This window comes from Schistocerca cancellata, chromosome 5, assembly GCF_023864275.1.
Source record: "Schistocerca cancellata isolate TAMUIC-IGC-003103 chromosome 5, iqSchCanc2.1, whole genome shotgun sequence".
Taxonomy (NCBI): domain Eukaryota; kingdom Metazoa; phylum Arthropoda; class Insecta; order Orthoptera; family Acrididae; genus Schistocerca; species Schistocerca cancellata.
Window position 1 is genome coordinate 677,329,268 of NC_064630.1, and position 144,179 is coordinate 677,473,446.

Here is a 144,179-nt window from a genome sequence, read left to right on the forward strand (position 1 = left end):
CCCGTCTCAAATGCTCCGATTCTCTTCTGTTTTGCTTTTCCCTCATTCCATGTTTCACCACCATTCAAAGCTGTGCTCGAAAAGTACATTCTCAGAAATTTATTCCTCAAAGTAAAGTCTGTGTTTGATGCTAGCAGAATTCCCTTGGCCAGGAATACCCTTTTTGCCAGTGCTAATATGCTTTTGATTCTCCATTTAACCGTCCGTCATAGGTTACTTTGCTGCCTAGGTAGTAAAATTCTTCAACTTCATCCACTTCATGGTCATGAGTCCTGATGTTAAGTTTCTCGCTGTTCTCATTTCCGATTGATCGTTACTTTCTTCTTTCTTCGATTTATTCTCAATCCATATTTTGTACTCATTATAGTATTCTTCACATTCATCAGGTCATGTAATTCTTCTTCAATTTCACTGACCATAGCAATGTCATCAGTGAATCTTATCATTCATATCCTTTCACATTCAACTTTAATTTCACTCCCGAACCTTTCTTTTACTTCCACAATTGCTTCTTCGATGTACAGATTTAACAGAAGGGGTGAAAGACAACATCGCTGTCTTACAAACTTTTTAATCTGAGCACTTCGTTCTTAGTCCTCTACTTTTATTATTCCCTCTTGGCTCTTGTATTTATTCTATATTACCCGTCTCTCCCTATATCTTACCGCTATTTTTCTCACAATTTGGAACGTCTGGCAGCATTTTACATTGTCGGACGCTTTTTTCAGGTCAACAAATCCTATGAAAGTGCTATGATTTTTTCTTTAGTCTTGCTTCTTTTATCAACCGCAACGTCAGAATTGCTTCTCTCGTGCCTTTACCTTTCCTAAAGCCAAACTGATCATCATCTAACACATCTTCCATTTTCTTTTCCATTCTTCTGTATATTATTCTTGTAAGTAAGTTTCATACATCAGCAGTTAAGCTAATTGCGCGACAATTTTCGCACTAGTCAGCTCTTGCAGTCTTCGGAACTGTGTGGACGAAAGTCAGATGGTACGTCGCCAGACATACATTCCACAAACCAACGTGAATAGTCGTTTTGTCGCCGTTTCCTGCAATCATTTTAGAAAATCTGGTGGAATGTTATCTATCCCTGCTACATATTTGATATTAAGTCCTCCAAAGCTCTCTTAAATTCCATTACTGAATCCCTTATCTCTTCTAAATCCGTTCCTGTTTCTTTTTCTATCACGTCAGACAAATCCTCCCCCTCATAGAGGCCTTCAATGTACTCTTTCCACCTATCCGCTCTCTCTTATGGATTTATCAATGGAATTCCCGCTGCACTCTTAATGTTACCGCCCTTACTTTTAATTTCACCTAAGGTTGTTTTGACTTTCCGATATGCTGAGTCAGTCCTTCCAACAGTCATTTCTTTTTCGATTTCGTCACATTTTTCTGTGCTCCTGAATCTTTCTTTTATTTCCGTCGTTACTTGTTCGATGTCTAGACTGAATAGTAGGGCGAAAGACTACGTCCCTGCCTTACACCCTTTCTAATACGAGAATTCCCCCTCTTGCACGCCTATTATTCTCTCTTGGCTCTCGGACATGTTGTATATTATCCGTCTCTCCCTACAGCTTATCCCTACTGCCATCAGAACTTCGAACGTCTTAAACAACTTGACATCGTCGAACGCTTTTTCCAGGTCGACAAATCCTATGTACGTTTCTTGTTTCTTTTTTCCATTATCAACAACAACAGCAGAGTTGCCTCTCTGGTGCCTTTACCTTTCCTATAGCCAAACTGATCGTAATCTAACGTATCTTCGAATTCCTTTTCTAGTCTTCTGTATATTATTCTTGTAAGCAACTTGGTTGTGTGAGCTGTTAAGCTGATTGTGCGATAATTCTCGCACGTGTCAGCTCTTGCAGTCTTTGGAAATGTGTGGATGATATTTTTCCGAAAGTAAGACGGTGTATCGCCACACCCTTACGTTCCGCACTCAACAACGTGAGTAATGGTTTTGTAGCCACTTCCTTTGCTAATTTCCCCGATGATTTTAGAAGTTCTGATAGAATGTTATCCTTCAGCCTTATATGACTATAAGTCCTCCATACGTCTTTTAAATTCTAATTCTAATACTTGATCTCCTACCTCTTCTAAATCTATTCCTGTTTCTTCTTTTTCCAGTCTCTCCCCTGCGTTTAACAGTGGAATTACCGTTGCACTTTTAGTGTGGCTGCCCTTACTTTACTGTCTCCGAAGTTTGGATTAACTTTTCTATATGCTGTGTCAGTCCACCCGATCGTCATTTCTTTTTCAATTTCTTCACATTTTTCGTACTGCCATTTCGCCTTAGCTTCACGGCAATTCCTATTTATTTCATTCCTTAGCGACTTATATTTCTGTTCTCCTGAATTTCCCTAGATATTTTTGTACTTCCTTCTTTCATTGGTCAACTGAAGTATTTTGGTGGTTAGTTCCTATAGGACCAAACTGCTGAGGTCATCGGTCCCTAGGCTTACACACTACTTAATATAAGTTAAACTAGCTTACGCCAAGGACAAAACACACACCCATGCCCGAGGTAGGACTCTAACTTCCGACTGGGGGAGCCGCGCGAACCGTGGCAAGGCGCCTGAGACCACGTGGCTACTCAGCGCGGCCCAACTCAAATATTTCTTCCGTTATCCACGGTATCTTCGCACTTACCCTCTCTGTGCCCACGGTTTTCTCTCCAACATTTGTGACTGTCCTTTTCAGAAATGTCCATTCCTCTTCTACTGTACTGCGTAATAAGCTATTTCTTACTGTCGTATCCACAACCTTAGAGAACTGCAAGCGAATCTCTTAATTCCTCAGAAGATCCGTATCACATTTCTTTGCGTATTGAGTCATCATGACTGAATTCTTAAACGTCAGTCTACGCTTCATCACTACAAAACTGTGATTTGTTTCTATATCTGCTCTTGGGTACATCTTATACTCCAGTATCTGATTTCGGAATCTCTGTCTCAAATGGTTCAAATGGCTCTGAGCACTATGCGACTTAACTTCTGAGGTCATCAGTCGCCTAGAACTTAGAACTAATTAAACCTAACTAACGTAAGGACGTCACACACATCCATGCCCGAGGCAGGATTCGAACCTGCGACCGTAGCGGTCACGCGGTTACAGACTGAAGCGCCTTTAACCGCAATCTCTGTCTCGCCATGATGTAATCTAACTGAAATCTTCCCGTACATTTTGGTCTTTTCCAAGTATACCTCCTCCTCTTGTGATTCTTGAACTGATTCAAGGGGTTCAAATAGCTCTAAGCACTATTGGACTTAACATCTGAGGTCAACAGTCCCCCAGACTTAGAACTACTTGAACCTATCCAACCTCTGGATATCACACGCATCCATGCCCGAGGCAGGATTCGAACCTGCGACCACAGCAGCAGCGCGGTTCCGGACTGAAGCGCCTAGAACCGTTCGGCCACAGCGGCCGGCTCTTCAACAGAGTATCAGTTGTTAACAGCTGGAATTTATTACAGAACTGAATTAATCTTTCTCCTTTCTCATTCTTTGTCTGAAGCTCGTTTTCTCCTGTAAGCGTTTCTTCTACTCCGTCCACTATAGCGGCGTTCTAGTCCCCCATGGCTTAGATTTTCATCTTGCTTTACATAATATATTACACTTTCAATATCCTCACGTAATTTCTCTGTTCCTTCATCTTCTGCACTTGTCGTCGGCATGTATACCAGAACTGCCGTTGTTCGGGTTAGTTTGCTGTCGTTTCTGCTAAAGACAACCCTACCACTGAACCGTTCACAGTAAGACAGTCTCTGTCCTACCTTGCTGTTCATAAACAATCTTACTCCTGTTATACCTTTTTCTACCGCTGTTGATGGTACCCTATACTCATCTGACTAGAAATCCTTGTCTTCTTTCCATTTCTCTTCAATGACCATCACTGTATCTAGAGTGATCGTTTGTATTTATCTTTTCAGATTTTCTAGATTCCCTACCAAATTCAAACAGGGATCATAATGTATTCAGTAAATTCGGTCGAGACATTGCAGGTGGGCATCGATAGTTCTTTATACATTTGGAACCATGTTTCACCCATACGACCGGAGAAGGAACGCTAAAACTCAGTAGGGAAACCATGAGACCCAGGCCATAGCCAGTTCATCCACGTCGCATCTTGGGCCCAAGCAATGGAAGATGCGACAGTACTGGGTGAACTCTCGGGAAATACCTGTTTGTGCCACAGATTGCCTTCTCTCCACCGTTTCGACTGCCTTAATGAGCGTGCGTTTTGCACTGACGTCTTTCTCGTGCTATGTGATACAGCGATGCTCGTTCACCTTCCACCCCATTGAGGTGGAGCAGACGGGTTTTGATGCGTTGACAGTCTGGTGACGGCGGTTGCCAGCCGGACTCATCTCTGCCATAGTCGATAAATGGCAGGTTTGACACAATAATCCATCTCAGCAACATGGAACCGTTGGCGCCGTTGGTATCGGCGCCAAGTATCCTCATTCTCATGAGAACAGACTTCATCGCGGAGGTGGGAAATGTCAGGTTTCCATGTTCCCCTTCTACGTCTTGTCTGTTGACGAGGTGAGGCAACGGCATAGACTTAAGCTTGGTGATCAGTAAAAACCGTTACCCATTTCACAACGACAACTGTCGACGCGCGGCGCCCTCGTGGTAGGTACATCCCGTGTAAGGGGCTAGCCGAGAGGCTGGTAAGGTATGTAAACCTGGGCTTGTCGCCATCTTGTAGGATCCAACTGCCTTGCAAGTCGAGGTCTCGTCCAGAGCGTACACGCTTGGCGGGGGCGAAGTGCGGTTATTGGTCCTCGGGCAGCTGTACACAACTGAAATAGCCGCCCACTACATAATGCTCCACATTTCCTTCAAACAATGAGGTCGCCACCTCGTAGTAGATGATGGTCCTTTCTCGGCGCTTCGACGAACCGGATGGCGCATAAGCGTTCACCAAACGGTCGGCATCGACCATCAGCTCGACACTGCGCCCCGACGGAAGGCGAGCCACGTGCAACTCATCAGTCTCTTCCCATAACAGTACGGCTGAACCACCACTACCTTCGCCAGCTGGTAAACTATAAGCGTCATAACCATAAAAGTCTAATTTTACACGCGACTGCTACGGTCGCAGGTTCGAATCCTGCCTCGGGCATGGATGTGTGTGATGTCCTTAGGTTAGTTAGGTTTAAGTAGTTCTAAGTCTAGGGGACTGATGACCTCAGATGTTACGTCCCATAGTGCTCAGAGCCATTTGAACCATTTTGAACCCGATCTAAAGTGCCTCTTATACTCAGTGATCCTGATCAAATTTTGGTTGATTGTCCAGTTAAATCTACGTAGACTTTTCCTTATGTACATGGTACACAGTATATTCCCGACATTACAAATGGGTCCCTTTTTTTCCTTTGCCAATCTGAGACATTCTTTGATCCTATTTGTAGGTTTATAAATAGTTCTTACACTGTGTTGCAAGGCACTCCATAGCTACAGACAAAGAAGGTATTGCTGTCATATTTGCCCCATACCTTAGATTTACTAGATGACGGGCTCAGGACTTGGAACTTGTAAACCTTAGGTGCGGTACAGATATGCCGATGACACCTTCGTTTTGTGGAGCCATAGTAGGAAACAGCTCGATATCTTCCTAAGCCATGTTGAAACACGTATGTGTTCAGTGTATTCAGTACAGCGATGTCGAGGCATGAGAGAATATCTTTCCAGAGAGTTATTAATCGTTGCTAGTCTGCGCTTGACCGCGCGAGAGTTCAGTTCAGTTGCGTGTAGCGAGCCGGCAGGAACAATTGTGGTACGTAGCGAGTCGCGAGAGCATGTAATTTAGTTGCAAGTGGGACTCTGTCTGCAGTAGTCAGTCAGTACAGTAGTGTGTGAGGAGTCGGCGGGGGTCGACATGGGTCTCTGGTCACGATTCAGGACGAGGTATATTGTTAAATAAGGTAATGAAGCAGCATTGCGCTCAGCTAATAATGTATTGTAATTGTAATTAATTCGTTCATGAAACGCCCCAATAATAATTCTGTTTTCAAAGCAATCGTTATTAAAAAGAAGAAAATCATTACAATTGAATGTTCATTTCTCAATTTTTGTGTTGGGTTTACATTGGGCCATTATTTTTCAATATTTTTGTAGCGAAGGTACAGTCGCTTTTATTGCAATTTAACGATGTATTGTGGGAGCTCAACAACATTTGGGTAATTATTATTCAGTAATCTTGTGGGGAAATAACTTTTGGCACGTTTTGATTATCATAGACTTTTCTTTTATTTCTTGCTGGGAAATTACACTTTGGCTTTATTCTCATTAACATTGAAAAATTTAACATTAATTATGTGGGGAGGTTACACTTGGCGACATCCGGTCCAGGATCGTATTTCTTTGAGAATCTTCTGAAAAGTAGTCAGATATCTGCTCTCATTTACGTAATATAATTAACATTTGGCGCAACGTTTTTACTAATTTTGTGATTTTCTTCCACGGATCATCGGCCATTCGTTGCTCTCTGTTGTATTTTTGTTTGTTGCTTTTTGCATTGTGCTTATTTCATTTGTGAATAAGTGTGACTATTGTAAAAATGCCGCGAAAAACTGTGAATAGTGCATCGCGAAGTATAATGAATGAAATAACCGACTTAAACAACTTCACCGATAGTACTTGTGACACGCAGAGTAATGATGACAATCCTGCGTTCACTGACAATCAGCACGTACCGACCACTAATAATGATTATTATCTTAATGATGAACAAGCGAACTCATTTGTCTCCTCTGTTAATTTGACGACAATTGATGACGCGGGGCGTTCTGTTGCAATGAGCGCTGCCCAGCTTAACACACCCGGTTTGGAAAATTCAAGTAACGTACAGACATATTTGTCTAATGAAAATGAACAGTGTAATCAGAGTGCGTCGGATTTATTTAATTCCGAGGTAGGGACTAACAGTGCACATCCGATTAGTAAACCTTTTCAATTGTCACAAAATATCCAGATGGATACACAAAACGTGACAATTTTAGATAGACCATCACACAGCACAGAGAAAAGAAATTTAATTTTGGCTCGGATCAAATTATGGAAGTGTTGTTACAATTTAGGGAAGAATTCAAACAACAGAATGATAGGCAAGACAATAATCACAGACAACTTAGTGAACAGAACAAACAGTCAAATGAAAAATTAGACAACAATTCCAGACAGTTAAATGAAAAATTAGATAACAAATTCAGACAGCTTAGTGAACAAATTAGAGACGTTGCCGCGCAGTGTCATGATAGTAAGGAATGATACTAAGGAACAATTACGCGAGGAAATTGAGGCTTGTGCTAGGAAAAGTAGCGAAGAAATTAGATCTGTTGCTCAAGAATTAAGAGATATGCAAACAACTCCATAGAATCACTTAGAGAAGAAATTAATGCAGTCGGTAAACAATGCTCTGAAAAAGCAACACAATTACGCGACGAGTTTAAAGTAATGACAGCAGAACTTTCGCACACAATGGATGCAAAGATAGACGCGAAATTCGACCAACAGAACAGTCAAATTGACGAGCGTTTTAATCACCACCTAGAAAACAGTAATACGCGTTTCCGTAAATTTATACAGGATCAGAATAAAGTAAAACGACAAGTAATGGAAACAATCACGGCACAGAGACAAGAATACAAACGTAAATTGTTCGCGAAAGCAAAAACATACGTAGACATCAATATTACTACAGTGTCCGACAAAATTAATACCATCGAACAGTTGAACACCGAATTACGTGATGAAATTTCTGATCTTAAATCAAAAACAGATACGCACACAGTAGATATTCAAACAGTGACCGACAGACTCGAACAATTAGAACTAACACAGGATTCAGATGACATCAAAGCTGACGATAAAAACCTGAACGAAACCACACGTGAAATGCAAAAACAGATTAATGCCTCTGACAGTAAGAACGATGATCAGGTAAAAATACTGACTGAAAAATGTGATGAATTGGCCAGTCGTATTGATGTTATTGAAAGTAATAATGACAGAAAATCAGACGATACCTCACCGGTTTCATTTAACCAAACACCTGAATTCCAAAATTTAAAGCAGACAATTAATGAGATCGATTCGTCTAACAATACATTGCGTAGAAAATTGTCAAGTTTACAGCAAGAGGTAACAGAGATAAAAAATATTTCAGTTAATAACACATCACAGCAGACGCCACTTTACGAACATTTTTCAGACTCACGCAGCACGTATAATTTGGGTAATCTACAGAGAGTACGGGACTTAGATTCCGAACAGACACAGACAAATAGATTCTCTTACAATCATGAACCTGTTCCATCATACAGAAACGATAATTTTGATTACAAACATTTTCTATCAGTGAGAAAATTTAAAGAGTTTAGAAATGACAGAACACAGATTCACCCACTAGATTGGATACAGCAATTTAGCTTTGCTTTTCCACCGACTTGGCCCGTAACGCATAAACTTGAATTTATTTGCAGTTTTTTGGAAGGCGAACCGGCAACTCTTATGAGACCGATCGCGAGGCAATGCTATTCGGTAGAAGAGTTTCAGAATGCTTTTCTGTCAGCGTATTGGTCGAAGACGACACAGCGTGGAATTAAAGACCAACTAATTAGTTTACCAAATTATGAGAACACAAATTTTCCCAGTGTCACGCAATTTTTTGAGCACATGGTCCAACAAAACCAGTACTTAAGTGAACCTTACAGTGAATCTGCACTTATTCAATTATGTATCTCTAAATTGCCACGATCATTAAGAGTGTCACTTTTAACGGGTCAGCAAAAAGAAAATATTCAGGGATCTGCTGCAGCTTTTAGAAGTGCAGCAATCAGATTATTCCTTCGTGAACAAAAATTTTTCATATAATAACCAAGGTCAACAAACTTACAGTAATTACGATCAGTCACGTAATTTTAATAGTAAAGGTAATAGACGCTATAGGAATGACAACCAGCAGAACGTTAATAACAGACAAAATTCTAATTATCAATATCGTCAAAATTTTCAGCAGCAGGAACCACATTTTAGTAATAATAGTCGTTTTCCACCACAACAACATGAAAGTCAGCCGGTTAGCATACCTAACCCACAATGGAATGCACAAGGTCAACCAGGCTTTAATGTTTCGCCGCGTGCACGTATAATCCCAGGTACAACAAATAGTAACGCACGCCAGCAAGGAAATAACTACATGCAGAAAACACAGTACTTCAATTCCTATCGCAATGCACCGTATGGGAATGATTATTACGACAGACGTAAAAATAATGAGGACAATTTTCAGCGTACATCTAACAACAGTCGGTCTTACCAACAGCAAAATTATCCACAAGAACATATTCTCATGAATGAACCCGACAGTAGGTATCATCCAGAGCGTAATACGTCTGGAAGAGATAATAGAACAGTTCAAATAGTGGAAATGCCACAGAATCATTCTGACAATAATGATACGTCAGATAGAATTTGACTAGATACTGTACAGGTCGCTTCTTCCAGTAACACAAATACTATTTTAGACACGCAGAATGTTGTTCACGAAAATGTTATTACTTTTGACGACATCAGAGACACTCTTTTACAGGAAAGACCAGTTGTTCAAAAAACTATTTCACACCCTGTCATCGAAATTAAAATTGGTTCATCGAAATTTTCAGCAGTAATCGATTCCGGATCACCTATGTCAGTAATAAATGTAGAAACTTTTAACGAGTGTAACAAGGAGAATAAGTATCCTACATTACCATTAGGCAAAATGAAAGTGAAAGGAGCAGTATCGAGTAAAAGAGTAGACGTTAAATTACAGACGCATTTATCATTTTGTATTGGAGGTCACACTTTTCACTCAAATTTTTGGATTGTTCCTTTACTGACAACAGACGTTATTTTAGGCACGAACTTTCTGGTACAACACGACGCAGTTATAGATTTTCAAAATTCCTATTTAATGTTGAAGGATGATAATGTACAATTGGCTTTGGAATTTCAGCACTCTTTATCTGCGGAAGAACAGACAATTAATCGCACAGAGGTCATTTCCGTATCACGTAACATAGACTGTAATTCCACATTGTTCACGGACACAACTATAATAGTCCAGACGAAGCTGACTACGACGTAATACAGACGATTTCAGATAAAGTTAAACAAAGCAGTGCAAGTACAGACAACGAACGCACGCAACTACACAAAATTCTTTTACAGCAAGCTCCAGTTTTCGACAACATTCCTGGTACTATGTCCGGTTTTATGTATGAATTTCAGGTGAAACAGCACGATACATTTAAAGCTAAGCTTTGTCCCATTCCATATATTCATAGAGAACAAGTTAAGAAAGAATTGCAGGATATGCTCGATCAAGGAATTATTGAACCGGCAGTTAGTCCGTACATAAACCCACTCCATATTGTTAAGAAAAAGGATGGCTCACTTCGCCTTGTACTTGATTCGCGTCACATTAATGACATTATTATTAATGAAACAGATCGACCACAAACATTAGAGGAACTGCTACAGAAATTTCACGGTACTGCCATTTATTCTACATTAGATCTGAAATCGGGTTTTTGGCAAATTCAGCTCCATCCGAATTGCAGAAAATATACAGCTTTTCTCTGTTTTGGCGACTGTTATCAATTTTGCAAATTACCATTCGGTTTAACTATTTCTTCTGCAGCTTTTATTCGCGGTTTGAACACAATACTTCCGACAGAACTTAAAGACAGAATCACGACGTACGTAGACGACATTCTTATGGCAGAAGCTAACTGGTCTGAACACAATGTGATTTTAGGACGACTGTTGCAAACTTTTCATGCGCAAGGACTCACAGTTAATCTCAGTAAATCGCACTTTGGTAAAACTTCTATAAAATTTCTTGGACATTTAATTTCAGCAGAAGGCATTGCGCCTGACCCGGAAAAACTACAAGCTTTACGTGACATTACTGTTCCTACGACGAAGAAACAACTACGCAGTTTTTTGGGCTTAATTAACTTTTTTCGTAAATTTATTCATTACTCTGCTTTAGATACCCCCAGAGTATGACAGTTGACAGGTAAAAACAGTATTTGGTCCTGGGATAAGCAAGCACATTCTGAATTTGTTAACCTGAAAGAAGCCTTGTTGAATGCTCCACTTTTATCGCACCGAGATCTTACCAGAAATTTTTCCATTGCCACCGACAGTTCTAACACCGCTTTAGTCGTACACATTTTTCAGGAAATTGAAGAAGATGGCTCTACAGTAATTAAAAACATCGCATTTGCAAGTCGCATTCTATCACTTGCTGAACGTAATGATTCTGTCACAGAACTGGAAACATTATGTGTTGTTTGGGCTTTTACGAGATTTCGGCACTTTCTTTATGGAAGACATACCACCGTCTACACAGACCATAGAGCGATACAATTTTTACTTTCAGCTAAATTCACACACGACAGACTAAGTTGATGGAAGCTTTATTTACAGGAAATTAATTTTACAATTGTTCACATTCCCGGCACACAAAATATTGTAGCGAACGCACTATCTCATTCTCTCAGCAACAATCAGCAAGAAATCGCAACCAACTTCTGCAAAGCAAATTTCAGCGTCATGTACATTCAGCAAGTTGCATTTAAAAATTTTATTTCGTCGTCATTACAGGACGTAGCAAAGGAGCAAAATAAAGACAACGTGTGGAAAGAAATTAAACACCTTTGGCAAGATAAGAATAATGTTACGATTAGAAACCACTACACTGTACGCAATGACATTCTGTTTCGCCGCTCTCATCCAGACAGCAACAATTGGTTATTATGCATTCCTGACGAACTGGTTAACAAATTAATCTGGTATACTCATTTAAGTTACGCACATTACGGAGCAAGAAAATGTTTTCTTATATTGAGACAGAACTGTTATTTTGCCAACATGGAGAAACGTATACGACGAGTTTTAGCGTCATGTAAAATTTGCCAGAAAGCTAAGTCAGACACCACTTCACATGTTCCTCCATTATATCCCATTGTACCTGTTAAATTAAGACATATGGCCGCTGTAGACATTTTTGGTCCGATTCCCAGAACTAATAGAGGTTTTTGCTACATCTTTGTCGCTGTTTAACTCAATTCAAAATTTGTTACCTTCACTCCGTTACGCAATGATACTGCTAAAACTGTTTCGAAAGCATTTGTAAAACATTTTCTATTTCATGTAGGGCATGTGTTGAGAGTAATTTCCGACAATGGACCACAATTTCGATCTGCTATATGGACACGTATATTACGAGCTAGAAACATTTCTCCGATCTATATATCCAGGTACCACGCTTCTTCGAACCCTTGTGAACGACTAATGAAAGAGATTGGTAAACTGTGTAGAATATACTGCCATAAAAGACATATCGATTGGGACACACACATACACTCATTCCAGGATGTAATTAATTCCATACCAAACGAATCCACTATGCTATCTCCGTCTGTTATACTGAAAAATGTTGAACCATGTAACAAAATTAAAGAATTAGTAAACTTTCCTACATCTCGTCGACTACGACACCATGAAATAATTGACATTGCGTTGAACAACATCAAACGTGCCGCAGAGCGCCGGAGAAGACAGCAAAAACAGGTTTGTATGCGCCGTGACTTTCACGTTGGACAGAAGATATTAGTACGTACACACTATTTATCCAACAAAATTAAAGGTAGGTGCAGTAAATTTGAACTTTTATGCGTAGGTCCATATCGGATTCGCAGCATTCCTCACCCCAATGTTGTACACGTCGAAACTTTGAGAACCAGAAAATCCAAAGGAAACCACCACGTCTCCAACATCAAACCCTTTATTGAATGAAGATACTTTATGATTTAACATGCTATGATGCCATTTACTAATTTTTTATGATCACTTATGCAATTATATTCACATGACTAATTAATGATGATTATGGCATTTTTTCTTGGCAAGTGCCCGGCGAGGGAAGGTTAGCAGGTCGCTCTTCTTGTCGTTACACATCAGACCGTGCATATTTTTCCAGATGAATTTACACATTTTATGACCATTTATGAAATTATATTTATGTGATTACCTACTGATGACTGTTGTATTTTTTCTTGGCAAGTGCTCGGCAAGGTAAGGTTAGCAGGTCGCTTTACTTGTCGTTACACAGCGCACCGTGCATATTTTTTCAGATGAACTTACACATTTTTATGACCACTTATGTAATTATATTTATGTCAATACTTACTGATGATTGTCGTATTTTTTCTTGGCAAGTGCCCGGCAAGGTAAGGTTAGCAGGTCGCTTTACTTGTCGTTACACATCAGACCGTGCACATTTTCATTTTTTTGTATGTATGATTGTTTTCCTGTTTTGTTTGTATGCATTATGAAATAGCTAAGACATAGCAAACACCAGTTGACTTTGAAATTTTTGCTTTAAGATATCTCAACATCGTGACTATTTTTACATTTTTTTGTTGCTGCATTATGATATTCTGTATACATTTTGCTTTTGAACACTGTGTATGTTTCTGACATATTATGTTTTCTGTCATGTTATGCTGTATGCTCAGTTATGTTACTATAAACCAGTTTTTATCTAACGGGTTTATTTATGATTTAAATGCAAGACATTAATATTTGTTCATCAAATTCAGAATGAAACAGAAATGGGAATTTCACCTACGGAATAGACGAAAGAAGATGCAAAAACCTTATGAGGAAGAGTAAATGGATCAGGATTAACAAGCATTAACAAGTATATACTATACACATCGCAGAATAGCAGTCTTAACTAATTTTTTCTTTCAGAATACGAGGCGATTGATGCAGGCTGTCTGACAGAACTACACATCTTAGTTTTAGTGATGAAATATGATAGAAATAAGGAATAATTGTATAATGACTAATGAGGTGATTTTCTGCAGATGATAATGAGTGGTGATGAATAATGATGAAGAATATGCTACTATGAATAATGAAGTTTTTTTCTTTGCAGGTGATGATAATAATGGAGTTATGATAATATAGATAATGAAGTGATGGATAATGAAGTTTTTTCTTTACAGATGAGGATGATGTTGAAGAGTATGTATTTATGCTATGTAGTTATTTAAGTATTTGTTGCAGTTTGCTTTGGCAGCAGGTGTTATATTGCATAGTAGATTGACTGAAGGTTTTGGAAGGGACAGCTATGGAACACATTTTTATACACATTTCACTACCTGTTAATTCGAAGTTCACTACTCTTCAGCATAGTTTGCGTTTCTTCTTTCAGGTCAATAATCCATTTTGTATTTTCTCCAGGAGAAGTTTTTCATGATACTTACTAAACCTGTTACTTATTAAACCTGTATTAGTACTTGCATTTTTTTTTTACCCAGATGTGTCTATCATTTATAAATGTGATCACATATACTGCCTTGTTTCATAACCTTGCTACAGCTGACTCATGACGAATGACGTTACACATTTTCATTTGCAGCAATAACTCAAAAGCAAACAAAGTAATTACCAGTCCTAAATAATGCTACTAGATTAAGAGAATTCTGAATAATACTGATCAGCTCTGAATAGTATGTCACTTCAGTAATGACTTCTTAATGATACAAAAAAAATAATGCTTTCTAACTGGCCAATAAATGCCACTGTTTATTGTAATAAGATTACCTATGATGCCCATGATTATTAATTATGTACAAATGCTATGACAGTAATTAACTGATTTTCAATAATGACTTCTTAATGATACAAAATAATAATAATAATAATGCTTTGTAACTGGCCAATAAATGCCACTGTTTATTGTAATAAGACTACTTATAATGCCCATGATTATTAATGCTATGACAGTAATTAACTGATTTTCAATAATGACTTCTTAATAATACAAAAAAAATGATGCTTTGTAACTGGCCAACGAATACCACTGTTTCTTATATTTTAAATTTGTATTATGCCACTTTTATGCTATATATATGAATACTATTAGCTTGATGCTACACTCATTAGCTCTTGTTTTGAATGATGGCTTCTGTTGGTTTATAACTGGCCATTGATTGCCACTGTTCACTGTAATCAGATGATTTATGAACATTATTCTGTAATACTTCATACATGGTACAGAAATGTTCAGTAACTGGGCGATGAGTGCCACTAATTACTTAAATCAGTTGTTAGACTAGTGTAATTCTCATTGAATACTAATATGTGACTTAATGTCCTTCACCTTCTCACCTGACTACCCTGAATTACTGCAATATCCATTTGTCCTGTATAGCCTCTTGATCATGGAGCACTATATTTGGTTTTGCACTAATTCTACGTTGGTGTGCCTTGTAAAAGCGTGGTGTTGACACTACATGCTGCCACCACCGTGAGCGATGGAGACGTTATTATGGTCCCACTGTTTGGTGTACCTGATGTACTGCCAAAATGATAACATGGAATATTACTACGACATTTCAGTGTCTTGGGTACACTGATTAATGCTTGAAGGAAAAGAACTGCAAATTGTTTCACTTGGTGTTGTACTTCTGTGGAAAGATATGGACTTTCAGTGCAGCTGCGTGCAACCTAAAGTGCTACATCCATGATGCAATCCTTCCCTTTCCTCTCCTAATTCTTGTAACATAGTGAAAATCATTTTTGCTAACATGATTTATATTCATGATCTATACATTTTTTGTTAATTTGATGATATGTTCTGCACTTCAGTGCGTGTGCACTTTTATCATTTTTCAAACATGATTTCTACTTATTGTACATACAATTGTGATTTGCTGATTTTTCTAACATGATTTCTACTCATTGAATGTGCATTTTGATTTACTGATATGTTCTGAACTACAGTACATGTGCACTTATGTCATTTGTCAATGAGATTTGTACTCATTATGTCTATTTGTTGCGAAAACTTTGAAGAATTTTTCAGTGCATGTGCACTTATGCCATGTGTTAATATGTTTTCTACTGAACTTCAGTGCCTGTGCACTTTTCTCATTTTTCAGTATGATTTGTACTCGTTGCCTATACATTTGAGATTTCCTGATATGTTCAATACTTCAGTGCGTATGCACTTATGTCATTTGTTACTCATTCTATATACATTTCGTCATTTGCTGATATATTCTGTACTACTGTGCATGTGCACCTTTGCCATTTGTAAATATGTTTTGTACTCATTGTGTATACATTTGACTTTGTCTGATATATTTTGTACTTGGTGCATATGCACCATATTTACTTCATGTTCCACATCTGTATATTCTCTGTAATTGTAAAGTTAATTAGTTAAGAAAAAAATTTGTTGCTCATGGCAAGTCCAAATCACCATCGCTGCCAAATTTTTGCCCCCCCCCCCCCCCCCAGTGGAGGGTTATGAAACACGAATGTGTTCAGTGTATTCAGTACAGCGATGGCGAGGCATGAGAGAATCTCTGACCAGAGAGTTAGTTATCATTGCTAGTCTGCGCTTGACCGCGCGAGAGTTCAGTTCAGTTGCGTGTAGTGAGCCGGCAGGACCAGTTGTGGTACGTAGCGAGTCGCGAGAGCATGTAATTTAGTTGCAAGTGGGACTCTGTCTGCAGTAGTCAGTCAGTACCGTAGTGTGTGAGGAGTCAGCAGGGGTCGACATGGGTCTCTGGTCACGATTCAGGACGAGGTATATTGTTAAATAATGTAATGAAGCAGCATTGCACTCAGCTAATAATATATTGTAATTGTAATTACTTTGTTCATGAAATGCCCCAATAATAATTCTGTTTTCAAAGCAATCGTTATTAAAAAGAAGAAAATCATTACAATTGAATGTTCATTTCTCAATTTTTGTGTTGGGTTTACATTGGGCCATTATTTTTCAATATTTTTGTAGCGAAGGTACAGTCGCTTTTATTGCAATTTAACGATGTATTGTGGGAGCTCAATAACATTTGGGTAATTATTATTCAGTAATCTTGTGGGGAAATAACTTTTGGCACGTTTTGATTATCATAGACTTTTCTTTTATTTCTTGATGGGAAATTACACTTTGGCTTTATTCTCATTAACATTAAAAAATTTAACATTAATTATGTGGGGATGTTACAATGTGAACAGCCTCCATACCAACAATACATTTACCAGTAGGTAGAAAACGACCAACAGCTACTATTCCTAGATGGGCTCATAACGAGGGACGCTGAAACCCTGGGACACGTCATGTATCGAGAACCGTCATGCATGGACCGGTACCTACACAAACTTTGGAGTCACCACTCTATTTAACTTGTAAGCCTTCGAGTTGTCTACCTGCCCATGCATCTGCTTAATTAAATCTAAACTCTGACAGTGGTCGCTATTGTTAGCCCATACTGGAGGTTATCACTTTTATCAGAATCTTAAAGAAAAATTGAATGCTAATAAGAATTTATAAAAAGGTGCCTCTGTGGTTATTGTACTCAATTAGTGATGGGTGATTTATATGAACCACTGTGGGCTTAATCTTTCATAAAAATGGCAAGAGTTTATTAATCATAAAATATAACAAACAACACAAGTGAAGCGAGATGTAAGTAGGCTGTTTATGTTTTCTTATTGGCAACGTTACGTAGCGCTCGGTATGAAAATCACTGGCTGTGCTGTATGCAGTCTGTGGCTAGTTTGCATTGTTGTCTGCAATTGTAGTGTTGGGCAGCGGAAGCTGGATGTGAACAGCGCGTAGCGTTGCGCAGTTGGAGGTGAGCCGCCGGCAGTGGTGGATGTGGGGAGAGAAATGGCGGAGTTTTGAAATTTGTAAAAATGGATGTCACGAACTGCTGTATATATTATGACTTTTGGTGACTATTAAGGTAAATACATTGCTTGTTCTCTATCAAAATCTTTCATTTGCTAACTATGCCTACTAGTAGTTAGTGCCTTCCGTAGTTTGAATCTGTTATTTAGCTGGCAGTAGTGGCGCTCGCTGTATTGCAGTAGTTCGAGTAACGAAGATTTTTGTGAGGTAAGTGATTTGTGAAAGGTATAGGTTAATGTTAGTCAGGGCCATTGTTTTGTAGGGATTATTGAAAGTCAGATTGCGTTGCGCTAAAAATATTGTGTGTCAGTTTAAGCACAGTCATGTATAATTGTTCTAAGGGGACGTTTCATATGTCGACCCATAGTCTAGGATACCTCACTGGAATCTTCTGATTTTTTTCTTGTAGTTCGTGTAATTAGTGTAGCTATTGTTTATTGCTAGCGCGTAATTGTGGAGAGAATCTCCTTTGTAGTTGCAGTCTTTCATTGTTGTACAGTAAAACAGTTGTGGCATGCATGTAGATTTGCACCAAGTATTTCGCAGCTGCGCTTGCAATTAACTAGATATTATTTTCAGTGCTATGTTAATGTGTTGTCTTATTTTTGCTCTTCGAATTGTGCTTTTTTCGTGTGAAATATTGTGACAATAATGGCGTGTGAAAAACGTAACACTAGGCTCCAAAGGAAACCGAGAAATAATAGTGACGACGAGCGTAGCTTATCAGCACCACTGTGTAGTGAATTAACAGACATTCGAAGTAGTAATTTGGTAATTGTGCATAGGGAAATTGAGCGGGCGGCAAATAATGGTATAGACAGTGAAACAGGTAGTGAACAGGGAAGCATTATCGATCGATCGGTCGGCAACAGCTCGCCTCAGGAATCCGAAATGACAGAACACAATACTGCAAATACTGTAGACTTAGGTTTTGGGTCCTCACCGTTTTCTCAAACAAGTCAAGACACATTTTCTGCTTGTCAAAATGTGAATGTTGCCGGTGCAAATTCACTGTCGAAAAGCATAGAGAAACAGATTCCAGACACTAATACATTATTATTGCAGTTAATGCAACAAATGGAACAAAATCAGAGACAAATGGGACAAAATCTTCAAAAGTTAGGCACAATGGAACAACACCAGAGACAAACACAGCAAAAGTTAGACACAGTGGAACAAAATCTTAAAGAGTTAGACACAGTGGAACAAAATCTTAAAAAGTTAGACACAATGGAACAAAATCTTCAAAAGTTAGACACCACACTTGAACAAGCACGTGAAGATTTAACTACTGAGTTACATAACATTGAATCAAAATATCAAAAAGTCTGTAATGAAGTAAAAACACAAATTTGTGAGCATTTCCAACCTATTTTTTCGCGTCATGAAAATGCTTTACAGAATCACGAAGCAGCCATAAAAGAACTGCAAACTATTGTTCATGAAAATCATGAAACCTTGCAAGCTAAAATGGACTCAGTTGCATCTACCGATTCGGTTACGCAACTTGCAAAAACTCAGGAAAACTTAAAGGACATAGTAGAAAGACACATTGAGGAAATTAGTTCATTATCAGAGAAAGTAGTTGAACTTTCGGATCAGCTAAATAATTTATCTACGAAGGTAGATGATAGCCTGAATGACAGAAAACCAGTAGTCTTTAATGACACCAAAGAGTGCGAACAAATTAGGAAATTCAAACAAAATCAGAATTAAATTTAATACGCAATACAAAAGAGAAATCCGGGAAGTACAAGATCAGTTGGCACAAGTAATACAAAAATTTCATATTTCAGAGGACACTTGCGCTCCAACACGGGAAGAGGAACTTAGAAATACGGAAAAGCTACAAAATAAAAACACAGGACTCTTCGGAAATTATGAAAGAAATTGGCAAGGCGCGCCGAATTTTGAGATGGAACCGCCGAAAAGACGTAACAATGACCAACATGCGACTCGCCGACATGATGATTTTGACTATAAGCTGTTCATTACTACACGTAAATTCAAAACATTTAAGAATTCTGGCAACGACATTCATCCACAAGCATGGCTCCATCAATTCTCTCATTATTTTCTTCCCAACTGGTCATTAGAGCACAGATTAGAATTTATGTGTGGCTACTTAGAGAATGATCCAGCTGTAAGAATGTGATCGGTCATTCACGATTGTCACAGTGAAGGAGAATTTTATCATCCCTTACTCTCAGCATATTGGTCTCAATCTACACAAGACCGAATAAAACATAGCATCAAAATGATGAAACATTTCGAACAAGCTGAATTTTCAAGTCTTGTGAAACATTTTGAAGACATGTTGCACAAGAATCAGTACCTGTCAAACCCATACAGCCCCTCAGAACTCATCCGCATTTGCTTAATCAAACTGCCTGAACATTTACGACATATTATTTTAGCAGGACGTTGCAAAGACAACATTGAAGCTTTTCAGGGACTGTTACAAGAACTGGAAATTGACACTGACAATCGCGGAACGCGAAAACAGGAGTACAACAATTACAGGTCACATCTGTCACAATTCCACGATGACAGAAATAATAACTGGACACGACACGGCTATTCTTACAACGTAAATCGTGACCAAAACAGACACCACCCATATGACAACCGTTGGCAGAGTAGTAATAATTACAGGGAAAGATCACCTCTCCGCGGTAATGACTATCACAGAGACAATCAGAGAAACAGACAATATGGGAACCAAAATAATTATTATCAAGGGAGACAGAATAACTTTAGACGCAATGGTCCAGTGTGCAGTTACGACTCAGGGAGAAATTCTCCACCACGTGACCGACAAGAAAGAAACTATGAAATCTACCGACATGACGACAGACGATATGATCGTAACGACAGACCTGAACTGCATCAGAACTGGCGGGATTTAAACAGGGTAGGGCCCTCTCGTCACGGTGAATTTGTAGAAGTTAGGTCTCCAAATCCCAATAACGACGCGCGCCAACAAAGAGACAATAGGCAATGACACACCGCTGGCAGCCACAAAACGTACTTATGAAACTGACGACGCAGCTGCCATAGCTAGTAATTACGTAAAAATGGAAGACATTAGGAAGATCTTACTCCAGGAACACGACGTAAAACTTAACAACATTGCATATCCTGTGATTCACATTACTGTAAATGACGTAAAATTTACGGCAGTACTTGACTCTGGCAGTCCCATTTCAGTAATTAGTGAAACAGCTTTTAGCAAGTGCAACAAATCGAACGATTGCCCCACACTACCGTTACGTAAGATTAAATTTGAAGGTGCAATCTTTGGAAAAAGTGTAGATGTACGCCAACAAACCAACTTAGAATTCTTTTGTCAAAGCCACAGCTTCTCTATGAACTTTCTTATTGTTCCATTATTGTCGACGGAAATTATACTGGGAGTAGACTTTCTGAATGAATACAAAGCAATCTTAAGCTTTCACGATGCTGAAATAAGTTTAGAGAAAGAAGGTAAGTCAATAGCTTTGAAATTTGAAGACTGGCTCTCAAACCATGACGAGGAAATTAATCGGCTTTACCTTCTGTTAGACAACAGTTCGGAATTTTCTACGGAACTAGACACTAACAATCACTCTGCAAGTACTGACAGGGATGATATCGACGGCATATTTGAAACTAATGAGTTAATTCAGAATAAAATTCAAACAATTGAGAATTGTAATGCCACTGATAGGCAGAACCTTTTTGAGATTTTACAAGCACATTCCACAGTTTTTACTCACAAAACAGGAACAATCAAGGGATTTAAATACCAATTTCGTGTTCGTGAGCATACTAAATTTTGTGTTAGACCATATGTAATTCCAGCACATTATAGGGACCGTGTTAGAACAGAAATACAATCTATGCTTGACGAGGGCATTATTGAGCCTGCAGTAAGCTCATACAACAATCCGTTACATGTTATTGAGAAGAAAAATGGATCGATCAGGCTTGTCTTATATTCGAGACAAATCAATACTATCATTATTGCTGAAACAGACAGGCCGCAAACGTTGGAAAAACTTCTTCAAAATTTTAATGGTATAAAAGTGTTGTCTTCCATTGATCTCAGATCCAGCTTTTATCAGATCGAACTTTATCCAGAATGTAGAAAATGCACAGCTTTCCTTTGTTTCGGCGTTTGTTATCAGTTTCGGAAACTTCCTTTTGGTTTGAACATTTCTTCGGCAGCATTCATTCGCGGGCTAAATTCCGTATTACCTGAGTTCTTAAAACGTCACATCACCTTATATGTGGACGATATTCTGATAGCAGAAGCCACATGGGAACAACACAATCGCATCCTCAACAGTTTGCTACGTATTTTTGCCGAATCTGGAATTACAGTTAACTTGGAAAAGTCTGAATTCGGTAGGTCAAAGGTGAGGTTTTTGGGACATATTATTTCTTCTGAAGGCATTCAGCCGGATCCTGAAAAGTTAGAAGCAATCAGAGCCATTCCAGTTCCATCCACAAAAAAACAAGTCCGCAGTTTTCTAGGTCTCGTAAATTTTTACAGTCGTTTTCTGAATATGCAAATTCTAGTTACACCAAAACTTTGTTCTCTCACTGGAAAAAATACTATTTGTCAAAAGGCGAAACCATCTACTATCTCACATCGTGCTCCGTTTTTTCCTATTATTCCATCAAAATTAAAAGAATTTGCTGCTGTTGATCTCTTGGGACCCCTTGTCAGAACATCGAATGGATTTTCCTACGTTCTAGTCGCTGTTGAACTTACTTCAAAATTTGTTTCTTTCACTCCGTTACGTAAAGCCACTGGACGGTCTGTATCCAACGCCTTTGTTAAAAATTTCTTACGTGAAGTTGGCCACGTTGCTAAAGTCATTTCAGATAACAGACCGCAATTCAGATCTGCTGTTTGGTCACGCATGCTTCGGAATCATAAAATCAAACCTGTTTTTATTTCATTGTATTCACCACATTGTAACCCCTCCGAACGGATTATGAAAAAATCAATAAGCTTTGCAGACTTTATTGTCACAGAAAGCATCAGCATTGGGACAGATATTTACACTTATTTCAAAATGTGCTGAATGAAATGCCTCATGATTCCACTGCTTTACCACCTACTCTTGTACTAAAGAATGAAGAACCACCGAACAGAATCAGAGAGCTTGTACCTTTCCCGAATACACGTAAACTTCGACACAAAGACATAATTGATTTCGCTCTTAAAAATATAAAATCTGCAGCAGACCAAAGGAGAAAACTACACGGTAAAGCAAATGCAGAAATTGTATATTGGTCAGAAAGTTCTCATTAAAGCTCATTCATTGTCACATAAGAAGAAACACTTGAGTCACAAATTCTTTCTAGTTTACAATGGACCTTACAGAATCCGACGTATACCACATGATAATTGCGTTGAAGTTGAAACTCTGCGTACTAGGAAGAGTAAAGGTTTACACCACATTTCACATGTAAAAACGTATATTGATAGATAATCTGCCTTTTAACTTTGTATTTGCCATATAACTTTTCCCTTTACATTGCTAGTATGCTATGTCAGACTTAGAATCTGTTTGCGGTGTTTCTGTTTCATATCTGCACAGGTTTTCTGTATTATTCTGGAAAGTAAAACGTATTTTAGTAGTAACTTTTGTGGTATAGCTACAATGAGACAGCCTTTTCCGTAGCACAATAATACGTTAGAGCACAGTAATTTCTTCATCACAACAATAAGCGTAATAACTAAGATATCTACACGCAAAGCATTTCACTTTTGTTTATCATGAGGTAAGTACACTGACTTCCGCAGAACTTAGCTTTCGGAGGACGATGACTACGACACTTCCACAGAGATTATTTTACAACAAGACGCACAGTTTAGCGCTACAGTACACGTATTTGAGTGATTAATTTTATACTTAAAACATTTATTTTTAAAGATATTTGAAGTACAATGATACAAAGGTTTTCCGTTATACATTTCATTCCATTCTTGAAATCTGTAACACCTGAGGGTATAATTACATTAATCCTCAGGGGGGTACACGCCTACTTTGTGTACCATGTGTTTGGCAAGCACAAGGAGCCACAGCTAATGTGGTATTTGCGTATACAACTTTACACATATACATTTACCATATTTCTCTAACACATAATTACACAGCTATCTGATCATTTAACTGAGAGAGACAAACATTTATTTTACTACATCAGTGCCAGATGTTTATGTAATTACACCATTGGATAACTTCACACTTACGAAATTGTATTTTGTCTGTACTTTGTGAACTGTTCATATTTTTTCGGACCGATTGTGATATTATGAGAGCTTTGAATGATATATTTGGTATGGGATCACGATTTTTAAAGTACGTTTGAGGCAGATGACACTTCTGACATGAGCAGAGAATTTTTTTAGGTTTTGAAATTATTGGAGGAAGCTACGACGAATTTGAGAGTTGACTGAGGTGTTATGATGTTATTATTATGACGACGATGTGTATTATGCTGTTGAGGTATATTTATGATCAATAAGCTGATGCTATATAAGGAATCTGATTATGCTATGTATTTATTATGATGAAATATTGAAGTGTCGTCGCAAGATTGACGTGTCGACGAATATATATATGTGTAATAAGGTAAGGAGTAATGAATGCTGGTTAGGGACTCTGACTTGTGAAAAAGGATGTTGGAAACCAAGAATCGTACTTTAAGAGTTATGAAATGTGTGTAAATGCGTGAATGTATCACAGTGCCGGCGAAAATTTTTTGGACACTGTTATATCAATAGGATTTGGTTTCTACAGATTTTTAACGCAAACTCTTGACCTGTGAAATATTTTTATATGAGACTGTCACTGTAGCGGAAACTGCTGTCGTAAATATTTCCGTAAGAAAGTTAAGTGACCACCTGCATGTAATGCGTCGTGGGCACCCAGCTGTGTCAGACGCCTGGAGAAAAAGCCATTAGTGGGCCTTTTCAGCAGCAGTGGCAGAAATAAAAGGGTAGGCCATTATCCTCGCTATTGACATTCCTTTGTAGAAAGCATCGCAAATACGACACGCTCAAACTTGAAAACATATGATTATACTGTGGAGCTCTTAATTTATGATATTTACTAAAATGGCTAATGAAACGATGAGAAACATTTCACAGCTATTGTCTTGCCAGTTGAGAAAAATGCCATATGGCTTGCTTTATGTATTTATTTACTCGTTTTGTTTAATATCAAGTTTCTAGCTGCAGCAGCATTGGTTAAAATAAAATTTAATAGATGTACTAATATAAATAATTTATGCCTACAGATCCAGTAAATAATTTTATGATTTATTCAAAAAAACGAAGGAGCATAAAAAGACGTTTCCCTTCACAGGAATTGCATACAGAATTTTCTTTTCAACTACTTGGTAATTTTTTTGGTAGAATAACTTCTTGTGGTGCACCACTTTAATTAAATAGACATTAAGATGTGATTATACATTTCCTTTATCTGCATTGTTGTCTTTAGTGTACTATTTTTTCTGCTTGAGCTTTGTCATGCTTAGGTATAAGTTATAGCATTTACTGCTGCTGTTTACCAGGCATAGTGCTACTAAATTTCACTTTGTATTACTCTGTTCAGCTAGTTTTACTACTTATTTATTTTTCTTGTTGCTGCACATTGGCTCATATTAGTTGTAACGTTGCATTGCTTGGTAATTTAGATTTACTGTAGCTTGCTTTGAAATTTGCATTTTTTTTCATTGCTGTTTGCATTAATTGAGTTGTTCTGCTGCATTGCCTCGTCCCTTAGTTTAACATCTGAGCTCAGTAGATTTAAGTTAGCTTAAGAGGGGGTAGACTATATAAGAGAATGAGTTGTGACGAATTTGAAGAAATGCACTGGAGGTTATACGAGAACAATACAGAAAGCATGTTTGGATAGGATTTTTTTGGTGGAAGCAAAGGTTGAAATAAGACGAAAGATCTATGGAATGTAGTTTTGGGTTGGACTGCAGTACCAAATGTTACACTGAAAACTAACCCTGTCCATTCCTTTTGTGTTATCCCACTATGTGTTTGTGTGCCCTTGTGTATTTGTTTTCTTCCTGTCTCTGTGTACTGTTTCATAGAATTTTTTTCTCTTCTAATACTAAGCTACATTCACTATGATGAGGAATACTGTTATCCACAAATATAATTTGCATTAATAATATATTATTTACTTTGTAAAGATGTTTAGACATTATTTATTCTGTTTTGTTTTAATGCTCATGTGTGAAGTTGATGTTTCGAAAGTTATTCTGATCTTTTATGTATTTACTTATGTCATAATTCCTGTAACACTGATGTATATCTCTATTTCTATTCTTTTGTAAAGCCTGTATCACTACAAATGTTATCTGTATTGTTATGTTTTTAATGATGTATTTTGTACCTTTGTAATTGTATTCTTATGTTATAAAATTGTAATTGACACCAGTTCATCACATTATTAACTTGTAAGTTCCATTTCACTGCACACGTTTCTGTTGGTCCTAGTATATGGACAATATGTGAGAAGTAGGGATTACTAGTGTTTGCACGTGTGTTAATAATTCAGCAAGGGACTGGATAACAGCATTGCTGGTTCTAAGGACAATTCCACCAACTTTGTGAGTGCACAAGTGGTGGTTTATGGACTTGTTATCTTCTCTGCAAGACTCTTCGATGGTGATTGTGCACCTGCACAGTCGCAGCAGATAGCTGCTGGCCATCTCTACAAGGACTACAGTGGGTCTACACCTTTATTGACCCACCAATACCATTATTTCTACAAGGACTACAGAGGGTATACACCTTTGCTGAATCACCAGTACCACTATTTCTACAAGGACTGCAGTGGGTCTGCACCTCTGGTGGCCCACCAATACCGTAATCTCTACCAGGACTACAGTAGGTCTACTCTGTGATGACGTACCTACCAATATTCTTCAAAATTTCGACTGGCTCTGCTGTGGGTTTGCTCTGTTCTGGCCCATTACCTGTCTGCATGTCAAGAGTCAGCACTGTCTTTCCGTTGGAAGGACAACACTACTTCTTCAAGACTGCATGGAAATCCACTACTTCTGTGTGCAATTTCTTTTACTAATGAGACTTTGTGAAAAAACTGTAATTACTATTATGATGAATGATCAGGACTATCTTTATGGACTGTGAGAAAATTTTAGCTTTAGACCAGCATTGTATCAATAATTGTGTGCATTTGATTTCTTTGTTATCGTAATTACGATTATGAAAAATTTTAACAAATATGTATTGGCCAGTGCCCAAAACAATTAGTAAAATTTTTTGTGGGGAGCATGGGGGCTATGTAAGTAGGCTGTTTATGTTTTCTTATTGGCAACGTTACGTAGTGCTCTGTATGAAAATCACTGGCTGTGCTGTGTGCAGTCTGTGGCTAGTTTGCATTGTTGTCTGCCATTGTAGTGTTGGGCAGCGGAAGCTGGATGTGAACAGCGCATTGCATTCCGCAGTTGGAGGTGAGCCGCCAGCAGTGGTGGATGTGGGGAGAGAAATGGCGGAGTTTTGAAATTTGTAAAAATGGATGTCATGAACTGCTGTATATATTATGACTTGATGACTATTAAGGTAAATACATTGTTTGTTCTCTATCAAAATCTTTCATTTGCTAACTATGCCTACTAGTAGTTAGTGCCTTCCGTAGTTTGAATCTGTTATTTAGCTGGCAGTAGTGGCGCTCGCTGTATTGCAGTAGTTCGAGTAACGAAGATTTTTGTGAGGTAAGTGATTTGTGAAAGGTATAGGTTAATGTTAGTCAGGGCCATTGTTTTGTAGGGATTATTGAAAGTCAGATTGCGTTGCGCTAAAAATATTGTGTGTCAGTTTAAGCACAGTCATGTATAATTGTTCTAAGGGGACGTTTCAAGATGACAAGTAAATCACGAACTGTTACCAACAGAAACAGACGTAACAGATAATTAGCACTTCAGTGGGTGGCGTTTCGTTGGCAAAGCTTAAGGTTCATCTGTGTAATCTATTTACCGTGACTCAAAACATGGATAATGTTGTCTGAAATTATCTAACCTTGAATAATCTCAGGTGAGTTTATTCTACACAGAAATTACACTGTGTCAGTGCAGATGAGAACAAGTGGTGAGACTGATACTGTTTACCCTAACAGGCTGGAGCACAACTGCTGTAGCCCTTTCTCAGTGCCCAGCGCATTCTCAGGTGACGTTCCTGGTGTGTCTGCAGAGTAGCGGTGTTCGACGCCTGTATTTCTTTACTGCAGGCACGAAAAATGCAAAGTCCCAGGCAGGCAAACTGTTACACAGGTCGCAATTACTCTCTAAGGGAGCCCTAAAATCTCGGCAGATTCCAGTGTTGGACACTCCCATTCACTGGTCATACCATCGAAAATTTGACTCACTTATACAGTGGTGGCTCAATGAGATCAAACGTCAAGGTGGCAGGCCTGATATGAGTAAGATTGTCCTCAGCACGACGAGTTGTCCGAGATGACTGGGGTCAAAATTGCCGGTACAGCTAAGACATCACTCCAAGCTCTCCGGTCAAAACGAGTACCAGTACAAAGTCACACTCAGGACGAGTGTCCCAAGTACAGCCAACTCATAACGAGAGTCAAGACCGGAATTTCCTCTCGAGGCAAGTCTGAATCAAAAGTTTTTTCCTCCACTCATCACCTCTCCATCAAAACTTGGTAAACTCTAAAAGTGCACCAACGCCATACCCCCCCCCCCTCCCCAAACAACAGTTTAGTGCCAGTCACAAGACTCCATGAGAGCCACACCTCACCTCTACCTCATGTGTTCAACTTCTGCACCAGTCGTAACCAAAGTTAATAATACTCTTTTCCCTGACCAAGAAGCATCCAATCCCTGACTCAAATTTCCGATCAGGGAGGGAAAGATGTCACGCTCCTGAATTGTGTTTCCTTTGGCCACTTTAGGCAGCATGTTTTGAGAGTTTTCGTTTGGATCTAAAGTTAACAATATGTTTATCACAGAGATCATTATCTTGACAACAGTACATTACACCAAGTCTGACCAGGGGCCTCGCCTAAACCCAGACAAGTGCTTTTGTGTCCCAACATAGATTATTTCAGAGCCACCATAAATGTTGCGTTCCGTCCTATATTTCTCCTGAAAATCTAAGGCTGCCTAAAAAAGTTGGCATACAGAGGTATGACACCATCTGATGCCTCTGTCTGTATTGTCCAGTCCAACGCAAACATGGAAATTTATGGATTTTTATGGACGTCATTCTATATACAACGTGCGTTTACGACGGCCGGGCAACCTATTTTCTCTGCTACGCCTCTGTCGCCAGAAAGGCCTAACAGGTACATCCAGGAAGGCTGTTTTTTGTCTCTTTGGCCGAAAGCGATGTCCGCACATTAGTGAGATAAATTCTTGGGACCAGGATTCTTTTCCCAGTAAGTAAGTGCTTTGTGATGTTCCCCTCCTTTTCTGTTGCACATGGCCTCCAAACCCGTAATGTTCACTGCAGGATTTACCGTTGAATAACAAAACCGCCTGCTTGCTCTCAACTATACTATTTGAAGGACAGCTACCATAAAAATCCAGCGTGTATTAACACTTTACATGTTCCCGTCAACACCTGCTCATGTTTATAACTTCTCGTCATCTCACAGAAAATTATCAAAGAATAGCACTGAATTTGATAATATGAATTGTCCTCTCCCAAGGACAGTTTATAAACTGACAAAGAGCATTAAAGAGTACCTCAGATTGGCAAAGGAAAAGAAGGACACATTTTCAGTGTCGGGAGTACAGTGCATACCATGTATGTGTGGAAAAGTCTTTGTTGGAATGACTAGACGATCAATTGACACCAGAATTACGGAACATAAGCAGCACTGCAGGTTGGGGCAGGAGATGAAATCGGCTGTGGCGGAGCACATTCTATGTGAGACCATCCAAGTAATAAAATTCGCCGACATAGAAGGTCTAGCGTAGAGAAGAGCTATCACACAACCTTGTTGATAGAAACTATAGAACCGGCCGCGGTGGTCTAGCGGTTCTGGCGCTGCAGTCCGGAACCGCGGGACTGCTGCAGTCGCAGGTTCGAATCCTGCCTCGGGCATGGATGTGTGTGATGTCCTTAGGTTAGTTAGGTTTAAGTAGTTCTAAGTTCTAGGGGACTTATGACTTAAGATGTTGAGTCCCATAGTGCTCAGAGCCATTTGAACCATTTTTAGAAACTATAGAAATACCCAAAAATACGATAATAGCTTCAACAGGAAAGAAGAACGCATCAAGGTTAACGGTTCCTGTAGTCCAGTGCTGCAGCGAACGACTGTTCCATGTAGCAAGAGGAGAAGCACACTGGAAATGCCCACAGAAAAGTCTATGGGTGTTGGTACGCCTGGTATATATAAACTGCTGCTGCGAGTTCGACCCCACTCCAACCCTAGCAATGGAGGGTGATGCTTTGATAATTTCAGCCATTTATGGTGGCGAAACATCAGAAATATCATCAAACAACTATCGGCCGAAGAACATGAGACAGAAGCAAACAGGCAGTTTGTCATGCCTACGTTGACTATCGGCTGCTTTTCTTGCTGAGACCGAGATTTTATGTAGGACCCAGCAGGGGTATTGAGCCCACTTTTGTCAGTGTCCTGGAGCGATCGACACATACTTTCCATGTCTATCACAGAAGATCTCGTGGACAACCGCCAATCTCTGTCAGCACAGCACGGTGAAGTGCCACTCCGTACAGAGGGTAACGGGCTATCATGCTCTAGTGTTGTTCTTCATCGGAAGTATTTGTGTCTTTCGTTCTCCTCAACCATAAAGACGACTCATTGATTACATTTTTCTAATTTTCATTTTAACTTGTGCATGATAAAATGTGGACCTCATACTGAACAATAGAGCAGTCTTTCCACCCACTTCAGTGCGTAATATACGTTTACTGTCGCTTGAACTGAAAATATACCGCGATTAATGAGTCTAGTTTAGGCTTATTGTTTGTGTTCACATATACCCATTTCATCACTTTCGATTAACTGATATTTATAGTTACTGCTTGATTCACCTGCAACTAGGATCGAGTCACATGTTTCCAAGGCCACACACTAGCATGTCACTTTCATTGCAGTCCATTTGCTGGAGGAACCGATGTGCAGGTGAGGTGTAACACTACACCACGATGGAACACCAAAGCAGGAAATTGCCTGTAGAGAACGACTCAAACGGAAGTGCTTACCACACCATGCCCCATTCCTAAGCCTTGATAGCCTTCTTTGTGAAGCAGGATCTCTTACATCAGACCGATGGGAAACTGTGTGCAAACTGTTCCGTGAGGAAGTGGTGTCACTCACAGTTGAGGACAACCCCAACACAAGCATGTGACCCATAGCCTAATAACGAAATCATCCAGAGCTTATGTACGAAATTCAATACACGAGACGAGCATCCATACATTCAAGCATCAGAAGGCGTAGGACCTATCAGCTGATGACTTTCCCCCGGGCTTGAAATTCTGCTAAGAGCATCTACACAAAGTATTAAAGATTCCTGACGAGGCCTCCTTCAAAAGAGAAGGTACATCTAACAATCATATTAGATTTGTTTCGTAGCTCGAAAATCCTATGGCGTCTCCTGCGTTCACCCATTAGAAGAAATTTCTCTTCTTCAGGAATGCTTTTTCTTTTTGCCATTGATAGTCTACTTCTTTATCCTCTCTACTATCAGTTATTTTACTATCCAAGCAGGAAATCTTAACTTCTACTTTCAGTGTTTCGTTTCGTAGTTAATTATCTCAGCATCACCTGATTTAATTCGACTACATTCCATTACCTTTGTTTTGCTTTTGTTGACGCTCACATTATATATCCTCCTTTCAAGACAAAGTCTATTCTCTTCAATTCCTCTTCCATGTCCTTTGCTGTCTCTGGCAGAATAAGAATGTCATCGGCAAGCTTCCTAGTTCTTACTTCTTCTCAGTGAACTCTTCAGGTTGCCTATGTACAGATTCTAATCTACGGTTATATGGCTTCCGTCACTGAGGGAACAGCTGACCATATCGTCATCGTGCCGTTTTTACTCTGCATTCGATGAGCGCAACACGAAATGCACATCGATCGATTCTTCGTCAAAAAATCTATCCATACCGTGTTTGTCTCTGTTAACGTACGATAATACTTCCGGAAAAATAAATCGTAGACGAGATCGAGCAGAACTGAATGCAAGACTGAAGATCAAAAGTAAAGCAGGCGTCACTGTCGTCAACAGGAAGTACCGTTGAGTGGATGGAAAAAGTTTGTTTCCAAACAAGACTCACAGAGGACACCACCGACATCTTCATATTTAAAATATTTCTGAAAATACTGAAGATCACTTTCTCAATGTCCTGTTAATGTCAAGTATTCAAAATGGTTCAAATGGCTCTGAACACTATGGGACATAACATCGGAGGTCACCAGCCCCATAGAAATTAGAACTACTTAAACCTAACTAACCTAAGGACATCACACACATCTATACCCGAGGCAGGATTCGAACCTGCGACCGTAGCAGTCGCGCGGTTCCGGACTGAAGCGAATAGAACCGCTCAGCCACCGCGGCCGGCAATGTCAAGTATTACTGACTTTTCATTTCATTCATTATGTTCTGTATATCATTCTTACATTCACAGAGTATAGCAATGGTGTCATTAGATCTTCTCATATATATTCACTCTGAATTCCCACTCCTGAACGTATTTTTGGTTTCTGTCAGACTAAAAAATACGAAAACTAGATTGAATGCCTGTTGGAAATCTTTTATTAATGCGAATACGTTACGATTGGTCTTCTCATAACAAACCATGTTGACAGCAGTAAGTAAGTAGGGATGAAAAAAACTATCTGTTAATACCGATAATTTAATTCTGCATATCCGATGTTTTCGGTATTTGTTTGGTGACAGTTATATAGGTGTTGTACTTTTTTTAAATTTTTGTTAATAACCGAGTAAAGAAAACGAAGGCTCAATAATCCATAACAGCAGTGCTAAAATCTTTCGTTTCTATATATATATATATATATATATATATATATATATATATATATATATATATATATATATATATATTTTAAAAAGGGAGTAGTTTTTATTAGTGTAGTTTGCATTAGTTTTAAATATTGCGTTGTTATGGAAATGTCAATGACCTTGCCGCAGTGGTAACACCGGTTCCCGTCAGATCACCGAAGTTAGGCGCTGTCGGGCTAGACTAGCACTTGGATGGGTGACCATCCGGTCTGCCGAGCGCTGTTGGCAAGCGGGGTGCACTCAGCCCTTGTGAGTCTAACTGAGGAGCTACTTGACTGAGAAGTAGCGGCTCCGGTCTCGGAAACTGACATACGGCCGGGAGAGCGGTGTGCTGACCACATGGCCGGCCGTTGTGGCCGAGCGGTTCTAAGCGATTCACTTTGAAATCGCGCGACCGCTACGGTTGCAGGTTCGAATCCTGCCTCGGGCATGGATGTGTGTGATGTCCTTAGGTTAGTTAGGTTTAAGTAGTTCTAAGTCTAGGGGACTGATGACCTCAGGTGTTAAGTCCCATAGTGCTCAGAGCCATTTGAACCCTATTTTTGCTGACCACATGCCCCTCCAGATCCGCATCAAGCGACGCCTATGGGCTGAGCATGACACGGTGGGCGGTCGGTGCCGTTGGGCCTTCGTGGCCTGTTCGGAAGGAGTTTAGTTTGGTTTTTTAGTTTTAGTTATTACTGAAAACGGGAAACGTGATTGGTGCTACTTTAATAACAATGCCGACAGCAACGACCAACTACTACAAATCATAAGAGTTGGCACAGAATTGCTAAGACAATAATTTACCGGCTAAATGGCTCTGAGCACTATGCGACTTAACTTCTGAGGTCATCAGTCGCCTAGAACTTAGAACTAATTAAACCTAACTAAGCTAAGGACATCACACACGTCCATGCCCGAGGCAGGATTCGAACCTGTGACCGTAGCGGTCGCTCGGGTCCAGACTGTAGCGCCTAGAATAATTTGCCAATTGCGCGTATCAAGGTGTAAGGTACCTGTACTGTGTGCAAGACTTGTAGCTACCTGGTCTGTGCGATAGTTTCTCGGTCTCATCGCCGGGCATCTGTCGTATTACAGAATGACACCAACCGAAGGCTGGAAATATTTTACGAAGTGACGTACCAATGCAGTACAAATACTTCATTTGGTTTAAGAGATAAAAATTTGTCTGCCATTTTTATGAAATAACAGAAGAGGAAGGGAATTATGATAACAGTAATAAATTAAAAATGTTCACAATTCTTTCTTAGTATACAATAAAAGCAGAAAGTGGGTGCTCTGCTGCCTGCGTCTGTATAATATGCCTTTATCGGCATGTAGACCTTGAAAACGGACACATTAACACGAAAACAGAATTCTTAAACCTCAGCTTTCATTCTTTAGAACTGATCATCCGTAATGCCAAAATAATTATATAATACCCGATTACAACACGATTTTTGAGCAGAGTGTCAAAAAATGAGGATCACACTGATGATATTTTTGTAGTATTCAACCATTTACTCACTTTTCGAAAAAAAAGCAGCTAACAGGGGATGGACAATGTTTTCTTTAATTTGTCTAGTTGATTTTATATATTGATTATACGTATCCTGAAACGTGGAGAGCCAAATGTTAGCCATATTAGTTGGTTTTCTACGTTTATTAACGGAAATAATATTAAAAACAACAAAAATAAACCTATTTTTGTTGTTTTTAATATTATTTCGGAAACCATTTATTTTGAGCGTTTTTAACTGTCAGGTTAAAGTGGCATGAAAAAAAACTGATATAACCGAAAACCAGTTGTTTCAGCTGTAACCGCCATCCCTATAAGTATCTGCAAGGGAATTTAGCGTGCAGTGCTTACCCAGGTAAGAAAATAGTTGTACTGGATAGAGTAGTGTGGATAACAGCACGGAACCAGTCTTCGTAGTGATGGCTACAGCACGAACACACGACTGGCCGAAATTAATAGGCGACTCAGTGCCACAATTAACAGTTAGCCAGCGAGGCGCGATGGTGGAGACATAAATTTAATGGAGGATCCTCGTCGGACCAGCGATAAAGCCTTGTAGCCGTGCTGCCGGGGATTAGCGCCGGCATCAATCACTGGCTAGCGGCACCGCCCTCCAGGGTCCGTAGCGGGCCGGCTGAGCGGTTCACCGAGGTTGGGTGTTCCCCTCATCCTCCCCCTCCATGCTGGACATCCTCGCCCACACCCAGCCCACCCCGCCAGAGCAGTGTCTCAGCCGCTCCAGCCTCCCTGACCTAAGTTGCGGACGGCGAACAACGTAGCTGGTCGCTCGGCCCTGTTGCCGTTACGTAAACAGGGAACAGCCGACCCTCGGGAAATCGGCGCGCGGCCGCTGTTTACGCCGGGGCGGGGTGGGACGGAGCAGTGGACGTGCGCGTCATTAGCGCCCGCCAGGCTTCGTGGCTTAATCACGACAAATTGGTCGCCCAGTGCATTCTGATGGGGAGCTAGGGACCACTCCAACTGCGGGAAGTGGATGTCTTCAGATTGTCGCGAATAATATGTCTAATCTTTTAGAAGGGAAGGGCGTGCCAAATACCTTCATACGGCGAAGTCTCTCTTCATCCAATCAAGCTTATCATACGATCCTGTAGCTGAAAGAAACTACCAGTCGATGAGGTCTCGAAATAAGATGCGGCATTATATCATGTAATTCATATTGATATTACAGACGCGTGCAGCAATTTTTAAAGGAAAGAGCGTAGAGGGTGTTTCAAAGAGAATGACCCGGTTTTAAAATTCCATGTTCATTGATAAAAACGTAGTACAAAAATGGTATGAACCGCAACATACTTACAGAACCTTAAAGTTTAGGCTATGCTGTTACAAATGTTGTATGTGTGCGCCAGCAGCAGCACCAACAACATATACAGGGTAAAAAGTATTTAAACCGACAAACTCTGGGAGGTTGCATTGGATATCAAAACAAATATTTTTCCCTAATGTCTTTTTTTTCCTATGAGGAGTATTTAAACCGGTAGAGGAAGATTTCTCCGGCGACAAATTAATGAAACCAACAAAAAAGTCCAGAGAGGACATATCTGGGGATCGAGGAGGCCATGGTACAGGACCTCCTCTGCCAATCCACGTTTCTGGGAACCGTCGGTCCAGGAATCGACGCACACGACGACTGAAATGTGCTGGCGCCTCGTCATGTTGGAACCACATGTTGTCTTGAAGGGAGCGGGACGTCTTCCAGCAATTCTGGCAATGCTCTGGCGAGAAAACTGAAATAGTGCCTGCCATTTAATGGCCTGGGTAGCAGATACGGCCCAGTTAAACAGTCCCAACAATACCGACCCACACATTAACGAAGAACCGCACTTGATGAGCGCCAGTAACTGTGGCATGTGGGTTATCCTCACTCCAAACATGCGAATTGTGCATGTTGAAGACACCATCACGCCCGAACGTTGCTTCGTCGGTAAACAACACAGAGGATGAAAATGTAGGATGCATTTCACAGTGTCCATGGTACCACTGCGAAAACTGTGCTCTTGGTGGATAATCAACTGGTTCCAGGTTGTGGACACGATGTAAGTGAAATGGACGTAACAATTGCTCTCGAAGGACTGTTCTTAGATTCGCCTGATTCGTCCCCATGTTACGTGCAATTGCACGAATGCTGATTGAAGGATCCCGCTCCATATGCTGTAAGACAGCTTCCTCAAACTGCAACGTTCTTACCGTGCGTCGACGTCCCTGTCCAGGTAATCCGCTAAATGACCCGGTCTCACGCAGACGTTGGTACACAGCAGCAAAGGTCGCATGATGTGGGATACGGCGATTAGGATATTGTTGTTGATAAACCCACTGTGCAGCTCGTCCGTTGTAGTGCGCTACGTAGTACGCACCAAGCATGTCAGTGTACTCACTCCAGGTGTATCGCTTCATTAGTAAACAGAGACATTGCACTACTACACTGGTGGACAGCAGTTGCCTACAACTGAAGAGCGTAATACGCCCTCTGACAACTGAAGATCGTATACTCACTCCAGACGTATCGCTCCATTAGTAAACAGAGACAATGCACTACTACACTGGTGGACAGCAGTTGCCTACAACTGAAGAGCGTAATACGCCCTCTAACAACTGAAGATCGTATACGGCCTCTAACAACTGAAGAGCGTAATACGGCCTCCACCGGTTTAAATACTCCTCAAAGGAAAAAAATGACATTAGGGAAAAATATTTGTTTTGTCATTCCCTACAACCTCCCAAAGTTTGTCGGTTTAAATACTTTTCACCCTGTAGACTACAGCTGAATTCGTCACAAATTCTGCACACTGTATCTGCTTTCACGGAAGTCATGGTGGCCGTTATTCTGTTCGTCACTTCTTCTATGTCAAGAGGTATAGAGGAGATGAATATATTTCCTTCACATATCCCCAAAAGGAAAAATCGCATTAGATAATGTCTGCCGATCTTGGAGGCCAAGTATGCAGCACGATATCTCGGAGTCTCATGCTCCCTATCCAGCGTTGAGGCTGAGTGTTATTGAGAAACTACATACGTTGTTGTGCCAGTGTGGTTAAGCTCAATTCTGTTGGAAAATAAATCTTTGGAGTCCTCCTGAAGTTGTGCAAAAGGCAATTCTGCCGTATTTGGAGGTATCTCATTCCATTCACTGTGCTTTACTCAAAAAGAAAGGGACCGTCCGCTGTTTCACGAGAAAAGGCACAATAACCGTGCACTTCACATGGATCTCTTTCATGGTCAATAATTACCAGTGGTAAAATTATATATTTTTCCATGCCCTCTAGCAGAGCTTCGCTGAAGTCAACCCGTTTCATTTTAACATCTACCCGAAGGGATTGTACTATTTGTTAAGTCTGTATAGTTTACAGACCAAACGACGCCTTAACAGTGGCATGATCCCTACTTCCGTGGCAAGTAGACTTTCGTGTAATCCGCTCAAAAGTTTGCCGAATTCATTCCCCTATGTCGTCAGGAGTGCGAGGTTGACTTGGATCCTCACCCTTCCAGAAGCATCCTGTCTCTTCAAATTGGCGCTACCAACGATAATGTGTTTGGTCCAGGCGGATCAATGCCAGAACCCCGACGAAAAGCACTATGGACCGAAATCACTAATTCACTCTTGTAAACTGCAGCACATAGAACGCCTTTTATTGTGCGTTCACCTTGTTACTTTTGACAAACTGAAAAGTGAGAAAATGCAATGACTGACATCTAACGAAGGTTTTCTGAAACTTTAGGCCACATCCATTCAAACAACATTTCACTGCTGCCACGTCCCAAGTTTCGTAATGTTTACCGTCGAAATCGGGTTACTCTTTTTGGAACAACCTGTAGGATATATCTTGCCTCCCTGCACTGTTTACTTTGTTATGGAAACTGATACATGAAGTTCAGTTACAAAAACTCGGAATTGATCTCCATAACTCGGAACTGATCTCCATAGCTCCGTATGTAAGTATACCTACGAAAACTGACTGTGAGGTGGTTGAAGCTCGTTAGGGCTCGATGGTCTACATCAACTAATGAAGTGTTTACTTGTAATTCTCTACAGGTAGGTAACATAATAGAATGGGATATCGTACGAACCGATTCACAATACTTTCGTTAGCAGCCGTTTACGTAACTTGACTCGTCGCAGCTGTCATGTAATTTAAATTTTCAGTTGCTAAATCACCACCTGATGAGATTCAGTTTTTGGATGTGAAAAGCCATCATTCTCAACTGCCGTTGGGTTATTACCATATTAACGTGCAATATGGTTTGTGGACTCTATTGCTTATCATAATGCAATATGTGTGCAAGCAGTTTAATCATAGATTAAAAGAACCCTTTCTTTGAAACAACTGCAGATCACAACATGAAGCTACACGCTATCTTGCGGCTCTTTTACAAAATGTACAACAATTACAAAATTTTCAAAAGGCCAATTTTTGTCAATCTACAACCCTCGACGAAATCAATATGACATCTACAGGAAGAAGAAATAGGCGGAATGAATGGTAATTGTCTTATCTCGTGTTGTAGCCGTTAACAGTGTTGTAGCCGTAAGCATTGATTTAGTCTTACGAATTTGTGAACTTTGTCTTCTTGCGTTTTTATTTAGTTGACTAGTTTTGTATAAGATACGTTCATTTAAAGAAAACGTTTTCCAGTTTTCAGTAATTTACAGATCAATTGCTTTACATCTCACATTTACATAGTTGGACTGAATGAAAAGAAACATGTTTATGAAATAGACAGTTTGAAGTAAAATTACATACACACTACAATAATGGTCTATGTTAAAGGTCGTACCAGCAGTCGCCAATTTAACTCTCCCTTTTGCAGCACGCGAGTGGAGTTGAAATGTTTAAGGACTGGATTATCACAAGATGCAAAACATCTCTCTCTGCCTGGCTTCATATTTTCGCTGCCGTACAAGTTTGCAATATGTTAAGTGTGTTATACTGTCACTGAACAGTCGAACTTCGAGAATGTAATGATAAGCAGGATATAACTAATTACCTGAATTTGTAGTTATCTCGGTGAGATGGCCGCAATGGCGGCTAAACAGATATCGCTCAAACTGGTTATTTCCGTTCATACAACATGACTCACCACACTTCCACTTGGAAGCCTGTCAAGTACATAATGATGGGATTAGGGATGACAAATAATAAAACGTGACTCAATATTCGAATGAAAATAAGTGATTACTCTCACTTACAGGAAGTTAAACTGACTCATATATATTGACAGATCAAGGCAAGGAGGAGGAAAGGTAATGAAGGAAATAGCAAAAGCTTGCCAGACAAAAGGCAGGGATTGTTTTTCAAGGACATCGTAATACGGACTTATTCTTCCAAATTTAAAGCATTATGGACTAATGGTTTGCATATAAGACTGACCCGCCAGGTCAGCTGAGAGCGCTAATGCGCTGCTTCCTGGACTTGAGTAAGCACCCCGGACCCGAATCGAATCCGCCCAGCGGATTAACGACGTGGGCGAGTGTGCCAGCCAGCCTGCATGTGGTTTTTAGGCAGTTTTCCGCATCCCAAGAGGTGAATACCGGGCTGGTTCCCCCATCCCGCCTCAGTTGCATGACTCGCAGACATTTGAAATACATTCGCACTATATCATGGTTTACACTAGACGAAGACAGCTGAGGTACACTGTTACCTTCCCAGGGGGTATGGGGTGGCGGCAGAAAGGGTGTCAGGCCACCCCTTTTAATTAACCATGCCAAATCCTATTGTAACTATGCCGACCCTGTGAAAACTGGGGGACAAGGCACAAGCGAAAGAAGAAGTTGTACATATAAGACTCTTAACACGAATGGAACAGTTCACAATTAGTTCACTATATTTTTTTTTAGAAAAAAAACTAAATTTGCTAGCACAGGAAAACAAGAAACATACTGATGTGTCGTTACAAGTTTATTATGGTCAACGGTCCAAATGGACTAATAAATGGTTCGCTTTCACTCCTCCAGTTATTGACTACAATTACGATCACGTTAAACCACACTTAAACTAGTCCACTCAACAGTCATACACGTATCATACTTTATTCTTGAATTTGTCTTGAATTTGTCGTCAGTAGTATTGCATACGCAAATACTGAATACGTCAACATAATTTTTGGCATTGGGGCATCTGATAACAGGGCTGGAGGTGTCGCTTGTGACTATACTGCTAGGTATTTGGATCGTTGTGATCCATACAAAACCGAGTTTCGTCGTCTGGAGCTTGGCCTTCCACAAAAAGGTTTCCTCCTCCCACTATCACTACATTGAACCCTACTCTAGTTAAAGAAAACGTCATTCTAGAGGCTATACATCAATAATCCCAGTGAAGTACATGTGATGTAGCAAGGCATCTCATGTCTGTAACATATTGTGCGATGAATTGCTGCACCTCTAATATTATTCATTAATACACCATTAGAAATCCGAGCACTGCTTTCTGCAGATATAATTTTGTGATTGCTACTAACAACAGTAAATCAGAAATTCATAAAATTGCAACATGGTGCCATGAAGTTTCATTAGTACATGAAGGTATCCTCAGTTTGCAGAACTTCCACCATTGGTGTCACATAAATCCGCACATCACTCGCGACAGTGGATATAACGCCCACTTTACTGAAGCAATAGAAGATATTCCACTTGATGTTCAGCAGACGTCGTGGTTCCAAGGTGATGATGCATCTGTACAATTCGGAAGAAATTTCTGACGATATTTAAAATAAGCTTATCCGGGGAGATTCGTCTCTGTTTTATGACCTACGTTTTATGACCTCGACGTTCGTCTGACATAAATTCCTCGGATTTATTTCTATGGTAGCATATGCAACTTATTTTCTCCAAGGAATGTGGAAGAACTACTAACGACCGTTCATGTTGCTCTTGTAACTGTGGATGCAGGTACTACCTATGCTGCGAAGCATGATCTGGTGAGTCGCTAAATGTCTGGAGATGCAGAGACATTGCTTTGAATATCTGCTTCGACGAATAGCTATTTTTTGTGAAAGACAATTTGTCACTGTTAATTTAGTCGTATTAGAAGTTTTAAGACTGGTTGCTCTTCCTGAATGCAAGTATGTTTAACATATCTACAATGACAAATTTTGTAGTCATCTTACTCCTATTATAGTGAATGAGGGGACTACTTTAGTCCACCTTCATTTTTCGCCAGCCATTTTTAGCGTGTAGTGCTGCAAAATTTTTACACGCTAAAATGATGTCTCGCAAAATTGTTAGATTTCAATAGTGAGCTTTCCCGTTCTCTTTCGCCCATACAATTAGCCAGAGGTGCGCCCCCACCCTACCTTAAAAAATGGGCCCTGGCGATGGAGAGACGTCTACAAACGTTAAGGTAACCTCTGGGGTGCCACAGGGGAGTGTTATGGGACCACTGCTTTTCACAATATATATATAAATGACCTAGTAGAAAGTGTCGGAAGTTCCATGCGGCTTATCGCGCATGATGCTGTAGTATACAGAGAAGTTGCAGCATAAGATAATTGTAGCGAAATGCAGGAAGATCTGCAGCGGATAGGCACTTGGTGCAGGGAGTGGCAACTGACCCTTAACATAGATAAATGTAATGTATTGCGAATACATAGAAAGAAGGATCCTTTATTGGATGATTATATGATAGCGGAACAAACACTGGTAGCAGTTACTTCTGTAAAATATCTGGGAGTATGCGTGTGGAACGATTTGAAGTGGAATGATCACATAAAATTAATTGTTGATAAGGCGGGTACCAGGTTGAGATTCATTGGAAGAGTCCTTAGAAAATGTAGTTCATCAACAAAGGACGTGGCTTACAAAACACTCGTTCGATCTATACTTGAGTATTGCTCATCAGTGTGGGATCCGTACCAGATCGGGTTGACGGAGGAGATAGAGAAGATCCAAAGAACAGCGGTGCGTTTCGTCACAGGGTTATTTGGTAACCGTGATAGCGTTACGTTGATGTTTAGCAAACTCAAGCGGCAGATTCTGCAAGAGAGGCGCTCTGCATCGCGGTGTAGCTTGCTGTCCAGGTTTCGAGAGGGTGCATTTCTGGATGAGGTATCGAATATATTGCTTCCCCCTACTTATAGGAGATCGCGAATGTAAAATTAGAGAGATTCGAGCGCGCACGGAGGCTTTCAGACAGTCGTTCTTCCCGCGAACCATACGCGACTGGAACAGAAAAGGGAGGTAACGACAGTGGCACGTAAAGTGCCCTCCGCCACACACCGTTGGGTGGCTTTCGGAGTATAAATGTAGATGTAGATGTAGATGTAGAAAGGCCAGCGCTCTTTTAAGTCCCTCAGGGATTCGTTGCCAAGCTGTTTTACAATCCTCTTCTCTGGAACATGGCTTGTTATGATTTCGTATGAGTTAGTCAGACTGAACGATTACTTTTGTTAGAAAATCGCAAGTTATTTCAGTTACACGTTTGGATATGTTTGAGATTTTATCCCAGGATCATTCCTATGGAGTTATTATGAAATGAAGGGAATTAAAGCTGCCTTTTGTTCTGTCCAGACACAGATAAATGCCTTCATGACTTGTCCCTGCTGTTAATTTGAATATGTTTGCGTGCCTCTAACAATTAATGTCTCATAATTCGCTAACATCATACTTCGTCACGTCATATATCTTAAATTAATTTTACGGTCGTAAGTAAGTTGGTAGGGCTTGCCGCGGTGGTACCAACGGTTCCCGTCAGATCACCTAAGTTAAGCGCTGTCGGGCAGGGCTAGCACTTCGATGGGTGACCATCCCGTCTGCCGAGAGCTGTTGGCAAGAGGGGTGCATTTAACCCTTGTGCGGCAAACTGAGGAGAAACATGATTGAGAAGTAGCGGCTACGGTCTCGGAAACTGACATACGGCCGGGAGAGCGGTGTGCTGACCACACGGCCCTTCATATCCGCATCCAGTGACGCCTTTGAGGTGAGGATGACACGGCGGCTGGCCAGTACCGAAGGGTTTTCAAGGCCTGTCTGGGAGGAGTTTAGTTTAGACTGGTTTTTAAGTAATTTGGTAATCTTGGGTGACGAATTTCAGTGTCATACGCGTGTTTAGTGAGGCATATTAGTAATGTTAGTATTTAGTTGGATAATAGCGTTCTCCATTCCACTTATGGCTTTCATATCTATTTGCGTATATTTTAGTGCATATTTTCTGGTCGTTTTCTGAACATTCGCGCTTCATCATTCGTGTCGCGCGATCACAACATGTAATGGAACTATCTACACTCCTGGAAATTGAAATAAGAACACCGTGAATTCATTGTCCCAGGAAGGGGAAACTTTATTGACACATTCCTGGGGTCAGATACATCACATGATCACACTGACAGAACCACAGGCACATAGACACAGGCAACAGAGCATGCACAATGTCGGCACTAGTACAGTGTATATCCACCTTTCGCAGCAATGCAGGCTGCTATTCTCCCATGGAGATGATCGTAGAGATGCTGGATGTAGTCCTGTGGAACGGCTTGCCATGCCATTTCCACCTGGCGCCTCAGTTGGACCAGCGTTCGTGCTGGACGTGCAGACCGCGTGAGACGACGCTTCATCCAGTCCCAAACATGCTCAATGGGGGACAGATCCGGAGATCTTGCTGGCCAGGGTAGTTGACTTACACCTTCTAGAGAACGTTGGGTGGCACGGGATACATGCGGACGTGCATTGTCCTGTTGGAACAGCAAGTTCCCTTGCCGGTCTAGGAATGGTAGAACGATGGGTTCGATGACGGTTTGGATGTACCGTGCACTACTCAGTGTCCCCTCGACGATCACCAGTGGTGTACGGCCAGTGTAGGAGATCGCTCCCCACACCATGATGCCGGGTGTTGGCCCTGTGTGCCTCGGTCGTATGCAGTCCTGATTGTGGCGCTCACCTGCACGGCGCCAAACACGCATACGACCATCATTGGCACCAAGGCAGAAGCGACTCTCATCGCTGAAGACGACACGTCTCCATTCGTCCCTCCATTCACGCCTGTCGCGACACCACTGGAGGCGGGCTGCACGATGTTGGGGCGTGAGCGGAAGACGGCCTAACGGTGTGCGGGACCGTAGCCCAGCTTCATGGAGACGGTTGCGAATGGTCCTCGCCGATACCCCAGGAGCAACAGTGTCCCTAATTTGCTGGGAAGTGGCGGTGCGGTCCCCTACGGCACTGTGTAGGATCCTACGGTCTTGGCGTGCATCCGTGCGTCGCTGCGGTCCGGTCCCAGGTCGACGGGCACGTGCACCTTCCGCCGACCACTGGCGACAACATCGATGTAATGTGGAGACCTCACGCCCCACGTGTTGAGCAATTCGGCGCTACGTCCACCCGGCCTCCCGCATGCCCACTATACGCCCTCGCTCAAAGTCCGTCAATTGCACATACGGTTCACGTCCACGCTGTCGCGTCATGCTACCAGTGTTAAAGACTGCGATGGAGCTCCGTATGCCACGGCAAACTGGCTGACACTGACGGCGGCGGTGCACAAATGCTGCGCAGCTAGCGCCATTCGACGGCCAACACCGCGGTTCCTGGTGTGTCCGCTGTGCCGTGCGTGTGATCATTGCTTGTACAGCCCTCTCGCAGTGTCCGGAGCAAGTATGGTGGGTCTGACACACCGGTGTCAATGTGTTCTTTTTTCCATTTCCAGGAGTGTATTTTGTGACCGGAGGCAGCGCCAGTGATTAGACCATAGTATACTGAGCAGAACGAACCCCCTATCCGCTTTGTAGGAACCCAGTTTTATGTTATTGGTTTTATTAAGTCTTGTGGGAAGTCTCTAACATTGAATTCTCTCCCGTGGTAATTCATCTCCCTTATCTTTGGTCTGTACAGTTTCATCGTATTGTGGTAACGTCCTAAAGTTCTTAGAACCTGTGTAGGTGTCTGTACAGAAATAGTTTATTCACCTCTTATGAAATTTCCTAGTTTTTCATATCCACTTCTCTGCAAGTCACGTAATCCAGCACTTATGATGAGTCTTCGCAGCGTGCAGTCATGACCTATGTTAATGGACCACATTATTTGTAATTTCGATTGTTAAATATTTGACGTGCTTTGTGTGTCTTTTCAGATTATCGTGATAAACGACTATTTTGATCGAAACTGAGTTGCAAATTATTCAGAAACGTCACAAACCTCCAACATGCTACAAGTTTCCCAAAACAGTCAGCAATGCTTGCAAAGAGATACCGTGTTGTACTATGAAATTTTCACCACGTTGAATAAAACAGGTTGTTTGATGCACATCCCGTCACTGTGTGTCCGCGCCGTATCCACACCACCCTCCGACTGCGCAAACTACACTTAGTACTTAATAAATAATGTATGCCACCAGGAACGGACGGCGGTGCATACACGGAATATGCGTGTGGTAAGCAACAAACCAGTATACTACTAGCTTCTCCCTTCCGATCCCAAGGTGAATAGAAGGTCCATGGTTGTACGGTAAAAAGCGCGTCTGCTTGGGAATGGCAAAACAGACAACGACGTGGTGGAGAATATACTTCGAAAAGGAATTAGAATGTTTTTTAAGATTCACATAGTAATCAAATACCTGTGGCAAGTACTACTAATTTCGATTGCATTTGACCCTGATAGGCACTTATCTGGATCACTTGAAATCGAAATGAGTAGACCACTTGCAACAAATATTTAACTATTATGTGAACATTAGTTTTCATGCATATTTCCGACATGTACGATCAATAACTGTTTGTTGAACTTTAAAAGATTGTAGTTGTAGGCCATATATCGTTTATTACAGAATGGTTGTGCAGGTCAAAAATAGGAGCTAAGAAACACAACCTAGACCTGAATGGAAATCTCCAAATGGGGATTTGGCATTAGATACACTGAAGAAGATGCTCAGAGGGTTCTCAGAGCGTTCAGGTTTGTGGATCAGTAACGAAACACGTACATGTTTTCATATATTTATTCAGTGAAAATATATTTAATTTTGTTTCTAGACTACACTAGTAAACAATAATTAAAATTATTTACAAAATAGTAACTATCTTTTTACTTTCTTGGAAAAATCTGTAGAGTTCCACGGCAGTAAATAGTAAATAAGAAAGTTCAGTATTTTATTGATAGCTCACACTATTGGCCTTTATCCTGACCCTCAGTTTTCTCCAAGTGCTCAAGTGCCAAATATTCTCATTGAAGCTGTTATATAGCCGAAGAGATTAATTCTTTATGCAGATTAAATGTCAACTTGAGCTCCTCAAAACGTGACACATACTTATCTTGTGCCAAAGCAACTGTGTCTAAGGGAAAGGCAACTGATATGATTTCCACAAACAGGTAACCAGTCTGTGTATATATCCATTTATCGTTTTCTGTCGTCTACTTTATAATATCTGCAAAACATTTAGTATATTAATTCTAACAAGGTCTTGACGTTTCTGTTAAATAACGAATAAACAAATATTATTGAGTATATAATTAATTGTATAAATTACTGGCATAAAAATAATGAATTAATGTTGAGTTACAAAATATTTTTACTTATCTTACATATGAAGAAATTACTGTGAACAAGCAATTGAATTAAATAGGGGGGCTTTTGGGAAAGTGAGGTCCGATCGGGCGCGAAATGAAAACCACATCGGAAATCCGATGAAGCTTTGCACACATGTGTTGGGCAGGGTCTCTAGTATGCCCGTCGATCAAGTTAGATGACATTTTTCTTTTTTTGAGGGCACAATGAGCACTTGAAGATGCCTTGGAAATATTGTCTGCCACCAAGTACTAGCGCCTGCTGACAGATTTCGCCTGATGTCCTGCAGCCCATATAACATAAGTGTCATGCATTCCTTCTTCGTGACAATTCTCGGCCGCACTCTGCAGGAGCAACGAAGATGCTCCTACAGCGTTGTCGATGGGATGTGTTTGCTCACAGAAAATAAAGTTTCGCTGGCTTTAAAGGCAACATTTTGCCTCAGACAACAAGCTGTAGACCAGTGTCGAGAATTGGCTGAAGCACAAGCGGCTGCCTTCTGTGATAAGGACATTGGAATATCGCTACAACGCTACGACAGATGTCAAAGTTGGACCGGTGGCTATGTAGAGAAGTAGCAAACTATTGAAAATTAAATGTATCTCATTTTCCCAGAAGTTTTCATTTCGCGACCGAACGGACTTCTCTTTCTGTGTAGCTCTCGTTAGATAATGACATAATGGTGAATTTTGAATGTACTAGATTCTTGATTCATACCACAGCAGAGATAGTTATTTTTGTTTCTAGGAGTTTTCTTAAAATCAGCGGAGAAAACGGAAAAGGCCTCCATTTCACCCTCCACATGTACCTGGCCCTAACGACCAAAAGGAAAATAAATTTTCACGAGAAGTTATTACAAGTTCGTTACTGTGCCATCTTTAATGTGGAAAAAGTGTTTATATATTTAAACAGCACTTACTAATCCTCAGCATTGTTGTAAAAATTAATTTTTTTAGCCACATTTCCATGTGTACAACGTTCTACATTTTTCTGTTCTCCTTCTGACCATTTAAAAAGTTTTCTTGCCACTAAGAAGAGTACCAACTGGTTTTGATACTTCGCTAAATTTCATTGACTTGAAAACTGAAGTGGACCTTTGCTTTAAATGAGTTAGCATTGTTACATATAACCACAGCAACGCAGGACTGTAGTAGAAGGTCACAACCACGTGAACTTGAGATATAATTTTTGTTAGTAGTGTGTGGTGGAAAGTGTAACGGCGTTTTTGGACTGATTAGTGGCTCAATTAGCGAGTGAGTCACAAAAAGTTATAGTGAAGGACACTAACAACTAACTAGCGTTGTGGAGAATGGTTTAAAGTGAACACAGAGTGTTGAAGGACGGTGTCGTACGACAGAGAAGCGATGACGTTAGTGATACTGATTGATGAAATGTCGAGAGAGAGACACTTAGCAAAACGAGTAGAAAATTAATCATCGGTGTGAACTCAAAGTCAGGCTGTTGAAGTGCCTGTGTGTTCCATGTGCTACTCTTAAAACAAGAAAGAATGTCATTTAAAAAGGACATTTATACAAACTGTGACGAGGAAAGAAGAACATATGGCGCAGGGTCATGTGTAACAGAATAGTATGTCGAATTTGGTGAGATAAGTAATCTTTAAACTGTCATATATGAATTCAAACAAAAGGTGAGTGAGCGTTCCGTAGAAGCGAAATCGGTTCCCTCCTGAATTTCATTTCTCAAAAATGGTTCAAATGGCTCTGAGCACTATGGGACTTAACTTCTGAGGTCATCAGTCCCTTAGAACTTAGAACTACTTAAACCTAACTAACCTAACGACATCACACACATCCATGCCCAAGACAGGATTAGAACCTGCGACCGTAGCAGTGGCGCGATTACGGACTGAAGCGCCTAGAACCGGTCGGGCAGCGCGGTCGGCTTGAATTTCATATCTATCCGAACTGAAACTCCTCCGGCAAACTATGCTACATATATTAGGTTTTCAGAAACTGCAAAAAGGTAGCCATCGTAGTGCTTACACCGGCAATCCATAATCTGAACATCAAACTTCGTTAGATACTGCTTGACAAAAAAAGTGAGAACGGGAGGAAACGAAATGAAACTACACTGGCTGAAAGATTATATAATATTACAGTAATTGGAGAGGACTTCGCAGTATAAGCAAAGCATTCATCAGTGTGACGTTGCGCCTCTCCTAGAGAGAATGCCTGCGCTGACTGTGCGGTGAGAGGTATCATCAAGCCTCTTCGATCTCTCCTGAGAAAAACTGGCGCAAAACTGTTATATTCGGACCACGATTCTAGGCGTAACTGCGTGATGGCACTGAGACAGACTTGGCATTTGATATGGACACACTGGGGATCTCGCCCGCTACACGTGTATCTCAGCATTACACAGATAGCTCGTACAGAGATGCGCTAAGTGAGGAAAACTTTTTTCCCGTCGATGAATTGCGCAAATATATATTGTTGCATGACAGGTAATACTTTAGGATGCAGGATGTCCGTGGCTTACCGTGTACCATTGAAGTTCTCTCTATCACTACTACTTGTGGCACCCCACACATCACATCAGGAGTAACAAAAAAATGGCTCTGAGCACTATAGGACTTAACATCTATGGTCATCAGTCCCCTAGAACTTAGAGCTACTTAAACCTAACTAACCTAAGGACATCACAAACATCCATGCCCGAGGCAGGATTCGAACCTGCGACCGTAGCGGTCACGCGGTTCCAGACTGAAGCGCCTAGAACCGCACGGCCACAACGCTGGAGTAACACCTCTCGAAAACATTGGAAGAATGGACATGTATGCATGACCGAAGGAAGTTTCCATCGTAATTCAGAATAACACAGGCACTGCAATATCGTATTTATCCGCCTCCACCGGACAAGCGACTTTCAAGTAGAATGTCTCGATTGTGCTGGAATATACATAATGGATGTTCGATTACCGGTAGTCGACAGATGGTTGACAACATACGGAAATTTGGGCTGGCCGTGAGTCGTGCACGGATAGCCAAATGTTAAGGCCAACGCTCGCGATGAGCGGGAGGTCCGGGTTCGAGTCCGAGTCTGGCGCAAATTTTCACTGTCTTCACTCCATTCTACAGCTGATGGTTACCCATATTCAGAATTTCGGTTAAATTTAATACAAATCATTAGCAATCCATCCCTCTTGGTCACGGCCCGTTCCACAAGCACCCGTTTGTGATGTGGTGTTAACGACAGCCTACACATGGGACAGTAATGCCCTATTCCGCCTGTTGTTAGTTCCCGGCCGATGGTGAAAGATGGAAGAAAATGTTGCAGTGAGAGCAGTACTCTTTTTCGAGCTGCGAGAGTAAATTGGGGACGAGTTACGACGCGTGTGGTGCAAAATACGGCGAATTTTCCTTGCGGCGATCTGGCGTTGTCGACCGGAAAGTTGACAATGAGTGAGCTTGTCCTCTCTTTCCCTGGCCGTCCAACATCTTGACACTGTCACATCCGAATGACTCCCAGTTCTAGATATTGCGCGGTTCAATCAACCGACCTGTAGGAGTCTCACAACGAGTCCCCATTCGCATTCTGTCAGATGATGATGATGTCGTCTAACATGAGGACGAGGCATCTCCGTGCCATTCAAAGTGATAACTTGATATCTCACGCTTTCTTACCCTTTAAGCAGGGTTAGTCAGGAGGAACGGGACTAGTTTTCGAGGGTGATATGTTAGAGATTCTGAAGAACTCCATATCAGTGTACTGTGTTTTCTGTTCTTAAAAGTTTCTGAGGAGACTTAAAAAAACGGTTGGGAACGGGACAAATTCACATGGCGAAATGAAACGTTGTATCCAATGTTTTGTATAATTGTGAACGTTTTCTCACAAACGATGCTCAAAAAGTCCACCGCCAACTGCAGTTCATTTTTCAGCAGTTGCACACAGCTTCTGCGTTACTAGTGTGAGCTCAATCATACAGCGTCTCCCACTGCTAAAACCGGAGAAAAATATGTCCCATACTCCACGTGTGTGAAGGCGGTACTGTTTTGACTGTAAACGTAACAACGAATGGCTCTGAGCACTATGGGACTTGACATCTGAGGTCATCAGTCCCCTAGAACTTAGAACTACTTAAACCTAACTAACCTAAGGACATCACACACATCCATGCCCGAAGCAGGATTCGAACCTGCGACCGTAGCGGTCGCGCGGTTCCAGACTGTGGCGCCTAGAACCGCTCGGCCATCCCGGCCGGCACGTAACAACACTGTCGCTTTCGTTGTAGTCGCATCCGAGTGCTGCTGAATGCTGACGCTTGTGATTCACAAACAACGGACTGTAGGATGTGGTTAGGAACCTTTCTGTTCACAATCACCAATACTACCAGCCACGAATGCATATACCTTTCCTCCTGTCACCCTGTTCCCTTAACAGGCCTGCTAAAAACACAGATCTCGTGTAACACTACCGCACTATAATGACCGATCTTTCCAGAGAACTGCACATCTAATGATGTATGTATCTACTGATAAGTCACACTGATGTCTGGCCATGTCTTCTGAATTCTTCCTTTTTTTGGCGTGATTTTATTTCAGTTGCATTCATAATGCCTACATCACCTGAATAGTTGTTATATTTACGTAACAGTTTTTTAGCATGTGTGTGTGAAAGGTGATGCTCCTTGGCTTCCAAAAACGCCAGTATCCTTTGCAGGCATCAATACAATCTTTTACAAGGTGATACGTAACAGTTTTACTGCCATAAACGGTTCACACTTATGAAAATTTTACAACATTCGAAGTTGTGCATCTTTATAGGATTATGTTTCTTTTGAATTAAGTTTCATGTCAAAATAAATGTTAACAATGGAAAGTCATTTTTATCGGTACATAAAAGAGTAAATATAAACAAATCACTTCATAGTCAATGGGAATAACAGCTATGACTATATAGAACTGGTGATAACTGTTGTGGTTGGCAGGAAAGCCAACGCCGTGTTACTAGAGGAAGCCGAAAGGCACGCGTTTTAGCTCACGCAGACTGGCGTGAGGTCTGGAACAGGACAAGGAAATTAGAATTTAGAAAAAACGGACGTAGCTGGTGGAATACTTAGGTTTAATCCATTAATGGTGAGCGTCGCTCTTGACGGTGCATGATTCAGTATCAATAGTAACTGGTACTGGTGCCTTGCTAGGTCGTAGCAAATGACGTAGCTGAAGGCTATGCTAACTATCGTCTCAGCAAATAGGAGCGTATTTTGTCAGTGAACCATCGCTAGCAAAGTCGGTTGTACAACTGGGGCGAGTGCTAGGAAGTCTCTCTAGACCTGCCATGTGGCGGCGCTCGGTCTGCAATCACTGATAGTGGCGACACGCGGGTCCGACGTATACTAACGGACCGCGGCCGATTCAAAGGCTACCACCAAGCAAGTGTGGTGTCTGGCGGTGACACCACAATAACATCTACCGAGTAAAAAATAGAAATAGATTTTTTCCTTTAAACACCAGCAGTACAGACTACGGAGACTAGACGATGTCTTGTAAATATAACAAAATTTAATGGGTTCCCTTTGCAACTTTACTTTCTTAGATTACTCTGATGTTTCTATTATATTTACCGGACTAAAGACTGGTTTGATATACACTATGTGATCAAACGTATCCGGACAGCCCCAAGAAGATATGTTTTTCATACTAGGTTCATTTTTCAACCACCTACTGCCAGGTACTCCATATCAGCGACCTCAGTAGTCATTAGACATCGTGAGAGAGCAGAAAGGAGTTCTCCGCCGAACTCGCGGACTTTGAAAGTGTTCAGGTGATTGGGAGTCACTTGTGTCATACGTTTGTACGCGAAATTTCCACACTCCTAAACACCCCTCTGCCCACTGTTTCCGATGTGATAGTGAAGTGGAAACATGAGGGTACACGTACAGCACAAAAGCGTACAGGCTGCCCTCGCCTGTTGGCTGACAGAGACCGCCGATAATTGAAGAAGGTCGTAATGGGTAATAGGCAGACATCTATCCAGACCATGACACAGGAATCCCAAACTGCATCAAGATCCACTGCAAGGACCATGACAATTAGGCGGGAGGTGAAAAACTTGGGTTTCATGGTCGAGTGGCTGTTCATAAGCCACACACCACGCTGGTAAATGCCAAACGACGCCTCGCTTGTTGTAAGAAGCGTAAACATGGGACGATTGAATAGTGGGAAAACGTTGTGTGGAGTGACGAACCACGTTACACAATGTGGCGATCCGATGGCAGTGTGTGTTTATGGTTAATTCCCGGTGAACGTCTTCTGTCACCATGGGAAGTGCCAACACTAAAATTTGGAGGCGTTGGTGTTACGGTGTGGTCGTGTTTTTCATGGTGGGGGCTCGTACCCCTTGTTGGTTTGCATCGCACTGTCACAGTACATGCCTACACTGATGTTTTAAGAACCTTCTTGCTTCCCACTGTTGAAGAGCAATTCGGGAATGGCGATTGCATTTCAACACAGTCGAGCACCTGTTCATAATGCACGGCCTGTGGCGGAGTGGTAAAATGGAAATGTCGTGTGGCTAGGGCCTCCCGTCGGGTAGACAGTTCGCCTGGTGCAGGTCTTTCGATTTGACGCCACTTCGGCGACCTGCGCGTCGATGGGGATGAAATGATGATGATTAGGACAACACAACACCCCGTCCCTGAGCGGAGAAAATCTCCGACCCAGCCGGGAATCGAACCTGGGCCCTTAGGATTGACAGTCTGCCACGCTGACCACTCAGCTACCAGGGCGGACGGCGGAGTGGTTACACGACAATAACATCCCTGTCAAGGACTGGCCTGCACAGAGTCCTGAACTGAATCCTACAGAACCCCCCTTGGGGTGTTTTGGAACGCCACCTTCGTGTGAGGCCTCACCGACCGACATCGATACCTCTCCTCAGTGCAGCACTCAGTGAAGAATGGCTGGCATTCCCCAAGAAACCTTTCAGCACCTGATTGAACATATGCCTGCGAGAGTGCAAGCTGTCATCAGGGTTAGGGATGGGCCAATACCATACTGAAGTCCAGCATTACCGATGGAGGGCGCCACGAACTTATATGTTATTTTCAGTCAGGTGTCCGGATACTTTTCATCACATACTGTAGGTCTCCATTGCAGCCTCTGCTAAAGAAGTGTCTACAGCTCAGTATACCAGTAGCCAAGTACATAACCTTAAAGCTGCTCACCAGAGACTAGTCTTGTTATCCTTGTACATAAAACTTTGCTCATTTGCAATATTAACTATAACCTCGTATTTCAGGATGTTCCCTTTCGGTCTATCCCATCTTTTAGTCACATTGTGTCTTAAAGGTCTTTTCTCACCAGTTACTTGCTGCACCTCTTCATCAATTGTTTGATCTACCAATCTAATATTCAGCCTAGGCATGGGAAAACCAGACCGTATAAAACCAATATCGGTATTATAGTTCTGAATAATCGGGAGTTTTGGTAACTGGTTGGTCTCCGTTATACAACATGCTTTTATTATTTACCAATAAACAGGTGTAAAACCATATGTAGATCTGTAATAGTAACGGTGCTAAGCTTTTTGGCTTTTGAATAGAAATTTCTTTTTAACACCAATTGGTGGGAAGTTCTGTGGCTTCTCAAAGACTGGTGTAGTAGTTGAATGATGATGTTTTTGATGAAAGCCGTCAGCTTACAGATCAACACATTACAGAACGAGTATTTATAAATAGTTATTTTCAAGGCATGCTGCATAGTTACTGGAATAAGTTGTTGGAACTCCAGTCAAGTTGTTTGACTCTACTTAGGCCATTGATTTTTGTTATGGATTAGTCGTCTCATATTGTGCTTGTTACGCCGTGATACTTTGTGATCTGGTATCATTGAGGTCAAGGCCCAGTTTGCATTTCTTCTTTTCCCTTTGTCCCCATACACATTACAACGATATGGTAAAGCACGTGACGTTTCCGATATTGTGGTTTACAGCTTTAATAACAAGGTATGAGTGTTTTAGAAGAAATTGAAGCAAATTTAATTTTTGTTACACCTTTTTTGACGATGTCTACATATTTATGTATTGTGTGTGATTAGAGATCAGAGGGTACGAGATTGACTTAGGCAGTCGTGCCCAGCACTAAGACGATGAAGTTGTAGCAGTTAGGTTGTAGATATTCAAATGTTTCTTCGGTTTCTTAAGTTTTATTTGTAGGAGGCTTTTTATTGTTGAAGAATATACTGCTTCAGTGGATATTTTAGTTTCGTTTCTAGCGGTTAGGTGGTTGTGCTTATCAGAGAAGGGTGTAATAGTGACCAAATTATTTGAGGCTTGGTGTTTTTGCGGGGAGTACCTCCGGAGAGGTCGTGTTGGGTGAGAATAGAGAATTAAGTGCTCTTGCGGCTGCTCTAAGGATTGCCATATACTTGGAGGAGGTAGATTATGTGACGACGCAAAGGGTAGAACATAAAGTTCTGGCAGCGGAAATTAAGTGTTTTGGTTGGGGACAGGTAGGGCATATTAGGAGGCAGTGTCAGCGTCTGTTGCGGTGTTACTCATGTAGGAAAATGGGTCACCGGGCAGTGAACTGCAGGAGTAAAAGTAGGGCGGAAGCTCGGCGACAGCAGCCGTTAAACGAGAACGGGACTGCTTCAACCGTCGGAGGGTGGTCCCAGTGAAATTAGGTAATGCCCTTGTAGCTGGTTCAAATGGCTCTGAGCACTATGGGACTTAACATCTGTGGTCATCAGTCCCCTAGAACTTAGAACTACTTAAACCTAACTAACCTAAGGACATCACACACATCCATGCCCGAGGCAGGATTCGAACCTGCGACCGTAGCAGTCGCGCGGTTCCGGACTGCGCGCCTAGAACCGCGAGACCACCGCGGCCGGCCCGCTTGTAGATGCACAAACAGAATGCTGCTTATTAGGTTTGGTGAACGGAAGGGAAAAGAGGTTTCTGGTTGACACAGGGACACACGTGTCTGTTATTAATCTAAACCTGGTTAGCAGGAGAAGACTTGAGCCACCACGTTATAGGTTACGTGTCGTGGGGGATAATAAAGTGGAGTAATTGGGTTCGACGGTACTTCAATTTGTGGTCGCAGGAACCAAGGTTAGTGAGCAGGCAGATGGTGTTACCGTGTGTGGGTGGGGGGTATTCAGTGATTCTCGGACTGGACTTCCTTTACAAACAGTGGAACTCAAAGGAACAATGTTTCGCATGGGGGAAACAGTTGCAAACGGACGAATCTCGCAAGGCGCACTTAACATGAAGGTGACGCCAGCTAAACTGCGAACGGATTTATTATAAGTCGATCAGCAGGATAACATACCGGCAGGTACAGGGAAGGTAGTCTCGGGTTCGATAAATACGGACTTACCAAAGGAGACGTTGTACATGTTGGAGCCATCCTCCAGTAATGCGCACTGTTTTGTGTGGAGGAGTTTAGCTCGTGTAAGTTATGTGGAAGGAGAGTATGGGGTTCCTGTAAGTATAGACAACTTCGACAGAGCGGATTTTAGCTTGTCGAAAGATTTGTTATTGAACACATACTGGATTTTTGATGAAGATAACCTCGATAGGGAGGATTTAGAGGCATCCCATAAGCAAAACGCGGATGCAGCGCAATTGTGGGGAAAAATACAGCATTTGCAGGGAGACGATAGCGTCGCGTTGGAGGAATTGTTATTGACATTTAGCGATTTATTCGGAACGGAGAGTAGGTTACCACCATCATCGATTACGAAGCATCACCTACCAACAGAAAATAATACACCAGTTTTTAGGATACCATATAGGGTAGCACGGCATATGCAACCGCTACTAGAGGAGTTTATAGAACAACAACTGCGGGATGGAATCATGAAGCATAGCGATAGTCTGTTTTCAAGCAATGTAGTTCTCTTACCTAAAAAGTCAGTGTATGGTACAAGGAAATACGGGTTTTGTTGTGATTATAGGTTTCTGAATGAGAAAACCATTTCGGACGCATATCCTATTCCGAATATCATGGACACATTGGGTAATCTGGGTCAATGTAAGTGTTTTACAACGATGGATTTATGGAGTGGATACCATCAGTTGGAAGTAGGGCCAGAGGATAGGGCAAAGACAGCTTTTGTTGTTCCCGGGGGACACTGTCAGTATATACGTATGTCATTCGGGCTTAAGAATGCATCGGCAACTTCCCAGCGATTATTATTAGATGGGATTTTAAGGGGATTGAAACCAAAGACATGTATGGTTTACCTAGATGACATTATAGTATTTTCAAAAGTTATACCAGAACATGTATCACGGTTAAAAGAAGTCTTTAGAAGATTGGGGTCGGCACGGTTAACATTAAGTTTAGAAAAATGTAATTCTGTACAGACGCAGGTCAAATATTTAGGTCATGTAATTAGTGAACAAGGGGTTCAAACCAATCCTCGGTTAACAGCATCAGTTCAAAATATTCCAACACCACGTACAACGAAGCAGTTACAATCTTATATTGAGTTATGTTCATATTATTGCAAACTTGTAAAAGATTTTGCTAAAATAGCCGAGCCGTTAACAAAGCCTTTAAAGAAAGGAGTTAAATTTCAATGGACGGAGGAATGCCAGCAAGCTATCGACGAATTGGAAATTAGATTAGTTTCTGGTCCGATGTTGATGTTTCCGAATTTTGAAGAAGACTTCATCTTATCATGTGACACTTCAAATGGCGCAGTAGGATGTGTTATGGTGCAAATAGTAAAGGAGCAGGAGCATCCTGTGGCGTATGCTGCCAGACATTTAAATAGGGCAGAGCGGAATTATTACACAACGGAAAAGGAGATGTTGGCTGTAATATAGGTAGTAACATATTTTCGTTGTTACATTTATGGTAGGAAGTTTAAGCTCGTGACAGATCATGCAGCGTTGAAATTGTTACTGGGACTCTAGGATCCGTCTAGTCAGTTAACACAGTGGGCTCTGATATTAGGTGAGTTTGACTTTGAAGTAATTCATAAGCCATGGAAGAAACACGGGAATGCAGATGCATTAAGTCACAAGTTGTACGCATTAGAAGTAATGGGTAAGAGAGTCGCGGAATGGCAAAGAGCAGAAGCAGAGGATGAGGAGTGCCAGGGTTTTAGAACTCAACCACTTTTCATTGTGGAGAGAAATTTGTTGTGTAGCGTTACCAGGCATGGACCACGGGTAGTGGTATCAAAGAGTTAGAGCGCGGATGTCTTAAAGTAGGCCCATGATCATGTACTTTCAGGGCATGGGGGTCGTCGAGCAACGGAAAGACGAGTAGCAGAACGATTTTGGTGGCGCACTTGGAGAAGGGATATAGAATAATACGTAGCAAATTGTGTACAGTGTGCGCAGCGAGCAGATGTGACACGTGCAAGAATTCCATGGTTATCAGAGGCTTCGAAACCCTTCGAATTCATCGGGGTTGATATCTACGGGACATATAACATTATTTCGCGGTTTCTCGCCATGGTCGCAATACCATACCAACAAGCAAGTACGGTAGCACATACTTTAGGCAATAACTGGTCTGAGGTGTGGGGTTGATCCGTTATTCTGTTATTCTGCGCAACGGATTAATCTGAGATGTACCCTTTACCCTGTGGCTCCTGGAAGATGCAATTTACACCCCCACACTACTACAGAAGTCAGACAGACGCTCCTAACCAGAATGAGATTTTCACTCTGCAGCGGAGTGTGCGCTGATATGAAACTTCCTGGCAGATTAAAACTGTGTGCCCGACCGAGACTCGAACTCGGGACCTTTGCCTTTCGCGGGCAAGTGCTCTACCGACTGAGCTACCGAAGCACGACTCACGCCCGGTACTCACAGCTTTACTTCTGCCAGTACCTCGTCTCCTACCTTCCAAACTTTACAGAAGCTCTCCTGCGAACCTTGCAGAACTTGCAGGTACTGGCAGAAGTAAAGCTGTGAGTACCGGGCGTGAGTCGTGCTTCGGTAGCTCAGTTGGTAGAGCACTTGCCCGCGAAAGGCAAAGGTCCCGAGTTCGAGTCTCGGTCGGGCACACAGTTTTAATCTGCCAGGAAGTTTCATATCAGCGCACACTCCGCTGCAGAGTGAAAATCTCATTCTGGAAACATCCCCCAGGCTGTGGCTAAGCCATGTCTCCGCAATATCCTTTCTTTCAGGAGTGCTAGTTCTGCAAGGTTCGCAGGAGAGCTTCTGTAAAGTTTGGAAGGTAGGAGACGAGGTACTGGCAGAAGTAAAGCTGTGAGTACCGGGCGTGAGTCGTGCTTCGGTAGCTCAGTTGGTAGAGCACTTGCCTGCGAAAGGCAAAGGTCCCGAGTTCGAGTCTCGGTCGGGCACACAGTTTTAATCTGCCAGGAAGTTTCATATTAGCGCACACTCCGCTGCAGAGTGAAAATCTCATTCTGGTTAGGAGCGTCTGTCTGACTTCTGTAGTAGTGTGGGGGTGTAAATTGCATCTTCCAGGAGCCACAGGGTAAAGGGTACATCTCAGATTAATCCGTTGCGCAGAATAACAGAATAACGGATCAACATGAAACTAACGAAAGTTATTATTTATTTTGCAAAAATTCTGAAAAATCACAATGCCACTTTTAGTTATGAATTGAACAAGTTATATACTGGTTCTTTTCGGAATGTGAAGTTACCTCTCAAGGATAGGATTCGCTAATGAAATTTCTATACAATGTTTAAGATGGTTGTTGACTTGGCAGAATGGCTGAGAGGTGCACCTACTCAACTTGAATAATTATCCTTTAGAATGTTGCTAGGTACTCAATATAGAGTAGCACTTCGATTCGCTCTCGACAGAGGTGCTCTCCCAGTGACGTACTGAGGAGAGACTTGTTCCTCGCTCCAAGTGCGACAATGGAATGTCGCCTCTCCACGCCAGATGTGAAGGGGTATATCTTTCGGTCTCTTCCATTATTCCTTCAGCTCAAGGCATCAGAAATAATGTCTTCCAATCAGCATTGCTCTTCTAAAACGGGAGAATGACGTTTCGTTTAAGGGGACCAATCCGGAAACCTGTAGCATTGGTGTTTGGCGTTTGCTGTCTCCCCGTGAAAATCTCTGAAACTGCGTGCAATGTGTAAATGTGCAAAGAATGCGTACGATGGGCACTCCCACACAATGTAGCGGAGTTTGCTTTTAAGCCGAACACGGAGTTGTTCCCCCCTTTCACTCGGGCCCACGCTGTCCACTACATGGGCGGTCACCGGCCGACATAGGCTGGATAGTCCTCTGAAGGGACCAGCTTCCCATTGTGCGGTTTCTCCCCAAACTAAAAGCTTCTGTGACCGTCATGTCTGGAATGTATGTGTGTACGCCAGCCTCGAGTATTTCAACCATGGTGCACTTGTTAATTGCATATCGTTTACATGAATTGATATAACATTGACTTTATCTTATCGAGTTTGGGTTCGAATGAAGCATCTTGATGTGCGGAATATGATCGTGAGGGCGGAATATGTAAGCAATGAAGGTCAGGAGACCATGACGTCTTACACTGGTTGTTGAAGTTTTGGGTGCCTGATACCATAATCATGGATCAGGGAATGAACTTCATGTCCGAATTGATGTCACAGTTGTGTTGCTTACTGGGAATTAAAAAATTATGGACCAGCCCATTTCATCTGCAGGCGAATGGGAGAATGGAGCGAGTACATAAGGCAATTTTAAAAATGCTAAGTTATTGTGTGGATGGAAACAATGATAACTGGAATGTTTACCTTCCGTACATGGTATCGAGTTATAGCACCAAAATACATTTGGTAGTCAGAATGTCACCATTTGAGGTGGTCTGTGGAAAAAGGATGCCATCACTATTTGACGTTCTATGTCCGTAATCGGGAGGTAAGGGGACGCCGTGAGGAAATTTGCAAGGAAAATATGGGAAGTCTGGAAGAGCATACAGAAGGCCAATACGAAAGCGTTGGAAAGAACCGAATGAGCGGTTGGGACCTTTACCACAGTACTGGACAGGTCATGGGTACTGATCACAAATCCATACACACCTAAGGGAAAGACGAAAAATTTATTGACGAAGTACCACGGACCATACCAGGTCGTGGAGATGACTTCACCTGTAAATGTTAAAGTGCAGCTGCCAACAAAAACATCCATTATCCACGAGAGTAGGATAAAGCCTTGTAAAGGAATGGTGGATGGATTACCTCTATTACACGGAAGTGACCCAACTACAGAGGCTAGGCAAAGCAAACGGAAGAAGAAAGTCGCGGCGGAGAAACAAAAGCGGACGCATAGCGTTCTGTATGCTTTATGGACACGGAGGGAGTAAATTATTGTGTGTGTAATACTGTATGGCATGTTCAGATTTTGTTTTGTATGACGGGATAATTTGCGTTTTTTTGTGTTTTGGTGGGTCAGATAATAGTTGCTTTTTTCTTGTTTGTTGTCTTGTCATTGTATGGGGGAGACCATTTTCAGAGAGTACGATAGGAGCGGAGTGTACTATCGGGAATGTTTGAGGATGTCGTACGGTGTTGTAGAGACTTGTAGTGGGAATGGGTTCTGGAGATATTACCGATGCAGAATCTGACATATTTAAAATCCACGTTAAATCCAGAGTTTTCGGAAACGTTGTATTTCTTTATTAATACACAGGAAGGATCTATCATGGTTAACAAAGTATGAGAACACGTTCGAACGTTACAACAGCATCGGAGCAACAGGATAATGACAGTGAGCATTTCAGCCACAGGGTGTGCCGTTTTTCTATTTTTCTTGAGCATAGCTTTATGGAGAATGTGGAAACATGCACCAGTAGAAGAGGTGCCAACACATCAGTTGCCTACGGCATGGGTAACAAGTGTGAACAGTGTATAGGTGTACAATTAATGTTTTGATGTTCTCTTTAGTTTTAGTCTGTAGAATGTAAGTTTTGTGAAAAAGGTACATTACGCAGCCACAGGCCACGTCTGTTATATTTCGATTCAGGACAAATCTTGTTGAAACGAGGGAGGTGTGCTGCACTATTATTAGTCTTAGTCATAGGAAAGAGGAAATTTTATCAAAAGCGAATGAACACGCAGTTGGACGATGGAATCTGGGGCCGCAGGTAGAGTGCTGAATGAGTCGACAGCTAGTAGGCCAAGAAATGCAAACATGGCACTCTCAAGCGCAGCCCTGTGGCGGAGCTATTGCGCGCACAGATTGCTTTGTGTGAAGCAACAACGAGGCAGCAAACTGCAGCGTTGCTTGAAGTTATGGCGATATGAGGCGAGGAACTAGGCCAGAGCCAAGTGAAGACTAGTATATGGCTGACATTTGGGAATTCATCCCGCAGTGTTGCTTGAAGTTATTGCGATATGAAGTGAGGAACTAGGCCAGAGCCAAGTGAAGAGTTGTATATGACTGACATTTGGGAATTTATCCCTGCCATAGTTTCTGTCTCTCTCTGACACTACATCAGTCTGGTACCGCTCTCCGCGGAATCTGAATCCGTGCCAGACGTCATGGACGTCGAAGACCCCTAGAGGTCTCTGCACCATCGCGCCGTAAGCTGTGGCGGTGTGCGCCTCCTGGCCCGCTTTTAGTGTGAGGGCGCCACAGTGGAACATGTAGTTTCAGCTGTCAATAGCGGCGCCCCCGATAGAGTACTTAAGCGCCTGCCTCTCGCTCAGTCAGCCCCCCCTTTTTCGTTTTTTTCCTTCCTCCCTCCTTGTTCTTCCCCCTCCTCCAGGTCCCCCCACCATCTGCCTTTGGCTCGGGAGTGTCATCTTTGTGCCGCCACTTTCGAGCAGTGTTCTACATTGAGTGTTCTACAGTGAGTGTTTTACAGTGAGTGTTCCGTGTTGTGTTTTTTTGGGAAGTGTTGCGAACGGCCATCATACTGTTGCTGGGTGTGCCTTTTATCTCTTGCGAACAGAAACCAGACTGTCGCCGTGTTTCTTAATAGTGTGTATACTATGTTACTTGTCTGATTCCTGTGTCTTTTATTAACGTTGCCAACCCCTTTTGCTTTCTGTTTTAACTTTCCGCATTTTTCCTTCATTTTACACTTGACGTCACCGTTTTATCGCCTGTTTTTCTTGTTTCTTTTCTTCTTCCGTTTTTTTTAAACTAAAGGTCTGTAGGCTGTAGAGCAGCGTACTAAGCTGCTGCCAGCCCGGCCCCTTTGGGGGGAATTGAAAATCAATAATGGAAAAAAAAGCTCAGCCAGCCAGTCTAATCTCGCGTACGTCTGTGGACAAATCGCCTGGCGTTTGACAGCTTACTTACTTTCTTGTTCTGTATACGAGTGGACGAGTTTGTTAGGTTTCCTTGTGACTGCGTTGTTCGATCTTGTTGTTGTTCATTCTGTCCTTTGTTGGTCGTGTGCGTCCTCTCCCGTTGTGTTGTTGTTCGCGGGCCTCTCCGTGGGACCCGCCGCGCTTTCAGTCATTTCAACCTCGCGACCGTCCCGGTTGCAGTTACAACAATCAGATGTGAGGGTAAAGGCAGTATAAATAGAGAGGTACTTTTACCTTGGGACAGAGTGTGCCAGGTCAGTCGAGCTTCGGGATGGACTTGTTCTGGTTCACGCTTACAAGGGCCAGTTTGGCAGCGATGTTGTAAATATGCTATGTAAATCTGAACTTTATTTCTATGTACTTGTTCGGGCTGTATTTTGCCTCCAGGGACGCCACACTGGGGCAGGATGGAACAGCAGCTGGGTACTTGGAGTTTGCACGGTCTGCCTGAAGGAGGGCAGTGACAGTGGTCTGCAGTGGATCCATGACGGGCCATGTTCGCTTCGCACGTGGAGTACCGGGGTCTGGGCGAGGCGTACGCTGCTGGAAGAGCAGTAGCACTGTAGCAGCAGACACCGGAGGGTGTTACCAACCGGCAAGCACCACTAGCAGCAAGTTGAAGCACAGCATCCAGGAGGGCGCGGGTTCGAGTCCAGCCCTGTCCTGGGAGCAGCAGCCTCCGAGGGCCACGGGTGACCAGTATGATCACCTTCATATCATGGTTGCACAGAGTAGGCCAAAAGGGGCGGAGAGCAGCAAGGACTGGGGACTGTAGCAGTCTCCAAAATAGCGGCAGCGGCATGGCGCCAGCCGCTACACCCTAGCAGGCGGCGACCGGGAGAGCGGCGCCCAACTTACAGCGGCGTGCGGCCTTGTTGACACCAATAGGAGCGTCACCATAGCGTCGGCATACATGGAGTTGTTGAGCCTGCTGGACTAGCGGAACAGCACGTGGATGGCACATCGACGCTCCGCTGCACTCGCCAAAGCACTTTCAATTATGAGAATAAAGTAATGTCGCCCAATTCCGCTGTATCACTCTGCACTGCCCCTTGACGCTCTTGAACTTGCTCGGCTTCCTGACAGAAGATGTCACGGTGGGTCCCAGTGAGTGTAGTGGGACGTGAAATTGAAGCGTCCCCCATCCACCAGTGTCAGCCCAGTTTGGGAGATGATGATGTTTGGTTTGTGGGGCGCTCAACAGCGTGGTTATCAGCGCCCGTACAATTTCCCAACCTTTGCTCAGTCCAATTGCGCCACTTTCCTGGATGATGATGAAATGATGAGGACAACACAAACACCCAGTCATCTCGAGGCAGGTGAAAATGCCTGACCCCGCCGGGAATCGAACCCGGGACCCCGTGCTCGGGAAGCGAGAACGCTACCGCGAGACCACGAGCGGCGGACCTTCAGTCAGCCCAGTTTGCTGGTGAATATAAGTTTAATTTACTGTTTTGTTTATGTACAGGGTTTTTACAAATGATTGAAGCGATTTCACAGCTCTACAATAATTTTATTATTTGAGATATTTTCACAATGCTTTGCACACACATACAAAAACTCAAAAAGTTTTTTAGGCGTTCACAAATGTTCGATATGTGCCCTTTTAGTGCTTCGGCAGACGTCAAGCCGATAATCAAGTTCCTCTCACACTCGGCGCAACAAGTCCCCATCAATGAGTTCGAAAGCATTGTTGATGCGAACTCGCAATTCTGGCACCTCTCTTGGTAGAGGAGGTTTAAACACTGAATCTTTCACATCACTATGCGTGAAACTTGCCCGCACGCATTCAACCGTTTCTTCGCTCACTGCAGGCCGACCCGTTGATTTCCCCTTACAGAGGCATCCAGAAGCTTTAAACTGCGCCTACCATCGCCGAATGGAGTTAGCAGTTGGTGGATCTTTGTTGAACTTCGTCCTGAAGTGTCGTTGCACTGTTATAACTGACTGATGTGAGTGCATTTCAAGCACGACATACGCTTTCTCGACTCCTGTCACCATTTTGTCTCACTGCGCTCTCGAGCGCTCTGGCGGCAGAAACCTGAAGTGCGGCTTTATGAGTTTTTCTATGTATCTGTAGTGTGTCGTGACCATATGTCAATGAATGGAGCTACAGTGAATTTATGAAATCGCTTCAATCATTTGTAATAGCCCTGTATTTTTGTAATATTTGTGATAGCTGTGAATTATCTAAAGTTTTGTATTTCTTTTTTATATTTCATGTACGGAGAGGGCGGCGCAACGAACGGAGACAGCATCTTCGCTGCCGGGACCAGAGAGAAAATTGCTGGCCATTATACGTCGCGGGTCGACAGCCAAAGAGCAACAGAAGATCCTGAAACCGAGTTGTTGAGTCGTGCTTCTAAAAAATGAAAAAAAATAAGAATTTGTAATGTTTGTACAACAATGACGTCATAGAAAGTTTAATCTTATTGAAAATGTTCAGTCCAGTCTTGTGAAAGCTCAGGTTCACGTCTATATGTAGGAAGATAATAAACTAGTGGATGCTACTAAAGTTGAAATATATGTTCCGAGAAGTTATTTATGAAGAATTATGTTACGTAATATATTTGACAAGACTATTAATTTTTTAACAACGTTCATCTCGAGTTTGAATCTCGAAAGTTTATTCAATGTGGTTCTAATATTTATTAAATTAGATAACGTGCATTAATATAATTTTTGAGGAGAAACAAACGACATCTAAAATTAAAGAAGTCTGCGCAAACCAATTGGACTGAGTGACGTTATTCCGCGCATACGACTCAAATGATGTTTTACAGTTTCGTTCAAAACCATTCTGGGACAATTTAAAAAGAATATAAATAATTTTGAAGTGGGTTGTAACTGACGTACGTGACGAAGTCTACACATGGTCATATATCAAAAGAAAACAGTTTATAAAAAACTTACGTCGTTACACTACACCGTGGCGACCGTGACAGGACTTGTGTGCAACTAAGGCACAGGTACGAAACAAAACATCAAGAGTCATTCCGAAGTCAACACGAGTTTTCGTGGAGCCTTCACCAGCCAGCGGCGACTTCGCGGGTGTGGGCATCTGACGGAGCGCAGCCAAGCAGTACGGTCACGCAGTTATTCCACGAGAAGGCGCATCTGTTGGGCAGGAGCTGAACGCTGCAAACTCCGACACCCTTTTTCTCCCTAAATTAACAGGCCCAGTACGTCAGCTGCGGGGTGTTCCTCTGGCTGGTATTAGAGGTGTTGCTGAGGGCTTCGCCTGTCTTTGGTGGGGCCAGGCGTGGTTGCAGCCAGTGACGTCTTCGGTGTTCAACTCAGCGTCCTGCCGGTTGCGGAAGCGACCCCGGCTGCATCGACGGCCGTTACATCTGCAGCCCATAGCAGCACACTGATCATCGAGAACTACAAATTACCATATTAGTGTCCGGTGAGTCTGTTTTAAGTTGGAAGTGGAGTGTTGTATGCAAGGAGTGTGCTTTTATAGGATTGTTGGTTACAAGCATGTGTGTGTAACTTGTTAATATCTTACAATAATGTCGGGAAGTGAAATGTCAGACGGAGAGCAATCTATGTCCGATAGGAGCATGAGATCCCTTTTTAGGGCGATTGCTAAGTTAAAACAATCTAACGAAGTATCTACTGCTAAATTAAAACAGGAATTAAAACAATTGAGAGGTGGCATGAGCCCCCTCTCATATTTCTATCTTACGATTCTCCTCTATAATTGCATGCGGTGGAAAGTTGCTATTCCTTCACACGCGGACTTCTGATGCAGCGTCTCTCGTCACCCGGGTGGTCAGGTGACAGGCGGGCACTGCTGACTTTGAAAGGGTAAGCCGACGGGTGTGAGAGAGTCGAGTGAATGCTTTCCAGACGCCGACATTGTCAAGAGGCACGCCCGCAAGGGCCTGAAGTAGCGGCTGGGCTAGAGGTTCCGTTACTTCGCAGAAACTTAGCGAAAACACTTTCTGGCGGGCTACCAGCGAGGCGTGGGAATGACTTGTGTACCCAGGCAGTTGTGACGGGCAAATTCCCGCGCTTTCTGCAAAATCGTAACCGTGATTGGCTTACTCAGGGCATCGCTCTGTGACGTAGCAAAATCGGCGCAGAAATTGGCGCCAAAAATCTCCATTGGTGGAATGGTAGTGTTCCGGCAATGGAGTGGAATTTTCCGCCGGTTTTCAAGTTGCTGATTGGAACGGTTAACCACGGCCACTGTCGTGGGGGCGGGAATGTTCTGTGTTCAGTTTTGAACGGGTGCTCTTGTGGGTAGTCGGCTGTCGCCTTTCGGTCGAGGACGTCGAAGCAAACAGCCATCGCCTCCGGTGCGCCAGATCGTGTTCTGGCAGTTAAGAAGACAGTTTGGTAAGGTATGTCCGCAGCACCGGCAGACAGGGATTTTCCTAGGTGATAATCAGAGCTCAGCAGAGCGCGCCTGTTCGTCTTTTTCTAACTTTGTTTTGTCTTGGGTAGCAGCAATTAATGTTGGGTTGGCTATGTGTTTTCTCTAAGATTTGAGTTGCAAGGAATTGGCTGCACATACCACTTCGTCATAATCCTCACAATCTAGTTTAGGGACAACTTCACATTCACAGCGTTTGTTTGAGTATCCAATTTGAGCCAATTTGATGTATTGTAAATGTTTCATGTGTTTTTGTTTATTATTTTGTGTTTAGTCTTAATAAATCATATTGTTATTTTGGACAGAACTTTCATTCTGTTAATCGGTAGAGCAACCCTATCATTCCTCACTATGTTAATGAAACCTTCGATTATTTAACTTATTTATCAAATTAAATTATTGCAGGTGCCAAACTCTCTTCTACTCCACTGGCAGGGTTGATTAGAGTCAGTTCACGTATTTTTTTTATCCTTGTGCAACAGCAAAAGTCGGAGTTAGAATAGGGGGGGGGGGGCTTAGAGCATCATTTACATATGTAGATTCTAGAAGAATTTAGTGTTAAATACCCTGCTAGCCCCGGCACCTCGCATAAAATGGCGACCCTGCCAGGATCAGATCTTTCCTGTGAATAGCTGATAAGCTGGTATTATTAGTAGTAGGGACATTCAGAATTTATTTGCTTAATTTTTTTTATTGATTAATACCTAAGTGGTTTTCTGGTAGTTCCGCGTTTTGTTTTAAGTAGCGGTGCATGATTACAGTTTTTGTTTTCAGTGTATATATTCTTTTGTTCATAGTTTTTGTGTTCCTTTGATGGTGTGTCCGTATCACATCACACTTTGTCGGGTTTGTGTGCGGTTTCTGTACCACAACAAATCGTGCGTATAATTACAGCGTTGGAGAGGCGTTGTTGAAATTTTATGTCTATGTGTAAAAATACAGTATATGGAGTAGATTAATTTTATTGTGCATTTTAGATAAATTTGTTTTTCATGAATGATAATGAGAAGTAAGGTACGACTATTATCGAGCGAAGCTAAAACAAAAGAGGATAGCATAATGGATAAGGGGCAGTTTACTGATGGGAATAGGTTCAGAGATGAGATGGGCACATTTTTAGCAGGTCAGGACGACAGACTCATTGATGAGGAGGGTGATTTGGATGCGATCATAGAGCAGCGTCGCTGCCGTGATTATGATAGTGAGGTAGAGGATGAAACAGAGACAGGCACACAGGTCGAGATGGTAGCAGAAGTTTATAATCAAACGAACGAGAGCAGACAGGGGCCAGCTCGGCCACGTCAGAGCTCTAGCGCCCAGGTGTCCAGAGTTACATCACCCATGTGTGACGAGGATCAAAATGATGACATTAACCCAATGCTGGGCTTCCTACGATCAATGAAAGAAGAAGCTGACGAACAACGTAAGAAGGAGAAGGAAGAAGATGAGAAACAACGTAAGAGAGAGAAGGAAGAAGAGGAGAAACAACGTAAGAAGGAGAAGGAAGAAGCTGACGAACAACGCAAGAAGGAGAAGGAAGAAGAGGAGAAACAACCTAAGAAGGAGAAGGAAGAAGCTGACGAACAGCGTAAGAAGGACACTCAGGCAATAATTTCGCATATAGGGAAAATTCGTGGGGAATTACTAACAATAAAGAAAGAATGTGGAGAAGCAAAACAAATGTCACTGTTAGCACAAAAAGTAGCAGGCCTAGCCAAAACGGCAGCAACAGGGGCAATGAAAGTCGCGGAAGTAACTTCTAAACTCGCAGGGCGCTTGCGACGTACAACACAATCCCACTCAAAATCCCTAGCGTTCTTAAAAACTCAGGGTAATATCGCGGTTGCGAACAACACGAAACGAATGGAAGAAGTAGAGAGTCGGATAGCAAAACTAGAGCAAAACGGGCACACGAGCACTGCGCGTTCGGATACCAATGATGGAGTACACAGAATTGTGTCTCCCAGGAAAAGCCCGCCGTGCCTTAGCCCAATGACCGAGTGCGGAACTAACAATGCACACGCAGAAACAGCGAGTAATAGCTCCAATAATTGTAGCCCACTTGTGAATTCCGAGTGCCACTTCCACTGTGATACAGAGGTAGCACATCACAGTTATCACCAAGATAGAACAGGACACTCAGCAGACGTGCAAGTATCGGAAACGAGTGACAACACCAGTGCGAGGATCAGACAGGATTTTGATCACAATCACTTCCTGTCGATACTAAAATTCCAGAAGTTCAAAGAAAATGGAGGGTCGATGCATCCAAAGAGCTGGGTGATGCAGTTTACAAATTCATTACCGGCATCATGGCCAACCCAGGCAAAATTAGAATTCATGTGTGGACACATCGAAGGTCAAGCCGCGGAAAAGATGCGAGGTGTGGCAGCGACGTGTCGGACTTACCAGGAATTTGTTGGTGCATTCCTGCGGATCTACTGGTCAAAGGAAACGCAAGACAGGATTAAAGAGGAAATAATATTTTGTCCTGAACTGGAAGTGTCCGGGCAGAGGGGCGCAATCAAATTTCTTGATGATTCACTCAAGAAGAATCAATTTTTTGATAGTCCATATAGCAACGGAGAAATCATTAAATTTTGCTTTTCCAAATTGCCAGTTAGGTACCAACAGACACTTGTCGGCAAGTGTGGATCTGACATAGAAGCATTCAAGATTCTATTGCGCGAACTCGAAGTAGTCTTTGATAAACAAGACGCAAAGGACAGGAAGAAGGGGCAAAGTAACAAAAACCACGGGCCAGGAAGGGAAGACGACAACAGATCGCATAATCGCACTGGTCAGTTAGGAAACCAGGCTTACGGAAGTCATGGTTACGCTATTCAAGGTTATGGAAACCAAAGACACGGAAACCAGAACGTCAGGGAGCAGGGTCAATCTAGACAAGGAATCTGGGATAGGAGGAATAACGAACGGCAAAGCGACCGTAATTGGAGAGAGCGAAACCAAGGACAACAGTGGAACCAGGAGATTGAAACTACACCCGCAAATCCTAATGCACGTCAGAGGAGGGGGAGCTTAACAAGGGATTGACGCCAGACTAGTGCGAACACAGGCCGCCGGAATTTCGCACGTAATCTCGGACCTGGCCAACTACGGATGATACATTACGAAGATTTATCAGAAATCCTGCTCGAGGAACATAAAGCAACTCCTCGACAAGATCGGCAGCCTCTTATCACAGTAGCAATAGCTGAAAAGAGTATGAATGCGATAATAGATAGTGGAAGCTACACAACAGCAATATCTGAGGCAGCATAGAAGAGGTGCTCTCAGGAGATGGACTGGCCTGTTCTATCGGTTAAGAAAACCAAAATAAAAGGGGCATTAGCGTGTAAATGTACGGAGGTCACCCAACAAACAAGACTGGAATTCTCCTGCCAAGGACACAAAATAGAGTCTAACTTCTGGATCGTGCCAAATCTGGCGATCGACATGATAATAGGAACGGACTTCCTAAAGGAACATGAAGCGATAGTTGATCTAGGACGAGGTGAAGTGGTTCTGAGGAAAGGGAATCCCGTCCACATTAAGTTCGACGACCAGCTGATCCCAGCTCAACTACCGTCTAACTGTGTACGGATAAACTATGCGTGTCTGAAAGACAGAAAGGAAGAACAGGTCGACGTTGCGGGTATGGGAGAGGACACGGATGAGAATGAAGTTGGAATAATGGGAGGAATAAAGGAGAAAATAGGAGAAAAAGTGGAAGCAATAAAGAATATAAGGTGCGACCACCGCAAAGAAATTCATAAATTACTAGTAGAACATGCGGAGGTCTTCCTTCCCAAGACAGGATCAATAAAGAATTTCCAGTATGAATTTCGTGTACGTCCGCACAACCAGTTTCGTGTGCCACCCTATCCAATCCCCTTGGCATATCGACAGAAAGTAGCAGCTGAAATTACGCGAATGCTGAGTGAAGGAATAATAGAACCTACGGCTTCAGCCTATAATAACCCGTTAAGAGTAGTCGAGAAGGCAGATGGTAGTATTCGTTTAGTCTTGGTCTCGCGACAAATTAATACCATAATAGAAACCGAAACAGACAGACTGGAACGATTAGAGGAACTTTTACAAAACTTCCATGGAATATCAATCTTCTCATCAGTTGATCTAAAATCAAGTTTCTGGCAGATCGAGCTCCATCCAAATTGCAGACAGTACACAGCCTTTTTAGCATTTGGAAGATGTTACCGGTTTCGTCGTCTCCCATTTGGTTTGAAAATTTCGTCTGCCGCATTCATTCGGGGGCTGGACGGCATACTAAGCGATAATTTGAAACGTCATGTCACCAGCTATGTGGACGATTTGCTAATAGCGGAGAAATCTTGGGGAGAGCACAATGCGGTTCTCGGTGAACTCCTTGCGACATTCAAGGAATACGGAGTGACTATCAATAACGAAAAATCGAATTTTGGGACGTCCTCTGTCAAATTTCTAGGACATATCATCACGGGTGAGGGCATTGCACCAAATCCCGAAAAGATCGAAGCGATTGAAAAGTTTCCCATTCCTACGACAAAGAAGCAGTTAAGGGCGTTCTTGGGGATCATAAATTTTTACAACCGCTTTATACATGTCAAAACTCAGAGCAGTCCTAGGTTGCATCAACTTACAGGAAAGAAGATACCTTGGGAATGGGATGAGGCGGCCGAATCCGAATGGAAAGCATTAAAATTCGCATTATTACAAGCACCCATCCTGTTGTTGTTGTTGTGGTCTTCAGTCCTGAGACTGGTTTGATGCAGCTCTCCATGCTACTCTATCCTGTGCAAGCTTCTTCATCTCCCAGTACCTACTGCAACCTACATCCTTCTGAATCTGCTTAGTGTATTGATCTCTTGGTCTCCCTCTACGATTTTTACCCTCCACGCTGCCCTCCAATGCTAAATTTGTGATCCCTCGATGCCTCAGAACATGTCCTACCAAACGATCCCTTCTTCTAGTCAAGTTGTGCCACAAACTTCTCTTCTCCCCAATCCTATTCAATACCTCCTCATTAGTTACGTGATCTACCCACCTTATCTTCAGCATTCTTCTGTAGCACCACATTTCGAAAGCTTCTATTCTCTTCTTGTCCAAACTAGTTATCGTCCATGTCTCACTTCCATACATGGCTACACTCCATACAAATACTTTCAGAAACGACTTCCTGACACCTAAATCTATATTCGATGTTAACAAATTTCTCTTCTTGAGAAACGCTTTCCTTGCCATTGCCAGTCTACATTTTATATCCTCTCTACTTCGACCATCATCGGTTATTTTACTCCCTAAATAGCAAAACTCCTTTACTACTTTAAGCGTCTCATTTCCTAATCTAATTCCCTCAGCATCACCCGACTTAATTTGACTACATTCCATTATCCTCGTTTTGCTTTTGTTGATGTTCATCTTATATCCTCTTTTCAAGACACTGTCCATTCCGTTCAACTGCTCTTCCAAGTCCTTTGCTGTCTCTGACAGAATTACAATGTCATCGGCGAACCTCAAAGTTTTTACTTCTTCTCCATGAATTTTAATACCTACTCCAAACTTTTCTTTTGTTTCCTTTACTGCTTGCTCAATATACAGATTGAATAACATCGGGGAGAGGCTACAACCCTGTCTCACTCCTTTCCCAACCACTGCTTCCCTTTCATGCCCATCGACTCTTATAACTGCCATCTGGTTTCTGTACAAATTGTAAATAGCCTTTCGCTCCCTGTATTTTACCCCTGCCACCTTCAGAATTTGAAAGAGAGTATTCCAGTCAACATTGTCAAAAGCTTTCTCTAAGTCTACAAATGCTAGAAACGTAGGTTTGCCTTTTCTTAATCTTTCTTCCAAGATAAGTCGTAAGGTCAGTATTGCCTCACGTGTTCCAACATTTCTACGGAATCCAAACTGATCTTCCCCGAGGTCGGCTTCAACCAGCTTTTCCATTCGTCTGTAAAGAATTCGCGTTAGTATTTTGCAGCTGTGACTTATTAAACTGATAGTTCGGTAACTTTCACATCTGTCAACACCTGCTTTCTTTGGGATTGGAATTATTATATTCTTTTTAAAGTCTGAGGGTATTTCGCCTGTCTCATACATCGTGCTCACCAGATGGTAGAGTTTTGTCATGACTGGTTCTCCTGAGGCCATCAGTAGTTCCAATGGAATGTTGTCTACTCCGGGGGCCTTGTTTCGACTCAGGTCTTTCAGTGCTCTGTCAAACTCTTCACGCAGTATCGTATCTCCCATTTCATCTTCATCTACATCCTCTTCCATTTCCATAATATTGTCCTCAAGTACTTCGCCCTTGTATAAACCCTCTATATACTCCTTCCACATTTCTGCTTTCCCTTCTTTGCTTAGAACTGGGTTGCCATCTGAGCTCTTGATATTCATACAAGTGGTTCTCTTCTCTCCAAAGGTCTCTTTAATTTTCCTGTAGGCAGTATCTATCTTACCCCTAGTGAGACAAGCCTCTACATCCTTACATTTGTCCTCTAGCCATCCCTGCTTAGCCATTTTGCACTTCCTGTCGATTTCATTTTTGAGACGTTTGTATTCCTTTTTGCCTGCTTCATTTACTGCATTTTTATATTTTCTCCTTTCATCAATTAAATTCAATATTTCTTCTGTTACCCAAGGATTTCTATTAGCCCGCGTCTTTTTACCTACTTGATCGTCTGCTGCCTTCACCACTTCATCCCTCAGAGCTACCCATTCTTCTTCTACTGTATTTCTTTCCCCCATTCCTGTCAATTGTTCCCTAATGCTCTCCCTGAAACTCCCTACAACCTCTGGTTCTTTCAGTTTATCCAGATCCCATCTCCTTAAATTCCCACCTTTTTGCAGTTTCTTCAGTTTCAATCTGCAGTTCATAACCAATAGATTGTGGTCAGAATCTACATCTGCCCCAGGAAATGTCTTACAATTTAAAACCTGGTTCCTAAATCTCTGTCCTACCATTATATAATCTATCTGAAACCTGTCAGTATCTCCAGGCTTCTTCCATGTATACAGCCTCCTTTCATGATTCTTGAACCAAGTGTTAGCTATGATTAATTTATGCTCTGTGCAAAATTCTACAAGGCGGCTTCCTCTTTCATTCCTTCCCCCCAATCCATATTCACCTACTATGTTTCCTTCTCTCCCTTTTCCTACTGACGAATTCCAGTCACCCATGACTATTAAATTTTCGTCTCCCTTCACTACCTGAATAATTTCTTTTATCTCGTCATACATTTCATTTATTTCTTCATCATCTGCAGAGCTAGTTGGCATATAAACTTGTACTACTGTAGTAGACGTGGGCTTTGTGTCTATCTTGGCCACAATAATGCGTTCACTATGCTGTTTGTAGTAGCTAACCCGCACTCCTATTTTTTTATTCATTATTAAACCTACTCCTGCATTACCCCTATTTGATTTTGTATTTATAACCCTGTAATCACCTGACCAAAAGTCTTGTTCCTCCTGCCACCGAACTTCACTAATTCCCACTATATCTAACTTTAACCTATCCATCTCCCTTTTTAAATTTTCTAACCTACCTGCCCGATTAAGGGATCTGACATTCCACGCTCCGATCCGTAGAACGCCAGTTTTCTTTCTCCTGATAACGACGTCCTCTTGAGTAGTCCCCGCCCGGAGATCCGAATGGGGGACTATTTTACCTCCGGAATATTTTACCCAAGAGGACGCCATCATCATTTAATCATACAGTAGAGCTGCATGTCCTCGGGAAAAATTACGGCTGTAGTTTCCCCTTGCTTTCAGCCGTTCGCAGTACCAGCACAGCAAGGCCGTTTTGGTTAATGTTACAAGGCCAGATCAGTCAATCATCCAGACTGTTGCCCCTGCAACTACTGAAAAGGCTGCTGCCCCTCTTCAGGAACCACATGTTTGTCTGGCCTCTCAACAGATACCCCTCCGTTGTGGTTGCACCTACGGTACAGCCATCTGTATCGCTGAGGCACGCAAGCCTCCCCACCAACGGCAAGGTCCATGGTTCATGGGGGGCATCCTATAACATCCTATAACACCCTAATTTAGCAGAAGAGCTTTGCATAGTAACGGACAGTTCATACTCAGGTCTGGGTGTCATGGTGTTCCAAGACTATGTACATGAAGGAAACAGGCTGTGGAAGACAATTGCGTTTGGTAGCAGAGTACTAGCCAAGAGTGAGAGGAATTACTCAGTAACCGAGTTAGAGGCGCTGGCTATTGTATGGGCGTTTGAAAAATTCAGATACCTTCTGTTTGGTCGCAAGACGAGGGTCTACACAGACCACAAGGCACTCGAGTTCTTGATGACTGCAAAGCTTAATCACAGGCGGCTCATTAGGTGGGCATCATATCTGCAGCAGTACAACTTTTCGATAGAGTATATCCCTGGCAGTCAGAACATTATTGCAGACGCCTTATCACGGTCACCGATCGGATTTGAGCACAACATTGAAGAAGATCTGGAGGAAAATCACTACTGCCTTTTCTATATGCAGAAAGTAGCCTTTGAAAATTCTATTGCCTGTAGTATGCAGGACATCAAGAAGGAGCAAGACAAGGACCCTGCCCTAGTGTTATTGAAACAGAAATGGATAGACAGAAGACACGCCACCATCAGGCAGTTCTACCTCTTGCGGAAAGGCATAATTTTCCACCGAAATTATGCAAATGACACTGAATGGGGGGTATGCATCCCTGAACACCTAATAAACAAGGTTATATGGCATACTCACCTCAGCTATGGACACTTCGGACCACGAAAGTGCAATCTCAAGCTAAGGACCATGTGTTACTTTCGAAACATGGAGCGTCGAATTCGGAGGGTACTGTCAGTGTGTAAAGACTGCCAAAAGGCTAAGCACACCACTGTGAGCATGCAGGCACCATTATACCCAATCGTACCGACCAAATTAAGACAATTAGCAGCAACAGATTTGATGGGACCTTTGCCAAGAACAAGAAGAGGATATACTTACGTATTAATGTTTGTTGAACTAACGTCCAAATACGTTACCTTTACGCCACTGAAGAGGGCGACAGGACGAACTGTATCACGAGCTCTAATCCGGGATTTCCTACCACAGGTTGGTCATGTGAGTAGAATTATTTCTGATAATGGGCCACAGTTTAAGTCAAAAACTTGGAAGGAGACGTTGCGTCGATGTAAAATTGATCCCATTTTTATATCTTCACACCATCCGAGCTCGAATGCTGCAGAACGGGTTATTAAAGACTCGGAAACTTGTGCCGGTTGTACTGTAACAAACAGCACACGACATGGGACGTTTTCCTTAAAGACTTCCAGGAGGTGATCAATAAGGCACCCCATGGGATAACAAAATTGGCACCCATTACAGTACTGAAAAACCGGATTCCTAAGGACTTGATAACTGAGGTCGTAAACTTCCCACCAAGGGCACGAACGCAGCACCAAGCCATAGTGGATTTGGCTCTCAAGAGGATACGGGCTGCAGCAGAGGTCAGGGAGAGACGTGGCGACAGGGGAACTCGTCTACGACACTTCCAAATTCGACAAAAGGTGCTCGTTAAGTCTTTCCGACTTTCGAACAAACAAAAAATGAAATGCCAAAAATTCTATTCTGTTTCCAACGGCCCGTACTGTATAACGAGAGCAGCTCACCACAATGCTTATGAATTGGAGACGCTGAAAGGAAAGAAGTCCATAGGACTCCACCACATCTCTCACATAAAGGAGTCCGTGGAATAGTAGTAGTGTAAGTGGTGTACATAGCAAAAGGGGCAAATACATGAACCTTGCTATAGTAGTAGTGTAAGTGGTGTACATAGTAGAATAGGCAAAGATATGAACCTTTTTTCGGGGAGCAATAATCGTTGCATTAATAGATTAAGATTGTTAAAGTAATAACACGCTGCGTTTTCTCGCATAAGAATTTACTGCTGTTAATTTTTTTGTCTATGTTCGGGATCTCCTCTGTCGTTGCGATAAGAGGCCCTACCTTTCCATGAGCAATGTTTTTGTCCTTTCCTATCTGGTGTCCATGTTAAGGGACAAAGATGAGTGACGAGACGTCGCACAAACGGGCGCATACAATAACGTGCTCTTAGAAGCGTTCTGAGAAGTCGTGATACGCTCCATAGCGGCCACAACCAGTTCGTGAAACGTTCATACCAATGCTTGCAGGCACGCGTCAGTGCACTGCAAGATTGTGGTATATTGCGTGATTTCGAGGATGAATATGGGCAGTATAGTTTTTTGCAGAGCTGCGCCAGCATCGTTGTCTTGCAAGTCGGGGTGAACCTGTGAGCGTTTGACTCCAATGGTGCCCTAGACGAGAGAAATGCGGGCATAAAGCCTACCATGCCAATGTGCTGGTTGGGGATTTAGCGTGCTGCTCGTGACTGTCACAGATGAATAACCAGGGACTTATACTTGGATATTCGTGACATACTGTGTAGCTGGCGTGTGTTGGGCGACTGAATCCTCAACAGGAACCAGTCCTGGCTTGGTCATATTACATTGCTTCTGGAAAGGTGTGCTTTGATCGCGAAAACCGCATCATATAGAGAAGGAAGTTGCAACTATAAATTTATTGTCGTGTATAGGCATGGCAAACCCAGTCTCTGGAGTTTCAGTGAGGCGTAATGAAAACTCGGAGGTCATGTCGTACGGCGCGCACATCACTATCGGAAATAGCGGCGAGCAGCGAGACATCTCAACGTAACAGGAATTATGTAAGAGTATTGGATAAGGTAAACAAAAAAAAAAAAACAAAAAAAAGGTATGATATACTAGGATAAGTTAAACTGTAGGATTTAACAATAACTAGATTAATATTGTGGGGGTTTTCTACCACAAGTGTTCAGCAGAGCGCGCCTGTTGAGATGCTATTTTTTAGGTCACCAAACCACAGACCCGGATGGAGGGACGACGGGCGAGCGAAAGTAGCATAGTTGCATGTTCTTTATAGCACAGTAAAACTTAGACCTGCATAACAACATAATTTAATTGAAAGACATAGAATGTAGATCGTTGGCAAATGGTAGTTAATTCTTGAGCATGTCTACTGTCGATATATATAATTAATAGTAATATTAGTGTGGGCCCGCACATTTAGCTGTTCATCCAGTGTAGTGTCACACACCATGTACAGTAGTGAGACCGGTCTCTATTTTGTTATAATGATAGCCATAGATTAATAGCTATAAAAGTAAAATAAGAGTGTCTGAAATGACAGACCATCAATGTGTCATTATGTAAATTTATTATAACATAGAAGGTCATGGGAAAAAGTTAGGTATAAGATTTTTGTCAGAACTGTGCAGATGACGGGTATCGTGGCAATGCAGAGGCCAGCCAGCGCAAAAACAAGAGGTCTTCAGCTACCTGCCAGAAGGCGAGCGTCCGGTCCTGCAAGCTGACAGTCACCGGGCCATATACCTGAGGGATTAGGCGGGATCCTCGCCGGGCCACAAGCGAAAGTGAGGCTGGCCGTTGACACTGACACGTGACCCACACGCAACAGCCTGCTAGCTCTCTGGATGCGGCAGCCATTTGGAGGGATTCCCTGCGGCAGACCACGTTGTCGTGAGTACATGAAGAAGATCACATATCGTGTCAGAACCTGCGCCTCATGTGCCTCAGGACAGAAAGAGACGCTATGTACTCACCTGTATGGGTTTTTACAACTCACTAGCATTGACCGATCTGCATACACAAAGCAGTATCATGCCACACTAACAAATGTATGGTCTCATTTCTAACTTCTCCTCTCTATTAGAGAGCAGTTTTAGCAATCATCGCTCCTAGTTTGATCCTGTATGGATGAACTCACACGCTTGTGGAGTCACTCCACGTGCCATCATCCCTCATCGAACTGCAATATTGGGAAACGTAAAGTACTGTCCAGCGAGAGAAGAGACCTAGACTAGTGATGTATGCCAACAAGTAGACCTCAGAGACAATTAATCGACGTGAGGAGAGCCTATCACTGTGTCTTCCTACCGTACTGCCGTGATCATATGCGTAGGTCTTGGTGCAATCTCAACAGAGTACTGCAGATGCTCCAGCACACCTTATTGCCATTGCAACAACGTAGCAGCAACACCCAACGTTTAGCCCTATGTGATGACAGTACTGTGGAACTTGTGAAGTGCTTCGAATATTTCTAACAATGTGATTTAGTGCCTCATTCTCAGCACAGTCGTGAACTTTGTGCAATGTGCACGCACAACTTGATGCCCCATGAACCTTGTTTTTTTTCTTAAATTTCCTTCTCTAGTGTTGTTTTTGTAATGTATGTTATACCTTGTATGTGTTTGTGTTTTACACTGTAATTCTTATTACAAATTACTGTATTGTTCTCCACACCATGTTTTTTTTGTATTTTGTATTTATTGTTGTGTGTATGCAAACAGTGTGCCTGAAGTCCCCATAAACCGAAGCAGATACCACCACTGTCATTGTGAATGGACCATCAGTTCAGGGAACATTTTGTAAAGGTTATTCTTGCTGCAGGGAGACAGAATGAATCACAAATTATAATTAGATTCTGAAAACTCACAAAGAGATTGTTAACTTAAATAGTATCATGTGTGAGTGAGTTCAGGTTAGTTTAATGACTACAATTGTTGCAACATCTTGGGCATTTAATTGCGGAGCACTCCAACTCTGATTGTAAACAATAAATTGCTCCATATGTGGCTCACATGCCCAGGCCATATTTAGAGAGTGAATGTCTGCGTGAATCGGTGTTCAGAAGGGGCTCCTTGCTCCTAAGTGAGCCAACCGCTCACCAATTACAATATAAAATGGCGTAGGGGCTATGAAAGGTGGCATGAGCCCCCTCTCATATTTCTATCTTACGATTCTCCTCTCTAATTGCATGCAGAGGACAGTTGCTATTCTTTCACACGCGGACTTCCGACGCAGCGTCTCTCGTCACCCGGGTGGTCCGGTGACAGGCGGGCGCTGCTGACTTTGAAAGGGTAAGCCGACGGGTGTGAGAGAGTCAAGTGAATGCTTTCCAGACGCCGACATTGTCAAGAGGCACGCCCGCAAGGGCCTGAAGTAGCGGCTGGGCTAGAGGTTCCGTTACTTCGCAGAAACTTAGCGAAAACACTTTCTGGCGGGCTACCGGCGAGGCGTGGGAATGACTTGTGTACCCAGGCAGTTGTGGCGGGCAAATTCCCGCGCTTTCTGCAAAATCGTAACTGTGATTGGCTTACTCAGGGCATCGCTCCGTGACGTAGCAAAATCGGCGCAGAAATTGGCGCCAAAAATCTCCATTGGTGGAATGGTAGTGTTCCGGCAATGGAGTGGAATTTTCCAGCGGTTTTCGAGTTGCTGATTGGAAAGGTTAACCACGGCCACTGTCATGGGGGCGGGAATGTTCTGTGTTCGGTTTTGTACGGGTGCTCTTGTGGGTAGTCGGCTCTCGCCTTTCGGTCGAGGACGTCGAAGCAACCAGCCATCGCCTCCGGTGCGCCAGATCGTGTTCTGGCAGTTAAGAAGACAGTTTGGTAAGGTATGTCCACAGCACCGGCAGACAGGGATTTTCCTAGGTGATAATCAGAGCTCAGCAGAGCGCGCCTGTTCGTCTTTTTCTAACTTTGTTTTGTCTTGGGTAGCAGCAATTAATGTTGGGTTGGCTATGTGTTTTCTCTAAGATTTGAGTTGCAAGGAATTGGCTGCACATACCACTTCGTCATAATCCTCACAATCTAGTTTAGGGACAACTTGTAACGGAACATATTAAAGGCTTTACTGTACCGAAGTATGCGATACCCTCCAAATTCAACCAGTTTAACGAGTATTTATGATTATAGAAAAGTTATTGTGTATGTTAACAATGATTGCGTAACATGTCTCCATAAACAGTCAACCCATTATATTATACTGAATAACTAACCCACACAAAAGTTAATATCAGTTGATCACTGATACAGCAAATGTCATCATGTAAAAACATTGAGTTCATCTTAAATAATTAATATGAAGTACGAAAAATAGTGTACAACTTAGGTATTTTGGATCTCCTTAAATAAAAATCACCCAGTGAAACCTATTTGTTCACTAGCAGCGGTTTCACTTAGTATTCACGAAATCAATCCTGTTTTAGACGAAAACCAATGTATTTCTTAATAATTCATGTTAATTACTTATTTATGCAAATTAGAGAAGTCAATTGACAAACTTCTAGAAAACGGACTTTTTGTAACAAAAAATTACTCTGTCAAGTCAACAAATCTGTCTGTCATTTTAATAACATGTTAAATTATGTCACTCGATGCAAATTAATAACTTTTCTGCACAAATTATGATAACAGATGTACATGTGACTTGTAAACTATATCTCTTTTTTGTAGTTCTTTGACAATGTTATAAATACGAGCAGCAAGATGGGTCAAGAGGCAGTCGGAATGTCACTTTGGTACAGTGTGTTAGTGTGTTATTGTTTGAGGTGGATAAACAATGCAAAGAACATGTAAAGGAAGTTGTGTTGTGTCATAGTCTTTGGTGGACAGTGGAATTAAGATGGCCACCAGAGAAATAAATATTTGAAGTTTACATATTTGTTGGTTTCGTTCATCCTTTATCATCAAAAGCACATAAAACAAATCACGGGACCTCATGTTTTTAACCCTAGACAACCAGATTTAGAGCCAGTATCAACATCGAGACACAGCAGCGATCCAGCAAGCAGCAGTGATTACTACAATGCATTGTAATGGCGCCAACCTAACATCAAGTGCTAACAAGCTCCGTCAATGGGAGTGAAATAGTGTGATTATAGCAATTAGCAATATCTACGACCAGGCGACCATTACAAAAGTGGGGGCTCGTCTGGGATCTTTAAGTGCATCGATGATAATAGTGCAGCGATAAATTTCGTAAGTGCTTAGCATTCCAAAAAAAAAAAAAAGTTTATTTGTGCAGTGTGGCAACAGTGAAAATATGTCAAAAATAAATAAATAAATAAAGTGTGTTTGTGCGACTACCAAAAACCATCATCACACCGCTCGGAAGATTAACATCTGGATAATGTCAACAGAAGTCATCAATCAAGACCTCAGCTTCAATAAAAAGTGACTAACCAAACCACCAGGGGAATAATGCAGAACATATTACCCACAAATAAACTCGATCTCGTTGCAACTGACATCTATGGACCATTACCCAAGACAAAGGGGGTTACAGTTATATTTATGTCATGGTAGACGTCTTCTCCAAATTTATAAAGCTTTATCCCTTAAGGAAAGCTACCAGCAAACAGATAGTTTCAAAAATTACAAGTAATTATTTCAACACTGTGGGAAAACCTAAGGCAATACTTTCAGACAATGGGTCTCAGTTCACCTCTAAATACTGGAAAACGTTTATTGAAGACACGGGAATTAAACACATTTTAATATCTGCTTACCACCCGTCAAGCAACCCGGCTGAGAGATACATGAGAGAGATTGGAAGACTGTGCAGAACCTACTGTAGCCAGAACCACACTAACTGGTTAGAGTACATAAATAGTTTTGAAGAAATAATGAACAGCTTACAGCACTCTTCCACTGGATTTTCCCCACACGAAATAATGTACAACCAATACCCCGCTAGTTTCTTCACTGAAAACATAGAGTATCCACCTTGCAAAATTATGTCACCCCAAGAAAGAGAAGACTGTGTACGGGAAACCATGAAAAAACAAGGGGAATTGAGAAAAAGGCGACATGCAGCTAAGGGAAAAGCTACACAGTTCAAACCAGGGGACTTTGTACTCGTCAAGACACAAGAGAAATCAAAATTATTGTCAGCCGAACTTAAAAAGTTTTTTGATATTTACATTGGTCCATTTGAAATAAAAGAAAGCCCACATCCTAATGCGTATAGACTTATCTTTCCCAGATCAAGAAGGTTATTTGGATTAAGAAACATCACTGAATTGAAACCATATAAACATGGTTAAGCACATTTCCCTGTTTGAATACAGTTACTTACCCATTTTCCATAAAGCATGTTATCAGCAAAGTATTTTACTGGGTGTGTCTATAGCAACTACCACTCATCCGACAGACCCTGGAGAAGTTCCAGAGCTCTGAGAGAATTTTTTTATATTTATATTGTCACTATTGAATATTAAATTTTGAGACATCTTCTTTACTTGCAATGGGCAAGAAGGTGACAAACATTTATTACTTTCCTTTTGTATTGTTGAATATGGGACATACTTGCACCAAATAAAAGACAATGAAAAAATTGTTGTGCAAGACCCATCATTTTGTGACTATTGTGTTCTTAGGCATAAGATTTCTGTACAATGTTCTACAGTTAATCAGATGTTCACCAAGTGTGATGTTTGTGTTATGTTGTGACCGATTTAAGTGTCCAATTTTAGTATTAATATGTTCTTGTACTGTCTTGACTATGCGTCTCAATGGGAGACAAGTTTTTTAAATATTTCCTTTTTTTGCAAGTGCATATTATATTCATACATGTGACTTCTCTAGTGTTTGTGTTTATATATCATGTCCATACTTATATTTATGTTCTATGTTTTCATTTCTTTTATGTGGCTCAAAAAGAGCAGACAGTTGCAATATTTTCCTATGGACATATGACCTGTCCATCTATGTAATATATTTATGTTCCTTCTATTATCTTGATTAATCTGTGACTCAATGAGAACTGACTTTGAAATAATTTACATATATTTTTGATATATCTTAAAATCGCATGTGATATATTTGTGTCTGTTTTTAATCATTTTCCATGTGGCTCACTGGGAGCAAAGATTAACATTTTTTTTTACTTTCATATATTACTAATTATTTTTATTATGCTGTCATACTGAATGACATAACACAAATTGCATTTGAAACAACACAACTAAAATATTTGCAGGAAAAAGGCATTTTGAAACGGTGTAACGGTCATTGCATACATACACATTATGCATAGTAAAACAAAAAAATTATTAAAGTAGTACTTTTCCCAATTTTAACAATTTGACACATTTGTCCTAGTCGGCTAATATCATTAACATTCTGTAAATGATATTACCCGAGGGGGGTGTTGTAACGGAACATATTAAAGGCTTTACTGTACCGAAGTATGCGATACCCTCCAAATTCAACCAGTTTAACGAGTATTTATGATTATAGAAAAGTTATTGTGTGTGTTAACAATGATTGCGTAACATGTCTCCATAAACAGTCAACCCATTAAATTATACTGAATAACTAACCCACACAAAAGTTAATATCAGTTGATCACTGATACAGCAAATGTCATCATGTACAAACACTGAGTTCATCTTAAATAATTAATATAAAGTACGAAAAATAGTGTACAACTTAGGTATTTTGGATCTCCTTAAATAAAAATCACCCAGTGAAACCTATTTGTTCACTAGGAGCGGTTTCACTTAGTATTCACGAAATCAATCCTGTTTTAGACGAAAACCAATGTATTTCTTAATAATTCATGTTAATTACTTATTTATGCAAATTAGAGAAGTCAATTGACAAACTTCTAGAAAACGGACTTTTGTAACAAAAAATTACTCTGTCAAGTCAACAAATCTGTCTGTCATTTTAATAACATGTTAAATTATGTCACTCGATGCAAATTAATAACTTTTCTGCACAAATTATGATAACAGATGTACATGTGACTTGTAAACTATATCTCTTTTTTGTAGTTCTTTGACAATGTTATAAATACGAGCAGCAAGAAGGGTCGAGAGGCAGTCGGAATGTCACTTTGGTACAGTGTGTTAGTGTGTTATTGTTTGAGGTGGATAAACAATGCAAAGAACATGTAAAGGAAGTTGTGTTGTGTCATAGTCTTTGGTGGACAGTGGAATTAAGATGGCCACCAGAGAAATAAATATTTGAAGTTTACATATTTGTTGGTTTCGTTCATCCTTTATCATCAAAAGCACATAAAACAAATGACGGGACCTCATGTTTTTAACCCTAGACAACCAGATTTAGAGCCAGCATCAACATCGAGACACAGCAGCGATCCAGCAAGCAGCAGTGATTACTACAATGGATTGTAATGGCGCCAACCTAACATCAAGTGCTAACAAGCTCCGTAAATGGGAGTGAAATAGTGTGATTATAGCAATTAGCAATATCTACGACCAGGCAACCATTACAAACTTCACATTCACAGCGTTTGTTTGAGTATCCAATTTGAGCCAATTTGATGTATTGCAAATGTTTCATGTGTTTTTGATTATTATTTTGTGTTTAGTCTTAGTAAATCATATTGTTATTTTGGACAGAACTTTCATTCTGTTAATCGGTAGAGCAACCCTATCATTACTCACTACGTTAATGAAACCTTCGTTTATTTAACTTATTTATCAAATTAAATTATTGCAGGTGCCAAACTCTCTTCTACTCCACTGGCAGGGTTGATTAGAGTCAGTTCACGTATTTTTTTTTTTATCCTTGTGCAACAGCAAAAGTCTGAGTTAGAATAGGGGGCGCTTAGAGCATCATTTACATATGTAGATTCTAGAAGAATTTAGTGTTAATTACAATGCTAGCCCCGGCACCTCGCACAATCTAACGAAGAATCCACTGCTAGATTAAAAGAGGAACTAAAACAGGAATTAAAACAGTCTAACGAAGAATTTACTGCTAGATTAAGACAGTCTAACGAGGAATCTACTGCTAGATTAAAAGAGGAACTAAAACAGGAATTAAAACAGTCTAACGAGGAATCTACTGCTAGATTAAAAGGGGAGCTAACAAAATCTACAGACAGGTTACAGGAATATCTTAATGAAACCAGTCGAGAATTAAGTGATAAAATAGAGGCTTCTAAAGTTGAAATGCAGGAAAAACTAGTAGGACTTAGTAATAAGATTGCTGATAATTGTAAAAGGTTAGAAGAACATATCCAGGAAACGCGCGAGGAAAAAGATCGCATGCGAAATGATATTACTGACTTAACCAAGAGACTAGACTTAGTTGTAAATGAAATAGAGAAAAATAACGATAAGTTACGAGATGAATTTCCTATGCAAACAGAAACTGTTCATAGAGAATTATTAGAATCTATTAAAGAGGTTTCAACCAAACTTGTAGAGATTTCTTCAATAGATAATGTAGAATTAGAGATATTAACTCATCGAGTAGAAAAGATCATACTGAAATAGAAAACATGAGATTTTTAATTACTGAGAAATGCAGTAACCTTGGGACTTCCAAAGTTAATAACATTGATGAAGGTACAGAGCGTTCACATCGTGAACACAGTGAAGAATCGATATTAGCTAATCGCGTATCCAATACAGAAATGCGAATACAGGAAATTACTAAACGGTTATCGGAATTAGATAATAATGAAAACACTTCAGGTAGTAGAAGTAATAACGCAATCAGAGACAACAGTCGTATCGTGTTTGCTAACTCGGACGACAATAACACAAATAAAGAAATCACGGCAAGCAAATCCGACGCAACTCCGTCTCTGCCATCTAAACAAAATCCAACTATGTCTCTCGCAGAATGGTGGGATGTCATAACGACAAATTCCAATGTAGCAAGTCGATTTCCTGTATTCAAATCAGGAGGCGAACTTCACCCTATAATCTTTATAAAAGCTTTTGAAACTTCATTATCTCCTAAATGGAGTAATGAAAAACGGATTCAATTTGTAATAGGACATTTAGAAGCAGAAGCTGCGGAATGGGCAGTACTGCATGGAACTGAATTTAGGGACTGGGATGATTTTCTTAAGCGGTTTAAACAAAATTATTGGTCAAGAGGAAAACAACAACACTTAACTTTAGATTTGTTAGACCCTGCTCCATATTCTAATCGGTGGGGAGGTTATAGGAATTTTTTCGAATGGCATTTAAACCGTGCTAAATTAATTGAAGACCCAATTATTGAAAGTCATCTAATACGAGTCCTAATTAGTAGGTTACCGTATTATGTAAAGGAAAGAAAAATGTTATTCTACGAATTTTCCATCCGGACGAGAAAAGGAAGACCTTGTATTAGTACGATCTCATCCTAAAAGTTCGAAGATAAATAAGGAATGTAGAAAAGTCTTCTTTATCTTTGAAGGTCCATATGTTGTACATAAGATTGTACATCCCAAAGCATTACTTCTTATGGAACCTTCATCAGGTGTAGTTAAAGTATTATATAGTGTTGATCAAATGAAACCCTTCATTCCTAAATAAGTTAATATTTAGTATATGTTACATACGGAAGAGCGTTCATAGTTTATTCATGTGAAGTTTTCGTGATAGTACGTGTTATTTTTAAAGAAATGACAGGAAGCTTAAACAAGTGTTCTACAATAATCTACCGGTACTTCAAAAAGGGAAAGATAACTAAAAGGGGATTTATATGGAAGAAAGTTTTGTTCTTAGGTCAGAAGGAATTTTGTATATTTTATATTTACTCGGATAGTAGGAACCAAAGGGGATGGTTAATAATTTTAGGGACCACGGGCGTCCAGAGCTATATGGCTCACGAGAACATAGCAGAGTGCCTTTAATAGAGATTTGTAATAGTGTTAATATAGAACACACCAAACTGGGCTCTCTCGCTTGTTTCTCCTAAATAAATTGCCATTACCCAACAAAGTGTCCAAAGGTAAAGAAAGCTGTGCCGAGATTCTAAAGAAAGTTTTGCTTGATTTCTTCTAGACCTCAGGCATAAATAAAGCATTAGGGAAAAGAATGACGTAAAGTAAATAGTACTATTAGTTATTGTGAGAAACTTATTAGTACGAGTAATATACATTTTTGGAAAAAGTAACTCTAGTAAATGAATAAAACTGAAAATAATATATCTCAATTTGAACGCTCTGTCGTAATGTAACAACGTTAAAGAACGTACTAAATTATTATTTACTAGCAACTATTAAATGAAAAGGAGTAATCTCCATATATTCGGTTATGAATTACCATAATAGCACAATTAAAAGTAAATGACAAATAGTCACAACAATATCGTCATAAAAGGATTGAATCTATCTAAGAGCAAGGACTCTAGATTACGTAAAATGTGAGAAAAATGTATTAACAATTAAATATTGTATATAGAAAGAGTTTTATTTTCGGTTAAAACCTGACAAACTGAGCTTGTGGGTGGGGTATGTAGTGGGACGTGAAATTGAAGCGTCCCCCATCCACCAGTGTCAGCCCAGTTTGCAGGTGAATATAAGTTTAATTTACTGTTTTGTTTATGTATTTTTGTAATATTTGTAATAGCTGTGAATTATCTAAAGTTTTATATTTCTTTTTTATTTTTCATGTACGGAGAGGGCGGCGCAACGAACGGAGACAGCATCTTCGCTGCCGGGACCAGAGAGAAAATTGCTGGCCACTATACGTCGCGGGTCGACAGCCAAAGAGCAACAGAAGATCCTGAAACCGAGTTGTTGCGTCGTGCTTCTAGAAAATGAAAAAAAAAGAATTTGTAATGTTTGTACAACAATGACGTCATAGAAAGTTTAATCTTGTTGAAAATGTTCAGTCCTGTCTTGTGAAGGCTCAGGTTCACGTCTATATGTAGGAAGATAATAAACTAGTGGATGCTGCTAAAGTTGAAATACGTGTTCCGAGAATTTATTTACGAAGAATTATATTACGTAATGTATTTGACAAGATTATTAATTTTTGACAACGTTCATCGCGAGTTTGAATCTCGAAAGTTTATTCAATGTGGTTCTAATATTTATTAAATCAGATAACGTGCATTAACATAATTTCTGAGGAGAAACAAACGACATCTAAAATTAAAGAAGTCTGCGCAAACCAATTGGACTGAGTGACGTAATTCTGCGCATACGACTCAAATGATGTTTTACAGTTGCGTTCAAGAACCATTCTGAGACAATTTAAAAAGAATATAAATAATATTGAAGTGGGTTGTAACTGACGTAGGTGACGAAGTCTACACAAGGTAATATGTCAAAAGATAATCGTTTATAGAAAACTTACGTCGTTACACTACATGAGGCGTAGCGCCTTCGCATCGCTCCTGTCACTTGTTCGGACGATATCGTTATAGGCATGAGACATCGACAGATGTCACCAGCTGGCATGGACCTGAGTTACAGAGCTGCACGTAGTTCTACTAGTAGGCGGCAGAGGTCAGCAGTTGTCGGACAGTGCTAGCAGTCGTAGTCAAAACAATGTTGTAAAGCTATGTTTGATTAATATTTAATGTATTTGCATGATTACAATTGTTTTATATGTGTAGTAATTAGCAGTGTGAGTGTTGTATGAGTGAAGAAGAACAGAAGTAAATGAAAATTGTTTTGTTTAGTCACGAAGTACCAGTTAAACTACACAGGAGATTTACTTTAATTAAATGTGCAGTCAGTTTATGGTACTAATAAATCGTGAGCAGGACACAAATTAATCGGTAATTTCAGAAGGAGTAATTTTATATTTGATACTTTTCTAAATTTATTTATTTAGTAATTGCTATAGAAAGAAATGTTTTACTATGATTGGTCATTGAAGTAAAGCACGGGCTAGCGCGGGATAATACTGCAACCTGATTTGCTGTTAGTGATATCAGCCAATCATAAAATTGCAGGCTCGCGCCAATCTATGCTGGGAACAAAGCTTTTGGTGTGATCTAAGTAAGTCAGGGTTGAGGGTTCGAACTAGTAACATCTCAGCTCCGACGAAAGTACTGTAAAATCGCGGAAAAATGCTAATTACGAGTTCGCGAAGTAGTACAAAGTGTATTCAAGTGAACGGTATAGTGGAAGTCGTGTGGAATTTCGGACGGAATATCAAAATTATTGCTTTTGACTGTTAGTTAAAACCGCGTGGCGTGTTGTGCGATCTAAGACTGGAACAGGTATTACGTGTAGAGCAGAACTAAACTATTCAGTGAACTCTATTAACTTCGGTAACGGGTGTAAATGCCATAAACTGGCTACGTGTGTCATTGTGCTCTGCGTGGTAGCTTTACATTGTGTAGACACTTAGTACGGACTTGGCAGTATTAACAGTGACCTTATCGTAAAAATGCAACTGAAAATTTACATTGCCAAGTTAAAACTTTTATTTCATACTAGCCACATCTCGTTTATCAGACAATTCTATGTACGTTGCGACCTGCAGTAGACAGTAGTGGTCTAGTATTTTCTACTACAGCTTTTAGCTAGACAAATGAACATTGCTGGACACTGGCAGGGCGGTAAAAAGAAAGATGCCGCGCCGCACCAGTTTCAGCTCGCCCATCTGGAGTCCCGGGTTCGACTATCCCGACAACCCCAGAACACATATACAAAAATAGAAAGCAGCTGATCTGCAGCCAGTATCTAACTCATGAATATGTGCCATTATCTCCATGTAGCCCTTGGAACGGACAAATTACATGGAAAAATAAAATTCTCCAAACTCATTTTTCACCCCTTCTCACAGACTATTCCTAATGGTGGAATAGTGGTATGATGCCCGCATAGAAACTTGATTCTTCAGCAGAGATTTAAAAGCTTAGAATCTGTAAGAGAACACGGGTAATTTTTATAATATTCAACTCTTGCTTACTTTAAAAAAAACGGTGGACGGACTATGTTCTCTATTATTTATCTATTTTATTCGATATTTAGAGTCTGTGTATCTTGAAATGAACGCTGAAGAGCCAAATAAACTTGTACAACTGCCTAATATCGTGCAGGTCCCCCGTGAGCTTGCTGAAGCGCCACAACACGATGTGGCATTGACTCTACCAATGTCTGAAGTAGTGCTGGAGGGAACTGACACCATGAATCCTGCAGGACAGTCCATAGATCCGTAAGAGTACGAGGGGGTGGAGGTCTCTTCTGAACAGCATGTTGCAAGGCATCAAGTGTTTAAACTCAGGATTGTGTTGCTGGAGCCACTCCGTAGCAGTTCTGGACGTGTGGTATGTCGCATTATCCTGCTGGAATTGTCCAAGTCCGTCGGAATGCACAAATGACATGAATGGATTCTGATGATCAGACAGAATGCTCCCATACGTGTCACCTTTCGGAGTCGTATCTAGACATATCAGGGGTCCCATATCACTCCAGCTGCACATAGCCCGCACCATTACAGAGCCTTTACCATCTTGAACAGTCGCCTGTTGACATGCAGGGTTCATGGATTCATGTGGTTGTCTCCATACCTGTACACGTTCATCCACTCGATACAATTTGAAACGGTAGGCCACCTGTTTCCAGTCATTAACAGTCCAATGTCAGTGTCGACGGGCCCCGGCGAGGCGTAAAGTCTTGTGTCGTTTAGTCATCGAGGGTACATCAGCAGGCCTTCGGCTGCGAAAGCTCATATCGATGATACGAGTTTCTTTGGCGCCTCAGTGTACAACGCAAAACTCTAAGCAGACCTTAGAATTTTTTAAACTTTGTTCGATGTAAAAAAAAAAGAAAACCGAAAGTCAGTTATTTCAGAAACCAGTTACTTTGAGCGGTTTTAAAATCAGGTTAAAATGGAGATGAAAAATAGTACGGTGTTACTCAAACCGGTTGTTTCAGTGATAAACGCCTTCCCTGCTTCAGCACTGTTCTGTATCTTCACAGTCCAAAAGTCCGCCCCCTTAGCTGAGTGGTCAGCGCGACAGACTGTCAATCCAAAGGGCCCGGGTTCGATTCCCGGCTGGGTCGGAGATTATCTCCGCTCAGGGACTGGGTGCTGTGTTGTCCTAATCATCATCATTTCATCCCCATCGACGCGCAAGTAGCCGAAGTGGCGTCAAATCGAAAGACTTGCACCAGGCGAACGGTCTACCTGACGGGAGGCCCTCGTCACACGACATTTCATTTTTTACAGTCCAAAAGCTTCTGTTCTCTTCATGACTGTCTGCTAATCATCCACGTTTCACACACTTCAGCAGATACTTCCACGAAAGATTTTCTAGCACGTAAATTTACATTAGATTTTTTGACGTATTTTTTTTGGAAGTTTTCCTCCATTTCAGGTCTCCACATTTGGTCTTTTCTACTTCTCACATCATCAGTTATTTTTCTTCACAACTCATCTACTTCTTTCAGAGATGGACATCACCTTATTTAATTCTTCAATCAATGTATTTTTACCTTTATCGATATTCCTTTTATAATCTCTGTTGACATCAGACAACTGAAGTTTCTAGTATTTAGCTGTCTGTATGATTTTTAGTATCGTCAGCGTATCTTAAAGTTACCTTTTTTCTCCCTCCACTTTAATCCCGTTCCTAGCATGTCCTTGACTTACTTTACTGCTTGTTGAGTGCTCATATTGAATTACCTGACTTGAGGGACGGGCTTACACCATTCGCAACTGCTGTCCTCACTTCCACAGCCTTCCATTCCCGTAAGTAGCTATTTGGTTTCTGCATAGGTTTTAAATATTCGTAACCTTTTGCTTCCTGTATTTTATCCCGTCCACCCCCATAATATCAAATGATGCGACAACATTGAGTTACCGCTAAAATGGGTGGTGAGGCTGGGTCGAATAGGTCAGCAGGTCTGCAATTCATCACCCTGGGTGTGGCTACAGTGATATGGCGGAAGGCATCAGGTAATGATCATTCGTGGCATCAGTACTAAAAAAATCTGTTTTATCTTGTTTGGACTGCCATAACAAATATGACTTAGCAATGGTGAAACAGTCTTTGGCATTGTACTTCACAATGTCATAAAAGCAGAAATCTGATTAGTACAAAAGGTAAAAATAATAATACAGAGTCAGATGGCGGATTACTCTTTTGAAAAGTATTGCATTACAGTGGCTCAACGACGTCCAAAACTTTTCTGTAACACCGTTGGTGTTCGCCACATCGGGCCGCCGTTGTAATGCGTCATTACTGCTCTGCACGTACAGTATGATGGGTTCTTTTTTGTTTTAATCGGGTGTAATGACGTAACGTTTAAGTGTTAATAGAAACAAATGTGCTTAAATGATAAATGGATGTTACGTTATGTTTCCCTCAATTCGAACAGGCCTTGAAGGCCAACGGTATCGACCGGTCACCGTGTCATCCTCAGGCTATATGCATCATCGGATGTGGATATGGTGGCGGGAGGGGGGGGGGGGAGGCACATCGTTCTTTCGGCCGTTGTCAGTTTTCGTGACCGGAGCCGCTACTTTCCAGCCTTGTAGCTCCTCATTTGGCCTCAAAAGGACTGAGTTCACCCCACTTGCCAACAGCGCTCGGCAGACCGTACGGGCACCCATCCCAATGCTAGATAAGCCCGACAGCGCTTAACGTCGGTGATCTGCCGAGAATCGGTGTTGCCACTGCAACAAGATCGTTGATTCCCTTTCAAATTGGTACCTACTACTTGTACTGTGACTTCGTCTAACATTCAAAAAGTTCCTCATCCTTCCTGTCTGCGTACATGCTGACGTATGCTGTCGACAAGGTTGCTAGTGGTTAGCTTTGGCATATATAACCGCGACGCAGTGCATTGTCCGTGGATGACGCGCTGTACAAACCCTCGAAGTTAGTCAGTATTATAATACGTAACTTCGTGTAATCCCTCAGGTTTTCGATAATGACCATTCTGTCCCAAAACATGGAAAGTCAAAACTTATTTTCAAATATTGGAAGTGTCGACCTGTTATTTTGTTCGTATCTGACACTTCGAAGATAATTTAGAGGTAAATTTAACTTACACGTTTTACATTTCAGAGTGAATTATCATTATCTAATCCATGATGGATGCCCGTGGCCTCAAAACTGTCTTCTAAATCGAAATACGGGGATTCGTTTAGCAATTGTCGATCTGTTTCCACACATTATTTTCATAAAACACGCTACAGCTGCGAAGCACAGCCTATCGACAAAGCCTATTAACAGAGCATTGGTCTACACGTTTCAATATGAAGTAAATTCGCTATTCGCTTTGTAAGTAGGCTGTTTATGTTTTCTTATCGGCAACGTTACATAGCGCTCGGTATGAAAATCACTGGCTGTGCTGTGTGCAGTCTGTGGCTAGTTTGCATTGTTGTCTGCCATTGTAGTGTTGGGCAGCGGCAGCTGGATGTGAACAGCGCGTAGCGTTGCGCAGTTGGAGGTGAGCCGCCAGCAGTGGTGGATGTGGGGAGAGAAATGGCGGAGTTTTTAAATTTGTAAAAATGGATGTCATGAGCTGCTGTATATATTATGAGTTTTGATGACTATTAAGGTAAATACATTGTTTGTTCTCTATTAAAATCTTTCATTTGCTAACTATGTCTATCAGTAGTTAGTGCCTTCAGTAGTTTGAATCTTTTATTTAGCTTGCAGTAGTGGCGCTCGCCGTATTGCAGTAGTTCGAGTAACGGAGATTTTTGTGAGGTAAGTGATTTGTGAAAGGTATAGGTTAATGTTAGTCAGGGCCATTCTTTTGTAGGGATTTTTGAAAGTCAGATTGCGTTGCGCTAAAAAATATTGTGTGTCAGTTTAAGCACAGTCGTGAATAATTTTTCCAAGGGGACGTTTCAACTTTACTAGTTCTTTTTCTGTGTAATGAAGATCAAAACATAATTAAATTTCAATAATGTGTTCTGTTCGCCTTACGGTTTTGTGCTGACACTGATTGCAATTTCTATTACATTTATCCTCCATAACACGGGTATTTATGCTATTACTGGATGCTTGGTTTTTTATTTTTTTTTTATATAGAGAACGTAATTGGTCTGTATGTATGTTACATATTGCAGTTTCAAAAAAATGGTTCAAATGGCTCTGAGCACTATGGGACTCAACTGCTGTGGTCATCAGTCCCCTAGAACTTAGAACTACTTAAACCTAACTAACCTAAGGACATCACACACACCCATGCCCGAGGCAGGATTCGAACCTGCGACCGTAGCAGCAGCGCGGCTCCGGACTGGAGCGCCTAGAACCGCACGGCCACCACGGCCGGCATATTGCAGTTTTCTTCAACCTGTTTCTACAGAACATTCTTATGATTGTCTTTCACATTTATTGCTTTCTTGAGCCTAACCTACCGATAACAGTTGTCGGCTTGTTCTTTCCAGGTCGCAAGTCTTTATCTGGCTCCTGCTGTAGCATACTTAGTACAGAGTTCTTCGATGTACTCTATATCCTAAAATGTTTTCAGTACTCGCTTATAATTGTTTATGTGATTCAGAAAGCATAAAGGATGGCAAACCTGTTACAACAGCAGAAGCAGAGAAGCAGTTTCTAATAACGTTACAGACTAACTTTGCTATTAGGACCTCGACCAACTTCACTGAGAGCGGTAACAGGAATTCGATATTGTGTTAACTGATTTGGCACCTACAGTATTCTGCTTCGAAGGCGCCAGTCATAATCAACACAGAAATCACAATCGCGTTTAGCTACGATGATGTACACAGAAGGAAAGGGTAATTGTACACCCAGTGTAGAATGCTTTTTTGTCACATAGATGTGTTCGTCACGGAGAGGAATGAAAAGGCGGTGAGACCCGATTAGCATTTTACTTTTTAACGTTGGAGTTTATAAGGCACTATGACCTTAGTCTTAGTGCCACGAAATATTGCATGTTTTAAATGAAATCTCGCCCATAAGTAACAACGCAAAAAGACAAACTTGTCTTACACGATGTAGTGGCCTCGAACTTTTTTATCGTACAACCAAATACTGAAAGTGATTTTTAATATAAGTCGAGGTAACTTGAAACCATTATTTTTCTAACAAATCCCTACTACCTGGCAGATTAAAACTGTGTGCCGGACCGAGACTCAAACTCGGGACCTTTGCCTTTCGCGGTCAAGCGCTCTACCAACTGAGCTACCCAAGCACGACTCACGCCCCGTCCTCACAGCTTTACTTCTGCCAGTACATCGTCTCCTACCTTCCAAATTTACAAAGCTCTCCTGCGAACCTTGCAGAACTAGCACTCCTGAAAGAAAGGATATTGCGGAGGCATGGCTTAGCCACAGCCTGGTGGATGTTTCCAGAATGACATTTTCACTTTGCAGCGGAGTGTGCGCTGATATGAAACTTCCTGGTAGATTAAAACTATGTGCCGGACCGAGACTCAAACTCGGGACCTTTGCCTTTCGCAGGCAAGTGCTCTGCCAACTGAGCTACCCAAGCACGACTCACGCCCCATCATCACAGCTGTACTTCTGCCAGTACCTCGTCTCCTACCTTCCAAACTTTACAAAAGCTTTCCTGCGAACCTTGCGGAACTAGCACTCCTAAAAGAAAGGATATTGCAGAGACATGGCTTAGCCACAGCGTGGAGGATGTTTCCAGAATGATATTTTCACTCTGTAGTGGAGTGTGCGCTGATATGAAACTTCCTGGCGGATTAAAACTGTGTGCCGGTCCGAGACTCCATCTCGGGACCTTTGCTTTTCCCGAGCAAGTGCTCTACCAGCTGAGCTACCCAAATACGACTCACGCCCCGTCATTACAGCAGTACTTCTGCCAGTACCTCGTCTCCTACCTTCCAAACACAGTTTTAATATGCCAGGAAGTTTCATATCAGCGCACACTCCGCTGCAGAGTGAAAATCTCGTTTTGGAAACATCCCCCAGGCTGTGGCTAAGCCATGTCTCCACAATATCCTTTTTATTTCTGGAGTGCTGGTTGTGCAATGTTCGCAGAAGAGCTTCTGTAAAGTGTGGAAGGTAGGAGACGAGGTACTGGCAGAAGTACAGCTGTGACAACGGGGCGTGAGTCGTGCTTGGGTAGCTCGTCCGGCACGGTAGCTTAGCTTGTTCGGTCAGAGGGTTGCTGCCCTCTGTAATAAAAAAACTGAGTCAATGGGCCAACGACGAACTTAAATGGATGTCTTACGACGTCCGCCCCGAGCAGATGGTACGAACAAAAACGAACAAAATGAGATTTAAAAAAAATGAAGTTAGTTGAGCACTTGCCCGCGAAAGGCTTAAGTCCCGAATTCGAGTCTCGGTCTGGCACAGTTTTAATCTGCCAGGAAGTTTCATATAAGCGCACACTCCGCTGCTGAGTGAAAATCTCATTATGAAATCCCTACTAATTGCACTTCATCCGTGTTGCTGGATTACCCTTTGTAGGCGTAATACTTGTAATGCAAATACAGCTGCATACAACACGTAGTAATTTGAAAATGACACATATGATAGTGAAATATCGACGACTTCGTCGTTGCAAACACGTGGTTTGCAATTACATTGCAACACGAACTTACCCAGTTAAGGGAAATCTGTATTGGAAAATTAAAAAATTTCTTTGTAGCAGGCAGATGACTCACTTTCCTAATGAAGTATAATGAAACTCAACACAATTCTCTCATGAACGAGGTCCGTAAGGGAGGAAATGTGAAGATGTCAACCAAATGAAAGCACTGGAAAATGTTTTAGTAAGAGTCGCAGATGATGTGACAACTGAATGAGTCTCATGCCTTACATACAAGTGCCCTTCAACGAACCACGTGGCTTTACACGGTTACACACTTACAAGGGCCTGAAGAACAGTTCTGTATTCATATTAACTTCCATAACATTTATTGATGAGTAGGAAAGCAATGGGATAAACTACTTGCACACTTACATGAATCTGGATATCAATTCGCACGTCTTTCAACCAAGTTGCTAAATAAACCCATTAAAAATACTAACATTTCTCACATGAAATTGCTGTTCAGAGGCATCTCGTCCAACGCAGAACGGTGCTGATGTGTGGCGGCAAGACAACAAATACACTGGCCGTGCTTACGCACCAACTCTGCCCTCTAGCGGGGCCAGTTTGGTCGACAGCGTCAGGCTGAGTGGACCAACCCCGTCACTGGTGACAGCCTTAGAGAAATCTCAATGACACGTTCCTGCTATGACCCCCTCCCAAATATATATTCTAACGCCAGGGGCTCCAAGAGATCGAGAACGATTTCCTTTAAATAGAAAACGGCCTCAGCAGGGCCCGCAAGCACCAAGGAACGTTTTAATAAAAATTTTAAGGCTTAAAAGCTTAAAACGAAATTCGAACTAAAATAGTGGATTTTTATCTCACGATGTATTTGGTGGAGGCTTAGAAACTATTTTACAATCAGATCAGCACCTCATAATCAAGACTGCACAGAAATCCTGAGACACGAGTCTGCAGCATATGCTGAAACACACTGGTTATTACGTGAGCCACTGTATTGCAATATGCTTATATCATAGAGCCACTGCAGTAAAAACACAACCTACAATAACGTATCTTAAAGCTGATATTTAAGATAAATAGTATACTGTGACTAATCACCCAATAAACGTGTATTATCGAATAGTGCCACACTGGTCAGGTTTCATAATTTAGTGCCGACATGGCAAACCAAAGCTAACCCAAATATGAAAATAAATCTTAATACATAATTGGGCACTGGCTAAAACTTATGACATTAATTCCAGACTCGTGCCTCAGATATGCACGAGAATTATAATCTGAAGTTTCCTTAAACACCAAGCTCAGTTACCAAAATGTCATGAAGGAAAAAGTTGGCACTTGTAATAACACAATAACAGATAGGCATGCGTAGCATAGTGGCTTCCTCCTTTCAAGAACACTTGACGACGATTACAGCCCAGTAAAATAATAGAATAAGATAATAAAAATTCGTACACACGATATATTAGAGCAAAAGTTCCAGTACACGACTTGAAAGTCTCACAGAAACGAAATTTAACAGACCTTGATGTCAACTCCTCTTACTCAAAACAAAGCTACTGCAATCTACCACCGTGTACACGAGAATCGCGACGAATCGAACAGAGCAGAAAAACTCCAATCTAGCATGGTTAGCACACTTCTGACAGCCCGGTCCTCCCCCGTAACTGACTCCACGCTCCTCGAAGGTGCCAAACAATGAATAAAAATTTCCTTCAAACCGCGGTATTGAGAGCCGTTTTCCCCAGACCGGACGCAGCCAGAAAACCTGTTTCTGACCCTGCTCCACAGGCCATACTGCCACGACCATTGTCAACCAAAACCACAGTTTGCCACGATCCCACAAAAGGGCCCTACCCTCAAAGATGAGAGGCGACTACCAAATTCAATATTGCCCAAAAAGTCGCCTCCACCGCCAAAGCAGCTAGTCCGCACACCAAAGCCAGTCAGGGCTAAGACTGGCCACGTTCTTTAACTTGGCTGACAAGAAACTTAGATATCTTTTTGGTCTTTAGATTATGTATGAGGAGATTAACTGAACTTAATAACTGTAGAACCCGGAAAGGACTCACGAAACGGGAACACAGTTTATCAGAGCGTTCCTCCTGTCGCCCTGTGCCAATGATAAAGTTTCGTATGCTAATCGTGATCACCCACCTTTATTTTAAACGGACCTTTGCCACGGTTAAAACTGAGATGCTGTCTCTAATGGACTAACTCAGTATCTTCCCTCGTTTTCTTCCAGTTACATTCAATAACTCCAAGATTGATCTCCTCAGGCAAGGTTTTATGAAATGACCATAAATTAGCAAAGAGCAAATTAATGGGATAGGACAACATTAAGGAGGCACGGGTAGTTTTAATGGATTCCTGCTGAGCGGTACTAAAGACAAAATTAAGCTAAGGGATAGAATTATCCCTCCTCTTCTGCGCCTTAAAAATGGTTCAAAATGGCTCTGAGCACTATGGGACTTAACATCTATGGTCATCAGTCCCCTAGAACTTAGAACTACTTAAACCTAACTAACCTAAGGACAGCACACAACACCCAGCCATTACGAGGCAGAGAAAATCCCTGACCCCGCCGGGAATCGACCCCGCCGGGAAGCGAACCCGGGAACCCGGGCGTGGGAAGCGAGAACGCTACCGCACGACCACGAGATGCGGGCTTCTGCGCCTTAAAATGGTTAGTAACTAGCGTAGATTTAAGATTGAAAAATGAGAGGTGACCACTAAATTCGATGTCACCCGATAAACGTCACGACTCACCAAGTTCACTGCCTTATGCTGTCGAGAGAAGAAGTCTGTAGATAGGACATTACTAAAGCTTTTGTCATTCTCTGGTAGGTGGTAAAAACGCCAGTTCTTTTTGATGATACCCGTAATACCAGCATGTCATGATTTCCTCACTTGAAATTCCGAATCATTTCCTAAACGTGGTACGTAACTGATGAAAAATTTTTCATTAGACCGTTCGCGACGAGTAATCATGGGTATCGGAACACAACATATTGACATTAACGTAACGTGGTGGTGCTGTGGCACATTTCCAATTGTAATGTCATCCGCGGTACCGTTAGAGCAATGCCTAACACACAAATCGAAAACATCACGAGCCAAACAATCACGACTACAGCTACATCTCTATGTACATCTACACAGATACTCCCAAGCCAGTGTATGATGCATGGCGGAGGGTACCGTGTACCATTACTTGTCATTTCCGTTTCTGTTCCACTCGCAAACAGAGCGAGGAGAAAACGACTGTCTGTACGTCTCCGTATGAAGTGTAATTTCTCGTGTTCTATCTTCGTGGCCGTTACGCGAAATGTATGTTGGTGACAGTAGAATCGTTGGGCAATCAGCTTCAAAATCCGGTTCTCTAAATTTTCTCAACAGTATTTCTGGAGAAGAACGTCGCCTTCCCAGCAGGGATTTCCAACTGTGTTCCCGAAATATCTGCGTAACATTTACGTGTTGTTCGATCCTACCGACAGTAAATTTAGCAGTCCGCCTCCGAATTTCTTCGATGTCTTCCTTTATTCCTACCTGGTACAGATCCCAAAACACCCCAGCACTACTCAAGAACAGGTCGCATCAGCGTCCTACGTGCGGTCTCCTTTACAGCGAACCACTCCCAAAAATTCTTCCAATAAACCGAAGTCGACCATTCGCCTTCCCTGCCACAGTTCTCACAAGCTCGTTTCACCTCATATCGCTTTGCAACATTACGCTCAGATATTTAAACAACTTGAATATGTGAAGCAGGACTCTGGTACTACTGCGTCAAAACATTACAGTTTTGATCATCCTGGTTTTCCCACATTTAGTGTTAGCTGCCATTCAACGCACCAACTGGATATTTTGTCTGTCTTGTACCTTCCTACAGCCACTCAACTTTGGCACGCGACTTTGATCTACTGTGCCAATACATATTCTAAATTTTAGGAGTCTTGGCTGAACTGACCTCACGAACACGTGATCGACTTATTGCACACATATCGCAGTTTCTCCTGTTAGAGACAGCGACGCAGGTATCAGTCTGTAATACACTATTGGCCACTAAAATTGCTAAGCTACGAAGATGACATGCTGCAGACGCGAAATTTAACCGACAGGAAGAAGATGCTGTGATATGCAAATGATTAGCTTTTCAGATCATTCACACAAGGTTGGCGCCAGTAGCGACACCTACAAAGTGCTGACATGAGGGAAGTCTCCAACCGATTTCTCATACACAATCAGCAGTTGACCGGCGTTGCCTGCTGAAACGTTGTTCTGATGCCTCGTGTAAGGAGGAGAAATGCGTACCATCACGTTTCCGACTTTGATAAATGTCGGATTGTAGCCTATCGCGATTGCGGTTTACGGTATCACGACGTTACTGCTCGCGTTGGTCGAGATCCAATGACTGTTAGCAGAATATGGAATCGGTGGGTTCAGGAGGGTAATACGGAACGCCATGCTGGATCCCAACGGCCTCGTATCACTAGTAGTCGAGATGATAGGTATCTTATCCGCATGGCTATAACGGATCGTGCAGCCACGTCTCGGTCCCTGAGTCAACAGATGGGGACGTTTCCAAGATACCAACTGTGGTGTCACCGCCAGACACCACACTTGCTAGGTGGTAGCCTTTAAATCGGCCGCGGTTCGTTAGTATACGTCGGATCCGCGTGTCGCCACTATCAGTGATTGCAGACCGAGCGCCGCCACACGGCAGGTCTAGAGAGACTTCCTAGCACCCGCCCCAGTTGTACAACCGACTTTGCTAGCGATGGTTCACTGACAAAATACGCTCTCATTTGCCGAGACGATAGTTAGCATAGCCTTCAGCTACGTCAGCTAGCAAGGCGCCATTACCAGTTACTATTGATACAGTGAATAATGTACCGTCCAGAACGACGTTCACCATTAATGGATTAAAGTTAAGTATTCCACCAGCTACGTCCGTTTTTTCTAAATTCTAATTTCCTTGTCCTGTTCCAGACCTCACGCCAGCCTGCGTGAGCTAATACGCGTGCCTTTCGGCTTCCTCTAGTAACACGGTGTTGGCTCTCCTACCAACCACAACAGTAATCACATGTCAGTTCTAGTATAATATATTTGTACAATGAATACCCGTTTATCATATGCATTTCTTCTTGGTGTAGCAATTTTAATGGCCAGTAGTGTACGACAACTCAATCTCCATCTCGAACTTAAACATTTTGATCTTTGCTGTCATAGTTGTCTTTTCTTTCCACCACATGAAGAGACTCACGAAACTGTTCACATCCCCCATTGAGAATAATTACAATTTTAATTGGTAGATGGTTGCACGCTGCACATCCCTGAACAAAGCACCTGAAATTCGAATTACTTCCCGACACGTGGTATGCATGTGATAAATAATGATTTTGCATGTATCCACTTTCCTGTTAACCATGTTTCGTGTTTGGCAGCGTTAGGGCACTAATTAAGCAGTATCTAACATCGCTCGAAATCATCACAAACACACCAGTCACACTACATGACTTTTCTTATCGTCAGTGTCAAAATGTACTTTAATTTTTGTGGCCTCATTACTGGAAGTGGTGTTATGGTCATATGACCAACTTATAAGCTTTTATTTCCTCCCATTTCACAAACTGCACAAATACATATGTAAGAGTGAATAGGTACTGACATAAGTCCGTCTGACAGCGGTTCCTTAAGTATCAGGAAGACCAAATTCGTTCTGAAAGCAAGAAATTCACGCCTCACCATTGTTACAGAGAAGTATAGCTACTCTTTGCATTCGTAGATTTATCGCCATGGAGACTGTAGATATTCTTTGCATTCTCAGACTCATCGGCGTACAGACTGTCATCACTAGATTTTTCCATAAACTTAACACCAGGTATTTATTACCTTCAAGGAGGTGGTAATAGGCCAGCTACTGATGCAAGTACGTTACTCTAAATCATAAACATGTTTTCCTGTATTCATTTCTTACCCAGTCTTGGTTCGATAGTGGAAATCCCTTCCAGTAATTCGGCTGATGAGTCGATTTTTACAGAGACCATCCACTCCTTTGAGTGTGTACTCAGTGCTGGCTTAGGTCACAGATTAGTCAGTCTTATTGTTTGTATATGTGTAGGACAAACAATGGAATGCAATTTAGCATAGCAGTACGATCAGAGTGTCTAACAACAGTGAAGGCTTTTTGGTGATGCCAATTATTCGTCCAAGTAGCAAAAACAGCTGGGTAAAGATCATGATGACAACACCATCCTGTCAAATGATCTTCCAGTTGTACCTTCTAAATTTGATTGTACTTGCAATCCAATTGTAAACTCCTAACATAGGTACACTACATTGTCTGTGCTCTGACGTGGATACACCAGAACCAGGGAAGAGTGCGGGAGTGAATCCAGCAATGACAAGCAACACGTATGTGTCTCTTTGTATGCCCAGTGTTATCGTGCAGGCCTAAACAAATACTAAGGGAGAAAATTTAGCGGCGTGTGTTTATTAAAGTATGCCTATAAAAAGCAAGATACCACTGCCAAGCTAACAGCGCAGCCAAAACCTGACAATCATATGGAATGATTTGGTAATTTTACCCTCGCGTCGAGAGGTTGACGTAATGTATGAAACAGTTTGATATTGTTTTAAGTAGAACTAAGAAGAGTACTGTGACAAAATAATACAGAAAATCTTGACTTTGGTCATCAATCATTACATCAACCGCTATGTGCCCTTCGTAGTGGCAAAAGTTTCCGAACATATTATAATATAATAGTACACAGTTTAGCCACATGCAACACTTGCTTTAGGAACGATGGTGTGACATAGATAGAACATACAAATAAATTTTACCATTTTTATTTTTATTTTGAGTCATCATTCTCACTGGCTTGATGCGGCCCGCCACGAATTTCTCTCCTGTACCAACCTCTTCATCTCAGAGTAGCACTAGAACTTACGTCCTCAATTATTTGCCGGATGTATTCCAATCTCTGTCCATCTCTATAGTTTTTGCCCTCTACAGCTTCATCTAGTAATATGGTAAACATTCCCTTATGTCTTAACAGATATCGTATCATTCTGACCTCCTTGTCAGTGTTTTCCACATATTAGTTTCCTATCCGATTCTACGCAGAATCTCTTCATTCCTTACCTTACCAGTCCACATAAATTTCAACATTCGTGTATAGCACCACATCTCAAATGCTTCGAGTCTCTTCTGTTCGGGTTTTCCCATAGTCCTGTTTCACTACCTGTGCTCGAAACGTACTTTCTCAGAAATTTCTTCCTCAAATTAAGGCCTATTTTTGATACTAGTAGACTTCTCTTGGCCAGGACTGCCCATTTCGCCAGTACTAATCTGCTTTTGACTAGTCCGTCGTTTGTTACTTTTCTGCCTAGATAGCAAAATTTCTTAACTTCATCTGCTTCGAGACCATCAATCCTGATGTCGAGTTTCTCGCTGCTCTCATTTCCGCTACTACTCTTTACTTTCGTCATTCTTAGATTTACTCTGAGTCCATATTCTGTACTTATTGGGCTATTTATTCTATTCAGCAAGAAAGTGATGCCATCTGCGAATGTTATCACTGATGTCCTTAAACCTTGAACTTTTATCCCAATCGTGAACCTTTCTTTTATTTCCATCATTGCTTCTTCGATGTATAGGTTTTGAACAGTAGGGGCCAAAGACTACATACCTTACAACCTTAATCCGAGCCCTTCGCCCTTGATCATCCACTCTGATTATTCACTCTTGGCTCTTGTACGTATTGTATATTACCCGTCTCTCCCTATAGCTTACCCCTATTTTTCGTAGAATTTAGAAGATCATGCAACATTTTACATTGTCGAATGCTTTTTCCAGGGTGACAGATCCAACGAAAGTGTCTTGATTTTAATTTACTCTTTCTAGCAAACACATCGTCAGAATTTCATCTCTGGTGCCTTTACCTTTCCTAAAGCCAAACGGATCTATCACATTCTCAATTTCCTTTTACATTCTTCTGTATATTCTTCTAGTCAGCACCTTGAATTCATGAGCTGTTCAGCCGATTTTGCAATGATCCTCAGATTTGTCAGCTTTTGGTATCTTCGGAATTGTGTGAATATTTTTCCGAAAGTCAGATGGTTTGTCGCCAGACTCATATATTCTATGCACCAACGTGAATAGTCGCTTTGTTGGCCATTCCTCTAACGATTTTAGAAATTCTGGTGGGATGTCATCTGTCCCTTCTGCCTCACTTGATTTTAAGTCCCCCAAAGCTCTTTTAAATTCGGATTCAATACTGGATCATTTATCTTTTCTAAATCGACACCTGTTTCTTCTTCCAACACATCAGACAAGTCTTCCCCCTCATAGAGGCCTTCAGTGTACCTTTTTCCACTTATCCTCTCTCTCCTCTGCTTCTCAGCACTGGAATTCCCGTTGCCACAACATTGGTTTTAATTTTAACGAAGATTGTTTTGATTTTCGTAAATGCTGCGTCAGTGGTTCCGACTATCATTTCTTTTTGGATTTCTTCACATTTCTCGTCCAGCCACTTAGTCTTAGCTTCCCTGCACTTCACACATACTTCATTCCTCAGCGACTTGTAATGCTGTCGCTGGCTCAGGTGTAGTATCGACTGTCCGTCTTGCGACCATATTTCCAATGTGTATGAGGAAGAGTTTGTATCTGTGGGCTGTGTCCTTACAAGGTCTTTGGCTGCCGATACATATACGGGGTTCGCTGGCCCGAGACAGAGACACGAAAATTGAGGATTGGCGAAAGCGACGCGACAAGTCACGAGATCCGAGCAACCGAAGCTAAGAGCTGCGCAAGGAGGGCCTGCGCAGAGGGAAGATACCGGAGTGCTTCACCTGGGTCAGCGTCGACTACAAGCAGCAAACCGAGATCCTGTCAGCTGGTGGGCAACATTCGTGTCGGACGACCTCTCATGGCCGGGCTGCTCTCTTCTGCCTGGCTTTCATCGGCACCATTCAGTAACCGTTGCGACGCACCGTGAATCCATTGATCTGCTTGCTGATAAAGGGGAGTAACATTCTGTAATCCTCGTGGTGATTTGTTTCATTGTCGACCTGTCCTCCTTATTATTGTCTGGTACAAATCAGAAAATAATAAGTACAATTGTTATGGCTATATTTACGACCAAGAGCTGATTAATTAGAAGATTAATGATCGAGTACAAATCATAAGGGAAAGACGTTATTATAGCGGGACAAATTTTCAAATGACAGCTAGTGATTATTACAATACTACTGCCCATATGTACGACCAAAGAGCCGACCGAGTAAAACTCTATAGGTCTGGTACAAAGCATCAACTGTAACCAGGGCTTTAGTCAAAATAAAATTGTCAGACGGGACGGGTTGGGATCCAGTCGCACTTTGGCTGCCGTTTGAAATTAAGAGGTTGGTTGCTTTGAAATAAGCCTTATCATTGTCATTTTGTTTGTTAATCTGTGCAACCTTTAAGCATATGTGTGCTTCTTAATGCCGAACCTTTCGACATACAGCTTTCAAATTAAAAGTTAAGTCGTCTGTTTTGAGTAAGTGACACACTCTAGTCATCAGTGGTGCTTATATACACTCCTGGAAATGGAAAAAAGAACACATTGACACCGGTGTGTCAGACCCACCATACTTGCTCCGGACACTGCGAGAGGGCTGTACAAGCAATGATCACACGCACGGCACAGCGGACACACCAGGAACCGCGGTGTTGGCCGTCGAATGGCGCTAGCTGCGCAGCATTTGTGCACCGCCGCCGTCAGTGTCAGCCAGTTTGCCGTGGCATACGGAGCTCCATCGCAGTCTTTAACACTGGTAGCATGCCGCGACAGCGTGGACGTGAACCGTATGTGCAGTTGACGGACTTTGAGCGAGGGCGTATAGTGGGCATGCGGGAGGCCGGGTGGACGTACCGCCGAATTGCTCAACACGTGGGGCGTGAGGTCTCCACAGTACATAGATGTTGTCGCCAGTGGTCGGCGGAAGGTGCACGTGCTCGTCGACCTGGGACCGGACCGCAGCGACGCACGGATGCACGCCAAGACCGTAGGATCCTACGCAGTGCCGTAGGGGATCGCACCGCCACTTCCCAGCAAATTAGGGACACTGTTGCTCCTGGGGTATCGGCGAGGACCATTCGCAACCGTCTCCATGAAGCTGGGCTACGGTCCCGCACACCGTTAGGCCGTCTTCCGCTCACGCCCCAACATCGTGCAGCCCGCCTCCTGTGGTGTCGCGACAGGCGTGAATGGAGGGACGACACGTCTTCAGCGATGAGAGTCGCTTCTGCCTTGGTGCCAATGATGGTCGTATGCGTGTTTGGCGCCGTGCAAGTGAGCGCCGCAATCAGGACTGCATACGACCGAGGCACACAGGGCCAATACCCGGCATCATGGTGTGGGGAGCGATCTCCTACACTGGCCGTACTCCACTGGTGATCGTCGAGGGGACACTGAATAGTGCACGGTACATCCAAACCGTCATCGAACCCATCGTTCTACCATTCCTAGACCGGCAAGGGAACTTGCTGTTCCAACAGGACAATGCACGTCCGCATGTATCCCGTGCCACCCAACGTGCTCTAGAAGGTGTAAGTCAACTACCCTGGCCAGCAAGATCTCCGGATCTGTCCCCCATTGAGCATGTTTGGGACTGGATGAAGCGTCGTCTCACGCGGTCTGCACGTCCAGCACGAACGCTGGTCCAACTGAGGCGCCAGGTGGAAATGGCATGGCAAGCCGTTCCACAGGACTACATCCAACATCTCTACGATCGTCTCCATGGGAGAATAGCAGCCTGCATTGCTGCGAAAGGTGGATATACACTGTACTAGTGCCGACATTGTGCATGCTCTGTTGCCTGTGTCTATGTGCCTGTGGTTCTGTCAGTGTGATCATGTGATGTATCTGACCCCAGGAATGTGTCAATAAAATTTTCCCTTCCTGGGACAATGAATTCACGGTGTTCTTATTTCAATTTCCAGGAGTGTAGTTTTCGTGTGTTGCAGAAGGGCTTTTAATAAGATGGACTGTGTGCAGGAAGGTAGTAAACACCGCTGTTTCACCCGGTAATGGGGCGGGCTGCAAGTCCGACCGTCTTGTAATCATTGTCATATTGTTTGCTGTTTTTCAACACAGCACTTCAGATTTCTTTTGCAAAGATTAAAAGATTATTCAACCTAAGGGTTAAGGCCAAAAGAATTTTGCAAATTTGTTGATTCTGTTAAAGAAAATTTTATTGTAAAATGCGTCGATTAACTGTAAAACACAGTTTATATTTTGTTAAATAAACAGGTTGTGTGAAAAGAAAGATATATTGGCGGGTCCCCCCTTCCACGTTTTCCTTAATTGCAGTAAATCCCACGTACCATTTCTTCGCAGTTACCTTTTTTGTACCTATCTTTTTCTTTCCAGCTTCTGTGATTGCCCTTTCTAAACGTGTCCAACCTTCTTCAACTTTATTGCCTACTGGTCTATTCCTTATTGCTGTACGTACAGCCTTAGAGAACTTCAAGCGTAACTCGTCATTCCTTAGTACTTCCGTATCCCACTTCCATGACTACTGACTCTTCCTGACTAGTCTCCGAAACTTAAAGCGTACGCTTCATCACTACTACATTGATATCTGAGTCTATATCTGCTCCTGGGTACGCCTTACAATCCAGTATCTGATTTCGGAATCTCAGTCTGACCATGATGTAAAGTAAAGGATATAACCCCTTATCTTGAGGTTCTAGAACAGAGTATTAGCTACTACTAGCTGAAATTTATTACATAAGTCAGTTAGTCTTTCTCCTCTCTCGTTTCTTTTCCTAAGCCCATATTCTGCTGTAACCTTCCCACTCTTTCCCCTACAACTGCATTCCAGTCCCCCATGACTATTAGATTTTCACCTCTCTTTACGTAGTTAACAACCCTTTGAATATCCTCATATACAGTACTTTCTCTGTTTCTTCATCTTCGGCTTGTAACGTCGGTCTGTATACGTGAACTACCGTTGTCGGTGTGCTATCGATTCTGGTAAGAACGATCCTATCACTGAACTGTTCACAGTAACACACTCTATGCCCTACCTACCTATTCGTGACCTATTGCATTTCCGCTTTCAGATTCTCTAGCTTCCATACCACGTTCAAAGATCTAACATTCCACTTCCCAACCCGTAGAATGTTATCCTTTCGTTGGTTATTCAATCCTTTTCTCGTGGTCACCTTCCCCTTTGCAGTCCCCTCCAGAAGATCCTAATGGGGTACTATTCCGGAATCTATTTCCGATAGGGAGGTCATTATGACACTTTTCAGCTTCAGGCCACATGTCTTGTGAATAGAAGTTTGTGTCTTTAATGCAGTGGTTTCCATTGCCTTCTGCATCCTCAAGCCGTAGGACATTGCCGATTCTTCCTTTAGGTGCAGTTTTCACCCAAAGGACAAGTGAATGCCGTGAACCTCTGTCCGCTCTTTCGTCCTCGTTGACAATGCCGTTGGTAGAATGAGGGTGACTTAAAAAAAAATGTGGGAAATGTTCGGACGCAGTACTGATTATCAGTCAAAATTTAAGTATTGGCGGGTTTCGGATCTTGGACAGAGGACGTTTTCATTGCTAATCAAAGACGCTACCACTGGACCACGAGTGCTCAAGCCGCTGTAAAATGATAACAATACGACGTTTACGGATAATACACTAACCTTTTTCATCATTATGTCTCAATATCCTGTCATTTTGGTAACGTTGATCAGTTCAACTTGAAAGGAAGAGTATTATTAGAAAGTGTAATAATGTAAGACAGTAAAACCATAGGGCAGTAAGAAGCGCTCGTAGGCCGTCAGGTAATTTTGACAAGTGCCCTTGATGAATGAGCATCGACAGGCATAACCTTACACATAGCAGCCTGTCGATGCTCCCAGATATGATCGTGGGACCGTTTCTCCCCGATGCACTTTAACTGTCGTCCAAAACAGACAATTGTATATGTGTCGAAAGCAATAAATTTATCTCCACTGTTATAGCTAGGGAGATCAAACAAAGAAAATAGCTAAAAATATGATAAACAACATAAAAATTACAAAAACGACAAGCAGTTGTTAATGTAAGTCGAATAGATAAAATGTGTTCTACCTGTTTTTCGTACAGAGCCGTTTTTATCCTCCATTAGTGAATTTCTCGTGGTTTCATCTGTAGTAGCACGAATATGTGTTCCATGTGTACTGATTTTCGTTTATCAAATCATTCCACTTCATAATTCATCCAAACAAATGGAACTCTTGTGTAGTGGGAGAGGGTACCACATCATTCAGAATCCAAATAAAAAGTGTGGTGTAAATCACTTTCCAAAGGAATAAAACGACTCGAGGTAAGAGAATATAGTCCATTTCAGAAACTTTTTTCTTCAGGCTAAGTTCCTATATATGGAACTGGCGGCTTAACAACTGAGTAGATGCCTATCTCTTTATGTCTCAATACTCTTTTAACTTGCAGCATATTGTCAGTATAGAGAGGCAACTTGAAAAATACATAGCACAGCTTGCCTGTATACCATGTTAATGATCTCATCCTGTTTTATACCTATAATGTGTACTGGAAGTAGCTTTACTGCTTCCTCGCACACACAGAACTTCTGGAGATACGAAAATTTCATGCTGCGTATCCACAACTAAATACGCACAAAGCAGTGTAATGGGTTTAGGAGGCTGCAAATGGTATGAGTAACTGTCACCGCAAAAAAGCATTTTCTGTTGTCCCGACATTCTGGTCACAGTGCTATTCCAGTCTTCGTCCTACAAATATACAAATAACACAGGCCAACGAACAATTATTTTTTTAAAACCTTTTTTTTAACTTTGATAGCTGATCTTTATAGATTTTTATGAGCTGAATCGAAATCTAGCCTTAGTTTTTTTTGTATCACCCATAGTTTTCGACCAATATGCTTTTATTATATAGTACAAAAATTTTAAACTATACAGTATATGGGGCATTTAATGAAACGCTTTGTTACAACATAAGCATAGTTTGTATTTACAGTAAGCTACTTAAAGCAATGATATGTGTTAATAAAGGTTTCACTTGTCGGTTCTAATTGGTTTGTATTTTCTTTCTCTTTTTTCTTTGAAGCTTCTTGTATAGCTTTTTCTATGATGAGTCGCTTGCTGAACTTCTATGTGAAGTGACCAAAAGTAGTCCCCAACATGTTGGTGTTCCGGCGGCCTTGGTAGAGTTTTTCCATCACTTTAATGTCCTGGTAAAAACGCTTTATTGCTCCTCACTAACATCTTCCATATTGTCTGGGAAGTAATCAAGGTAACTGTTCAAAAAGTGAACTTTCAGGATCATTAAACACCCTAAAGTTTTAAACTTCTTTAACATTGTAGCTATAATAGAAACATATTCTGAGTCTTTTTCATGTTCTATGACCATTTTAATGACTTGCTTTAATGATACCCATGCTTCTTTCTCATTTAAAGCCATTGTGGTTTCAAAGTTAACATCAAACCTCAATTTTCCAATGCCGGGTCCGACAAAGACGCCTTCTTTTAGTTTAGCTAAACTAAACAGTTTCTATACTATTGGCAGAGCTACTTAAAACATGGTCCATCTTTAGGCAAAGCCTTTACAAACTGTATCATTAAGCCTAACTTAATATGTAGAGGTAGTAGGAGTACGTTTTTTGGATCTACAAGGTTTTAGCGTAGAATGCTCTTCTCACCAGGTTTTAAAGACTCCCTCACAGGCCAGTTCTTTCTGCACCAGTGTTGATCCTTAGCCCTTCTGTCCCATTCACACAAGAAACACGGAAATTTGGTAAAACCACCTTGCTGATCAAGCAGCATCCATGTTACTTTTAGATCGCCACATATCATCCAGTCATGAGCAGAATAGGCTATTTTATTTAGCACCATTTCTAGGTTTTCATAGCTTTCTTTCATATATACAGAATGTTCAACAGGTATAGATGGATACATGTTATCATTGTGTAATAAAACAAACTTTAGACTAGTTTTGGATTAAGCAATACACAACCTCCAGTCTTCCTTTTTGTATTCAATACCAAACTCATTCATCAGACTTGTAATGTCTGAGCAGTACAAAAAATCACTATCTTGTTGAAAAAGCTTGGAAAATTGCTGATCTCTCTTTTTATACATATATAGCCTGGTTCCAACTGCCAATAATCTCTTTTCTTTTAATCTAGAGCCAAGAAATTCAGCTTTTCTTTCGTTAAGCCCAGATCCCTAACCAAATCGTTAAACTCGGTCTGAGTAAACAATTTGGGCTCTAGACTTTCTTTATTACAATGAAATTCCTCATGATCTGGTTCATATAAATCAGACTGTATATTAGTAAATATTTCTCTTGGAATAGAATTCAAATCGTTTGGTGGTTCAGGAACCGGAAAATCTACACCATGCCCTACTGGTCGGATGGCGGAAGGAAGGTTAGGGTAGCTTATTACCTTCCTGTTTTTCGAATTATGACCAGTAATATCAACAATGCAAAAGTAGCAATCATCGGAATGAGTTTTTGGCTCCCTTCATATAATACGAACAGCAAATCTAAAGGCTTTTTTCCCCTTTTTGGACCATTTTCTCAGATCTTGGCTCTGAGCACAATGGGACTTAACTTCTAAGGTCATCAGTCCCCTATAACATAGAACTACTTAAACATACTTAACCTAAGGATATCACACACATCCATGCCCGAGGCAGGATTCGAACCTGCGACCGTAGCTGTCGCGCGGTTCCAGACTGTAGCGCCTAGAACCGCTCGGCCACCTCAGCCGGCTTTCTCAGATCTTCAACACACACATAACATACCTTCTGCTGCACCCAAGATTTATCTTGATCAACAAATTTAGATCCAAATTATGATAGAAAAACCTTTTTTACAAAGTCTGTAATGTTTCTTTGGTGTTTTTTAATCACAAATTCACCACAAATATATGAAAAACTGTCACCACAGTTTTTACAACTACGATTAGACATTGTACTGAGCACATGTACAGGAAACGGGAGAGAGAGGCTATGTTGACATTAAATAAAACACCATCTATTAACACATAAACAGAATCGACCTTTTTTTGCCATCAAATGTGTTTCAGCAGTGTTACCAACGTCATCTACATTCTTCTTCTTCTTTCGTTTCACCCTCTTTGGGTTACGCTAGATCAATAACTTCTTTGTGCGTTTTCTTTTCTTAGGGCCCATTATTTCTCCATTCTTTCTGATCTTCTTTTCCTCTCTTCCTCCGAGATGAACAGTTTGGACTTTTGTGTAGATTTGTCTTGGAAACTTATGTTTTCATCTTTAGTGACTAATTTAGCTGTTCGATAAATAAGTGAATTTTCTGAAATCTTTAATTCTACTGGGTCTTTCTCAGTTTCTTTAAACCAGTTGGATTTCGTTTTGTGGTTATGGAAAACGTCAAATATTTGTTTAGTTAATCTGTTGGAATTCATTCTGAAAAATTGATCTTAAAAATTTATCCTCCTTTTTCGCATAGTATCTGAAAGTTTTTCAGTTTTCTTGTAGAGAGTTTAGTTTTTGTTTTAGATGTATGTAATCTTATTCTTGAAATTTTGGTCCTATGATTTCTCTTAAAAATTTTCTTTCCTTTAGCTCAAGTTCCTCCCTTTGGCGTTTGAAATTTATGTTTAATGTTTCCGCTGCATACAGTGTTTCTGGCTTCATCACTGTCTTGTAATGTGTAATTTTGGACCCCCATGAAAGGGAATTTTTGTTAGTTGGAAGGCCAATTCCAGTTTACTTTTTCTATATTCCATTGCTTTGCTTTCCCCAGCATTCCAACGAATCCATTCTCCAGGATATTTTAATTCTTTTACTATTTCAATCTTTTATTCTTTAACTTTGATGTATTTACATGAGTGCTTGATGTTTGTCAATATCTTAGTTTTTTCAAAGGAAATGTGAAGACTTATCTTAGCTGCTTGTTTCTTTAGTTCAAGGATTTTCTCCCATGTTGCTTCTATTGTTTCAGCAAACAAGGCCATATCATCTGCAGAAGCAATGCCATTTACTTTAAGGTTCTTCTTTTTGCAGCCCAGACTTATACCACTCTCAATATTGTGTTCCACTCCCTGACTACTTTCTCAAGAGCACAATTGAGCAGTGAGAGCCCATCCCCCTGTTGCACTTCCGTTTTTATTTCAAAGTATTCCGATAATTCGCCCATAAATTTAACTTTCGAAAATGTATCTGTAAGGGTCGCTTTTATAATATTAGTTGTTTTCTTATCGAAACTCATTTCTTCCAGGACTGATAACAGAGATTCTCTATCAATCGAGTCATATGCTTTTTTTAAATCAGTGAAGAAGATTACGTATGTCTTTGCCTTTGGTTTTTTGTGTACCATGATGTTTTCGAAGTTTAGTATTAGTTCCGAACATTATCTACCCTTTCTAAAGCTCCCCTGGTATTCCCCGATTTGCTGGTACAATTGAGGCTCTGCCCAGTTCAAAAGGACTTCAGAAAGAATCTTGTGTGTAATATCCAGCAGTGAAATTCCTCTGTAATTGTTGGGGTCTGTCTTCAAACCTTTCTTGTTGGTAGGATGGATGAGAGCTGCTCTCCATTCTGTTGGGATCTCTTATTCTTTCCAGATTTTATCTAAAACACACTGAATGGATGTAACTGCTTTTTTTGTCAGCCTTTTTCCATACTTCGGCCTCTATTTGGTATTCTTCGGCCGCTTTGTTGTTTTTAAGTTCTGAAATGACCTTCTGTAGTTCTTCAGTCGTCAGTGGTTCTGAATCCGTCTTGTCACGGTTATTTGGGATGGATTCAAATTTTTCAGGGATGGGTTCACAATTCAAGAGTTTCTCAAAGTAGCCTGCTAGTATTTTGCAATTGTCCGCGTTACTGTGAGCGAAGGTCGCATTTACATCTCTAAATTGGATGGTGGGTGCTTTCTATCTTGATAACCTTTGTTTGAAAGTTCTGTAGAAGCTTCTTGTGTTGTTTTTAGTGAATTCTTCATCAATTTGGGGGATAGTTTTGTTTTAAAGTTTCTTCTTAATCCTTTTCATATTTTATGAAATTCAGTTTGCTTTTTTCTGTTTTCTGTGATTGCCAGTTTTGCCAAACCTGTTTTTATGTTTCAATGAGGGCATCACATTCCAGCGACCACCAGGCATATTTTTTTTACTTTTTATGTTAGGTGCTATCCGTTCGGGTGTAGTAATGAGGTTTTCCTTGATATCCTCCCAGCTTTGTATGCGAATGGTTTCTGTTGCTTCTGTGAATTCATCTGAGTTTAGTATCTTTCCCATGCTGTACTTCAGACCCTTAATTGGTTTCATGCTGCGTTTCCTGTTTGGGATGACTTTGAACTTCATTTTAGAAAGGTAGTGAGCTGAATCCAAGTTTGCACCTCTCAGTACCTTAAGATACATTATTTCCTTGCGAGAAATCTTCTTGATTGCCACATGATGAAGTTGAAATTCCCCAAGGCTGGAATTTTGGGATACCAATGTCATTTGTCTTCGTGGTAGTTTCTTGGAAGCTGTGGATTTATAAATTAAATTATGTGCTTTGCATAGTTCTATTAGCCTCACACCATTTCTGTTTGTTCTCTTGTGTGCAGGATAGTCTCCAACTATTTCCTTATACCTTTTTTCTTCACCAATCTGTGCATTAAAGTCTCCAGGAAGAATTATGATGATTTTACCTGGAATTTTCTGAATAATGTCATCTAGATGGTACCAAAAGGCCTCCACTTTTTCTTTGTTTTTCCTGTCATTCTCATATATAGGGGCATGTGCATTGATAATTGTGTAGATTTTTTTTGTGCTTGTGAATGTAAGACTTGAGAGTCTTTCTGATTGGGAATCAAAGTCAACTGATGAGTTCAAGATTTGTTTGTTGATTATAAAGGCTGTTCCGAGATGTGGCACATTTTTCATTACTCTCGGTCCCACATTCCCTTTGTATAGGCTAAAACCTTCGGAATCGAAGTTCTCTGTATCCATGTATCATCTTTCTTGAATGACTGTTATGAGTATGTTGTAGTTCTTTAGCGTATCCGTTAGATGTTCTAGTCTTACGGTTTTCAACAATGAGTTTGCATTGAAAGTTGCTAGGTACGTTGATTGCCTATGTTGAAATTTGGATAAAACTCCAAGAGACTGCAACTTGTCTTTGTGCAATGTTGCAGACTCCCCAGAATCCGCATGTGAACTGGCGTACGGTGGATCGTCAACCTGGTGTAAAATAGTTAACATTACACACTTCCTTGATTGATGAACGTTATTTTGGGTGTGGCCCAAAGGCCCCCAAAAAAATACAACCAAGATTGTGAGTCCTGGAGGTAGTTCCTCCGCTCTCCTCGCCATTGGGAATCTGAACTTCGTCTTCTACCACTGAGACCGTTGACCAGGTTTCACCTAGTAACCCTAGGCAGGGGCTCTTAAAGGGTGCTACCATCCGGAGCCAGATGGACACAAGTTTTTTAACGAGATGTTACTCTTCCCCCTTCTACTTCCTCATCACTTGCCAAATGAGGCCACGGACTTGTGACCAGCAATGGTGCAGTTGTCATGTACCATCATTATATTTCCTTTTTAAATTATTTTAACTACATAAAAGCTTGTAAATTATAGATTGCAGCGATCAGTCGTCCTTTTTAAATTTTATTGTGCAGATCTAGATTTCGGGTAGAAGCTAGCCATTCTCAATGCAATTTTCGCTCAATGCCTGTAATGCCTGTTGGTCGGGCTTCATCCACAGTGATCTAGTACGAAATGAATGTGTAATGAAATCAGACAGCTATAGGAAAGTAATAAGCAATCAATTCAGCGTCATTTTTAAACGCTGAAAGGAGCACTATGAAAACATACATTCTTCTTATAGCAAGAATGAACACCCTTGGTCGCGTACACAAAGGAAGTGGAACGAGATCAGACAGTTAAACGGGAAATTTACAAAAATAATAAGCAAAATTCTCCTGTAATGTATCAAAGAAACGACGATCTCATTAAAACATCTAGATGGCACAAAAATATATACTTAGAGGAGACATGTCATCTCCTATTGCCAGACCAGCGTGTGCACATCACCTGCCCGAGCGTGGCACCAGAAAACAAGTGTCCCTTGACCGTTGTCGGTACCGCTATCTATACCCTGTCTGTTGCCACAGAAAAGTTTTCTATTTTTAGTTGTCAATTCTGATACAAAAATAAAGGCACAAAATAAAGGCACAAACCTCTCTGGTCAGAGTCTTCAGTGTGCAAACACAAAGATGTTTGAAAAATTTTGCTCGATTACTAAAGGTCGCTAAGAGAGGAACCCAGCTATTGTTGCTTGATTGAAGAGGTGGAGGAAGAAAAAGAAGAAGATGAAAAAGAAGAAGAAGGAAAAGAAGAAGAATAATGGCGAACTTGTCTTTAAGTCCACCCACTATATTGTACATGTTGTATTGTAGTATGTGAGAACTTAATGTGGCTCACGTAATAAATCCTGTCACCACTTTAGAGGCCGAAGCGTTTCGTAGTACATAAGTCTCTTGTAAACTTGGTACTTAACGTGAGTGAGTCTACTGCCGATGGTAATGCTCCAGTCAGAGCTTTGTGGTAAATTTCGACAGCGAAAATTTCCGGCCTTGCGGTTTGGAAATAAGCAAATGAATGGCTGCAGTGGCTGTTGAGCGAGCTTATGGAAATTCAGGGCACTCCGGCTAGGAGCTGTGCTCGTCGCTTCTCCAAGCGGAGTGGAATGTTAGCTGAGGTGAGCCTTTTTAGCTTGGCAACTGCTTTTCCATTCAGCAGTGGCAGCCGGCAAGCGCGATGCTATTCGGTTCTCTCAGAGCCTCGCGATGTCCACTTAAGTTCTTTGAGAACTGATGTGCAATAATAAATGTAAACATTGTCCGTAGCAGGCTGTAACGTGATTTTTATTTAATCTTGCGATTAGCTGATTTCGACTGCTTGTTATTGTCAAGCAGCTGTAATGCCAACATGGCAAAGCACTACGTTGTCTGCATGCTTCACATGTATAACTAACACTTTACACACATCACATTAAGATAAAACATTACTGCATAAATTTCTTATAATCACATGATAACTGACAGCAGCTGGTAGTTAGTTGTCACAGATATTCATCCAAAGACTTAAAGACTCTCGGTAGCACATATAGTAGACACGTTACATACATTGCTGGCATGCCAGACTCAGTTGATGTCGTCTATAACAACAATCAGCGACCAAAGGATACGTTAAGGACAAAAAATTGACTTAAAATATACTAACAGTAAATGACACATTAATTTAAAATTCATATTAATTAAAATATGCATGACGTAAGTAAAAAAAATCCACAAGTAATAGAAATAGAATACTCCATCAGTGCTTCCGTGCCAGGTATAACAATTGCCATATATCATAAGTCGTGAATGTCTGAAAGCTATTTCTAGACACACAGAAACAAGACCTGCCTATTTGTATGGAAAGTTAATTCACAGAATTTTTAAGAGACAACCAATATCCAGTGTGTGCAAGACTGTTAACCAAACGTCATCTTCTTTATAAAATGTATCAGCATAAAACGTATCGGTACATTGAACATCAAGTACTTCACAACATTAAAATGAAGGGATCAGTTCAATATAAAGAGAAATACTGTGAGAAATAGCTGTAAATGAGGGGAAAATGCGCCTCAAAACAGGAAGAGTTCTGTGTACACAAGAATTAAGCATAACACCAAAATATAAAATGTGTAAAAATCTTTATCACACTCCTAAAGGAGAGCAGTTTGTTACTCAACATTCACTACATCAAATATTATTAGATGTGTAGGGTTTCCAAAAAAATTTTGCTCTCAATCATATACATGCCTCATATTGAGCAAATACATGGTAATACATCACAGTGTTTGAAGTAAGATACATGATAAATACGAGAATTAAGACGAGAATTAAGAATGATGAACTAATACATATTACTTATTCAGAATAAAAAAGGTGTCAACAATTGTAAATTGTAGGGAGGAGCAGTGAACACACAATACTTGCAACAAAAGGAGTGGAAGCCACCTTTGCATACGGAATATAACACATATACTCTTGCCATGATATAAATTCCATTATAAAATTGTAAAACACCTATAAAAACATCTTGATCAGTTCAATAAAAATACATCACACTGAAAAATGAATTCGGAAAATATCAGTAAAAATAAGAAATTGTCAGTACTAGAAAGGTAATGCCACGTGAAACTGAGCAGAACACTGATATATGAACTATATTCTTAAAGCAGAGCAGTTTGTGACGACACGTATGCAACATTACTACATCATACATTGGTGGATATGTAAAGATGCCAAAACATTGTCCTCACTTTCATATACATGACTAATATTGAGCATATACGTGCACACACGTCACATAGTTTGAGGAGAAGCATGGTAACCAATAGCAGAGCCCAGGAAGGAAGAGTTATAAATTACTGTATGTACGTCGACTGACGGATGAGCTAAGAATAAAGAATAAACAGGATGTCAATAGATATAGATCGATAAAAATGTAGGGAGAGGCAGCATACAAACAACACTGTCAATTCAAAGTAAAGGAGCAATTGCTGAGTACACAATGTAATAGAGACATTACAAGTACAGTATTCTATCAATATAACCTACGCTATAAACTTATAAAATAAAAAAGATACGAATGAAAAAATACAAATAAAAAATCCTTTGGGAGCCGTTCAATGTAGATCCAAATTGACAAAAGCAAGAACCGTTTCAAATGAAACCGATTACACAACAATGGGTCTGAGGTTGAATTAAAATGCAAAGGCGAACATCGAAATACAATGCAACAGAGCCTAACGTATCACCTTTTTAAAATTCTGCAAGAAATTCCTGCTTTTCAACTCTGTTTGTTCATTTAGAAAACGTTCTGAATGCCCGTTAAAAGAGGCATGAATTACCATTTCTTCGTACATATACATCAGTGTATCTTTGTTAGTAACATGTAAAACTTCTAGCGCGTTAGGGCCATTTGCAGTATGATTGTTAGCTCATAAGTGATTGCTGAACGAAGATTTATTACTGGCACTAATTTCCTATGTTTCCTCAGTCTTGTTCCAAAATTTCTTCCCGTTTGTACCACGTAATATTTTCACTGTCATCACAATTGAATTTGTAGATCCCAGATTGTTCCATTACTTCAGCCTTGTAGCTATTATGACGTAGAGATCTGCCAATTTGATTTTGTGTGCGTGAAAATTTGTCTTTACCTTTGTGTTAGGGAAAGCCTTCACTGACTTATTACTTTGTCTCACTCTAATTTTGTCACTTACGTAGTGTGCGTAATTGTGAAAATACATTTCATCGAGCTGAACATATACTGTACGTTTCGGAATTAGGCGCCCAATGTGAGTGTCAAGACTAGTGCGAGACAAAGTAATAAGTCTCGTGAAGTGGTTCAAATAAATAGTAATGAAGTTTGGAATGGTGAGAACCTCAGACTTTCTGAATGTAATTTGAAACGTTTCAACAGAGTTATCAACTTGTCAGATATATCGTTCTCCACTGAAGAGATAAAAGTTTTGGATAGGGTGTCGAGGTACAATGTCAAACCTAAGCTACGCTATAGTGAAATTAAAACTATAATTGCTAATAACGAAGTGGCACTATATATGGCTAAGGTGACAGCGCATGAGTACAACAGCATCACTTGTAAAGTAGTGAAATTTATTTGAACGGCAGATTCGCGAAAAGAAACTCACAGGCGTTCTCATGCATTAGATGCTAGAACTGTACCGGATTAAACAATAAGTAATACGATAATTAGACCATTACTGTTATGGCAGGTAAGGGGGATACTTTGGTTCTTTTGAACCAAGAGAATTATAATGTTGTTGTTTTTGTGGTCTTCAGTCCTGCGACTGGTTTGTTGCAGCTCTCCATGCTACTCTATCCTGTGCAAGCTTCTTCATCTCCCAGTACCTACTGCAGCCTACATCCTTCTGAATCTGCTTAGTGTATTCACCTCTTGGTCTCCCTCAACGATTTTTACCCTCCACGCTGCCCTCCAGTACTAAATTGGTGATCCCTTGATGCCTCAGAACATGTCCTACCAACCGATCCCTTCTTCTAGATAAGTAGTGCCACAATATCCTCTTCTCCAAAATTCTATTCAATACCTCATCATTAGTTATGTGATCTACCCATCTAATCTTCAGCATTATTCTGTACCACCACATTTGGAAAGCTTCTATTCTCTTCTTCTCTAAACCATTTATCGTCCATGTTTCACTTCCATACATGGCTACACTCCATACAAATACTTTCAGAAACGACTTCCTCACACTTAGATCAATACTCGATGTTAACAAATTTCTCTTCTTCAGAAACGCTTTCCTTGCCATTGCCAGTCCACATTTTATATCCTCTCTACTTCGACCATAATCAGTTATTTTGCTCCCCAAATAGCAAAACTCCTTTACGACTTTAAGTTTCTCAATTCCTAATCTAATTCCCTCAGCATCACCCGACTTAATTCGACTACATTCCATTATCCTCGTTTTGATTTTGTTGATGTTCATCTTATACCCACCTTTCAAGACACTGTCCATTCTGTTCAACAGCTCTTCCAAGTCCTTTGCTGTCTCTGACAGAATTACAATGTCATCGGCGAACCTCAAAATTTTTATCTCTTCTCCATGGATTTTAATACCTACTCCGAATTTTTCTTTTGTTTCCTTTACTGCTTGCTAAATATACATATTAAATAGCATCAGGGAGAGGTTACAACACTGTCCCTCGACTCTTATAACTGCCATCTGATTTCTGTACAAATTGTAAATATCATTTCGCTCCCTGTATTTTACCCCTGCCACCTTCAGAATTTGAAAGAGAGTATTCCAGTCAACATTGTCAAAAGCTTTCTGTAAGTCTACAAATACTAGAAATGTAGGTTTGCCTTTCCTTAATCTTTCTTCTAAGATAAGTCGTAGGGTCAGTATTGCCTCACGTGATCCTTCATTTCTACGAAATCCAAACTGATCTTCCCCGAGGTCGGATTCTATCAGTTTTTCCAACCGTCTGTAAAGAATTCGCGTTAGTATTTTGCAGCTGTCACTTATTAAACTGATAGTTCGGTAATTTTCACAACTGTCAACACCTGCTTTCTTTGGGATTAGAATTATTATATTCTTCTTGAAGTCTGAGGGAATTTCGCCTGTCTCATACATCTTGCTCACCAGACGGTAGAGTTTTGTCAGGACTGGCTCTCCCAAGGCTGTCAGTAGTTCTAATGGAATGTTGTATACTCCCGGGGCCTTGTTTCGACTCAGGTCTTTTAGTGCTCTGTCAAACTCTTCGCGCAGTATCATATCTCCCATTTCATCTTCATCTACCTCCTCTTCCATTTCCATAATATTGTCGTCAGAAACATCGCCCTTGAATAGACCCTCTATATACTCCTTCCACATTTCTGCTTTCCCTTCTTTGATTAGAACTGGGTTCCCATCTGAGCTTTTAGATATTCATGCAATTGGTTCTCTTTTCTCCAAAGGTCTCTTTAATTATCATGAAGGCAGTATCTCTGTTACCCCTCGTGAGATAAGCCTCTACATCCTTACATTTGTCCTCTAGCCATCCCTGCTTACCCATTTTGCGCTTCCTGTCGATCTCATTTTTGAGACGTTTGTATTCCTTTTTGCCTAATTCACCTACTGCATTTTTGTATTTTCTCCTTTCATCAATTACATTCAGTATCTCTTCTGTTACCCAAGGACTTCTACTAGCCCTCGTCTTTGTACCTCCTAGATCCTCTGCTGCCTTCAATATTTGATTCCTCAAAGCTACCGATTCTTCTTCTACTGTATTTCTTTCCCCCATTCCTGTCAATCGTTCCCTCATGCTCTCCCCGAAACTCTGTACAACCTCTGGTTTAGTCACTTTATCCATGTCCCATCTCCTTAAATTCCCACCTATTTGCAGATTCTTCAGTTTTAATCTAGAGTTCATAGCCAATATATTGTGGCCAGAGTCCACATCTGCCCCTGGAAATGTCTTATAATTTAAAATCTGGTTCCTAAATATCTGTCTTACCATTATATAATCTATCTGAAACCTTGTAATACCTCCAGGGTTCTTGCATGTATACAACTTTCTTTCATGATTCTTGAACCAAGTGTTAGCTATGGTTAAGTTTTGCTCTGTGCAAAATTCTACCAGGCCGCTTCCTCTTCCATTTCTTAGCCCCAATCCATATTGAACTACTAAGTTTCCTTCTCTTCCTCTTCCTACTGTCGAATTCCAGTCACCCAAGACTATTAAATTTTCGTCTCCCTTCACTGCCTGAATAATTTCTTTTATGTCATCATACATTTCTTCAATTTCTTCATCATCTGCAGAGCTAGGTGGCATATAGACTTGTACTACTGTAGTAGGCGTGGGCTTCGTGTCTATCTTGGCCACAATAATGCGTTCACTATGCTGTTTGCTGTAGCTTACCCGCACTCCTATTTTTTTTAAATTTATTATTAAACCTACTCCCGCATTACCCCTATTTGATTTTGCATTTATAACCCTGTATTCACCTGGCCAAAAGTATTTTTACTCCTGCCACCAAATTTCACTAATTCCCACTATATCTAACTTTAACCTATCCATTGCCCTTTTTAAATTTTCTAACCTACCTGCCCGATTAAGGGATCTGACATTCCACGATCCGACCCATAGAACGCCAGTTTTCTTTCTCCTGATAACGACATCCCCTGATAGTCCCCACCCAGAGATCCGAATGGGGGACTGTTTTACCTCCGGAATATTTTACCCAGGAGGACGCCATCATCATTTAACCATACATGCACTCAGGAAAAATTACGGCTGTAGTTTCCCCTTGCTTTCAGCCATTCGCAGTACCACCACAGCAAGGCCATTTTGGGTAGTGTTACAGGGCCAGGTCACTCAGTCATCCGGACTGTTGCCCCTACAACTGCTGAAAAGGCTGCTGCCCCTCTTCAGGAACCACACGTTTTTCTGGCCTCTCAATAGATACCCCTCTGTTTTGGTGGCACCTACGGTACAGCTATCTGTATCACTGAGGCACGCAAGCCTCCCCACCAATGGCAAGGTCCATGGTTCATGTGGGGGAGAAGTATAATACGAAATAAATTCTTTACTGGTAGTAGCATTGCGAAACTCACTTATGATCCCACTAACAAATTCAATGGTTTGATTAAAAGGACAGCTAAACGATGCAATTTCATAAGATCTTGAAACGTCCCCTTTGAACAATTATAAAGGACTGTGCTTAAACTGACACACAATATTTTTGTGCAACGCAATCTGACTTTCAATAATCCCTACAAAAGAATGGCCCTGACTAACAATAACCTATACCTTTCACAAATCACTTACCTCACAAAAATTTTCGTTACTCAAACTACTGCAAAACAGCGAGCGCCAATACTGCTATATAAATAAAAGATTCAAACTACTGAGGGCACTAACTACTGATAGGCATAGTTAGCAAATGAAAGATTTTGATAGAGAACAAACAATGTATTTACCTTAATAGTGTTCAAAAGTCATAATATATGTAGCAGTTCATGACATCCAGTCTTACAAATTTCAAAACTCCGCCATTTCTCTCCCCACATCCACCACTGCTGGCGGCTCACCTCCAACTGCTCAACGCTACGCGCTGTTAACAGCTAACTGCCCAACGCTACAATGGCGAGAATTACAACAATGCCAAACAGCCACAGACTGGTGGCGTTATTAATATAAGAACCTAAACGGCCTACTTACATAGCCCCCATGCTCCCCACAAAAAATTTTACAAATTGTTTTGGGCAGTGGCCAATAATGATTTGATAAAGTTTTTCATAATTACCATAACAAAGATATCAAATGCACACACTTATTGATACAATGTTGGTCATAAGCTAAAATTTTCCCACACTCCATAGAGACAGTCTTGATCATTCATCACAGTAAAATTGCAGTGGTTTTTTTTCTCAAAGTCTGAGCAGTAAAAGAAAATGCACACAGAAGTAGTGGATTTCAATGCAGTCTTGAAGATGTAGTGTTGTCCTTCCAACAGAAGAACAGTGCTGACTCTTGACGTGCAGACAGGTAATGGGCCACAACAGAGCAAACCCACAGGAGAGTCAGTCGAAGTTTTGAAGAATACTGGTAGGTAGGTCATCACAGAGCAGATCCACTGTAGTCCTGGTAGAGACAGCCAGCAACCATCTGTTGGTACTGTGCAGGTGCACAATCACCATCGAAGAGTCTTGCAGAAAAAATAGCAAGTCCATGAACCACCACTCGTGCACGCACCAAGTTTTGGAATTGTCCTTAGAAGTCTTGCAGACAATATAGCAAGACCATAAACCACCAATTGTGCACTCACCAAAAAAATTTTGAAATGCCTTTAGAACCAGCAATGCTATTATCCAGTCCCTTGCTGAATTGTTAACACATGTGCAAACACTATCATTCACTACTGCTCACATATTGTCCATATAATATGACCAACAGAAACGTGTGCAGTGAAGTGACACTTAATTTGAAGAACTGGTGTCTATAAAATTATAAATTTACAACATAAGAATACAATTACAAAGGTACAAAATACATCATTAAAGAACATAATAGTACAGATAAAATTTGTAATAATACGTGCTTTACAAAAGAATAGAAATAGACATACACATCAGTGTTACAGGAATTGTGACATAAGTAAATACATAAAAGGTTTGAATAACTTTCGAAACATCAACTTCACACGTGAGCATTAGAGCAAAACAGAATAAATAATGTCTAAACATCTTTACAAAGTAAATAACATATTATCAGAAAAATTCTACAACATAACTCTTATTAGCTAAAAACATAAAGGCAGGAAAAACACAAATTCACATAGTGTAATAACACAAAAATACAGGACAGGGATTGTTTTCAGTATGACATTTGGTACTGCAGTCCAACCCAAAACTTCATTCCAAAGATCTTTCCTCTTATTTCAACATTTGCTCCTGCAAAAAAAAAATCCCATCTAAGCCTGTTGTCCCTAAACCCTACTGTTTTGTATGTATGCTCTTTTAAAATAAATATTTCTCATTGTACAATACTCATTTTTGCCCAAACCTTTTCATATAACTTCTCAATGCATTCTTTCCCTATTCTTGATAGTCTCTTATATAGTCTACACCCTCTTAAGCTAACTTAAATCTACTGAGCTCAGATATATATACTAAGGGACGAGGCAATGCAGCAGTACAAAACAATTAACACAAACAGCAATGACATAAAATGCAAATTGGCAGAGCAAGCAGCATAAATTAGCAAAGCAAATGCAATATTACAACTAATATTAGGCAATGCGCAGCAAACAAGAAAAATAAATCCATAGTAAAACTGGCTTAACAGAGTAATACAAAGTGAAATTCAGTAACATTATGCCTGGCAAACAGCAGCAGCAAATGCAATAACTTATATCTAAATATGACAAAGCTCAAGCAGAAAAAATATTACAGTAAAGATATGAAATGTCTAATACCTATGTCAGATCTTAACACTAGAGTGATGCATCACCTTAACTTACCCTACCAAAAAAATTAACAAGTAGTTGAAAAGAAAATTATGTATGTTCCTGTTATTAATCCCTTCTTATTGTTCTTTCCATTCCAAGTGCTTCTCTTTCGAAGAATGTGGATCATAAAATGATTATTTAATAGATCTGTTGGCAGAAAGTGTTCACATTAGCAAATGCATTTAATTTTATTTTATAAAACGTATGTTGCAACACAGCTGGAAACCAGATATCAAATGATATAAGCAACTATGTACAAAGTAAATCATAAAAATATCATTCAATAGTCATGTGGCATTTCATAAGTTAGTAGAAATTCTCTCAACTCTCATAAAAAGACGCTTGTCATAATCAGCTGTGCAGATGTAATTATCTTTCCAAGTAATGGGCGTGTTGTACTTGCGATGCTTTCTAGAAAGGAATATCAATAGCGAGGTTATTGGCCTCTCCTTTTTTTTTCGCCTGTGCCTCTGAAAGGCACACAATAATGGCTTTTTTTCCAGGCGACTGTAGCGCAGCTGGGTGCCTGCAGTGACCTAGCTTCCTTACCAAAATATTTACGACATCAGTTTCCGCGACAGTGACAGTTTGATACAAATAAAATTTCACAGGTCGAAATATTTGCGTTACAAATCTGAAGAAACAAAATCCTATAAATATAACAGTGTCCAAAACTTTTCGCCGGCATTGTGATACATTCACGCATTTACACACATTTCATAACACTTAAAGTACGATTCTTGGTTTCCAACGTCCTTTTTCACAAGTCAGAGTCTCTAACCACTACTCATTATTCCTTACCTTACTGCACATATACATATTCGTCGACACTTCTTCAATATTTCATCATAATAAATACATAGCATAATCAAATTCCTCACACAGCATCAGCTTATTGATCATAAACATACCTCAAAAGCATAATATACTCCTGGAAATGGAAAAAAGAACACATTGACACCGGTGTGTCAGACCCACCATACTTGCTCCAGACACTGCGAGAGGGCTGTACAAGCAATGATCACACGCACGGCACAGCGGACACACCAGGAACCGCGGTGTTGGCCGTCGAATGGCGCTAGCTGCGCAGCATTTGTGCACCGCCGCCGTCAGTGCCAGCCAGTTTGCCGTGGCATACGGAGCTCCATCGCAGTCTTTAACACTGGTAGCATGCCGCGACAGCGTGGACGTGAACCGTATGTGCAGTTAACGGACTTTGAGCGAGGGCGTATGGTGGGCATGCGGAGGCCGGGTGGACGTACCGCCGAATTGCTCAACACGTGGGGCGTGAGGTCTCCACAGTACATCGATGTTGTCGCCAGTGGTCGGCGGAAGGTGCACGTGCCCGTCGACCTGGGACCGGACCGCAGCGACGCACGGATGCACGCCAAGACCGTAGGATCCTACGCAGTGCCGTAGGGGATCGCACCGCCACTTCCCAGCAAATTAGGGACACTGTTGCTCCTGGGGTATCGGCGAGGACCATTCGCAACCGTCTCCATGAAGCTGGGCTACGGTCCCGCACACCGTTAGTCCGTCTTCCGCTCACGCCCCAACATCGTGCAGCCCGCCTCCAGTGGTGTCGCGACAGGCGTGAATGGAGGGACGAATGGAGACGTGTCGTCTTCAGCGATGAGAGTCGCTTCTGCCTTGGTGCCAATGATGGTCGTATGCATGTTTGGCGCCGTGCAGGTGAGCGCCACAATCAGGACTGCATACGACTGAGGCACACAGGGCCAACACCCGGCATCATGGTGTGGGGAGCGATCTCCTACACTGGCCGTACACCACTGGTGATCGTCGAGGGGACACTGAATAGTGCACGGTACATCCAAACCGTCATCGAACCCATCGTTCTACCATTCCTAGACCGGCAAGGGAACTTGCTGTTCCAACAGGACAATGCACGTCCGCATGTATCGCGTGCCACCCATCGTGCTCTAGAAGGTGTTAGTCAACTACCCTGGCCAGCAAGATCTCCGGATCTGTCCCCCATTGAGCATGTTTGGGACTGGATGAAGCATCGTCTCACGCGGTCTGCACGTCCAGCAGGAACGCTGGTCCAACTAAGGCGCCAGGTGGAAATGGCATGGCAAGCCGTTCCACAGGACTACATCCAGCATCTCTACGATCGTCTCCATGGGAGAATAGCAGCCTGCATTGCTGCGAAAGGTGGATATACACTGTACTAGTGCCGACATTGTGCATGCTCTGTTGCCTGTGTCTATGTGCCTGTGGTTCTGTCAGTGTGATCATGTGATGTATCTGACCCCAGGAATGTGTCAATAAAGTTTCCCCTTTCTGGGACAATGAATTCACGGTGTTCTTATTTCAATTTCCGGGAGTGTACACATCGTCGTCGTAAAAATATCATAACACCTTAGTCAAATCTCTAAAACGCCGTAGCTTTCTGCAATAATGTCAAAACCTAAAAAAAAATTCTCTGCTCATTTCAATAGTGTCACCTACCTCAAACGTACTTTAAAAATCATGATCCCATACCAAATACGTCATTCAAAGCTCTCATAGTATCACAATGGTTCCAAAAAAATATGAACAGTTCACAAAGTACAGACAAAATAAAATTTCATAAGTGTGAAATTATCCAACTGTGTAATTGCGCAAACATGTGTCACTGACGTAGTAAAAAAAAAGTTCGTTTCTCGGTTAAATAATCAGATAGTTGTCTATTTCTGTGTTAGAGAAATATGGTATTGATGTGTAAAGTTGTATAAGCAATTACCATATTAGCTAGGGCTCCTTGTGGTTGCCAAACACATGGTACACAAAGTAAGTGTGTACCACCCTGATGATTAATGTAATTATACCCTCAAGTGTTACGGATTACAGCAATGGAATGAAATGTATCACGGAAAACCTTTGTATCATTGTACTTCAAATATCTTTAGAAATAAATGTTTTAAGTACAAAATTAATCACGCAAATACGTGTACTGTAGCGCTAAACTGTGCGTCTTGTTGTAAGGTAATCTCTGTGGAAGTGTCGTAGTTATCGTCCTCCGAAAGCTAAGTTCTGCCGAAGTTAATGTACTTACCTCATGATAAACAAAAGTGAAATGTTTTGCGTATAGATATCTTAGTTATTACACTGAACTAAGTACTGTGCTGTAACGTATTGTTGTGCTATGGGAAAGGCTGTCTCCTTGTAGCTATACCACAAAAGTTACTACTAAAACATGTTTTCCTTTCCAGAAGAAATCAGAAAAGCTGTGCAGATATAAAACAGATACACCACAAAAGCAACAATGTAAATTATACACATTAGTAGCGTCGTGATATAATCGTGTAGCTGTCAAAGAAACCAAATACTAAGTCATATTTAATCTCACAGAAAGTACTTCAAATAAAGAATGTCTTTTCAGGTAAACCAAAATGTTGCATTAAAATAGCATTAGCAGTATATGTTCTAAGAATGTAAGCCTTTATGTAATCGTGCAACTAACAAGCAAGAATATACACACACAATAACACTGTGTTGTCTGTTCACAATAACAATGCATTCGTAATTTCTGTTTAAATAAGTTCTCTTGGTTCTTGACTGGATATTTAACTTCAAACATTGTTGCATGTTAACAGATTCTAAGTCTGACAAAGCATACTAGTAATGTAAAGTAAAAAGTTATATGGCAAAGACAAAGTTAAAAAGCAGATTATCTTTCAATAAACGGTAAGCAGAGTTTCAACTTCAAAACAGTTATCATGTTGTATACGTCAACAAGGAATGCTACAATTTTTCTCGAGGTTGCTTATGTTATTTTTCTCAAGCCCAGACAGCGCATGTGGCTGCCTGCGGTGCAAGTCATTGTCTGTCTCTTTGTTGGCGCGCGTCGTTATTGGGATTTACAGACCTAACTTCTACAAATTCACTTTATCGAGAGGGACCAGCCCTGTATGAATCCCGCCAGTTCTGATGAAATTCAGGTCTGTCATTATGATTATATCGTCTGTCATCATGTCGGTAGTTCCTGTAGTTTCTTTCTTGTCAGTTAAGTGGTGGAGAATATCTCCCCGAATTATCACTACACAGTGGACCATTGCGTCTGAAGTTACTCTGTCTCCCATGATAATAATTATTTTGGTTCCCATATTATCTGTTTCTTTGATTGTCTCTGTCATATTCATTACTACGGAAATACAATCTTTCGCTGTAACTATTATTCTGTCAACGGTTGTCATAAGGGTGGTGTCTGTTTTGGTCACGATTTACGTTGTAAGAATAGACTTGTCGTGTCCAGTTATTATTTCTTTCATCACGGAATTGTGACGAATGTGACCTGTAATTGTTGTGTTCCTGTTTTCACGTTCCGCAATTGTCAGTGTCAATTTCCAATTCTTGTAACAGTCCCTGAAAAGCTTCAATGTCATCTTTGCAACGTCCTACCAAAATAATATGTCGTAAATGTTCAGGTAATTTGATTAAGCAAATGCGTATGAGTTCTGAGGGGCTGGGTGACAGGTACTGATTCTTGTGCTACATGTCTTCAAAATATTTCACAAGACTGGAAAATTCAGATTTTTCGAAATGTTTCGTCATTATGATGCTATGTTTTACTCGGCCTTGTGTAGCTTGAGACCAATATGCTGAGAGGAAGGCATGATAAAATTCTCCTTGACTGTGGCAGTCGTGAATGACCGATCGCATTCTTTCAGCTGGTTCATTCTCTAAGTAGCCACACATAAAGTCTAACCTGTGCTACAATGACCAGTTAGGAGGAAAACAATGAGAGAATTGATGGAGCCACGCTTGTGGATGAATGTCGTTGCCAGAATTCTTAATTGTTTTGAATTTACGTGTAGTAATGAACAGCTTATAGTCAAAATCATCGTGTCGCCGAGTAGCATATCGGTCATTGTTACGCCGTGTCGGCGGTTCCATCTCAAAATTCGGCGCACCTCGCCAATTTCTTTCATAATTTCCGAAATGCCCTGTGTTATTATTTTGTGGCTTTTCCGTATTTCTAAGTTCCTCTTCCCGTGTTGTAGCGCGAGTGTCCTCTGAAATATGTAATTTTTGTATTACTTGTGCCAACTGATCTTGTACTTTGCGGATTTCTCTTTTGTATTGCGTATTAATTTGATTCTGATTTTGTTTGAATTTCTTAATTTGTTCATATTCTTCTGTGTTAGTGATGGCTAGAGGTCTTGTGTCATTCAGATCATCACCTGGCTTTTGCAGATAAGTTAGTGAACTGATCCGAAAGTTCGGCTACTTTCTCCGATAGTGTACTTATTTCCTCAGTGTGTTTTTCTGAACCAAGTGTCCATTTGTGTTGAAATCGTATCTACTGTGTTCTTTAAGTTTTCCTGAGTTTTTGCAAGTAGCGTAACCGAATCGGTAAATGCAACTGAGTCAATTTTGGCCCACAAGGTCTCATGATTTTCATGAATAATGGTTTGCAGTTCTTTTATGGCTGCTTCGTGATTCTGTAATGCATTTTCATGCCGCGAAAAAATAGGTTGAAAATGATCACAAATTTGTGTTTTTACGTCATTACAAACTTTTTGTCATTTCGATTCAATGTTATGTAACTCAGTAGTTAAATTTTCGTGTGTTTCTTCAAGTGTGGTGTCTAACTTTTAAAACTTTTGCTGTGTTTGTCTCTGATTTTGTTCCACTGTGTCTAACTGTTGCTGTGTTTGTCTCTGGTGTTGTTCCATTGTGTCTAACTTTTGAAGCTTTTGTCCCATTTGTTGCATTAATTGTAATAACAATGCACTGGTGTCTGAAACATGTTCCTCAGTGCTATTTGGCAATGCATTTGAGCCGCCAATATTCAGATTTTGAAAAGCAGAAAATGTGTCTTGACTTATCTGAGAAAACGGCGAGGGCGCAAAACCTGAATCTACAGTATTTGCAAGATTGTGTCCTGTCATTTCGGGTTCCTGAGGCAAGATGTAGCCCACCGATCGATCAATAATGCTTCCCTGTTCACAAATTGTTTCAGTGCCTACACCATTATTTGCAGCCCGCTCTATTTCCCTATGCACAATTACCAAATTACTACTTTGAACATTAGTTAATCCAACACACGGTGGCGCTAACACATTGCTTTTGTCTTCACTGTCATTTCTCAGTTTACTTTGGAGCCTAGTATTAAGTTTTTCACACGCCATTATTGTCACAATATTTCACACGACAACACAGAAAACCACAATTTGAAGAGCAAAATAAGAAAACACATTAACATAGCATTGAAAATAATATCTCGTTAATTGCAAGTGCAGCCGCGAAATACTTCGTGCAAATCTACATGCATGCCACAACAGTTTTACAGTACAAGAATGAAAGACTGCAACTACAAAGGAGATTATGTCTACAATTACGCGCTAGCAATAAACAAAACCTACACTAAAAGTACAAAAAAAAAATCAGAAGATTCCAGTGAGGTATCCTCGGCTAAGGGTCGATATATGAAACGTCCCCTTTGAACAATTATAAAGGACTGTGCTTAAACTGACACACAATATTTTTAGCGCAACGCAATCTGACTTTCAATAATCCCTACAAAAGAATGGCCCTGACTAACAATAACCTATACCTTTCACAAATCACTTACCTCACAAAAATTTTCGTTACTCAAACTACTGCAAAACAGCGAGCGCCAATACTGCTATATAAATAAAAGATTCAAACTACTGAGGGCACTAACTACTGATAGGCATAGTTAGCAAATGAAAGATTTTGATGCAGAACAAATAATGTATTTACCTTAATAGTGTTCAAAAGTCATAATATATATTGCACTTCATGACATCTAGCATTACAAATTTCAAAACTCCGCCATTTCTCTCCCCACATCCACCACTGCTGGCGGCTCACCAACTGTGCAACGCTACGCGCTGTTAACAGCCAACTGCCCAATGCTACAATGTCGAGTATTACAACAATGTCAACCAGCCACAGACTGCACACAGCACAGCCAGTGAATTTCATACAGAGCGCTACGTGGCCGGTGGCGTTACCAATATAAGAACCTAAACTGCCTACTTACAATCTGATAAAGATAGCAGAGAATATAGCGTTATGAATCTCAAGGCTCCAAGACTTAGAGCTCATGCAAAGCTGCGTAAGAATAATATACCTCTTCGTCCGATCGTAAATACTATTGACAGCCCAATTTATAAGTTAAGCAGGAAATTAGCTTCCATTATTTGAGAGTACTACATGTCTGAAACCAAACTTCATGTGAAAAATTCTGCTGAGCTTGTTGTACATATTAAAGACATACTGATACTGGCTGGTAGAAAGTTCGTTTCTTTTGATATAACTAAGCTGTATACCAAAATGCCAATAGCAGAAAACAGAAAGATAATTGGCAGCAATCTACGAAAATATAACAAAACCAGTCTCCAAGAGATACATGAAATTATTGACATTCTTCAGCTGATTCTGTCTTATAATTATTTTACATTTGGTTATTCAGTTTACTCGCTGACTGAAGGCTCAGCAATGGGGGTCTGTCTTGCAGGCACTGTACCAGACATCTTTGTGAACCACATAGAAAATCTGTATTTTTAAATGTGTGAAGACACAGCAAATAACATAATTTATTACAAAAGGGGCGAACCGACACTCTGGTGCTATTTAATGGTATAATAGAAGAAATTGGTCAGGTGTTCCTTCAACTGAATACTTAAGACGCCAAAATGAATTTCACAATGGACCTAGAAAAATACAAAACAATTAGTTGTCTGGGTTTGAAAATAATAAACTTTAGGGCCACATGTAGGTTTGGCATCCACCGTAAGTGAATGGCAGCCGATTTTAATATCCAAGAACAATATTCACGACGGCACTCTGTGTGGAATTAGAGCGAAAATTCTCGTGATATTAATAAAAAAGTATTTCATCGATACTAAAATAATAATTAATTATTGTCAGTGATATAATTTAATTTTCTGTGAAAATTATATCTGAGACAATACTCATGGATATCCTCATCTTTTGTTATCTATGATTCTTATAGTTCATGTTTATAATATGAAGTTCTATCCCCATAAGACCTTTTGCAGAGCTTCATACTCGGTCCCCTGGACAAAGGAAAAGGCAAGTATTGTACAAAGGACCATTTAAAATAATCTCAATCCCACATGACGGATGTTATGTACTGGAAGAAGTCAATACAGGGAACCTAAAAGAACTGTATTGTCGTAGAGACATTAAGAAATATTTGCAGTAGGAACCCACTTTATGCCTATGTAAACAAATTATACGTCTAGTACATATGCACAATTGCACAAATGTGATGATAAGAACTTTAATTATTCAGAAAACGTCATTTACTCGATACAAGTTACTGCCAATCGTATCTCACTAAACATACACTCCTGGAAATTGAAATAAGAACACCGTGAATTCATTGTCCCAGGAAGGGGAAACTTTATTGACACATTCCTGGGGTCAGATACATCACACGATCACACTGACAGAACCACAGGCACATAGACACAGGCAACAGAGCATGCACAATGTCGGCACTAGTACAGTGTATATCCACCTTTCGCAGCAATGCAGGCTGCTATTCTCCCACGGAGACGATCGTAGAGATGCTGGATGTAGTGCTGTGGAACGGCTTGCCATGCCATTTCCACCTGGCGCCTCAGTTGGACCAGCGTTCGTGCTGGACGTGCAGACCGCGTGAGACGACGCTTCATCCAGTCCCAAACATGCTCAATGGGGGACAGATCCGGAGATCTTGCTGGCCAGGGTAGTTGACTTACACCTTCTAGAGCACGTTGGGTGGCACGGGATACATGCGGACGTGCATTGTCCTGTTGGAACAGCAAGTTCCCTTGCCGGTCTAGGAATGGTAGAACGATGGGTTCGATGACGGTTTGAATGTACCGTGCACTATTCAGTGTCCCCTCGACGATCACCAGTGGTGTACGGCCAGTGTAGGAGATCGCTCCCCACACCATGATGCCGGGTGTTGGCCCTGTGTGCCTCGGTCGTATGCAGTCCTGATTGTGGCGCTAACCTGCACGGCGCCAAACACGCATACGACCATCATTGGCACCAAGGCAGAAGCGACTCTCATCGCTGAAGACGACACGTCTCCATTCGTCCCTCCATTCACGCCTGTCGCGACACCACAGGAGGCGGGCTGCACGATGTTGGGGCGTGAGCGGAAGACGGCCTAACGGTGTGCGGGACCGTAGCCCAGCTTCATGGAGACGGTTGCGAATGGTCCTCGCCGATACCCCAGGAGCAACAGTGTCCCTAATTTGCTGGGAAGTGGCGATGCGGTCCCCTACGGCACTGCGTAGGATCCTACGGTCTTGGCGTGCATCCGTGCGTCGCTGCGGTCCGGTCCCAGGTCGACGGGCACGTGCACCTTCCGCCGACCACTGGCGACAACATCGATGTACTGTGGAGACCTCACGCCCCACGTGTTGAGCAATTCGGCGGTACGTCCACCCGGCCTCCCGCATGCCCACTATACGCCCTCGCTCAAAGTCCGTCAACTGCACATACGGTTCACGTCCACGCTGTCGCGGCATGCTACCAGTGTTAAAGACTGCGATGGAGCTCCGTATGCCACGGCAAACTGGCTGACACTGACGGCGGCGGTGCACAAATGCTGCGCAGCTAGCGCCATTCGACGGCCAACACCGCGGTTCCTGGTGTGTCCGCTGTGCCGTGCGTGTGATCATTGCTTGTACAGCCCTCTCGCAGTGTCCGGAGCAAGTATGGTGGGTCTGACACACCGGTGTCAATGTGTTCTTTTTTCCATTTTGGGAGTGTATTTTTTTTATCTTTTCTTTGTAGGATATAGAAATTCCCAATATAAATATGTATATGGATAGAAACTGTGCTTATTCATGTACGAGCGTAAATGTGTCATGAATGTTTCTATGAACCTCACTTATGTAAAAGCACACACGTAACGAATGTTAGTTGTGTGTGAGTCGCGTGTCTGTCTGTATCTGCATTCACTGTTCATGGAACGTTTTCCTGTTATGTACCGTTTTGGGTACGTTTTTCTTTACGTAGTTGTATTTGCTGTTTACTCTTAGCCGCTTATCTCTTGTTAGGTGAACCGAACATGGGCATCTGTCTCATAATCTGGTAATAATCCTATGGAAATGTACTGTTATCTACACAGTTCAATAATGATGCTATGGTCAGAACAATTTAGAAGATTCCAACAGTCATTTTGTCCCATATTTTTTAACAGTATATGATATTTGTTATCATGTTTTAAAAATATGGAACACTGTGCGCCCGAAGAAAAAATTCGTTATTTTGTGAAGTGCCTTTTGTGTAGAAGTTTGTCTGTTGTGTTGTTTATGAAACACTAGCAGCATTCAGGAGAGTGGATCGTGTCTCACAAGAACTATGAAAGTCTAGTAGACGTGTGAAAAACTGTGTTTTCTTTTAAGAAAAGTGATGAACAGTCGTTATAACTGTGATTATAGAACGTATGAAAGCTCATAGAGTGTTAATGTTAACAGCAACAACATGGACGTTGAAAAACTGTTGGCAGTATTACAACCGATGTAAAACTGTAGACCTCAAATAAAGTTTTTACGAGTCATCTTCGCGTGCCATATATTACGCGAAACACTGTAGAGCCGGCCGCACGACAACAATATAATGCAATGCTGTGAAAGGTGGCTACACTGAGCCACAGCGCCAGAAATCGCGCCAAAGAGTATTGTTCCGCCGCCTCCACTGGCAGTGATTATTGAGACGTAGCGGCAAGCAGTTCTTACCGAGAAGTTGTGGTGGAGACTGCTGGTCGTGAAGTCAGAGTGAGATGTGGTAGTGGAGAGTGTTGTTCCATGTTTTATGCAGTGGTTTGATGGGAGAGATAGCAGATGTTGTTCTAATGGAGATATTGTAATGGTCAGAGTGCGTTTCGTCAATATATATGGAGGTATTTTCTTTTATTCTTTTATTCTTTGAGTGACCTGAATAATGTGTCATTACAGGTTCAGTCAACAAAGCATCTGGCGTGTGTTCTTGTATTAGAGTGTAATTTTGGTTTTCTTGCACAATTATAGTATTTCTAATTTTCTTTTATCACGTCAGTATAAATGGTATTTAAAATTTCTTGTCTTGTTGAAGAAGAACCGTGCCAGATGTGCGTTGAGTCACACTACCACACACAGAACAGCTACACTTGTGCCTTGTTGGCTTCGTAGAATTTATAGTTGCTGGGGACTTAATTAATTAATTGTATTAACTGAAATTTTCATTTCATTCCTTGTCGTTGTTCTATGCAGTCAGATTGCGTACTAATACTAGTCAGGGCCAGCCGTTTACGAGAGACTGCGTAATCGGATAGACAGCTACTAAAAATATTTGCATTTTTTCATTAATATTTAACTAAGCCCCCATGCACGTGGCGACCGCTGCTTCGGATCGTCCCTTGGAATCGTCTGATTGTAAAAATAGTAGACAGTAGTATTGTTGTAGTAATTTGTAGTTTAGTAATTGTAGTCTATTTTGCATGTGTAGATTTGGTAATTGGCATTCTTCTAATGGTATTTTTCAAAATTTAATTTTTATTGCCTTGTATACGCGTTTGACGATTTGGTGCAATTATTTCAATTGTTCGATTAATCGTGTTTGAAGGAAACATTTCGTGTGATTGATATTGTTGGAGATAAAGTGTCATTGTGTGCAATTTTCATATAGTGACGAGTTTTGTATATTTTGTAAATGATTACGCGATCGATGAAAAAGGCAAAAATTATGAATAGTGAGAATGACGAAATTGTTAACATGGCGAACTCGCCAACAGAGGAAAACAGTATGATGGATAATGAAGTGGAAAACAATGTAATAAGTCGGGAAAATAGTCCGGAACCATTTCAAAATTTTTCTCAATCAGAAAATTCACAGAATCCGAGATTAACGACAGAAGATTCTGGAATAGTATCGAACACAGATAGCCTTATGGCTATGCAGAAGTAAGTTAGTTTTGCGGGAAATGTTAGGGGCGAAAAGAATTCTGAACTATTTAATATGGAGCAGTTGATGAGTGCTATATTAAATTTGGGAGCACGTATGGAAACACGGTTAGACTCACAAATGGGAACAATGGAAACACGGATGGGAACAATGGAAACTCGGTTAGGATCTGAATTTAAAACAGAGATGGGAACGTTGGAAACACGGTTAGATTCACAAATAGGGACATGTTTCAAAAATATGAAAGATGAGTTAAAGAAAGAAATCAGAGAAGAAGTACAACCGATTTTGAATTCTCACAATAATAGTTTAATTTCAACAGGAATTAGACAAGAGGAACAGGACAGGGAACAGGAAGAAAAAGATCGCGTGACAGTACAAAAATTTTCAGAATTAAATTTACGACGTGCACACGATAAGGAAGAAATAATTGAAGGAATCGAGGAATCCGTACCAAATGACAGAATAAATAACATAACGCAACAGTGTGAACAGTTAACTACTAAATGTGACAATACCAAAACGCGAGTCGCGACACTTACAGAAGACGTAAATAAACAAAAGAACAAATAGGTGACTTATCGGAAAGAGTTGAGGAGATTTCAGATAAATTGACACATCTTAGTTTAAATGAGGACAGAGTTTCAGATGACACAGCTCCATTGCCATTTTCAGAAACGGAAGAGTATCAGAACATAAATAAGCATGTTGAAAATTACGGAAAATTTAATGAACGCGTTAAAAAGGAATCTGAGGCATTAGAAAAGCAAGTCAAACAAATTGAAAGCAAAATCGTAGGAAAGGACGGTAGAAGAAATTTGGAATCACCGATAGCAGCGGGTTTGAAGAAAGTAATTTATTTCATTTACGAGAAGCAACAAGAGAGCGCCAGGCGCGCGAACTTGACAATAATCGACATTGGGACTGGGACAGACGCGGTAGGTCTTTGTCGCCACGAGGCGAAAACTTTGACTATAAACACTTTTTGACTGTTCGGAAATTTAAGATCTTTCGCAAATCTAAGAATGACATTCATCCATGTTCATGGTTAGATCAATTTACGTACGTACTTCCGCCAAATGTGCCACTAAGTCACAAACTAGAATTTATGTGCAGCTATTAGAGTCCTCAGGGGATTCACTACTCTAAGTGAATATGTGCCGTAGCGAGCATAGGGCCCCGAGCTGTAGTGGTGCTATTTCTCTTTTAGCTTTCTGTACCGCTGCCTACTCTTTTACTATTCTTTGCATCTATCGAAACAACTCTTCAACTATCAATCTATCTAGAGAGCGTGTAAACAATAACCTGATATGACTATTTTACCTAAAAGCGACTTCGTAAATTACCGTTTGGACTTACTGTATCTTCAGCAGCATTCATTCGTAGTTTAAATGAAATTTTACCTGTTTGTCTTCGTAACAATGTTGCTTCATATGTTGACGATATTCTTATTGCTGAGCGTTCTTGGAGTGAGCACGGCAAAATTTTGGATTCATTATTACGTATTTTGCATTACAGAGAACTTGAAAAGGTCTGAATTTGGTCGTTCTCAGGTGAAGTTTCTCGGTCACATTGTTTCTACAGAAGGTATTCTTCCTGATCCAGGGAAACTAGATGTTATTCAGTTCGCAACGACATTCTTTTTAAACGAAAATCGGTCGACAACTCTGTTTGGTTAGTTTGTATTCCTGATGAGTGGGTCAATAAATTGATTTGGTATACGCATTTCAGTTATGCACACTTTGGTCCCAGAAAATGCTTTCATAAATTACGAGAAAATTGCTACTTCAATAATATGGAAAAACGTATTCGATTTGTTCTTGCCAAATGCAAATTATGTCAAAAGGCTAAGCCGCCGACAGTTTCTCACAGAGCACCGTTGTTTCCTATCATTCCAGCGAAATTAAAGGACATGGCTGCAGTTGACTTGTTCGGTCCAGTGGTTCGATCTACTAATGGTTTTGCGTACATTTTCGTAGCAGTGGAGTTGACATCAAAATATGTGTGTTTTACACCGTTACGCAAAGCAACAGCTCGTTCGGTATCTAATACTTTCATTAACCATTTTCTTAAAGAAGTGGGTCATGTTGATAAGGTTATATCAGATAATGGATCACAGTTTCGTTCTAAAATTTGGCTTCGTACTCTACAGCGTCGTAAAATTAAACCAATTTTCATTTCACTTTTTCACCCTCAATCTAACGCTTCAGAGAGATGGATGAAGGAAATCAATAAATTGTGTCGTCTTTATTGTCATCAGAATCACAGAACGTGGGATCAGTATCTTCATATTTTTCAAAACATTCTGAATGAACTCCCTAATGATTCAACTTCTTTACCGCCTATACTGATATTAAAAAACAAAGCACCGACAAATCGCATTTCTGAAATCGTTCCTTTTCCGCCTTCACGGAAACTGCGGCATTCTGAAGTTGTCAACCTGGCTCTACGAAATATTGGATCTGCGGCTGCTAGAAGAGAGAAATCAGCTAAGCGTCCTGGTCGTTTAAAAATCTTGTCAGTTGGTCAGAAAGTGTTAATTAAGTCTCATCGTTTGTCTCACAAAGGAAAAGGCTTGTGTCGCAAATTTTTTCTGCTGTATAACGGTCCATATAGAATTCGCAAAATTATTCATGATAACACTGTTGAAGTAGAAACTCTTAAATCTCGACGCTCTAAGGGAATACATCATATATCTAACGTTAAAATTTTTGTGGAATGATATGCTTTTGAAAAATTTTTGTAGAATGACACACTTTTGAGAAACTAACAGTTGTATGTAAACACACGGAGAGTACAAGGATACCGCGCTGTGTTTTGGCGGCGGCACATACTCAAAGCAACAGTCAAGTCTGCGCGCCGCTAAAGGCAGTCGTTGACCGCAAACAATCACTTCCTACGTCACGCGCCTACAGCTGATCGAGCGCTCAGTGCGAATGCACTGACAGCCGTAAATAAATACACAGTCTAATTTCTCCGACTAAATTCAGTATAAAGCTATAGTGACTTGATGAATTCTGTTATTAACATTCAGTATTTTTCAGGATACGGTTCTATAAAATATTTAAGAACTTCAGGTAAATTCTGTGCATGTACGACGTTAAGACGACTTGCTATCGAGAAAATTTCAGGAAAAATGTCATTTCGAAGAAGAAAGTAATAAACTAAAAAGGTAATTATTAATTGAGTTTATTTTTCAGGTAACATATTTCCACTTAGGTACGTACTTTAGACGTAATTTGCTGCTCGCGATTACGTGATTCATAATTTGTGCTAATTACATGTTCAATGAAATTACTTGTGAAGCGACGTGCTTGCGTACGTTAACTGATTTTGACAATGATTATTAATGAACTGGATTGTTACTTGTGTATATTATGCATCGCTTGGCTGCACTGCTTTTTCACTGATGTCATATTTTTAATTATGTGCCTGCTGTGCCTATTTATTTAAATTATAATTGTCACCTGATTAATTGTGCTGATGTGGTTAGGTATGTAAGTTATACTTTGTGATTTATCTGCTTGCGCCTTCATGTTTACTTATTAAGATACGATGTTAATGACCTGTTTAGTACGTAAGATATATGTTTACTGCTATGCATATGGATTGCACATTTACACATTTCTGCTTGTTGTCATAACTATACTTTAATTTGGTATATAGCAATGCTGATGTACAGTGTACGGACATGGAGTGTGGGTTATGATGTGGTATGGGTTACGGATTGTTCGCTTGGCGAAGCCTCGTTATAGAAATTGTGCTGCATCCACTTGTTGACACTCTGTTCACTACTGGTATATTTACTCGCTGTTGCTTGTTTTGCTTACGCTCAGTGCTTTATATTTTAACATAAGAAAATGAACTGCAGTAATTCGAAGAGCGACTTTAGTACAAGAAACATCATAGAAGTCACATGAGCTGGAGATTTTATGAAAGCTGTATAAATGTATGCCAATAGGAAGGAAGCTAACATGACATACCAACACAGTTATTACACTGCATTTTTCGTGAGCAATTGAAATAGGAAGTGACACTTGACACAAGAAATACTCCACATGTTTGCTTCTGTTTGCCATAATTCTTGAAGTGGTGTACACACTGTGAAATATTAGGATCATTCACACTCCGTAATCGTACTTAATTACTGAGAGTTATTCGAACTAAGTCTGTTAGAGGTCATGTATGCATACTTTGTTTATAATTCATAATGAGTAGAAGATTTTGGTCAGATGGATTACACAGAGGTTGTGTGTTGACAGTGTGTCTTCGGATTGTATGGGATGAGGAGGTTTGCATTAGGATTTTATCTGTACTCGATCGAGGAGACTGACTAGAGGAAAGAGTTGTTATGGAAGTGAAATGATACTGGCAATAAGGTTTATATGTATCGACGTATTGAAGAGGTATTATTGAGGTATTGAGATTATATGAAGTTGATTGGAGTTTTGGTGTATAAGAGGTAAAATAAGTGAGGTGCATATTTTTTTTGTGGGTCTATATGGAACAAGGAGGATGAAGATAGCAGACTAGAACACTAAAATGGAAGGAAGATTGTCTACACACACTTTGTTAAATCACTAAGCAGTATGTACTTTTTTTTGGAGAGAGGAAGTTGCATATCTTGGCACACTGACAGTTGTTCAGTAACAGTACATTTGATCTGGCTTGGCAAACATTGGTCTTGACATGATGACTATGACGTTGACTTAACTATTATTGACTGTTATACATTGCTGTCACTACTACTTGATACACATGATGAACATGAAATTTTGACAGAAGTGCATTTACACAGTTAACACTATTCAATTACACAGTAGTACTTAATGTGGATGAAAGGTGAGTGAGTGTGTTTTGTGTGTTTTCCTTTCCTAATCCTACCCACCTATCTCCTAAATATTATTTTATTTGTTTGTAGTGGCTTGCACTGACACCCATAAATATTATAGGTTTACTGATGTTTGTGTATTTGTAATAGTAATATGACAATTATCTGATATCATTTGTGTGTTTGTTATGATTTGTATGTTTAGTGTAAAAGCATTTGTATGTGCATTCAAACTATTGTTCATGCTTGAACTGTCTGATTAGTGATAGTAAATATTATGGACTGTTACTTGTACTTTTTCTACATGATTGGTGCCACTAGGACATGTTTAATTTC

At 41.2% G+C, this 144,179-nt stretch overlaps 1 pseudogene; it reads left to right on the plus strand.

Annotated features, from left to right (window-relative positions):
• Positions 1 to 32,954: 32,954 nt before the first annotated feature.
• LOC126189354 (5S ribosomal RNA) lies at positions 32,955 to 33,072 on the plus strand (annotated as a pseudogene).
• The last annotated feature ends 111,107 nt before the right edge of the window (positions 33,073 to 144,179 follow it).